Here is a 119034-nt window from a genome sequence, read left to right as displayed (position 1 = left end):
ATTTTTTTTGGTTTTTACTAATATGTGTCTTAGAATTAAAAAATTTAATTTAATTTTTGAAATTTTTTTCCAAAAAAATTTACTATTTTTATTTTTTTCCAAAAATTTTTTTTTTTTTTGAAAGATTTTTTCAAAAATGTTATTTTTTGAGAATAGCCGTAGATTTTAAAATTTTTTCTCCAAAAAATTTAACTTTTTGAGAATAGCCATAGGTTTTTGAAATTTTTTTCTGAAAAATATAATTTTTTGTGAATAGTTGTGGATTTTGAAAAAAAATTTACATATCAAATTGTAAATATAAAATTTTATTATCCAAAAAATTGTAGAAACCAAGCCCCTCCCCTCCTTAAATATCATCTTGTGGACGCCACTAATAGAAAAGTAGTATTTTTAGCTATTATTTAAAACTACAACACCCGGCCCAGAGTCCATATTGTCCTGCAAGTAAATTTTTACGGGCTCGCTATCTTATCATGCACAATCTTCTAAATATAGGCATACTACTCCAGCATGACTCTACAGCGATAGCTGTTTGGCCCTCTTCCATGACACTACATAGCTGTTTGGCTCCTACTCTCCAAAAGGGTGCCGATCTCTGATTTAAACATTAAAGAATCTTCATCAGCAACACTAATTTTTACTGGAATCGCCGCAGAATCGGCATTAGGAGATTTTTTTAATCGTCCTATCACTAATTCTTATCATTGCTACTTACCGTTTGTCCTTAATTATTAATCCTATAAAGAATTTTTGGATTTTTTGAAAATATAATCCTAGTGCATTTTTACGAACAAAAATGATTTGTTTGTTTGTTTTTTTAAAGCCTGTTCAATTAGAAGATTTTGATTTATATTTTTAAATTGATATCTTTTAGTTTTTGGTAAGACATGGGACAAAAATATTGGAGCATAGCTCAATCAAAAATACTCTAGGTTGAAATGGTTCTCTTGAACTCAATATGTGTAGATTTGACACTCGGTCCCTCCTAGAAAAGTTATGTGTATGGACTTTAAAGACAATTCCAAGGACATTTGGATTAATTGTAATACTATGAAGTTTACTTATTCTGAATCAGTGTAACTCTATCTTAACAATTAAAGGAACACTAATAATATCTTTTACAATTTGGACAGCATATTTATTTTTTTAAAGTCAAATTTGACAAATAACCATTTTTTTATGGGGAAAAAATATGCATATTACAGTTAATTTAAAAATTGTGACAACAACAAGAAAATATTAACCAAAAAACTTTTTATTTTCGACAAATTTGGTAGTAATATTTTATTTAGGGGCGTGTAGTACCCCGGTGTGCATTCATTTGAGTTAGGTAATTTTCAGGGGGTGTCATCTTAACGACTTTCATTTGAGTTAAATTTATTTGAAGGAGCTGTTTTTTAGCGTTGTTAATTTAACCAATATCTTCATATAATATAGATAACAAGATAAATGACGTCATTATAAGACAAAAAAGAACAAAATGGCCCATTAATCAAAGGTTTACTTTCATAACATCTGACAAAATCTCACAAGAGTCCCAATTGATCTTGCTAGACTTCTCCCATTTGATTTTAAACACAATTTTGGTTAGGAGCGACGTCATTCATCTTCTAATGTTTATTATATGAAAAAGTTTCTGAAATGTATGTCAATGAAAGGAAGCTTAATTTAGTTTTTAATATATATTAAGAAAATTCACGCCACTAGGTTGCGTGAATATATATGTAACATTAATATTCCGGAGGAAAAAATATCTAATATATATCAACTATTTTGAATATGAAGCATCTATAAACTTTTTTAATCCCTAACATCTAATTTTTTTTATATTGGTATGTAAAAAAAAACAAAAAAAACTCATAAAGTGTTCAACTTTTTTTACGGAATACTATTATGAAAATGCTTAATAAATATTAAAACTAAATTGACCAAAAATCAATCAAAATCGACCTTTTTTAAATGCATTTTTTTAAAAATTGAAATGTAAGGTCTATTCTATAACTTCAGCTAGGATATAAAGCACTTAAAGAAAAAATAAAAATTCGCTTCTAAGTAAGGTCCTTAATTTTACTCGATTTTTTAGGGGTTATATACATTTTTATTAATTGTAATCAAGATACAGTAATAAATATTTCATTTTTCAAAGGCTGAATGTTTGTATTACTTTTGTTATTTACTTTGATTTTCATCTATATAGTTGGTTCATGTCGAAATATGGCACTGAATTGTAGCTATACTTTAATCATTTGATTTTTTTAAAGGTTTTAGAGGCCAAACCTGTAGAAGTTGAAAGTTTTATTGTTCATTTTCCCGTTCTATGGATTTAATAACAGTAATAAATGTGGGGTTCAGCCATCGCGTAAAAAACTGTTGCATGGTGTAATAATTGTTATATTAAAACATCAATTCCGATTTAAGCCAAGTATGCTACATTCTGTTCGATAACTTGTTGTTGCCAACGATAATCCAGCTGCAGTTGGTTGGATGCATAATAACTTCTCATCCGAGCTTCCGGCACGTCATGAAAGATATGAGTTGATGAAACATGATTCCTCTCCTATTGGAGTTTCTTTTGGTATCCATCCTTCTGCAAAAGGTTCAAAACGGTTTATGATCGATGTTCAGCTCCTGGGCGATGCTACAACTGCTAATATGACGGTCTATCTCGATATTTTCTATGATTTTATTGACATTTTCAACGAGAGGCTTGCCAGTGCGTGGCGCATCACTCACCTCCACTACAATATAAATAAATTGTCCGAACCTCTATTATGCAAAACGAACTGAGTGAGTATTTGCACCGTATACATTGCAAATTTTCAATGTCGCTTTCGACGAGTTTCTCCCTTTCAGGTAGTAAAAATGAAAAATATGGCAAATTTCTTCCTTTGAGACCTCCATACTCGACACAATAATTCACTACTGAAATGACCAAGCGTAAATATGTCCAAAAAGCGTTTGTAGTATACACTCACACCTTTACAACACTTTATAATTTGATCCGATGTGACCAATAATGAACAAGATATAATTACATATATATATATATTCACTTATTTCATACATTAAACAAATCTAATTGTAATATTTTATATCTTTTAATAAAAAAAAACAATTCTCGGTTATTAATTTAAAGAAGTCAAAATATTTTATGGGAGAGAGAAAAATGAAAAAGAAAAAGGAGAAACAGGAGGGGGAGAAGGCGAACAAGCATAATCTTGATATCAAATATTTCATCTATTCCATCTCTCACTCGCTCCTGCCGGTTATTCAAGAGCGCTCTAAAAGTACTCGATGGTTACTCGGCATTCCTTATCCAACACAACGTAGCACTAACATACATACTAATAGTATGTATTAATGTAAAATAAGGAAAGAAGGCAAAAAAATAAAAATAAACATATCCGGTCGTAAACAAGACTTTTGATAAACTTCTAATTTTTAGTGCAAAGGTCCTGGCGAAACCTGCTTTTTCGAGGGCAACCCCGAATCCTCAAAGTTTTTTAATATGTGTATTTGCTGGGACACGTAAGCCTTCTAGATTTGATGGAATTCTTCTTTCAGCAACCTTCCCTGTGTATATAATTCCTTGGACTTTTGCAATTATAAACTCAATTTTAAAAGTCTTATGGTGTTTGGGGGATATTGCAATAAGCCAGTCAGAAGGGCTCAGGACCACATTATAAGCTCCAAGAGTCATGCACTCCACCATACCGGTAAGGGTGAGTATTTTTGGGCATTAAATGAGAAGATGGAAAGACGACTCCAGCTCCGATTTACAACAATGATACCAGCCCTCTTTGGCACTAACCTTTGATTTGTTGGTATATAAAGAGGATATGGCAATCGCAACCATTTTTGGTGTGAGTCCGTGAACGGGTTCCTCATAATTACTAACGGGTCCAGCTGTGTCTGATTCATATTGAGTCCAAGTCTCACTAATCTTCTCTCCACGATTCGGGTTGGGGCCTTGTGCTCCTGGCCCTTCCTCAAGCCTTTATGGGTATCCTTCTTTTGTAGACTCTCTAGAGCTATGTACATAGGGACAGGGGGTCCCTGTTTAGTCAAATCACATTTTGTTGCAAGGAATGTCTTACTGGCTTCTCAAACACAATATATAGTTTTTAATTTTGACTTCCCCCTGCACCCGAAACTGGCCAACTGAGGTAATATCATATTCATTGAGGAACTCGTTCCTACTACTGATCATGGCATTAAAGTTGGCGGGTTCATTATTGCCCAGTAAAGGAAGGACCACATTCAATATCGAGTTTCAAAATGATACCATTTCCTTCCAAAAATGTTCACATTTTGTATCGTTTTTGATAGTTCCAACGGACCCATGGTCAGAAAAACAACGTCCCGTAACTTTCAAAAACCCGTTTTTAATGTTCATCCCCCAAAAAATATTAATTTGGAAATATCCTTTTAATCTAGGAGACGTTCAAAGACTTCCACACAGTTTTAACACAAGGGGACCCACGGCCCCAATCCGGAACTGAAGCTTCTCTGGTTTGTGAAATATATATGTATATATTTTTTAATGTTCCTTTAATTGGTTAGATGGAGTTGCACTGATTAAGTATAAGTAAACATTATAGTATTACAATTACTCCATCTAACCTAGGAATCTGTGAAATATATGGTTTTGAGTTACCCATACTTGACCATCTCTTATCTTGATTATTTCTTGGTTTATTTGACTGGAAAAGGGTGTATATCTTAACAAATGGAAGATTCTAGGAAGTATATGTATATTCCATGCTTTCAGCCTTTCGTATCGAGTTAAAGGGAACACTCCTTTGTAGTGATTCAATAATTTTTACCTCATTTATTTTCGTAGCATCCAAAGCATCTGCTGAGACACCAACGCCAAGTAGAACAGCTGATCGAGTGAACAATATGTACTTGGTTTTTAAAAAATACCCGAGAAATACGACATTAATTTTTCCTCAACCATTGATTTCACAGGGCTAGTTTAGCTGTGTTGGCTAGTGGCTAATTTTAATGGGCTGCCGAGCTTTTTGTATATATCATGAAATTCTAGACATATGGAATATCCATGCATGCAGCTTAACTTATTTTTCATATCATATTTGGTATTTAGAATCCTCAATTTGAGCAGTTTGACAATTTTTGATTTCAAAAACTTCATAATAGTAATTGCAAATAGAGAATCCTTTAACAGAAAAAAGTACGAATTTCTTACTAATGACCATTTAGAGACACACTAATCCATCTTATACCGTAAATTACATCCATACAAAATCGGAAATTCCTTAAAAAAATCTCAGGACACTTTTGAATCATTATTATTTATTAATTATGCAATTAGCATGGCGTATGTTTGACTACATTTTTGTTTATTGTAATATACAGGGTTGGGAGGGAAAATATGGACTCTTAATGTTAGTTTTCTCATTAATATAGGAAGGTTTAGTGATTATTTTTTGAAGTTCTGCTTAAGTCATTCTTTATGGCACAACAAACTCAAGTAAATATTTCTTCATCTTGCCATCATGAGTGAGCAAAAAGCCAAAGGTAGTGAGTGCATCTTAGATCTCTTAAATACTGAGAGTTAATTATTTATATCTAATTAAAATGTGATCCAGTATATTGTGCACTAGATAGATAGATAGGTGTGTCTAGTTTGGGAACAATAGTTATTTATAAAAAACAGCATAATATTGACTGTAAAGGAGTATTTGGATACTGCAGTAAAGAGAAAATACAGGAAACATACATATTAATTTGTTCAATACATTTTTTACATAAACAAATTTATATGACTTATTTTACTCCAACGTACCAACAAACACTAGACAAATTACATAGATTTTAAAATTAATCATTTATACATGATCAATGAGTTCTACTAATATCTGGAGTGAACCAAGGGTCAATCACTTAACCTCATGTGGGGGATGTGCATTTTGTGCATCCCCCCACTCTAACGGGCATTTTGAAAATTTCCCGAACAATCTAAAGATTACCAACAGAGACCAATAATGGTCATTTTATACTCATTTAAATTGTCAGTTGAAAATAACCCATTCAAATATATTATAATACACGCCGGCCCAAGGGCTACGCTAGTCAGGGATTACTTTAGTACTGAAGTGTGCCTTATATTTTAACGCCTTAATATTCAAGAAGTTGTGTTAAACTTTTTTAGTATGTGTAATGACTTTTTTATTTGTGTGAAATAATTCTTAATTTATTGTGAGTTAATAAAATTTTGCCAAAAAAATTATATTAAATAGAATATGACTTTCAACGAGAATCATTTTGACTCATAACTGGTAATAAAAACTCCATTCTTAACATTCTATGGTTGAATATAATAGTTCGTACTCACTATGACTATTAATATAAATAGAAAAATAAGTATTTGATCTCTTGTCGATTTTGTATGCTTTCCCACTTATTAAGATTTTCAATGAGATTGAGGTCTGGAGACTGGGCAGGATCTCCATGAGCTTAATGTGCTTCTTTTTTAGACACTCCTTTGATGCCATGTTCGTAAATTTTGGGTTACTGCCGTGCTAGAAGATCCATTTTCACTTCCCTACACTGAGGTAAGGGTTGTCACCCAAGTAGGATGGTCCATCCTCCCTTCACAGAGTCCCAAAGTTGTCATTCCCTAAAACATAATGTTTCCACCCCATGCTAGACGATGGGGATTAATCTTCCTTCAAACACTTTTGTTTTGTTCATATAATCAAATGTCCCTCACTGTTAAAATAAACCTACCATTAAAATTATAAACCGTTCTTTTCTTCGGCAGTGGGCAAACTTACAAAATCAGCCAGCCATCAAATACTTATTTGCTCCTCCGTAGGTCGTTTTTCAATTATTATCATAATTTATAATTGCTTATTAAATAGAATACTTAATTGAGACGGATTAACGTCAATGCCATAGTGTTCAACTTTCAAAGGTCATTGGATCATGTTTGAGCTGCGTCCAGATTATGATTATATATCATGACAATGTCAATGAATGTGGTATTGTATTTATTTTTAGTATTACACTAAATTAATCTTATATAAACTGTTTCAATTTTAGGACCAAAGAGATAAATTAAATATGGGTGTGATTCAATCATCAACTTCTGAATATTTCTATAATCAACAAAGCAGCTCACCATTTTTTGAAGTAAATCAGAGAACTCTTAATCGATATTATGTTATGTTATGTGAACATCTATAATAGTTATATTATTAATGAAATTGTATGATTTATATGAAACTTGTAGAAAAAATTAAAGGGAAAAAATAGATTTTTTACAACTTTACTTGGTATATTTATTTATTGATAAATAGGAACTCAATCGAAATTTATGAATTTAATGATCAAATCTTATTCATTCATTTAGCGGACTTACTTTTATCTCATAAATTATGCTTCTTTTTTTTCTAATCTTGGCATGTTTATGTCATAAGGAAAAAAAATTACAAACAAATTGTACATATTGTTCAAGATATTTTATCTAAAAAGTTATTAAATTTGGGATTATTTCAATTTTTGCTGTAACTATCCAAGAAAATGTTTCTTCTTTTTTAATTTAAGTATATCCAGCAAATAAATATTTTGGATTCTTAAATGTAAATAATGTGTTTCTCATAGTATCTACATGAATAAATTTCTGTAATATTTTATGAAGATGAATTGTAGACAGATACATGACATCTGTTGATCTTTTGAGCCTACCTCTATCCATGGCATCCTAAAATAAGTTTAAGATATAATGTGTCCTAGTTTCATCGACATAAATAAGATCATTTTCTGATGGACAAACCAATTCAACACAACATTTTTGTTGTAAACATTTCATTATGCTAAAGGCTATAAATCCGCTGACGTATAAATTACATTTTATATTCTGGTAATTTCATCTATGTCTGTGATATCTATATAAGAAATCATTCACCAAAATATTTATGAATCATCTTCAAATGATTGTAAAGAAGATTTGAATGGGATTTTTTCAAATTAACTAAAGGACCAAATGTTTATTTTCAATAGGACCTAATTCAATATTTTTTTTTACTCTAAAAAATTTCTACAAAAAATTAATTCAGTTGATGTCCAAATTTGGGATTATAATTTACAGTAATATAAACCATTGAACTTTGTGTAGGCAGTCATTTTTTTGGATAAGGGAAAGTTCAATAACTATTCTCCTTTTAAATAATATATTTTATAATGCCTAGACCAAATACCTTCATTTGTGATTTTGATAATTACTTGATTAGTTAATTTATGATAGCAATTATGGATTCTGAGCTTTCATGATCTTCTAGAACCGATAGTATTTCTCTAGTTTGATCCTCCGCTTTCCCACGAAAAGGTTTCTGAAACATTTATGAATTACATGGGGGTTTATGTCAATGTATTCATGTTTGGGTTCTTAAATTGGGGAAAGACCAACATTAATTTGTTTGTATCATTTTAAATTTCAAAAAAGAATAAGAAAGCTTATTTTTGTTAATTATAATTTTTAGTTCCAAACCATGAAAGTTACAATTCCCCACCCCTTTATATACTACAAGAATAAAAATTAAAACAATGTCATGTTAGAGTACCTTTAATAATAACTATATGCTCTTCTTTTTTCTGTGCAAAATATATTTTTTGAGAGGAAGGTGTCATTGCTTCTCCCTTGATACTTAACACTTTTAACCATTTTGGTAAGGTCGATCTTGCCATCAAAACCAATGGATTTGATTTTCATTGATTTTTCTACTGAAGATTTTGCATGAATTTTCCTGTACTTCTGCCTTTCCTTTTAACTTTTATCTAGTATATTTGAAGGCGCAATTAATTCTATATCTTCTGAAAGAGAATTACATATTGCAGCTACTGCTGTATCTGACAACCGAAATCTGTCCACCATTAGTGCAAGATTAGGGTAACTCCCCTTATTATGGCCAGATGTTTTGAATTACATCACAGATTCTTCTTCAAAGTCCAAGTTCTCATCAGCATTTTCAGGCATAGGGAAATCTTTCACATCTGAAAAATTTGTTAAGGACTGATTATAAGAATGTTGGTCCATTAGACGTTTCTCTTCGCAATTTTCACGCTCAAATTTGACATTCATTCCTGCTGGCAGTATCCAAATTATTTCTGGTAGTAACACAATTAATAGGTCCTAACATCCCCACCCCATTTTTTATCAATATATGCCTCCCACTCTTGAAGGGGGATCTTTCCTTCACATGTGCATTTATCTCTTGGAATTTTACTATCATAGCATTGACATGAAGCGACCTCAAACATTTCCTCACATACATTAACGAACTTTTTGACCTAAGGATTATCAGTTTTCAACCCATTTTTAGAAATTCGGTCAACTTATTCGTCTATTTTTTTTAATTTTACCAGTAATAAAGTTGATTGCAGGAATGCTGAATTGCTCATGTATTGACATTTATCAGGACAAGTTTGATTTAAATCTTGTTTTACAATTAAAATGGATTTATAGACATCCTTTATGGATGGGAGAATTGCTGGATTTAGATCACTGGCTGACCAAAAAGTAAATGCAGAGTTAAATTTCTTGAAGCCATTGGTGTTTCTGTTTGAATACTACTTGCATCGCATTCAGAATTAAGTACTCTTGAACAATGGTTCGATTTGAAGTTGTTGTATAAAAAAAGTGTAAATAAGTCTATTTTTCAAAATACAAAGAGATGATAATAAAGAATGTTAAATTTTGATTTCTTTGTTCCAAATGTTAGATAGTAAATTTACTTTACAAACATTTAGCATTAATGCTATCCACATTATTATATATTAACTTATATAGAATATAAAAAAAAGATATTTGCAGAATTTTCTCCTTTTCAATAGTAATTTTTATCTTTTTCGTCTATTTTCGCACTAAATCCGGGAGCGCGCAACGTTTATCTCGCTGTAAAAGTAAGGGATTAAACTTTAGCAAAAAATTACATATTGTGCAATATCATTTTTTCAGCACATAAAGTTTTTTTATAAATAAGAAAAAAAAAAGTTTATTTCATATTTATTTTTTTACTTCCTACAGAAACCTTTTCGAACAAAAAGAGGGAGGGTAAATTTTTTTCTACAGGATTTTTGTTTTTAGTAAAAGGGATCTCTATTTACAATTCGCAACTTTTGAGGGGCCAGAATGCGTAATAGCTCAATTTGGGGCTCTCGTGATACCCTCCAATGCAAATGCTTATTTCTTTTTCAAAGATAGGTTTAATGCCGTCTAATTGTGCAGTAAAAGTAATTTTTTTTATTTTCAAAAGATGGGAACACGAAATTTCGAAGGCATAAAAAATTATTATATATTTTTTTTCAAATATGCACTGGGTCAAATGTGAATATTTTTTCCCCTTCATTTTAAAAGTCATTTTTAAAATAAGGTGCCTTAATTGATATTTTATCGAAGTATAATTATATGTATATTACTATTATCTCCGTCTATTCAATATTTTTTGGATGAACACTAGTAAAATATTAAAAAGAGTGCAAACCCCTTCTCTAGAGTGCCCCTGCGCTAGTGAAAAAAAAAAAATTATGAAATAGCCATTATGTATCAAGTCAGACGAAGGAATCGACAGCTCAGAACAAAATAGATAGCGTATTTTTGTGTTAGAGAGGTAACACAGTAGGCAACAATGGGATATGAGCGTTGTTTACTTATATTTGTTTGTAAACAAAGGACTGAGAGTGACACCATCTTGCGGGACAATAATAAAAATTCCTGAATGATAATATTATTTTATACATATACAGGTGTGCGCGTCTAAAACTGAAACACTCCTTTAAATTTTACGCCATGCACATATTCGGATTTTATTGAGTTGAAACCGATTTATACTTCGAGGCAAGGGTCTTGACTAGTTATAAACAAAACTTCAGCAAAATCTAAATAGCAACAGTGAAACAATAGCCAATAATATGTAGAGACGTCGAGTCGCAATTTAGGAACTTTCCGCGCGGGAAAAAACTCCCACTGAAATTGCCAAGGTGCTGAACTGCAGCCGTACCTTCGTTTATAGTGGGGTAGCCAAAGGGACTCCTGAGGCGACCACAAGATCTAAGTCAAGGCCTCAAAGGTCGGACGAAATGGTTGCTGCCGTGAAAAAGTATGTCGAAGACAAGAGAGGCAAGGTCACCGTCAGCAGCCTCTCCAGGGAGTTCAACGTCAGCAGAAGGACCATGGACCGGCTAGTTAAGAAAATCTTGGCCTTAAGGTCTACAAGAGAACCCCACGTCAAGGCCTCAAGCCCGTAGATGAGAAAAAACGCCTTGCAAGGTCGAAGATTCTTCTCAACAAGCTTAAGAAAAAGCCAGCCGATGCCGTCGTTTTGTTCAGTGATGAGACGCCCTTCAGCCTAGGCGAGATGGTGGCCAACGACACCGCATTTTATCTGGCGGATTCTCTCGGTGCCAGGGATGATGACGTGGTGCATGTGGGTAAGGAATGGCACTTCCCCAACCTCCAGGTCCTGCCTGTTGTTGCGTCTGACAGTCAGAAATGTGATCTCATCTTCTTGGAGGACCACGAGAGGCTGAACTCCGAGACGTACTGCCAATGCTTGAAGGACAAATTGTTCCCTTGGGTCATGGCTACTTACAGGGACAGGTGGTGGTGGCAGCAGGACGATGCCAGCTACCACACTAGCAACTTTACCCAAGAGTTCCTTCAGATCGAGATTCCAGCCTTCTTCGATCGGGATTCTTGGCCGCCTCACTCGCCTGATTGTTTACCGCTTGACTTCGCAGTGTTTGGGTGTTTAAAGGGGATGCCGTTGGGAGTCCAATACAAGTCCAAGGACCAGCTGAAGTCTGACCTCAAGAATGTCTGAGCCAACCTCGACCAGAGCTTCATCGCCAAGCCATGGAGCAAGTTCCAGTCCAGGCTGGAGTTGGTAGTGGAGAACATGGGCGGCCATATTGAATAGACATGTGTCTAAGACTCTCATCTTTTATGTTAAATAAATTAATTCGTCGACCACTTTAAAAATTACATAATTATTTAACTATCTTAAAAAAATTCAGAGTGTTCAGTTTTAGAAGCGCACACATGTATGTAAGTTTCTCAAATAGAGGGCGTGTCAAAATTTATTTGAGCATGCACCATTTTTTGAATAAGAAGCTACGAACTGGCAAACCATCTTGCAGATAATCAAGATTGTTTTAGTTTGCTTATCTCTTATTATAGGGTCACCAGACGTCCTCTTTTCCCCGGACATATCCTCTTTTCTATACCTAAAAAAGAGTCAAGTCGGAGTTCCAAAAACGTTCAGTATTTTGGCTTGTCGCATATTTGTGTTTCTGGGTCTTTCACATAGCTTACTAGTTACATAGAGTACCTTCTACTCTGTTTTCTGTTTACAACAGCACATTACATCTGCAGCCGTGCCTAAACGTATATGTAGGTTCACGGACGGACTAAAAAAAATACCCATATTTACGTCTCGGGCCGTGACGCTTCGGAAGCTGAGTGCATGAAATACAGAGCAGGTACTTACATGTCAGTGGCAAATAAAGATGGCATTGATTTGGAAGCCCACATACACTCTGCAAAACACATAACTGCAGTAAGAGGAAAGAGCTCGTCGACTAAATTGACATACTTTTTTGTGAATAAATCTGACACTTATTTACGGCTGCAGAGGGCACCTTTTCTTTTCACACAATTAAGTATCACAACAGCTACATATTAATGGACTGTACATCTGGTTTTCTAAGAAGATTTTCTCGGATTCGGTGATAGCTCAAGAATTATCAATTGATCCCACCAAGACAGTAGCAATTGTTGATGCCGTTATAGCCTTACTCTCTGTTGAAGTTACACTGAAAGCACTCGAAGAAAATCTTGTACTGTGGTGTGTCTACTGATGGCAGCAATCATGTAGCTGAGAAAATAATCTCCCTGCTCGTTCAATGATTTGATTGGTCTGCAAAGTAAATTACATAATTGAAATACATCCTAGAAATATTGGAGAAGAAAAGGATATTTTCGAAATGCATTTACATGAGACAATTGGAATACCAACTTTAGGGGAATTTGGCGTCCTGAGGAAGGGAGGAATGTTTTTGTCAACTTAAAAAAGTTCTTCCAGAGCAAATCTTTAATTGGCAGGTGCTGTCCAGCACACATTCTCAACAATTCACTATGGAGGAGACACACTAGATGTTGACATTGAGAATTTCATATTTAAAATGTATCAAGATTTTAAAATCTATACTGTGCGCACAGAGAACCTGAAGGAGGTACTCTGAGTTTGCTGATGTGTAGTACAGAACTCTCCTCTCTCACAACAAGACATGGTGGCTTTCATTATTCCTAGGTATGCATCCAGCCTTGAATGCCTTCCTTTCGGATCAGGAAAAACCACCCATGCTGCTCAAAAACTTTTTGAAGATGAGTTCAGCAAGATTTACATATGGCAAATACATTCTCTCATGTGTCTCATGGCGGCCATGGAGGGGATCTCCACTTTAATGTGGATGGATCTAAGAGAGATACCCGACTGGAATAATGTTAAGGGCTGTATCAGGCAGCTAGCTGAAAAGGGGATTATCCAAAGTGCTTCGATAAGTTCAACAATCTTAAGAGATTCATAGAGGGAAGTAACATTAATGAAGAATTAGGTGAAATTCAGGCACACCAGAAGTAGATCAAATTCTTGAAAAAATTCAAAAGGGTAGAGTTTTATTCAGACATACTCAAGATGGCACCGTTTTTTTTTTTTTTTTCAATATTTTTTTGGAAAATAAATTTGAAAAATTAAATTAAATTTTTTAATAAAAAGCAAAAAAATTATACAGCCCACCCCCTGTAGACGCCTCTGGATATATTTATGTGAACAACAGTTTTCAATTCGGCAGATTCTATCCCGGAGGAATTTGTGCAATCTTGTTATTTTTATTTCTTTCACATTCATCCATCTGGTAAGCATGTGTTGAATTCAATCTTGCAAATAACAACATTAGAATTACTCTACATCTATTTCTTTTTTTTCTTTTTTCTTTTTTTCACTACAAAAAAACCTACAAAGTTTTATGATTTTCTGTCTTTGGTTTGAGCTCCATTGTCAGAGATTTGCTAGAATACAAATGTATTATAAAATTAAGTGTAGTGTACTGCGAACACTACCAACAGACGAAAGTAACGGACCAGAGTAAAATCAATAAGAAGATCTTTGGATTGACAGGGTACAATCATACACTGAATTGTATATATATTCTGTAAGGGATTACTAAAAGGATGTACATAGACATAACTACTAAAATGTATAAACACGTAAACTTTACTTAATAACTACTATCTATTTAAAACAAATCCCTACGTCATGAGATAAAAGTAAATAAAAGACAATTCATAACATTAAGTATTTAAGTGTAGAAACTCTTTACATAGTGCATTTCAATATCCACAATCTAATTATAATACAACATCTTAGAAAATCTAAAAATAACTTTCTAAAGAGGTTAAAAAATATTCAGTTTTGAGATATTGAACTCCATTTCGGCGTCCCATGATATATTATTGTTTATCTCTAAACATACAAATTGATAAAACGAACTGAGAAATGGATGATGTATTTGAAAAACTTTCAAACTTCTTTAAATTCCTATTCTCTATCAATATATTCATCAAGCATATTGTTGTAACGGGAGGGAAGAATGGTAGTGGGATCTAATTTTGTCGTCGGAAATGACCCTTTTATGGATATTCTTAAGCCTCCTTCATCGAAAGACGCTCTCGCTCTCATCATGGAGTCCCCTCATGGATTATTCTATAGGCAAGATTTCTTTACTCCTCCAAGAGAAGACGTTTCGGATCTTTTGCACTCGGATCCATTTTACCTAAGGGATTTATATGATGCTCCTATCGGACAGATTGTGTACACGACTCAGGCCAAATTTGAATGTGACGTCATCCTATCTTTAGTGGTTTGTTTTATCGTCTTGGTTTGCTTCGTGTATTTTATTGAGTTTTCTCTGGCTAATTGCCCCATTGCTGTGTCCGTTTTGTGTATCTTCATTATTTTTGTACTCCTCATAGCAGTTATTATGAGGTTATATTATACAAAAGCGAAGCTTTCATATCGAACCCCATAGAAGTTCTTCTTTTGTTATGCTCGTATTGTATATATTTTTAATATATAAATTTTTTTTTTCTCTTTATGCAATTAAAAAGAAAAAAAGATTGTTCTATAGATCATTCAAATTGTGTCTTAACCAATAATAGTCAGAAATAAACGATAAGTTCATGTATGTTTCCCTAATTTCTAACAAGGTAACTATATAGTTTTCTTTGTCATAATTTGCATATTATATAACTCTCTCGAGAAAGGTTGGGTGATTATTTGTCGCAAAACTTCCGCAAATTATTTTTCACTCTAATATAATGTTGACGGAAAGAATCAACGAAATTGTATTTTTTTAATAAATATTTTATGTTCTATATAAAAATTATAGTGTACTTGGTCAAGGACTACTAGAAGAAATTCTTCTAGTAGTCCTTAACTTGATTCACCTAATACGAATTTAAAAAAATATTATTAATCTTTCGATATATTTGAGCTCACTTATGAATATGAAAAATTTAGTAATCCACATAAATATAAATTCATTCTTTTCAAAGTTATCTGATAATCTGAAGTTATTTATTGGATTCGGGATCATCCAATTTTGAGAAAATTCAATATAAAGGCTAGAAGTTTTGTTTGGAAAGGAATCATGCCCCAGTTTTTCAATTGTTTTTTCGCCAAAGAATTTCATTTGTTTACTATGTTTACAATTGGATTAATTTATTTCCTGTTTAATATTTATATAGTTTATTATGACAGAATTTTAAAAATTTCAATTCAAAAAAAAAAAAAAAAAATCAAATCAATATTAATTCTAAACTAGACATAACAAAATCAAATACCATTTCGAAAATTGTAAATATAAATTTACGCAACAAAAAAGCTCTCTTTGCTTAACAACAAATGAAAAAATGAGGTGTTATCAGAGGATTATATATACACATATTTATTGTTTTTGATTTTTGGAAAAAAAAAATCCATAGCTTTTCATCATAAATTAAATTTTTGGAAAAAAAAAAATTTATATATTAATTTTCTGCTCTGGTACATAATTTCACAAATGACCTTTTTTTTAAGAAAATACATTTTTACCCTATTTTTGCTTAAAAAAATTTCATCCGGATCTTAAAAAAATTATAGTAACAAGCAAAAAATCCTCAGTTTGGGGGGCTTAGCCTCTCCAGCCCACCCCCTGCTCACGCCCCTGGTTATTCCTTTAAAAACAACCCACTTAAAAGAATAAACCAAACCTATAAAAAGGCTATACAAACACAAAAAAGCTCAAATTAAAAATGATTGAAAACCAGATTTGATATGCAAAAACTAATTACAAATTCAACATTAGCGCGTTAAGTATTATTAGCAGTGATGAAAATCTGTTGTATTTTTTAGCGGGCCCGTTATTTAGGAATTGGTAATCTGAAGAATGAATTTTCTTATACTTAGTAGTTGTCATTATTATTTAATTCCTGAGTAATGAACATCATTACTACTCAGTAATGAATCTATCTTCCTAAATAGATTCAATTATATTCAAAACTTGATTGAACATTCGTGTGTGCTCATAAAAGACGGAACGTAACCCTGGGGATTTGTTGCGGAGTTATAATTGTAAGTCCTTGTTGGACTCTAAGTAGAATTGGTGATCAACATCGGAGCAATTCTAGAAAATGTCCTTGTCGATATCCTTTTCTCCTTCCTCTCTTGTCAGAGCGGATTGTAGCTGACATGAGCATTATTCTTTATCTCCTCCAAAACATTCTTTAAATTGTCAGGGTTACCATGTAGTTTTTTAGTTTCTGTTTTTCGCATGGGGATTCTACATAGGATTTTCATCACTGTCTATTAGCATGAATATGTAACTTGATACATGATTAGGCTTATGTATTGGGATGTAAATCGTGTGGGTTTTATTTAGCTGACCTTTTTTCTCTCTCTCTCTCTCTCTTTTAAATTGGTAATATAAATATAGAGAATAATTGAAAATCAAATTATAGAGGTAAATAAATGGTTATTCATTAAGAGCGCTTCAACTTATCTTATAAATAATTATGCACAAATGATTAAAGATTTTGCCAAATTTATTTTTTCAGCACAAATTATATTCACATACATTTATGTATGAAAATCGATTTCATACAGGGTGACTGCTACGATCACGTTTCCAGAAGTCCAAATGCTGAACCCTATTTTTCACTACTTTTTCCCATAAATTGAGCGATATTACAGTAATTTTGCGTTCGATATTTGTTCTCGGTTTTCTAACGTCGCCAGCTTATTTGTGTAGACCAATGAATTCAAGTGGCTCCAAAGAAAATAACCTAAGTTGTTAAATCACACAATCGAGGCGACCAATCACATGTTTGCCAAGTGCATACCTTGTCATTGGGGATAAAAAAAATCAGATATCATGGTACGATAGTGATTTCCTTATAATGAAGTTTCTTAATGTCAAGGAAGAAAATAAATATGTCGTGGTTTTTTCCCTAAAGGAAAAAAATTTAAGCGGCCCTGATGAAACCCCTTTAAATAAGTAATCAATGGGGAAAACATTTAAATTAATACATTTTTGACTTTTTATACATTATACCTTAACAAATGATCCCAATGACGTCACCGGAAAGAGAAAGATTTACAACACTGGGATGACGGCAAAGTCGTTTCCTACTTTTCATCATATATTTCTTTACAATATGCCTATGTAAATAATTTTAAATTGGTCTTGAATTTGTAGTAGCTTATATTTCAGCTTTATCAACAAGTTTCTAAAGTTGTTGTTTTATTTGCCCAACTAAAAATTATCAAACACCTAAGATGATGGAAAAGTCGTTTTCGACTTTTTTTACTAAATTAGTATTAAAACTTTGAAAAAAAGTTGTTTGTTATTATTCATAGGCCTAAATTGTGTATGAAAGTTCGAATTCTGAAATTAAAACGATAGTTTATGGTCTCTGAGTACTATCTAGTTGTTACTTTAGGTTGGTCAATTTATTTACAAGCCTTATTTACTAGCATTGAAAGTCTTAAAAAAATATTTTAGGAACGATCAGAAAAAATCGGAAGGAACTAAATATTGATATGTCAAATTAAACAAGAATGGACTAAATGAAAATAAATTTTTTGAAGACACTGATTCCAAAGCAATCTTTGTTTTTGCACAATGATCCACAATTAGGTGAACATTCTGCTAAGAAGAAACCAGAAATCATTCTTGACTAGAATAAAAACAATGTTGAGGTGGATAACTTGTTTAATTGCTCGAAACCTACCTGTCTACCTGTGGACGTTGTCTTAAAGAAAATTCTAATAAGACTTTATGTAAATGACCTGAGATCATAAAAGACGGGGGGAGGGGTAACCTCAAAGATTTGTGGGGAAGTTATAGCTTTAAGCCCTTGTTAAACTCAGAGTAGAATTGAGGATAGACATCCGAGTAATTCTTGGCCATGTTCTTGTTATAACTTTTTCACAGTTTAAATTAGGTAAAAGAAGAACTAGAGTTTAAATTATTGAATGCAAACTCTGAGTTGTGCGTTTTGAAGTCCGCCATCCATATAGTAATGACATCCTTGATATATAGTCTCCTTGCTCTAGTTACTCATTATGAACAAAAAAATGAATTTTGGATGCATATGAGTCATATGCATCCAAAATTTATTTTTTTAAAGGTAAGATAAAATACAAAGGTTTTACGATAAAATTACAAAATATCAATTTCAATTATGATTAATATTGTTATTTTTTGTGATTAGTTGTAAATAAATCATGTAAGTGTAATGGTGAATTATTGTTCGTAAACATGGAGTAATCCAAAAGGGACACAATTTTCAAACCTTAACGCGCCCGACACTCTTCCCTCACCATTTCAATGCTCTTGACTGATATAACAGGAAGACAGAATTAAGAATAGTGATAGTAATACTGAATACAACGTTTTTAGGCCTATAGCGAGTCACAAATGTCACAAAAAAATGTCTATGTTAGAACCCAGAGATTACTTTCTGGCGGGAAACCCTCAATGAATACCAATACTAATGATCATTCAAGAACAAAGTGAAGCCTTTGATGAACAATATAGCTATATAACGTCATATGGGTTCCAACAGGATTCAACTCTGGCTCATAAAGCTAAAAAAACCTGTCATGGATGGAGGTAAATACTAACTCACCCGACATTAACCCTTTAAATCTCTATACTAAGGTCAAATTGGAAATCTAAGTTTTTGAATGTTCTAGCAACTCAATCGCAACATTAAATGCCGACATTAAGAAGTTTAGTCCCATGATACCTACTCAGGAACTTGAAGACGCCTGCAAGTCCTTCCGACATCGACATTAAATTAAAAAGTTAATATATTCCTTAGCATTTTTGTTGTTATTATTTGAGTAAATTTATCGCAAAAATCTTGTAAGCCAAATAAATTGTTAATATATACATATATATTCATGACATTTTTTATTGTAGTTTTAATAAATTTATATTAATTTTATTTTAAATTATTTAGACTTTTAATAGGGTTTTCCACACTTACTGATTCACATTAAAAATACTAAGTTAAGACTGATTTTGAGGAGAAACAAGACTCCTTCAAGTCCTGACAGTTTAATAGATGAACTTAAAACATATATATTTGTACTATGTTAATTTAATTTTTATATTACTTTCAAAATTCATAGGGGAATTTTTACAGCAAAAAAGATCAAAGATAAAATATTTTTATATCAGTACTTACAATTTCATAAACATATTTTTTATTAATTCGGACGCTATATTAAATTCATTTATATATAGCAATAAATATATTCAGGGCTTGAAACTATGACCGGATCCATTCACTATGAGATTCAGAGTAAATGTAAAATATTAAATAAGATATGTCATGGATTTCTTAACATCTGGATAATCACTTTTAAAATCACGCAACTTCTTTATTAGAAGTATTTCTGTTTAGATTAAATAAGTTATTTAAATATACCTACTCTTTTATTGTCAATTAGTTATAAGTAAATATTATTTTGCATTATTCCTAGACGTGAAATATGCCTTCAAAATGTGTGGTTCCTTGTTGTCACATTAGTGAAACATCTGGTCGAACGAAAGGTCAATTATAATAAAATAAGAACTTCTTTGCATAAATTTCCAACATCAAACATGGAAATTATTAATAAATGGAAATCAGCTAAACTAATAAATTAGATCCCTAGTAAAAAGTACAATATATTTATTTTAGCGATATCTCATGAGTGGTCATATAAAATTATTATTGTTTATATAGATGGTAAATCCGTTGATAGCTCTAAAAGAATTGTTTGCTCTCTTCATCTTAAACATAAAGATTTGTAAACAGAAACTAAATAGACAAAAGGAGAACTAAAAAGACGTATCTTAAGAAAAAGTGCTATACCTTTTTAGGATTAAAAACAGAAGTGAGAATTAAGCAAAGGATTAGTATAATGTCCCTGGCTGAGGTGAGGCGTAAACGGAGGAAAAGTGATGAAATAGATTTAAGAGAGCAAAAGTTTTTAGAGGAGATGATATTTCAAATTTGTCAGAGGTAAAAAAAAATGGATATCAATTGTGTACCTACAAAAATGGGAGTAGATTGGATGGAAGATGAAGTTTAATTTCTGTACATAAGAAAATCATACAACATTAGTGAAATGATAGCTAATTATTTTGATTTAATAACTATATTTTTTATTTCAAATGTAGAATACTACCAATGAGATTTTAATCAATGAAATAATTGATTTGGTGGGTGTAGAGCGAATAAAAGCATGTAGCGAAGTTTTAAATTTACTTGCTTTTTTAAAGACTAAGTATGATGATGTTACATAACAAGATGCAATTATTAGAATAAACAGCGTCAGTCAAACATTTCTGATCTGCCTCAACTAATTTCAGATCAAAAAATATCATTTATTTCCGAGCAATACATGATAGGATTTTGATATAAAAATAATAATTATGGAACTGAACAAGAATTTATAAGTTTATTGGTGAATTACTCTACATCGATTGCTCTATGTAATCATGAGTTATTCCAATTAAAGATTTAATCTAAATATAATTTAATAAATAAATATCAGGAAGTAAAAGTTGAACTTGCTGTCACAATAAATTATCGAACTAAATTTGAAATGAAAGAAATATCAACCCAACTTCAAGGACTTAAGACCAAAAAAAAGGTTCATAAAATCGATGACTCGATCATCCATCTCAAGAGATGTTCGGATTCCCATATCCACAAGGGATCCGACAAAAACTACGAAGCTTCATAAGGGAGTAGAGTGGACTCCTTCTTGGAACGGAGATTCCATCCCTCGAAAAATTCAGGTGTTTTATATTTCTCAATATATTATGCTAATGCTTATTCGTCTATCCATAAGTAACGGGAGAATGAAGTGATTAGCTTTTCTTCCATTGGAACCGCTGTCGTGTTTATTTTTATTTTATCTTAGTACATAATATTATATTGATGAAGGTATTTTAGCAGTTTAAAAAAATTTTGCCATTTTTTCCTGACAACGAATGGAATACAACATATGTGTAACAATAAATTTAGTCTTAATTCAGTTATGAATATAAATATTTAACTATTATGAAATAAATGTATTTCTTTTAATATAATTAAATTTTTACTAAATTGAAAACACAATGGAGACACTTTGAACTTGGGACAAACCGCACCATTATTGAAGTGAAAAATTGAAATATAGAGGCATTTTAATTAATAAAAAGATGTAAATTAAATATTTTCCTGCTTAGTCATAAATATTAATATATTTTAATATCTTGGAAAAGTTGCAATTGTATATGTCTACTTATGATGAATCTTAAGATGCATCTTCAAGTTTCATAATCGTGCAAAATAAATAAAGCAGGGACCACAATGGAATTTTTTTATCTTCTCATGAACACCTTCAATATGCTTTTTCAAGTGTCCAGAGCGTGTAAAAGAACTAGAACAGTAAGTACATTTAAATTTTTTATCTTCTCATGAACACATTCAATATGCTTATTCAAGTCTCCAGAGCGTGTAAAAGAACTAAAGCAGTAAGTACATTATATGGATTTCAAAAAAAATAGATTTGAATGAGATAATTATCTTTATTTGATGTAGCTTTTTCTCCTGATTTCAGTGATGCCAGTATTTTGAATATTTATTCGAAAGAAACGGAGTAATTTGATTGTCTTCGATTGATAATTCTGACCTACCTTCTTATCGTTTTTATTCAATGTTATTGTGTGTATATTTGGCTATGACGCATGTAATATGTTGATTTTATATTTTTATGCAAAGCTACAGAAGAAAAAAAGAAGAATCAAAGTCTATAAAGGGAAATCTAGCTACATGTAGTTAGCTCAAAGAGTGCTCTAGAGAAGGAATATGCACTCTTTTTGATATTTTACAAGTTGTAATATTTACAAAGAATATTATTCCAGTTCATTCAATGTATTTCAATTATATTGGATTGAATAAAAGTAGATAAGATTATATATATATATATTCGTATAATCATACTTCGATAAATTATGAATTAAGCCACCATATATTAAAAATCCTGTTAAAAAGTATTTAGGGAAAAATATTCACATTTAACCCAGATTAATTCTCTCAAAAATGTATATAATAATTTCTTATGAAAATTCGTCTTTAATTAGACGAAATAAGCATGGGCATCAAATACGCGCATAAATTAATTTATTTAGTAATTCATCCACATTTTATATTAAAAAAAAGTTAACTTATCACTAAAAATTTTATGAATCAACGATACAAGCTTCAAATCATTATGGTAAAAATAACTGAAAATTATAAAGTTAGATCGAAAATTAAGGTATGGCAGTAGAAACCCAATAAATAACGATCAAATAGCACAAATATATTATCTATTTTCATTCGGAGAATTGTTATTGAAATAGAAAATAATATCGAAACAGTTTATCCAATGAAACATTTCAAACTGCAATTCACACAGTTAAAGGATCGGCCTAGGACTTATCTCCTAAATTTAAAAAAAGTTAAGTCTATATTACTCAGAAAAATAAGTTATAATCCCATTGAAAGGAGATTTGGATGGTATCGTCAACATGGTGGTTGTTTTTACTTTTTGAGTTGGATACATTTTTTGTAGACAGTGAAAAGAAATGCAATTAGGTCCTTTGATAAATTATCCCATTCAACTCTTTTTTACAAAAAGTTGAAGATGGTTCAAAAATATTTTTGTGAATTATTTCTCATGAAGATATCACAGACATAGATCAAATTACCAGAATATAAAATGTAATTTATTACGTCAACGGATTTCTAACCTTTAGCATAATGAAATGTTTGCAACAAAAATGTTGTGTTGAATTGGTTTCTTCATCAGAAAATGAGCTTATTTATGTCGATGAAACTGGGACACATTTTATAAATTAATAAAGTATATTTTATTTTAATTAAAATGATAATTATAAATTGCCAATAAAAATATGGAAATTTTAAGACTTAAGCTATCAACAAGTGATATGACATTTAATGTTTAAATACCTATATCAAATTACATACATATACAGTCATTATTTTTCAGCATGGTATTAAAAAATTTACTTTGTATACGAACAAACAAACTACATTGGACATCCATGGTATTAATAACAGTCATAATACCCATAAGTTAATATCAAGGCCTTCAATAATCATCTTACCTCAAGGATTTACGGGGGAAAACCCCAAAATAGCGTTTTCTCTACAACAGAAAACTATGATATAGATGTACGAAATTATATTACAAGATCATAGCCACTTACTATTATAAAGTTACTTACTGAAAAAAATCCAGTTATAGAAAAATTATTGATTGATAGAAAATTAATAACTTTAAAATCTATGGAAGATTTTAAAGAAAGCAATGGTTTTGGTTGAGTAATTCCATATTCGACAGAATTAATATAACAATAATTAGCATCATGATTAGAGTAAGGATGGTTTGTCTCATGTGTCTACCAGCTGCATTCAAATGTTTGATAGGATATCAACAACATAAGTTTAAAGAATATACCAAAAATGGGTGTTTAAGGATTGTGCATTCTAGCTCATCAATAAATTCTTAAAGTTTAAGAAAATAAATTTATAAAGTAAAAAGGAATGTGTTGTATTATATTTAATATTTATTATAAGATTTTCTTTATTAAATAATAACAATCATAATTATTATACACGTATTATTAAAACTTCCCAGATATATTATCTAAAGTATCTAAATAAATAAATCTGGAAGTACTATTTTAAACTACAGAATATATATTTACACAAAATTACAACTTAGCAAATATAAATGATTATACATCACTAGAATGATTCACAATTCATTTTATTTATTCTTGGAAATCAAATAATACCTTGAAAATAATAATAATTAATTAACTTAACTTGAAGCACATATATATTTAACTAAATAATATGTTTACAAAAAAAAAACTATCTTCCAAAAATTATAATTAATTGGAATAATAAAAATTACAACTGCTATGATTATAAAAATAATTACCCATATTCTTAAATTTCTCGAATATAGTAAGTGAAATTTTTCTCCATGAAATTTTGCTCGCTAGGATAAAGTGGAAAAATAAATTATCTTTATAACGTTACTGGTATGATGGAAACACTCGATCACTTCATAATTTTTTTTATGTACATCAAAAAGACAACACGTCTGTACGTTGACAATACATAAAAATTTTCAAAAATTTACAGTTGTTTTGACAGTGGAGAAGAGTCCATATGTGTAAGAGGTAGGAGCACTGGACAATACTTCTGTGAGGATTTAAGAACTGAAGCTGAAGACATAAAAGTAACTGACGTGCAAAATAATTCACAAGAGCGGAATATTAGCGAAGACGAGATAAAGATCGCTATATGCAAAATTGAACTAAAGTCTTAGGCCATCTGGTTTTACTTTTGAGTTTTATAAACAATATGCTGACCTTTTAAAACCTTTTTTACTTCGTTTTTACGAAAAAGTTCTCTTCATCGGCCACTTTTGCATCGAATGGACGTTTTGTTCTGATAATGAAGCAAAATAAGGATCCTGGGTTCTTAAAAAAATTAAGGCCCTTGACCATGTAGAACTGTAAATATAAAATATTTTCATATGTTTTAGCCAATCGCCTTTGTGGAGTATTAAAATCAATTATTCACCAAACTCAGTATGGTGTCATAAAAGATAAACGGATGGATAATGTTCCCTTAACGTTACGAACCTTTTTAGAATCGTCTGAAGATTTTTTTTTTATGGAAGTTGATTTTACCAAACGTATGACACACTATCCCATAAATGTATTGTCCAAACATTATATCGAAAAGGCCTTGGCGACTACATTATTCGAATGGTTAGAGTTCTACTTGCAAAGTCTCAGACAATAATCCAATATGCAAGTAAAAGTGCAAAGTTTCCCAACAAAAGAGCTGTTGGCCAAGGAGATCCATCGTCAGCCTTTCTTTTCACTATGTATGTTGACTCCTAAATTCGGAAATACACGCGAAAGATAATATTGTTGGTTTCTCCTCTCTTCCATCTCATCCCAAATGTATTTGTTACGCTGGCGACTTGACCATGATTTTACAGGCAGTCCACTGCGAACAGTAAAACCCCTGAAGAAGATTCAGCAGTTATTAAATGATTTTTCGAAGCAGTTTGGCCTCAAGATGAACCAAGAAAAGACTGAGATCCTCAGCCAATATGATAGCCTTATTAATCAATCGTGGCCATCTTTTCACACAGCGAAAAACTTAAGGTTATTAGGGTCTTGGATAGAAAATGACTGTTGTCAAAAAAAACTTTAAGGGTTTACCTTCCACGATTAAACGAGCCAATATTACGGCAAAGAGACTTCACAACCCTCTGAAATAAGGTGGATTATCTGTTATATTTTTCAGCGACCTATGGAAGTCTTTGAATTCATACTGGGTTAGACATCTTTGGTAGGAAAATCATTACTGGAACCACCACCTTTCCGGATTCATAGGGAGGAAATACTCGGATGAACCATAGCCGGCCTCAAAGTAGTACTCCATAAGTTTTTCAAATATTCAGATAGGATGCAAACACTCTCAGGGAGTGTTACTTGTATCACATGAAAAGTCTCTTCAGTGGAAATTCCCAATCAGAGTTTCCATTTACGACATTGAAGTTGCGACCATTAGTGTCGATTTTGCTGCCGAAATTTATGGCTCAAGTAGCCTAATTAACAAAATGGTTTTTAAACGTTTTGGAGTAATTTTCGGGAAGTTTGTACAGGTGCCGACACCTGCAGTGACTTATCGATTTCAATTAACCTCTACGACTGCTTCTGTCACTGTCCATAGTCACTGCTGATGGTATCAGAATTGAATCAATAAGAATATATATCTTTCAGAGTAATTTGTTGTTCTTTTTTTTTTCTAATAAAATTCATATTATTAGAAAAACGAAGCAATTAGGTAAAATGGAGTGTGAGTGTTGTAAACTTAGATAAGTTTGCAAACAAAGCAAAAGAGAGTAGCTCATTCTTGCGACAAAATATTTCAACTCCCCCATAGATGGAGCTGAATTTATGTATTAATCTTAAAACTCAAAAAATACGCTCATGAGTAAAGACGATTTTTTTTTTTGTAAATTACTCGAATTCGTCAAAATGTCTTTCAAAAAACTTGACCTAGTTTGAACTCGAACCACGGAAACTCGAAATATTTATATGAATTTCGAGAAATCAATTTTCTAGTTATGTACATTTCGCAGGAATATCTCATTATTTCTACGAAATACAAATTTATAAATAACTATTCAAAATAAAAGATACTCTGTCGCAAAATTTACAAATATTTTTTATCTAATTATGCATAGTATAGGAATGACGTCATAAGCTACAAAATATTATAATTTATAACAATGATAAAAGTTATAACTCGTTTTAGGTCCGCCACACTCTTACAATTTATAACTGACAGTTTTAACTGCACCTGTATCGATCGATCAAATGATCCGCAAAAGTTGTGAAACACTGAAGGAAAATGAGAATTTTCTAACCTATTTCAGTTAACCATTAGGTATTTATTCAGTTCCAAGTGAATTTGCTCTTCTCATCTACGGGGAAAATCGTTTCTAAGAAGATATTAATTATGATTCAGGAGATATGCTCATTGTTTTTTATAAAAATGGTGCATACTCAAAATTATTTTCAGAGTGTTCTCCAAGTGAGTAACATACATATTTTGTTTTTATAAAATAATAATATTATTCAGGGTGTGCTAATATTTGCCCACGAGACGGCACCACTCTCTGTCACATAAAAATATTAGTAAATAACACTCATACCCCATCGAAAATTAAGAAGACATGGTTTTTTTAATTTATTTATGTTGCATGCCCATTGGGCCAATCTACAGACTGTCACTACACATTGCAAATCATTTATTTTTTAAGTTTGTTCACGCCAATTGTCAGGGGCGTCCGCAGAGAGACGGCTGCAGGAGCTGTATTAAAAAAAAAAAAAGGAATTTTTACTTTTCATTAGAAGTTTATTTTTTCTAAAAATGTAATATTTGATGTTTTATTTAATTTTTTCAAAAAAAATTTCCAAAAAAATTATTTTGTGTGAATAGCTATGGATTTTTTACACTTTTTCATGAAAAATTTAATATTTATATTTAATATTTCAAAAAATTTTTTACAAAAAATTTATTTTTTTGTGAACAGCTATGGATTTTTGAATTTTTTTTTCAAAAAATGTAACACACACACCAATTAAAAATGAATATACATATCTAATCCTGCGAACACCCCTGATTGTAAACAAAATAAATTTCTAGTTTCTGTCTGGTACTCAGTAGATAGAAAAAAAGAAACAGAAAAAACACCCAAAATCCGTTCGAAGTTTGCCAACTATCTTTCCAACTATGAAATTATATGTTATTTTATAATTCTCAATAGTTCATATCTGAACAGAAACTAATTTGAATTCAACCAATAAAAGTTACAAATACTGATTAGGGGGAAAGAAGCATAAATATCGACAGCTGATAACAAAGTATAAAGTTATTTTTTATGCTTGTGAGGTAACACCGTGTTAATAGATTTTTTTGTTTACATGTAATGCATGAACGTATAAATCAATTACCTGGTTAAACTATAATCAATTAATTTCCTATTTAAAAACATAGTTACCTGTATTTAATTACTTTTTTATTTACTTCGAAAAAATGTATAAAATAAAATGAGAGGAAAAAATGCAACGTCATCATGACGCATAAATTAACTTTCCTCTAATTTTTAGAGCTCAGCTATCCTCAATTCTCAAGACGAGGTTATAATGATTAGGGCTCCAAATCCTTAGAATTTTTAGCGTGCTAGTTTTGCTGTTGTTGGGAACCTAAATAGTGTTGTTGCTTTTCATTTTCTAAAGCTGTTATCATTATTTCTTAATTTTGTAAGATAGAAAAACAACTATAGAGTGTTCCTAGTGCGTGTACTCATGACTGACAGAGAATAATATACCCTAATACCTAAAAAATCAAAATGCTAAAATTTATGAAATTTATAATAAATTTCATTTTTTGACCCTTCTAAAATAAAGTAATCTGTCGAATTACCCATTTATTCAGAAAAACAAAAATTCTGAAAAAAAACCCAACACCCGAATCTCATTATATTCATTTTATTAATAAGGCAATGCCTCCCTCCACCTTAAAAAATAATAAAGACGGCCCTGATGACGTCACTATTATATAAATCCCCCTGGTGCAAATAAGTACATTCGAATGGCATGTAGCGAATCTAATATAACACCATGGCAGTACCAAATTTTCAGGGTCACCATCTTAATTTTATAAATATATTTCTAATAAATATTCATCAAAAGGGCGTCCGTAGGATTTTATATTTTTTTTTAATTTAAAATCCATAGCTATTCACAAAAATTTCATTAATTAAATATTTTTTGAAATAATATTTCCAATATTAGATTTGTTGGAAAAAAAATTCCAAACTCCATAGTTATTCATAAAAAATTGAACTTATTGAAGGAAAAATTTAAAAATCCCAAGCTATTCACAAAAATATAAATTTTTGTAGAAAAATTTTTAATATTGAATTTTTTAGAAAATATTTTTAAATATTGAAATATTTGAAATTTGAAAAGATCCTTTGGCTATTCATAAAAAAATTTCACAAATTAAATTTTATGAAAAAAATGGAAATAAAATTCAAGTATTAAATTTTTCGAAAAAAAATTATAGTATCTAATTTATTAAAAAGAAATCAATTATTAAAAATCGACAGCTATTCCCAAAAATTAATTTTTTGGAGAAAAAATTTCAAATATTCAATCTTTGAGATTTTTTTTTTTTTTTTCAAAATTTGGTATATTTTTAAAAAACAAAAATTATATCATAAAAGTACAATGCCTGTATCTCATTATATTAATTATAATGATACGGCCCTGCCCCCTCATAAAAGATGCCCTTGATGACGTCCCTATTATATAAATCCCACCCCAATGCAAATAAGTACATTCCAATGGCATGCAGCTAATCTAATAAAACTCCATGATAGCTCTAAATTTTCAGAGTAAGCATGTTATATATTATTTACATCCCCAGAATATTTACGATTTACAACCCCTAATAATTATTCATTAACATTATCATGCAAACAATAAAAATCATGTGTTCACATGCCTCATGAATGAAGAATTATATAATATAACTTATAAATGTTGCATATTCCTCCTAGTTGTCATTTTGTAAAGTGCAAATAAAACTTAGCAAAATAACTGTGTACATAGACTGATTCTTAAATTTAATTTTTTTAGAAACATCGAGGCAGACATGATAAAAATATTGCTATTGATAACAAATGAAGAAATTCAAAAGTGTGCCATAATAATCAATTTTTAAAGGTTGAAGTTTCTAAATTTCTTAATTTTTGAAAAAAATATAATTCCAAAATTAATCAATATAATTCAAAATAAAGCAATTTATAATAAAGATTTATTTTAGATGAGTAAACAATCTTTCAAAGGTATCAAAATAATTTCTCCTTAAAATGATTATTTCTTTAAAAAATGGTAAACTGCGTTTGGAACGCTTTTTTTTGTCATGTAGGTATAGCTAGTGGTAGCACTTGGCATTGCCTGGAGTAATTAGGCGTTGATTAAAAGACAAATTTTGCATAAATAATATAGAAGATAACTCCCGAAGAAATCATTTGTGTTACACTCTGTTTTTCATAAGCACACTCACAGGTAACTACTCAATCCTTAGATGTTCTCTCCTCAAGAATCAATGAATAATAATAATACCCTCATAAAAAATATATATAACTAATGAGATAAGGAGTACTTTACTCTCTAAAGTTCTAGCTGGATTATCCTTAGCTAAACGCGCTCGATGCTAGATGCAAAACTCCAACAAGATTTCCCTAATATGACTATATTGTTATTTTTTAAATCAAAAAAATGTATATGAAATACATCAGGGTTGCCCAACATTATCAGAATCAACAGAACCTAATTTTGGTACTGCAACTAGGTAAGTAAAATACAAATAAGAAATTTTAGCAAATTTGGTTAACGTTTACCTCTAGTACAATTACAATTTCTAAACGTACATATATGAACCAAAACTTTTCCATTATGGTTTCATGAAAAACATGCTGTAAAGTATCATATTTCTATAATCAAGTAAGGATTATCATGTTTTTTTCGTTGTTGCTTTTTTGTCACTTCACTTTCCTTGATTGTATCAAGCAATAAGTGATCGCGTCTAGTCCGTTTATTAAATAAAAAAGACATTATTAATCTTCAGTTGAGAAAAGAAGAAAAAAATAATAATAGTTTTTCCGTTTTAGTTATTTCCATTTTTACTAATTATCATCTTAAATAATAATATAAATTTATAGTTATGATTAAATTAGTAATTACTTTACTCATATAACCATATAAATAATTCGTCAATTTTTAAATATAAAACTACTTTATTTTTTTGTTTTATGTATCTTTGATTTGGATGGAAATATTTTGAGCCATGCCTCTTGCTGCAGAGTCTTTGTTTTGAAGTCAGTGATTTTGAAACCATGTATGTTTTGAGGATATTTCGAACTTGATCTAAAAAGAATATTAATCTTACAAATTCTTCAGTTAGGTACTACAAATGTGCCGAGAATGCCTTGATTTTTGCATCAGGACAAGATTTATAAATAGATCTTCTTATAACTGATCAAGTTATTGACTTGTATGAGATCATTCATAGGTGCTTTTGAAGGAAGTGGAGCTGTAATCCACCAAAACAGGTAACCAAAAATTTAAAAAAACGTCACAGCGATTTAGTTTCTGTTGCTATCCGAAGTTACAAATTAGGTATTTCTTAAACTATATTTTTGCTGAGCAGATCGATCTTTATTGCATAAAGAAGCTTAGACATCACCCTTGCTTTGTGTAAGGCACCAGGTCAGATGAACTGTCGAAACTTATATCCTTTCCCTCACTTACGTGGAGAATTATAAGTATAACCAGTTCCTTACAATCCCCTCTAACATAAGTATCTGATCACAACGTTTTGCAAAGCTGAAGGATATATTCTTCTAGGCTATCGTACAGAGATAGATAATTGAAGGCCTTGATATCAAAACAAAATAATGACTTAGACTAAAGACTAGTTTAACCCAACACTCAAATATTGACCAATACTACTAATGAACAACATAGCGTGCCCTGTGAATGCAAATATCCATCAGTAATACCTACTTGAAACAAAATAATGAATACTTACGTACTACGCGGTAAAATTTGACGGATATACTTGTAATTGTGTCTGTATATGTGGTCAACGGACGTTATTGCAGTGCTATAGAAAGGCACGTTTGATTCTCACTATGATTTTTTTTTCTTTTTTCCTTGTTGGAATATAAATACAATAATTACATTCTAAATTTCAAATTATATTATATTAAAACCACAGTTATTCAAAAAAAAAATCAAAAATTCACGGCTGTTTACAAAAAATTTCAAATATAAAATTTTTGCAAAAAAATTTTTTTTTTTTTTTTTTTTTTTTTTTTTTTTTTTTGAGAAAAATTTCAAAAATCCTTAGTTATTCATAGAAAATTAAATTTTTGAAAAAAAAGTTGAAAAATTAAATTAAATGTAATTACATTTTTGCATAATAATTTCAAATATTACATTTTCTAGTAAAAAGTAAAAAATCATTAATTTTAGGGGAATACAGGCTTTCCAACCCACTTTTGTAAGAACATTTATTTATTTAAAATAACTATTTGATATAAAATGCTCTCTTTTGCTTTATAACTCCAATTTTTGGTTAAGAATGTTATTTTTTCTCAAACTTTTTGAAACTCAGGAACTTTTAGAGCTTTTGCACAAACTCTAAGCATATACAGCCCAAACAGAATATTTCTTTATTTTTAACAAACAATCATTATTTGACTATGTTCCCTCAACATTTCGAAAAACAACAAAACCAATTTCGGGTCCTCTCTAATGTGCACATTTCATAGCATGACGATGTACGTACATTAATGTTTTTCTATGTACACATTTACTTATAAAATAACAGTAATTGAATATAAACTTTTAAAGACATTTTAACTTGTCAAAGAGTCATTCGGGTATAAAAAGAAATAAACTCTGACAAGAAAATTGTTAATATTTATGGGGAAAATGCATTTTAGTTCCTCTTTTTGCATTCTTTCCCTATTTTTTCATTTTAAAATAATGGATATTAGATAATTACGTTAACCATTGATGGTATTTGTTGCAAATTATACTTAATTGAAGTCTTATATTATTAAGCAGGAGTAGAGTGAACTTCTTGTCAACTGAACCGACTCTTAATCCATTTGTACCTGTTTTTATTGGTTATCTAATATACATGTGAGGTACGAGAAAATAACTTCCTTTATTATAATGAGTGGAAATCAGGATGTAGAAGTAGTAGGGGGTTGGGCGGTGTTTCATTCTAGAGACATGATTTCAAAGCTTAAAGTGGAAATACAGTCAGAGGCTATTATACGTTGAAGTAGTGAGGAACGTGCGTAATTAGTCGAATATACTTATTGAAAAAAAGGTTGAGACTGTCTCAATATTCACTTTAAATACGGTAGCCTTTAGTACAGGTCAATACCGATATCGACTTTATAATATGTTTAAGCAGCACGTTATTGTGATGATGTTATAAAATAAATATAAGGCCGCCAGCAACAGGCTTGCTACCACATTTTGTATTGAAGTGTGTACCAAAATCATCTTCAAATTATAATAGAAGTGTTGGAGTAGAAAGTGAACGGTTTATACGGGAGATTTTAGATATAGTCAGATCAAAAAAAATTAATTAACTGTTAGTCTAATTTGCAACATCTGACAACCCATTTTTTTAATTTGACTAAAGTAAAAAAATTAAGTACAGTTATTTTTCTCTCTTTTTGTTAAGTTTTGTTTAGATAGCTTACATAATTAGTTCACAAGAAGAAAATCGAAAATCATGGCAATATATTATCAAGTCAAAATTTGCAAAATTCTGGACTTGAGAAAGGCCTAATTCTTCTTCATCTCCCAACCTCAATCCTCTGGACTATTATTGGTTGAGCATCGGGGAGAGCAAGTCCATCAGCACCTTCAAGAGGAGTATTAATTCCTCCAGTTAGTCATCAGGTCCTGTCCTTAAAGGAGATTGTCTCATATTTCTCCTAATTTCGACTACGTTTCGAGGTAGCCATTGAAACTGGGCCAAATTTCTACTTTTAACTCTAAATTTCCCAACTTTGAATTCAATACTCCAATAAATAATAAAATCATGGCTGTAAAATAATTCCTTGATTTTTTTAAGTTTATTTCAGACCACCTTGTACTTTGCATAGGCCTTAATAGCAAATTATAATATATGTAATTTCTTTAAAATATTTCAATGAGCATATTCTGATACTCATATAGCACTCAAAAACAGTTTGTACTCAGCAAACTATTAATAGAATTATAATTCAATAGTTGTTCATAGATTTCTATCAAGAGATGATTCTAATTAAATCAATTATTGTTCAGAACCTTGATAGGCAAGGGGAAAATAAAGGAAAAAAAATCAAGAATTGAGACCAAAACACAGTGTTATTTTTATGTAACTTGTGACAAGGACGTCCGCAGAATTAATATCTATTAATTTATTTTTTTGTGGGGGCGTGAGGTGGCTTGGTTTTGGGAATTTTTTTGGAAAAAAATCCAAAAATTTCACAAATCCATAGTTATTCATAGAATAATAATTTAATTTCATATTTTTTGAAAAGAAAATTTCCGAATTTAAATTTCTTATTTTTAAAAAAAAAAATTAAAAAATGTAATTTAATTAAATTTAAGATTTTTGGAAAAATATTTAAAAAACTAAGTTTCTTATATACAATTTTTTGAAAAGAAATACAAAAATTTCAAATCCTATAGACAAAAAATTATTTCAAAAATCCATAGCTATTCACAGAAAAATTAATTTTTTTTTTTAATTTTAAAATTCCACAGATATTCAAAAAAAAAATTTTTTTGTTTTAATTTTACATACTTATTTTTTTAGAAAAAAAAAACCCAAAATTATTTTTTTTTTTCAAAAATTTTACCATAGCTTTACAGAATAAATTAAATATTTTGGGAAAAAAATTCAAATAATAAATTTATTTTGCTCTACTGGATAATTTGAACGAATGACGAAAGAAAAAATCTAGTAAAAAGCAAAAAATCCTTAATGTACGGAGGGGGAGGTCTACAGCCCCTTTAGCCCATCCATGCTGACGCCCTCAATTGAGTATAGTATATATTAGGATATTGTCAGACTAAGGCTTTATGAAACAAACGTTTACCATACATAGATGTGAGATCTTTGAATAAATCCAACTAATTGGTAATTGATATTGAAAGGGCGTAGCTACATAACTTCCTTTTTTCAAAAGATAATAAAACAAATTTTATATGTTTGAAAAGTTTTATTTTTGTTAAATTGTGAGTGTACACATTTGAAGTTTGGTTATACACAGTTATATCAGATAGGTGAAGCCCCCAATTGTCAATTCAATGAATAAACCAAACTTTGGTATTTTAAAAACCATTTTCTCTTTTTTTTAAATATTTTTTTACATTGAGTTGGTAATTATTCTCATTAATATAATTATTATTCAATAATTGTTGATAATTTTTATAACAAAAATTTCAAAAATCCAAATATAATTTAATTTTTGGAAAAAAAAAAAAATCCATAGATATTCAATGAAAATAATTTTTTTGGAAAAAAAATTAAAAATTAAATTTTGTAGAAAAAAATTAAATTTTTTTTTAAAAAATTTAAAATTAATTTTAAAATATTACATTTTTTGAAAAAACACTCAAATATTACAGTTTTTGGAAAAAAATATCAAAAATTAACATAAATTAAAAAAAAATATTCAAAAAATATTTTTAATTGTGAGGTGTAAGAGGTTGCATAATTAATTAGTAATATATTTATTTTAGTTATGCAATATGGATTATCATTTTAGTCGAAAATAATCCCGTTCCAGTCTCCCAATTTAGACCAACTGCAACAATTTAGGATCTAATGGCACCAACTATCTGTGGAATTATTCGCGTTCAAAAAATCTTATAATTTTCAAATTATGGAAATGAATTGAAAAAAAAAAAAATTTTTTTGCATATTAGAAATTGAAGCAATTATCTGTTTTTCATAAATCTCACCATTAAAAATCAGGAACTAAATTCCAATTATTCTAACATTGTAAAATACTTTATGAAACCATTTTTGCAATATTTATTTTTGACAGCAAACGCACGTTCCTCATTACTCCAAATAATTCTAGCAATTGAATACATTTCCTAGTAAACTTTAAAATCTTGTCTCCAGCATGAAACCACGCCCATTTCTCTACTACTTCTACATCCTGATTGCCACGCCTTATAAAAAAGGAAGTTATTTTTAAAGAAGAGATATGTGTAAAGAAAAAACGAAGTTTATACATCAGAAAAGGAAAAAAAGGTTAATGTGTGTGCTCTGTCTTATCTGTTATTCATTATTTAATAAGTCATGGGGATCTTCTGAAGTAAGCATTCTCATCTATCTTTGGTGTCAACTGTCTTAAAAATACAATAATATATATATATATATGATATCAAATATAATTTAATATTTTCCCTGTACGTACGCTATTTTAATTGTAGAAGGTTCTCCTCTTTATAGCAGTAATTCCTTTTCATATATATTCATATAATAGGCAGCTGATATTAACAATTTGGTCCTAATTCAGTAGTACTATATTTCTTGCTCCTCTTTTTCCTCGCGCTCTTACACAAAACCCATCTCTAGTTATGTTGCGCACCCTGTATATGTTACCCTCTGCTTGTAAAACCTATTATCTGCATGAGAACAATCACCGTTTTTTGTGCTATTTAGATTAACTGAGTAGCTAACTATAGACAATTAAGTTATTTTACTTTGTCTGCATAACAATAGAGTTCATGACCAATTTATCAAAACAAGCAAATCTGAAGAAAATAATCATTTATTATGTGGAGGCAAGTCAAAAAACTGAAAAACATGTGGATAATAGGTTAAACAAAAGGAGGCCAGTATAGAGCTGTAAATAAACCACGGAATTAATAATATGTTTAAATCTAATTTTATCAGAAGGATGTTATTATTCATTATCATTGAACTCATTGGTAGCTGCGTATTTAACATTCAACTTGTATAAAATATCAACTCTTACCGTTTGAATAATAGAAAAATGTCTCTATATGGTCTAAATATGTAGATCTATTATTTTGACGATTGATCTCTGATTTTGTAGATTTTTTAATATATATAGAAAACGGTCAAACGTCATGCTGATGATACATTAATGAAAAGAATTGATTTAATAGTTTGAATTCATATCATAAAGACAATAAAAATGCGATTGAAAGAAATCGTTAGTTTCATTTTGTTTTTTTGTACATTTTTTGTTCAGGATATTTTTTATGGATTTACTCATTCTAACAAAAGGATTAGAGAGACCGAATAAAGAATTTCCCATGGTATTAGATATATATATATATACATGTGTGGTGAGTTAACATAAAATTAATCTAGAAACACTTTCGACAAAAGGAGAAACATCTTTTTGTACACCATATACCTACCCAATACACATATTTTGGTTAATTATAGGATTTGTATTCAATTTTCTGGTATATTTTGAGATACCCAAGAGTATTGACTATAGCTTAAAACCTTCATTTCTTTTATGGGGCAGGATTTAATCCCAATGTTGGCCCTTTCAAATGGTTGACTGCAAAATGATTGTGGTACAAAGGTTACGGACAAAATTGTTATGCTAATTTCGTTGCGTGGTAAAATTGTCCTGTAAATTTTTTATTGTGAGAAAAATTGAGCCGTGTAATATCATCGTAAAGCAATTTCATTGCAAGATAATATTATTGTTTGCCATTTCATTGCAATTATGATAGATGTCCGGCCAATCAAACTATTGAATGATAAAAAAATAAACTGCAAGCGCTTCCGTGAGCATTTTTTACCCCTTCTAATATCCTCAAATATACCCCAGCCCTCTGATTGTGTAGGTGAAACGTTAGGCCCAATGTTAAACTCTGTCACCGCCGTATTTCAAAGCATCAAGGAACCTTTCTAATAAACTATAATTAAAGTATTAAAATGAAGTAACGAAACACGACCATTAGCTTGAGGAGATACATTGGTGACGATTTTTAACATTTTTTCGCTAGATGTTAGTCTGTTATTTTTCATAAACTGGGATTCAAATAATAAAGAGGGATGAATGATAATTGATAAATAGCGCCTCACATTATAAAATTGCTGTCGGGAATAAAGCTTTAAACCAAGTTCGAAACTAGGACAAAAACAATAAACAGGTGAAAAACTATTAACTAAAGTTTAGTTATTTTAGTGATAAATTATGTTAAATGATAAGATGAATAAGAATATTGACAGCTCCTCAACTTGTTCTTCAAGAAAGCGGATGAGCTTTTTGACCATATCAAGAGTATTTTGAGTGAGGAATTCTGCTAGTCAACTGATCCCTACAAGTGCTGTATGACTATGCTGCCCACTTGAGGATGATACTTACTGTAACATTCCCGTCTCCATGTTTGGAGGATTCCATTCTAAAATTCACCAGGAGATCGTTGAGGAGGATGAATTCAGTTGTTTTCTCTGACAAGGCTTAAAATTCAAGGCTCTATCTTTAAATCCTTCATTTGTTGGGGTATCTCCGGAGGCGGAGGAAATCCATGAGGTTAAATCGGAAGTTGGAACAGCTAAATACTGGTCTGCAAAAGGAATACTCGTTTTTTTAGACGGAAAAGAGGGCAAATGGATCCCGGGCTACAGGTGACAGACTTTGATGGAACCTTCAAGAGGAGGCAACAGAAAAGGGCGTTATTCAATTCGCAATTTATTAAGTTTTTAGAGTTTATCTCAGATGAAGGATCTATATTCCATAAAAAATTAAAAGAAATAAAGTATATAAATTATGCTTGAATTTAGCATGGGGGAGGATCTTCTCATGAAGAATCGACATACTAGATGTAAAACTAATAAGTGTCCAATGATAATATAAAATAATTAAAAAAATATATCGACAATTGGAAATCGTAATTTATTTTTTAAATGGTTTTCTATTAATGGTGTGTTCCTCAAGTTTTTATTAACTTAAATATCTCGTTCATGACTTTTTAATGTATCTATTAGTAATTTGAATTCATATTAAAACATTATACGGTCACATGCATCGCAAGCTTCTGGTATAAAATCACATTTAAGGTCAATTTTCACAACCACTTATAAAATTCCATGGGAAAACTTGATACTGAAAGCGAAGATATATATGGCAGACAATGGGAGCGAGTGGGTCACTTGAAGGAAACACGGAAGTCAAAATTCACTTATCTAAGGAGATACAAAGGAATTGGGGCCTTAATAATATGAATGATATTTTGAACAAAAAACTACTTACCCTGCAATAGCCATGCTGAAACAATGCCTTCAGTTTTCGTTCTTTCATCACAGTAGGTATACAATTGTCATCTTCAAAGATGGTACTGGCAAATTTGCGAATAATTTGAGCAAAAGTTATGCCTTTATGCATATTGATTTGTAATTTTATCTCCTCTATGACAATCTGATTGATGGTTTATAAGGGGCATTATTTTTGTTCTCTTCAAAATGAGTCTTTGCATCATCAAAAAGATCGTTTGCTGCATTGAAGGACAAGTTGCAGAGCTTACAAGCTAAAACATTATCCGAAGAATCCGATATATTATTCTTATCATCTGAAATAATTAATTTATAACTAAGAAGTAAAATAATTAACTCAATATAACTTTATAAAGACTAGAACATCAATATGAATATGAATAAACTTAAAGCACGTGTAATCGCGACGTCTTCCGAAAAAATATAAAAATACTGACCATACTCGAAACTTGACTACTCCATAGTTTAATTATTTTATGAATATATCATTTAACATGAATTATATATGAAAAAATAAAGAAGAAAAATATGAAAAAAAACGAAGAATAAACATAATCATCTTTGAAATTTTAGTGGGTTAATCAAACCCAAGATTATAATCATCTTCTTTAGATAAGCTAATTCCGTCTTCCAAACCTAAAATCAGCATTTTTTAAAAGTAAAATATATTAGATAACATTGTAATTCTAATTAATCTCCAAATAATACCTAAACAGTAGCTCCAACGGACAAAAAAAAATTATATGCGGCAATAAATTTTTGCACTGTTGATGACATGGGTCCTCATTTCGCAACTTGGTTTAAAGTTTCAGCTATAATAGATTAATAATTAAAAGCTGCTTCCCTAAATACCATGGAACCTTCTAATATCCACAATAATTTTACCAGACCCCCTTTCAAATACATCGAATCTCCCCGTTTCTAATTATATCATTCTGACGATGAACTTTTGCATGTTTAAGTGCAATTTGAGGCGCTTCCAAAGGATTAATCAGAATTATATTTGGATAGAAAAGATCGATAATTATTTCTCAAAGAGTACAAAAGTATATAATTCTTACTCCAATTTTGAGAAAAATCCTTTCAGTATGCTTTTGTGTTGACGGGCTAGATATTTTCATATATTTATAAAAAATCTTTAAGTAGGAGGGCAATCGATAATAACAATTATATTTTTATATGCTCATATATTCTAGGGATATTGATATCCTGTAGTGAGAGCCCCAATTGAGATCATAACCGCATCTGAGGTGCTGGGTTTCTCAAAATAAATCTTTGACTTCCCCCGAAGAAAGGTATTTATTAATCAAAATCATTCTATTAAAAGTCGTGCAGGATATAGAACAAAAGGGAGTTTTAAACATGATGTCTCATGGGTGTCGTTTCTTAATTGTTACTAAAAGACTCCCAAGAGGGAGTTTCTTGAGCTAATTCATGAGGATCATTACTACTTTATTTAATGTACATATAGAACCGGCCATTTTGATATTAAGAATCAATCGTGAGTCATATTGATGGGGGCTTACCCTTGGTTCTCATTAGAACCAGAAACTCAGGAATACCTTACCTGAAGCAAGAATGATGACTCATCTACCTTACGTATTTATTACAAACGGCTTTCAACGATTTTTTTAGAAAAAAAAAAAACCTCTTCTCTTTGGGGAACTGGGAGGAGGCTAGAGTAGAGACTTCTTGTGCGGTGTTAATTTCATGTATTGAACGATTACTCCATATATTTGACCCCTTTTGAAGATTATAACTTTCTTTCTGATGTATACTATCTTTCCACATACGAACAAAGAGATCTTTGTGGTATGCGAAATGGAAAAAGAGTCCTCAATAACGGTTCTCAATTACATATTATTACTATGTTTACAGAAGAACTCTGAAAATCGACCACCTGATCAGTACTCAACATGTTTGGAGTTCGACACAAAATGGATAGAAAACGACTTTGTCTCTAGCTGAGCTCGAATACAAGTTTGTAATCCTTACACGACTTTTATAAACAAAATATAGTTCGTTCTTCGGTCACATGCCACTAGTTAGCATTGTTTTTGAACAGGTTTCATGGGCTTCCGCAGGATTATATTTTTGAAGGGGCTTGGTTTTTGGAAATAAATTTAAAAATGAAATTTCAATATTTAATTTTGTGGGAAAAAAAATTCAAAAATCCTGAGTTGTTCACAAAAAAATATTTTTTTGACAAAAAGTTTGCACAAAGTTACAGTTATTCACAAAAAATATTACAGAAATAAATTATTTTCAAAAGTGCATAGCTATTCACAAAAAAATTAATTTAAAAAAAAAAAATTTTTAAATTAAATTTCAAATATAAATTATTCGGAAAAAAATTATAAAAATCCATATTGATTAAAAAAATTAAGAAAATCCATAGTTATTAAAAAAATTTTAAATATAAATTTCTTGGAAAAAAGTTTAAAAATTCATAACTATTCAAAGAAAATTAAAATTTTTGGAAAAAAAATTCAAAGTTTAAATTTTTTGCTCTGCTGCATAATTTGCCCAAAAGACCTTCTTTTAAAAATATAAATCTTCAAAAAAAAAATTCCCACATTTTTGCTGAAAATTTTTTTCGTCCTGAACAAATTAAAATTCTAGTAAATAGTAAAAATTCCTTTTTTTTAGGGGGGGGAGGGCTACAGTTTCTTCAGACCACACCCTGCGGATGCCCTTTGGTTTTAACCTAATGTTAGTGGTGTATAATATATCTCCCGCCAGTGCGTTGAAATAAAATAAACAGAAAATTGACGAGGTCGCCCGGAGAATTTGACGAATATTTGTGAGAAGAGCAGCTTAGCTGTCATAACGTTTTAGTAGATCAGCTGCAAGCAGCCGTGAGAGGAAGTAAATAAACTCAAATCCCACTCTGTATATATCAAAGACACATAGGCTGGAATTACTCTCATGTCGATCTTGAATTTTTCTCCGATTCTAACAAGGACTTACACTTATAACTCCCGATGCGCAAACCCTGATTTTTACTCTTCTTCTTTCATAAACACACGCACAAGTCATTACTTCATACTTAGATGTTCTGTCCTCAAGAATATTGCAACAGCTTTGGAAAATAAAAATCTTGTTTAGACAATAAACTAAAAATAGCAAATCCCGCTTACTAGGATATGTTTTATACAATTTTAACTATTAAAAGGCTGTGCTCAAACTTTTGCTGAATATTGTTTTGTAGATTCCCCAATGACACTCTTGATCCCTTCCTCCTTTCCACATCCATCACGTCGTTACATTTTTGTATATGACAATCTTCCCTTTAAAAAAACAGGGGAAAGGCTCAAAATCAGTAGGTAGTTACTATTTAGCCAATTCATAACAAGAGTTCAATCTAATTCAGCCAATAAACGATCAGAACAACATTGATGAAGGGCAAAATTAAGAGCTGATATTATAATACAGTGTACTTATTGTTTTAGTGATATTCTTCTCAGAAAGTTAATGTTAGGATAAAAAACTTGATGGTTGAGAATGGAAGAGTCCATTTTCTACTATTTTTAATAAGAAAAATGGATTGGGATCCTGACTGCGTCCTCGCTTTTCCACGTTCTTTCTGCAACATGTAGACGAAGAGCATCCTACTGTATCATTCATAGATCAATATACAATCTATTGTTGTATTGGCCCTTAATGCGGGAGAAACTCCCAAATTTTAAAGTCCCGTCTACAAGGCATAATGTTCAATAATATTATAAAAAAAGGATCACAGTTTATAATTTGGATTATTTTAGTAAAATTAAATTTAAATATCTTTAAAACACGTGAATGTTTAGTCATTATTCTTGATGTGTAAATAATTGAAGTCTAAATTAAGCTTATTAAAATTATAAATGATAGATTTAGGATGACATCACTGGTAGTCATCTATGACGACGTTATTTATCAAAGATTGTTTTATGGGACGGCTTTTTCGTCCGATTCAGACGCGTCATTAAAATTTAAGACAAGGCTGGACGAGACGTCATTATTAGCAAAAAATATATCATGTCAAAATTTACTTTTTTGTCCGCCCAGAGGTATTACATATTATTTCAAGCATTTTGGAGAATCATTTCCTACTCTTTCGTGAATGAGTCAAGTACTGTACTGTTTCTATTTTGATTACTTCATTGTTCATATACTTTTCGCTTGAGCAATTATAGAAAGGGAGTTATGATTCAAAATGATTTTCACATACAGAATGGTCAGCCGGTTTCCAATTAGGAAGATATTTAAGATTTGATATCCATTTTTTTCTTCTTGCGACTTCTTTTGGATTTTTTTGTAATGGGAAATTTAAAAAAGGGAACGTTTCCTTGAAGCTTTTGGAAATTTGACTCAGATCTATTTATACATCCTCGGACACTGCAATCACCCATTATTTTAGAGCAATTTGTTTCAAATTTGCTTTATAATAATATTTAAATGTAAAATATTTAAGACAAGAATAAATTACATAGGTATTATTACTTATTCTAAATTATTAATACTACGCAGTACGTAGAATAAGTAAATGACAGCCGTCATGAAAAGCGACATCTTGCAAAATATTTGCAAATATTGACCATACTATTTCCTCAGGCTAACGGTGCTCGATGCGCTACTTGGTTTAACACTTTATCCGTCCCTTTTCTTCTACCTTCATTCTTTGTTTCTATTCCCTTCTATTCAGCCATGCAACGCGGGCACCCTCTGCTGGTATATGTCTTAAAAATAAACCCACTTATATTAGTAACAACATAATGGTGTATATAATTTTTGGGCTAAGCCCCACCAAGTGATGAAAAAACCTACACCCCTGGCAACTGGTACAATTTGTAACTTGTATACAGTATATAAACGCTATACGTTGTTTGATCTAAATATTTTGAAATATTATACAACATTAAAAGATGTTATGGACATAAATATTAAATACTATGTCATGAGAAGAAGTGTTTCTTTCCCCCCTCGTTTTTATAAACTTATAGCTGTTGAGGATTTGATCCCTATGAAGGCTAACATTACTTTGGAATCTAATAATCCCTATGTATATATACAAAATATGATATGAAGATATCATCTGGAGACACCCTAACGACTGTTTAACAATAACTAGACGTATTTTAATCTCCCAAAGATTTAAAGGAATGTAAGTTTCTCTCTAGGATATAAATACAAATTTATTTTATTATAATCTAACCACTGATTAGTTATTTGTATTAATAATTAAAATGGATTCTATGGATGATAATATTTAAACTACTGTTTCCATGAAAGGAAATACGTATTCATAAATTGATATGTTTGGATCAAAAAAACGTTTGAAAAGTTAATTATATACATTTGACAAAAAAAATATTTCACAAGTAGATGACATTTATTCTTTAACATTAAAATATACATATATATTTATATATATATTAACAGAGTAATGTTAGATATATCTTGTGTACAAGTTGCGATTTTGTAAAAGTTGTAACTTGTATTAGAGTTAATTGTACAAGTTCTAGTCAAAAAATGGGATGAATTATTTATTATGATGAAGAAATAAGAGCCATTCTAGTTAGAATATGCCTGGAATCGTTGATAATATTAATCATATCATGCTGGACTTTTTCAATAAAAATGACTATTTGACATTAGTGGTCCATCAATACAAAAGCAAGCTAGAATGATTTTTCTCAAAACTGAGTCTGGACTACCTATTTTGTATTCCTTGACGTATTAGGGTTAATTTATAATAAAAAACTTATTCTGAAGACGCTGCAAATAGCACTTAAAACAGCATAAATGATTCATCACAATGGTATATGTAATATAAAAAGACGTAATTTATTTGAAAGGCCATATCGGGGTCAAATAATGTTTCATGAATCAATTGAAGATTTTAAACTATAGTTGGATGTATGTATATGTAATGTTATAAAAATTATACATTTCTCCCCTTTTTTTATTTTAGTTCAGGGCATGAGCAAACTAAAATATAAATATTATCTGCTAAGTGGTATGAAAGTATGTAGCTTGCTGTTTAAACCAGTTCTTTAATCAAATTGGGCATTCTGAGAAGAATTTTTACTGAAGCCCTTATGTGAGTAACATACACATACATTATTTATTAAATAATATTATCATTCAAGGAGATGTATTATTTTGCCGCTAGATAGCGCTCTCTCTGTCGCTTTGGCTACAAACGAATGTAATTAAACAATTCTCAAGCTCCATTCACTCCATGTATTATGTCATCTATTATAAATTTGTAATGCTTACAGTTATATTACTCTAAATACATAATGAACAAGTCATTTTGATAGATCAAAATGGAATCATAACATTATATAGTAATTTGTAATTAAAATGACTGATGTTTTAATTAAATAAGGCGTTATGGGACGTACAAGTTTCAACTTGTACACAACAATATAAACACTTAAACATCTCGTAGATACATTCGAGGAGGAAATTACACTCCTTTCTGTTATAGATTGCTTCCGTTTTGAATATATATATACAAATATATGTAGGTATACTCGTAGATGCATATTAAAGATATCAATGATTGTCAAACGGAAATTATAATTTTCCGTGTTGTTTAATTTTTAACTTCAACACCTGACGTTTTCTTCATACATTTTTCCGTTGATGTCCTACCAATGAAAAGCTAGCTTTTTCAAATTCTTTGTTCTCTCATACTAACACAACAATATACCTTGTATCAATGTATTAGGACAATGTTAGTCAGCAACGATTTTCCGTTCTTCCTGAAAATTTACTAACATAAAGAATGACGTGATTGGGACCGAAAATGCAGGAATATAACAATAGATAATCATTGAACCCCCCCAAATATAGATTAAAAATATAGCGTTAATGAATAAAAAATCAATCCACAACAAAAACAAATTTAAATTACTACATTTTGGATTTTTTATGTATGTATTACATTTGACTACACAAATGAGCCCAATGACGTAAATATAAAGAGAAAGAGAGAGTGTTCGTTAATAAATTTTCTGTGTTTGCCCTAACCTTGTTCTAATTATATTTCTATGTCAGCTATTGATACTTCTACTTCTTTTCTCCTAATTAGGTTTCTGAACGTTGATTGGTTAAATAAGAAGGAGCTCCCTTTAAGCTTGAACAATATTGAATAATCATTCTATAGCTGAGAAGAATTTGCTAACTACGAGCAAATAATTTTTGCCCTTTTTTCTGTTACTTTTTGGAGGAAAGGTTGCGTGATACCAGAAGGTAACGACGTGGCCTCTTTTTCTTTTATTCTCCATGATCATCTCTTACAAATGTTCGTTAGGGATTAAATGAATAAAGAATAATACTTACCTTGCAGCTCTGCTATGCACTCCTTTTGTTAGTTTAAATAATATCTTCCTTACCTGTTCAAAGATGCATTGCCTTTTAATAATAATAACATATACATAGCTAAGTAATCTTAAATAAAAAGAACGTCGTGGGAACGGAGCCAGGTCGTACATATATAATAACAAAATATACAAAATGAAATCTTTTAGAAAATACGTTTCTCTCTTGTTGTCTACGTATTTATTATACAGATCTTGAGCAATAAATTAATAAATAAATACATTGTTACATCTTTATTGCTATTATGATAATTGAGTGACCCTACTAGCTCCAAGTGACCCACTTTTCCTCCTGCAATTTTTTTATTCAATAGTATTGACAAAGAGGGTGAGGACTAGAACCCGACTTGTCTGAAGTCCATATTTTGAAGACTTTCAACTTGACTGGATCTTACAATCAAAGACTCGCGATATATTGACTTAGACTCAATATCTAAGACCATGGTGGAGTTTGCCGAAGGTCCAGGCACTCCTGACCATCAAGATTTATTACATGCATATGTAAATATCCTATACTTAGTATGTAAATAAATACAACCCCTCCCCCCTCGTACAAGCTTTATAATCCACCTTTGTGAATTTCTACTGAACACAAGAAAATTCTTGGTATTATGGACCCGATCAGCGATCGAGTAGTAAAATCAATCTCCCCCGATCAATGTTTGAAAATATAGTTTATTAAAGGGGAATTTTAAAGCAATATGTGATTATATATAGACTATAAATGAATATATATCAATGAACATGATGTTTATTACACCAGCACTGAATATTATAATTGTGGAATAAAAATGAGCTCGAAAGAAATCTGAAGACTCAAACTGACCTCCATAAAAATATTCCAGGCCTCGTACTAACTAGAATCAATGAAAATATTCAAAGAATTGGACTAGTGAGCAAATACTTGAGACTCAACTTGGACTTGTCGAAGTATAAGGACTATTTAACACCTCTGATTATTGTAATGTTGTTATTTTTTTTGCATACTACAACATGAGATTTAATAACAGTCATAATTGCATACTTCGAAATATCGTTAAATGATATTATTGTCTTTGATGCAAAAAGCATCATGGATCTTTAAAGATGCGCCATATATTTTCTCTTTCTTAATATAATACAAATATTTTGTTTTTAAAAAAACGTTATTTCCCTCTTTTTAGGGTCAGAAAGCCGGCCGGAACCCTCCCTCCCATATCGCTTGCCGAAGTGAATGGCGGCGCTGTACAGACCCCTCGTTTTTTCTTTTCTTCTCATAAAAATAATTTTATCCGTTAAGGTTGTTAATAAGGAATTGCATTAGTAGGAAACAGTCACCCAGTGATTTAAGTCAATAATGTCCTCTGTACGAAGTGTGAGTGAATGTCCATCTTGTGGAGGCGTCGAGTTTGAGACAGACGATTCTTTAAATGTCTGTACGAATTGTGGAACACTTGTGGACACGTATACTACTCTAGTTGCAGACAAAAGTGGATATCTCACGTTTGCACCGGATAGTAGTAATACTCGGTTAACCAAGTCAAAGAGGGAAATCCTACGATTCGCTGAAGCCAATGTGTCTGGAGATTCCAAAAAGCAAATCATTCAATCTGTAAAACGGATTGTTTGCAAGAGTGGAGTTCTGTTTCGGAAGGAAGCGGTAGCAGCTGCCGCAGCATATCATGTCCTAAGATCCTCATCTTCGGAATTCCTGAGCCTCAAAGAATTTTCCCTGCGATTTGGCGCGAATCTTCGAGATATTCATCGTGTTCTCAAGTCTCTCCCACCTCTAGAACCTCCCAAAGAAGATAACTACGTTCACTATATTCGTGATGTACTCCAATATGGAGAGTTCTGGGATGCAACTGGCTCTGGCATTGATAACGAATCCATGATTAAGCGTGTTGTCCATCTTGCACGTCTCATGGGTCGTCCCTTTCTCTCTCAGGAATTTGTTCTTGCTTCAAGTATCGTACTTTATAGATCTGAGGCGTGGAATGCGAATCGAGTTGTTTTTAAAAGACGTCTAAGAGGCTCTGTGGATGATCTTCTTGGAGAAGTGGGACTCCGGCACTCTTCTCTCAATGCATCCAAAGTCTCACTTGAAACACGAAATATCCTCAAAAAATGTAAGGAACTCATTCGAAAACTGCCCTATGTCATTGGTGATGAAGGCAAAACCAGGAATCTCAAATCCTCCGAAGTCTATTACTATATTGATGATTTATTTAAATATTCAGACTTACTCCTTTATTCTTCTTCGTCATCGCTATCATCATTGTCGACATCTTCGCTATCGACTATATCATCCATGAGCTCAATTTCCACGACAACTTCCTCAAACTCAACTGTTACTTCTACTCCTCATGAATCTCGACATAAACGAAGATGTGATGAAATAGACGATAAAGAAATCTCAAGTTATATCCGATCTCCCAAAGAAGTTGAACAGTATAAAAAGATTCGGACGGCTCTCATGACGAGAATATAATACTAATAATAACTCAGGAGTCAGGAAGAATCTCAAAATTACCTCTCAAAGCATATAAATATATTCCAATAATAGATGTCCCTATATTTATACAATAAACAGTTTTATATATTTTATAAATTATTTTTATATATATAAACATAGATATAACACTTAAGAGTAGTCGCTGTTATACATCAAATGTGAGCCCTATGTCTGAATAAGTCAATAACACCGATTATACTGTTACTTCATAATGAATGTCTTAATTATTAATATTATTTCTATTTTATCCATTAATGAATGAATTAATTGCTGAGTTAAAAAATACTTTTTTGCCTTCATATGTAATTGTATTGAGGAATGTTTCGATTCGATTCTTAAGAATGCGATTATTATATAATATATTTCACATATTGTTCTAAGTTGTTTGTTGAAAAAGAAAAAAGCACTCATAATATAAAAGTTGTTAATTTGTTTAATAAAAGTTCTTGATAAGTGAAATGACAGCACTTAGTAATATTAGATACACATTTCTAGTGGGAAAATTACTCTCTGAGAAGTAATTTTCGCAAATCCCTGTCACGCAATTAGGGGAATAACTTTCGATCACCTCTAGGGTTTTTTCATTCGTTCCTAGTTTATTTTGAGCTCTGCATGTATATTTTCCTATTTGAGAATAGTCCAGATGCCTTACTCTAACTGTAGTTTCAGTGAAGTCATCCGTTGTTGCGAAACCAGCATCAATGGCGTAGTTTTGATTAGAGGAGATCACAATATTTTCCTTGAGCCATGTAATGGAAGGTGCAGGATAGGCCTCTACGTGACAAACGAGTTCCACTCCATAGCCTATCGCTTGAGCAATTGATTTTGTGGTACTATTTAGAAAAAAATATACATTCAATAAATTAATTATAATCAATATTTATCTGAAATACCTGATAACAACAGGAGGAAATTCAACTTCCACGACAACATGACGTCGAGCTATTTTACCCACTCCATTATCGGCAACACAGTAGTATGTACCCCTATCTTCTTTCTGAATACTGTGTATTTTTAAGACGTTGCCTCTGTAAAGAACTCCACCCGTAGGAAGGATTGCATTGTTCTCTCTTCGCCATGATATTAAGGGTGGAGGAGCACCGGTAGCATAGCAATTAAGTTGAGCTGATGAGTCCTCAACGACAACTACGGATCGAGTAGTGTTGTCCAAAATAGCTGGAGGTTCACTCACTGTCAGAGCTACGTGACGAGTAACCTTATTTGTATTACCCACAATAACTTCACATTGATAGACAGCCTCATCTGTACTTTGAACATCCTTGATTTGCAGAGTATACGTTGAACTTGCCGTATCGTACCTCAAACTACATTATAATAATTAATAAATTTCAGGGGCACATTTAAATTATTAGGGAGCACAGAATTAATAATAGGGGATTTTTTATGAAGAGACAATTTTATAAAAATAGCATGATATTAAACTGATTGTAGTTGAAATCCACTTAAAGAGCCCATATATATTGATTAATTGATCTTTCATCCAAGTTTTACCTGAAACGATTATCCCGAACTACTAAAGCAGCTCCGTGACTCAGAGGAATAGGAGTACAAGTATCAGACTCTTGACTTCTAATATCTTTTGAACGTGCAATATCGCATCCCTCACCCCTTGGAAGTTTCAACCAAAGTGTTGGGAATTCTGTTGCGTATAAAACTGAGCAATGCATATTGATTGTACTTCCAATGGCTTTTGTAATGTTTGATGAGATAAAGGATATAGTTGGTGTTCTTTGAGACTCCACAATCATCAAGAAGGAAAGAAGAGCTACAAGGAAATGTGGTGCTGATGAAAACATTTTAACTTTCACTTGAAAGATAATAGTGCAAAGATCTACTTAAAATTATATGGTTTCGCTTCGGTTCACTATGTATTTCAGAGATCCATTTTATAGTTTAGTAGTAAAATTTGTTCCAATAGCCCACAGTTGTCTATTCTATTTTATTGAAAGCAACAATATTTTCCTCTTATACCTGTTAACAGGTATAAATACTAAAACTTTTAACAATATCCCATAGGCCATAATAGGTACTAACCAACAATGTACATATCATGTCCTGCAATATACGTTGAAGAGTAGTTTAGACTAATGATCACTTTATTAATTACCTGTGTACATAATATATACATTTATCAATTATTATCATTAAAAAATTAGAGCAACAATTATAATCAAAAGTAAATATGAAGCAGTTAAATTTATTGAACAAGACACAAAAAACGGATAAAAAAAGTCATGAGGAAACTTTGCCTCAATAACAGGGAATTCTGCAAATTGGATTTCAGCAGGTTCACTGATATCAATAAAGGATGTGTAAATTGAAAACATACTTCGTCCATTCCTTTGTAAATTTTCAGAGAGGCCATAACTAAATAAACACCCAACTATTTTTCTTTGTGGATCAGAGAAAGAGCCAACATTGGAGTACAATATCTTAATGTGAAGAGACTGAGGAAGAGAGCAACTCATATCCTCATTGTCTTGTATCTGAAGTAAAGCAAAATTATTTTTGCTCAATATATTTATCCAGTCTTCATTTTTCTCTATATCCGCATTTCCAAATGAGCCAATGTATAGACTATCCAAGTTGAAAGAATATATTTCACTAATTTCCTTGTATATTTCCGAACAACTCAAGTCACCAACTTCTAATACACATCCCGTGCGAATATTTTCGCCAAAAAGGATAGATATTTTTCTGAAATGTATTTATGTCTAAAAATAGAAAAATCAGTGAAACAAAGCTCAATAATTACCTCCGATGAGGGTCATTGCAATGCCCATTTGGGAAAAATCCGTAGTATGCAAACTCATCTTTGAACTCATAGCTTGTCATATTTTGATCTATTTCAGTTATTAAAACGGGTTTTCCCATAATGTACCCGGGATTTCCAGATCTATGTTTTATAATTGGTAAAGAATCAGTTTCATTCGTTTCATTTCTCCAAAATCTATGCCGATATCCTATCATGAGTAAATTATTCTCGACTACTGGTACTTTATTTTTCCTTTGTTTCAACATGATCGTCACCTCTTTGATCCCATAGATTCCATTATGAAGAATTTCGAGAAATAGACATTCATAATTTGCAGAATCAACTAATTCTGGGGGCTCTTTATCGATACAGTCCATATGATTCTCGTGATAAGTACATAGAGTCCATTCAATGTCAATGATATGGTCTGGATCCGCTGGATTTGCTATAATTCCACTTGGAAGGTATGACACGTTATAAACATTGTCTTTAAAGATCAACTCTTCATTATTCATGTAAAGAACAGGCATGTTAGGAAAGATATAAAGTCCTCCAATAGTATTATTATTAAATTGGGCATAAACTAAATCATTATATTTGTAAGGACGGACACTGCGATGAGTTGATTTGGACATCCACTGAAACCGAGGATGGCGGGACAGGATTTCATCAAAAGTCTTGATATCAGTTATTGACTTTTTATTTTTATACAGTTCATACTCCGGGGGTTCGGTATCCTTTGGAATTAGGCAAAAGAGGCTTTTACTGGACCCACAGTATATAGAATTGTCAAAAGGTTCTGATTGATTTATGCAAATGCGGAATGAATCCATATCCTATACATATATATAGTAAAAAGTGGGTGTTCAATTAATTAATTATTTACTAATTGTAATGTGTAGATATATTACGTGCTTGTATCATTTTTATTACTGTCTCAGGTAAAGGAGGTAATATATTAATTTTGTTCTAACTGAAATTGGGAGTTTTTTCATGTATGTTTTAGTATGTAATATTTTCGCCAAAATAGTACACATATGAGCATTGAACATATGTGATCTATACATAATGCATATGTTCAGACGAAAAAGATACAAACATTTATAAAAATCTATTATAATTAATTAATAAATGAGACTACATATACCTCTTTGCTACAGTCAATATCACAGCAACAATCAATATTGCATTCATTGGATGTTAAGTCACATAGGCAAAAGGGTTTAATTGGAAATAAAATAGGATCAGAGGAGTTTTCGTTCGAATTCGCTTTTCCAAGGAAGTGTATGAACAAAAGACAAAGACGCAACATGTTTTCTATTTAACATTCAACACCAAATTTTGAAAAGTGCCTCAGTATCAATGACAGATCTATAGTAACTAAACCAGATGCAGTCGTCGTTAGTCTGAAACGATCGTTTCCACTTGAAAGAAGTAGATCCGGATTTTTAAGACGATGTCCTCCGCCTAGATAAAATGTAGCAAGAGTTTCTGAAGAAGCCCCAGGCGTTCCAAGTGGCTTCCAAGTCCTTATTTCAAGATTGTGAGACCCAGGGCTAGAAGGTATCCAGGAAAACCCATAGCCTAGCAAAGTAAGACGACCAAATGTTGCTTCTTGTCCATAAACTGTTAAATGGATTTGTGGCCAACCTTGAAGACCTTTAGTGGCAAAATGCACATCGATTGGATGACTCCAACAACAATCTTCTGAATTACAAGTCTGAGTTTGACCCTCTCGTAGTCCTTCAAGATTTCTCCAAGCTCCTCCGTAGTGCAGGCTCCATTTACAAAACAGTCCACCTGAAAATTCAAACTCTGACGCCGTTTTGATTCTTCCTATGACGTGGAGCTCAGCCATTTATGTATATGGAGGATATGATGATTTTAAGTACTTTTCATGACTCCTTTTCGAAAACTCCTTTCCTCTCTCTTTGACTAAAGACCAACTTTCTTTCTTGTACACGTTTAAGTACATATTTAATCCATTAAATACCTGTGATAGTGACTAAATGTAACTAGAATTTCAGGTAGAGGAAGTGAAAGAAAGCAATTGATTACTAATAATAATAATTACCTATCGTTTTCTTTCTTTAACAATACATCTACAGGTTAGAAAAATCAATTCCGCAATAATATATAAATTATACCATATATTTACATTAAGTTAAATAGCTGAAATGAGATATTGAGATTATACATGTAAAATGATCATAATTAGTGCTGAAATGGATAAAGTCACTATATTATGGTAATATAAAGGCGCCTTCTAGGCAATTAAAAAAAATAGTACACACTTATGTACTATTGCCGATGGTTATTGTTAATCTCAATTTGATGATTATCCCCTAAATTTATATAACGGACTGCTAATGTTAATAAGACTATTATTTATTAAGTACATAGCATATTCCGCCTCACTCTGACCTCCTTACGCCTATCAAAATATTAATCAGTAATTACTAACCTCGGCCATCACCCATCAGTAAGTCATTCACTTTTCGTGTTTATTCTTCTTTTATCTTATTAATGATATATCAGTTTTTGCTTAAATTATCAAGAATATTTAAATAAAAGAGACCGAAAATGAATGTGGGGATCGGTGATCCTGGTATTTTGAAAAATGTTTGGGAGGAGAGCAGCTTGACTGCTATGACGTTTTATCATATCAGCTACAAGCAGCCGCAGGAGGAAGGAAATAAACGAAAACCTCACTCTGGATATTGCAAGGACATATAGGCTGGAATTAATCAAATGTCGATCATCAATTATATTCTGTGTCCAACAAGGACTTATACATATAACTTCCAAACAAACCTCATTGTTACTCACCATCCTTCGTGAGCACACATACTAGCTATTAATTTATACTTAGATGTTTTGTCTTCAATAAAAAATACCAATGTCGTGCCCGGTTCAGGTTCAGCGATTATATCGGTCCCGATTCTCTCATTTCAACTGTTTCGGTCTCGGTTCAGCTTTATCGGTCTCGTTTCCGGTCTCAGTTCTTTTTAATACAGGCTCAGTTTAGTTACAAGCACTTAAAGCAAGGAGTGTCAATAGAAAATTTAGCCCCAGTACCTTATACGCAGAGTACGTAGTGTCCCAAGTTCCAGCAGGGGCCCTGAAAACTAAGGTTGCTTAAGACAATGGTTTTCAAAGTGGGGCGGGAGGGGAGGCCAGGGAGGGGGTGCACAGGAAGGATGGAGGATCACTTTCAGTCTAAACATACATAGTACACATGTTTCGTATTAAAGGGGCCTCAGCTAAAAATGTATCAGTGTAGGGAGGCCTTGGCATAGTAATGTTTGGGAAACCCTGGCTTAAGAAATATTACACTTAAATTATATTATAGGCAATCTTAGTAGCGAACCCGGATCCATAATGTACCGCATCCCTTCCCTCTTTTATTTACACCAACTGGTCTCTAAAAACACTATTCCAGGTCCATGAGAAGCCCCTTATCTATTTGGAACTCAGATAAAACTGTATTACCATAGTGACGTAAAAAATATCATTTGAAAACTTGCAATTGTATAAAAAAACTCAGAAAATTGATTCATTGATTAAACCGTCAAGTTGTAATTCTTGCCTAGTCATTGATGGATAAGGGATCGGTTTTTTGTTTATTTCTCTTATCTTATAGCTACTCGTAGCTAATTTAATCAATTGTCGTGACAGCTAAGCTACTTTTTTACCATTTTTATAATATATATTGTATTTTCTTTATATATTTTATAAAGGTTCGTCTTTGACGGTTCTGGTTCTACGGTTCAAGAACCGCTTGAACTTAACTAGTTTTATTAATAATATATCTGACCCTAAAATGTATTAAAAATATATTATTACATCGTTATATAATCTTACTTCCATACGATATATAAAAATTAACAATTACAATAGAAAGGATAATATATTTTTCTCTAATAATCTTATTTTTCTAGTCCTAAATCTAAACACTAATTTATTGAACAAATCTACCATTTTTAGGTTATTTTCAGTACGTATTACTGTAACTTAATTCAAATATTGATGTTTGTCATTGAAATCAAGTAGTATTTAATGCAGGTGTTGTCTTTTTTTAGTTCTTAAAGTCATTTGATAAAGTTTCCTCAAGATTTTTTTGGAATTTGTTCATTTTATTTAGTAAAAATATTAACTTAGAACCCCAAGATGGTGTCTCCTTCAATTATGAATTACGATGCAATTTATGTGATCAGTGAGCAGAGGCGTCCGCATGATTGGGGGGGACTTGATTTTTTTTGGAAAAAAATTTAATTTGGTAATTAAATTATTTGAAAAATTAAATGTCATATATTAAATTTTTTAGCGAAGAATTAAAAAAATCAACAGCTATTCACAAAAAATTAAATTTCAAATATTAAATTTTTTGTAAAAAAAATTACAGCTATCCACATGAAATTAAATTTTCTAGAAAAAATTTCTAAAATTAAATTTTCTTGTAAAAAGAAGAAAAATATTTAATTTGGGGAGAGCTACAGCCCTTCAGCACACCACTTCTGGAAGCCCTTGATGAGAACACTCTATCATGGACATCTCTAGCTAGACGTTCATAGACTATATATGAACCAATGATGTCTCTATACATGGACAGCGGACTAAAAAACCCGCCCTCCCTAAGTATGACCGATAAGAGCATATTGATATAAATAAATTCAATTTCTTCTTTCTAGTCATTATCAATGTGAAATAATTTATAGTAAATATTATTTTTCATCGAAAAAGATAATTTTATTGGTACCTATAAAGTGATGAAGTTCAGGAAACCCATGCCTACAAATTCATAAAGAAATTGATTTAAGTTGTCTTGATTGCAGCTGGGAAACCTTGCTTTCAGTTGACGTTCTCTTACGGTTCTCTTCTCTAAAGTTATCATTGAGTTGAACGACCAAGTTATTGTCCATCACATTAAAAATCACTTTTGAAATTTTGCTGTCCTATTTGTGATTCTGTTCACAGCCCTGTGCCAAACATTACTTCAATTGCAGTTTCTCAGCTCTCCTGCGTATTGTCACTCTTGGGCTTGGTGTGTTGAAGAGGCAGTACTTTTATTCCTGTTTTCTGGTGATGAAGCAAAACAGAGATTGAGCGTAGAGCCAGGTGAGGAACATCATTACCCATTAGTGATGTAAATCCTGTGATTTTTTTTTCTGCCCCATTTTTTGGAATTGGTAATCTGAAGAATGAATTTCCTTTTACTGAGGAGTTATTATTATTATTTAATTCCTTCACTTCCTTTCCTAAATAAATTCAATTCTTTGATCCTGCAGTTAAATTTCACAAGATAAATTATTATCCTGATTTTTTCTGCCTTCTGAATTTATCTGAGACTGATATAGTAGTTTCCTCCACTGAGTTGGCGGTAGCAACTGAAACTTTCTCCAATGTTCTCAGAATGGAACATACCAAGCAAGTTGTAGATGAAGTCAGAAGTCCTCATCCACTCTGTCTATTAAGTACTCGGCAAGATCAGTTGCACCCAGGCATGAGTGTTTAGTTGCTAGAAAATTTGATATCAGGGTTCTAGGGATTACCGTTATAGCCTTGTCGGAATTTGGACGCACAGCACTTCCATCCCAAAGTTACAAAAATCACCACCAAGAATCAAGACTTCATAGTTTAAAATTAGTCAAAAATTTTAAATACTTTTATACAACTGAACATAAGAAGAGTAATACTAATAGTAATATAATAAAGTATAGCCACACTTTAGGGACGGCGTGTGTTTCTTTTCCTTTCATGTTAGTTCGTAGATTAGAGACATCCTTGATTTGTAGAATCGACAATCTTATTTGTGAAAAAACATCTATTCAGTGGAAAGAATATAGCCAGGAGGGAGGGTTTATTTTTCCTTTCACAACGTGTTTTCGCGGGTTTTTACTTGTCAATTCTGTCTAATCAAAAGGAGATAATATTGCACAATGAGCTGAAAGGGAACAAAATAATTTAATGAGGAAATATTTCTACAAAATTAGTGTTAATATTTACAAGATTTGAAACTGTGATTGTTTACCCGAGGCTTTGTATATAATTTTCTTTATTACTTACAATCAAGTATAACATAATCATGAAGAGACGATTTGAGGATGAAAACGAGAAGTCTGGATTGTCAGAATATGAAAAAATTCGACAAAAGAATATACGAGAGAGGGAGGAAAAGCTCTTATCCTTAGGAATCATACCCCACGTTAACCAACCAAAAAAGAATGCAACTTTGGTCAAATCCACGATAAAAATAAATTCCGTACCTGTTCGATCTTCACCCAGATTAAAAGGACTGCAAGCTAACGAGGCCAGTGAAGGTTAATAAATTATTTATTGTGTGAAAATTTATCATAATCAATGAATTCATTTGGGTTTAGTCATTGAAGAAATTCAGGAAGAAGAGAAGGAAAAAAAGTATATTCCGAAGAGGGATTTGACTCTTAAAGAATTGCTATCCTACGAATGCGATCCGGAAGAGCTCTCTGAAAAAGAGTCTTCCATACGGAATACTTTTGAGTCATATGCATCTTTAAAGTGCAAACGTACCTCAAGATCCTTTTTAAACTTGTCTAAATTGAAAATTAAGGAGGATGGTGCTTCTAAAGTGTGCCGTGCTCGTATTACTTCCATGGCGTTTCATCCTTCTACTGATCAAATACTACTGTTTGTTGGGGATGTCCATGGATATACATCTATATTCAATCTACGCGATCCAGAAAATGTTCATTCCTTCAAGGTAAAGTCTGATCGATCTACTCTAATAGTATTCTATTCAATTTGATATTTTTTATTATAGTCCAATGATTGGACAATCAATTGTATGTCAATTGATAATCACAATGCATCAAAATTAGTTACGACAAGTTATGATGGATCAATGAAATTATTGGACTTGAGGACACAGCAAATTGAATTATTGTACGGAGAGGATTTTTCATTTGCATCCTATCACTCTCAAATTGATGCTTTTCAGTATTTACTTTCTTTTGGAAGGAAAGGAACCATTGGAGTCATTGACTTAAGAAGGGGCAAAGGGAAAGATTTCGCCTCTAAGATTAATGTATTTCCCTCTGGTCACGTTGCCAAGACAGTTTCTTACAAAGATAATCTATTTGTAGTTGGAAACTCAAAGTCTGATTGTTTAGTCTATGATATCAGAAAGTCCACCTCACCATATGCTGAACTGAAAGGTGTACATAAATATCTACTTCAATACCTTATAACCCATATATTATTAATCTTTCTATAGGTCATTCTGGAGCTGTCAGTTCTGCATTCTTCAATCCCAATCCAAATAGTCGAGAGATCCTAATGACTGTCAAAAAGGATAAAATACTTCTCTACAATTTATCTAATAAAAATTCAATTGTTAATCCAAGCTGGTCTGTACGCCATAATAATCAAACCGGACGTTGGTTATCCTCGTTTAAAGCAGTATGGCATCCTATAGAACCCTATATATTTGTTGGATCAATGGAAAAGCCTAGGAGATTGGATATCTTTGATTCTTATGGTGATATAGTTAAAAATTTGGCGGGTCAATGGTTGACAAGCACGGCGTCAGTCGTTATTCCTCATCCAGTCTTAAACTTGGTTGCTGGAGGCAACTCATCTGGAAGAGTGTTTGTTTTTAAGGAATAGTTATTTATTCGCCCAAAAATTCATTATATTCAGTATTTATCTATAATTAATTATACAGTTAAAAAATCACTTTTCCTACCTTTATCTTAACAAGTTATATGTTATTGTGTATTATATTATGTAAGCAAGAGAATCTAGTTCCATTTATTACTTTTTTTTTAAATTATTGGCTAATACATATTTAAGGCATACTTTTATTATTGAATTTCATTCACGAGGATTAAGACAAATTAAAACATGCCTACTTTTAATACTGCCTAGTGTTAAAAGTAGGGATGTGAAAATCCCAATATGAAAAAATGCGAAAGATGTGAGATGTGCCTTCCATAAACAGGCTTTTTTATTTTCCGAAGATGTTATCATTATTAATTATTGAATATCATTATTAATTATTGAAGAAATATCATATAATTATAAAGTAAAAAATAGGGATGTGAAAATTGTCCAAATCCTTATGAGCATACACTTAAAAAAGTTAATAGTAATCTACAAGTGTTCTTATTAATTACTTTTCCCAATTTTGAAAATTCAAATTTATTAGCGAGTAAGGAGCACTATACTTTATTTAGGGATCTTTTTCAGTAAATATGTCGTCTATCAAAGTTTTCAACATATACTTTACTTTTTGATTTACACTCATAAGGATTTAGACAATTTTTCCATCTTTGCCCCTCACTATTGACGATTAAATAAATGTATAAGGACTTTTTAATTACTTTTGTGTAATAGTCTGGCATTTTTGATTTAAATTTATACTAGGGTAAAGGGGCGGGTGTCTGATACTTTTACTAGGAGGGCCAAATTGTATTTATTTATTTACTAAAATATTTATGTTCATATAATAAATATTAGGCCCTGACCCTCCAGGAATCTACTGCTATGTCCATTAGAAAATCCCCCTCCAAGATTTTATCTAGTGACACGGGGCTCATTTACTTTAAAAATACTGATATCTTACTTATTGAATTTAAACATTTAGTTATTATGATTCCTAAAATCATTTTGCGAAATTTTTTGCGTTCGAAATTTACATATTATTATTGTACGATATTACTTACGGCCCATAATGCTGCTTTGGAAGTATTGCAAAAAAAAAAAAAAACGATTTAGCTGCCTAACTATATCCCCCTAAATGACTACTTTTTTCATGATTATTTTCAGCACTAACTATAATCTGCCTATATAGTTATATTATCAAAGGCAATACTTAAAATAATTTCCTTAATTTAGATAAATGATTGATTGGACTTCCGTAGGTGTAGGTGTACATAATTAATTGAATTTATGATAATACAACTTATGTGAAAAACAGATGTTTTAGTCCTACATCTTCTGAAGTAATCTATGAATAGGTATGGATTTGTGTTTAGTATTTACACGCATAGAAAAGTAAAAAACTGCTATGATGCTGGTAAAATCTATATTATTACTTTGCCTGCCAATAGAAAACAGTTCACATTTACAACGGATGAAGTAATTAATTTATTTACCAAAGCTTCCGATATACATGGATTTGTTCTAAATAAATAACTTAAAAATGTACAACAATATACTCGATTTAGTCTGTATTTTATGATTCCGGTTTGTTTTTATTCAATAAAATAACAAATTTGCATGTAAAATTTTAGTTTGTAGCACTCAGAGTACGTCGTTACAAAGACAAAAATTTACACACAGTTTTGTTGAAAGCTCTCCATTTTTCTATACTCGTCCCCTAATCACTATACATTATTTCTTTCTTCACGTTTTTTGAGTTATGCTACGATTGAGAGTCATATTTAGACGTGAAATATAAAATTATATAGTTAGATGAACATTAAAGGTGATAAATTTTTTTTAAAAATTCGATAATTTGAAAAATAAATTATTTGTTAAGTTATCTTGAATACAGTTCCTATAAAATGTATCTAATTATATAAAGATCATATAAAATGTAATCATATTTAGAAGATAATTTTTTGCGCATTTTTTTAAAAATTACTCTATATTGTAGCTAACGAATAAACCTTATATTATAACTTCAAAAAATAAGTTGTCAAGTTTTTAGATTGATCTATTCAATTTAACTTAAAATTATCTTATAAAATATTTAATAAATAAGCACTAAAAAATATGGCTTGATAAGGTCAGAAAAACAATATAAATTTGTCGATTAGATGATTTAATATGTAATAAATATATTTAAGTTGGAGTTGATATCCTTCCCTGTAAAAAATTAATTACTTATTACAATTAGTCAAATAATCGACCTAACTGTATTTAATTTCGGAACCTTTTTAATGCAATCCTACATTGCATATTTATTAAATATTCTATAAGAAAATTAAAAGTTAAATTGAAAAAATCAATGAAAATCAGATGGCTACGTGATTTTTGGCTTCTTTTTTTTTCTAAATTTTTTTCGTATGAAAGGTTGCGTTGTACAATAAAGGTAACGGATTGAAAGGGAAAATTGTAATTTTTTAACCCTTGTTTTAACCCTTGCCATACTGATCAAAATGATCTGTTTTTAACTTGAACCTACGAAAAATACCTCTCATTGACATTGTTCAGTGTTGAAATTTCTTGACTTCTCCTATATAAATCTTTACATTAGAAAAAGTAAAAAAAAAAAAGAAAAATCATATTTTATCATTTCTTTTTTGTTGAAAATGACTTGTGTACAAAGATTGTTTTACGGGTCATTTTGATCCGGTTATTGTGAATTATATTTTCTATTATAAATAATTTCAGAAATTGTATTTGTATTAACCTTGGTAAGTACTTCGTAGTATTAATAAGCTAATTTAATGCTTTAGCCTCGGCGAATATAAGTATAGATTGCTTGAGGGCACTGGTGTCTCCTGTATGTGGCAATTCTTATTCAGAGGGTTGTATTATTTTTTCCAAATATACAAGGGCATCAGCAGGATTATATTTTGGGGAGGGGGCTTCATTTTTGATTTGTTTTTCAGAGATCAAAAACTGTTCACAAAAAAATAGAAATTTCTAAAATCTTCAGTTGTTCACAAAAAAGTAAATTCAAAAATCTCCAGCTAATAACAAACTAATTAAAATTTTTGAAAGAAAATTTCCAAAATTAAATTTCTAATATCAAGTTTAAAAAAAAAAAAATTCAAGCATCAAATTTTTAGCAGAGAATTTAAAAAAATCTATAGCTATTCAGTGAAAATTAAATTCACTGGGAAAAAAGTTTGAAAAATTAATTTTTTGAAAAAAGTTTGAAAAATTAAATTTTTGAAAAAAGGTTTGAAAAATTAAATTGGATTTCAGATATTAAATTTTTTGAAGAAAAAAAATATTAAAACATATGCATGTGCTCAAAAAAGACAAATACTCACCCTGAGGATTTATTGCAGAGTTATAATTGTAACTCCTTGTTGGTCTCAGAGTAGAATTGAGGATCGACATTGGAGTAATTCTTGCCTAAATGTCCTTGTTTATTACCATGTGCTCCCCCCTCATCCCAGCTGCTTGTAGCTAATCTAATGAAACGTCATGGCAGCTTAGAAGCCCTCCTCTAAAACATCTTTTAATTTGTGAGGGTTACCAAATTGATTTTCGTTTTTTTTAACATCCATAAAATGCTCTCGATTAGCATCACTGCATAAAAGTATCAAAGTGTATGTGCTCATGTATGACTGAGTGTAACGCTGAGGATTTTTAGGGAGTTAGAAGTATAAGTCCCTTATGGAATCAGAGTAGAATTGGAGATCGATAATTGAGTAATTCCTCCTTATTTTGTTAATTGATACGGAGTGGGACTTGTGTTTATTTCCTTTATCTGATTGCCAATTTAATGAAACGTCATGACACCTAGGCTGCTCGCCTCTCAAACATTGTTCAAATCGCCAGGATTACCATTTTAATTTTCGAGGTTTTTTAACACAAGGATAATGCTTTAAGATTTAGAATAGAGATAGACCGAAGGAGGATCAAAGGAAGTCGGTTCGAATGACAAAGTTCAGACTTAACTTCGTCAGAAGGTGAATCATATCTAAGAATTCAATTTTATGCTTTGTTTGGAAATGATCCCTTAATGGGGAAGTGGAGAAATTGTATTTTTCCCCCACGTGAGACTTTATTCCGGCAGATCTTACATTTTTCTAAACATTCGTCTAGATAGTTGATATCAAAGTGATCCCAAACTAGGCTCCGAACCATAATTGGACTAGCAACTCCCTTTTCTTTCACAGAAATAAAGATATACGAGAGAACGAAAGAGTCATCATTAAAGCAGCGCAATATCCCCCCCCCCAACTTTGATTAGCTTACGATCATCAAATCAGATCAAATGAGTAACTAGATTGTTCTAGTTTTGACTTAGACATGAATAGTAACTGGACACGCAACTTATATAGAAAAAAGGGAAATAAGAACTTCTATATTTTTAATCTTTTTTATTGATATAAAGAGAAACTAAATAACATTTTTTTGATATGATATACAAATTTCATAATCGATTTCGGCGCACCGAAGGAGGCGTTAAAAAAAACTTCGGATTCCGAAGAAACTCGTTTTTGTTTGGCGATTCCGAAGCTGCAGCTTCGTATATCTCTAATTTAGAACCCTAGAGATAAATAATATAGGTGTGAGTGTAATTTGTTTTTTATTGGATGGAAGAAATTTACTTTAATACTATTATTTAGATTGAAAACTTGTAGCTTTAAAAATAAAAGCCTAGTAATTTAGTAACATTTAAAGTAATTAAAAATAATGGGAAGATAGACATTAATATTCATTGTAATCAATATGTATGTATACTAGCAAAGGTTTACCCGGCGTTGCTTGGCCTAAGTAGGGAGAGGGAAATCACATTGAAAAGGGTCAAATTAATTGAGAAAATATTCCGAAAATACTTTTCTATACTAATAATTATATAATACGAATGTTTCGCTGTTAGCGAAACAGATCCTGATAATTATATGTAATTCTATTGGATTCTTCACACTATATCAATCTGCTTAAGTAAGGTAATCCTCAAAGTCTCATCATAACACCCAAAAAAAAACCTCTTATTATTGGCTCTTGTAACCTTAGTAGTGTTATTTTGAATTTTAAAAAAATCGGTGAGAAGTCCTTTTTTTATTTACTTTTAAAAATTTCTAAATCGAATTTCGCTATTTTTTTTGCAAAAAACTGGTTCATTTTTGCAAATTTTGCAAAAATTATACATTAAAATGCTCCGGAAATTGGAAATACTCTATTGGTTTTACATAGTCTAAAATTTTAAGTCAAAAGTGTTTAGTCTTTTTAGATTGTTTATTATTGGCTCTTATTTTTTGCATATTTTCAGCTTGAGGAATATAATTTTTTTTCCTATATGTAGCCACCATACAGAGCTCTGGGTTTCTTCCTATATTACATATCTTTGAAGGAGGAGCCTATGGAAATGGTTGGATTTCCTAGAATGATATTTCTGGTGAATTATCTGGATATCTGTCCTTTCTTTTATTATTTTTTTCAGGATTGTTAATACATGGTGATGATGCTGGAGGCCTGTCATTTACATTTGATCTTATGAAGTCAATTCCTTGAAACACGTCATAGTTCAATAGATATATTCTTGTTGTTTTAAATCCATTCTTGATACTAGAACAAGAGCATGCCACAGTCCAAGATGTACATGCCAACTTAGGAAGATCATAAAATGGCATCGTCTTTCCAGGATTTTTAACTATCCAACATTGTACTTGTTTACCAAAATAAGACAAAATAAGATAAATAACACCTTATTGCTATTAGATGCATGGGAATATATGATGAAGTGTTTAATAAGTAATAAAAAGTTTGAGATGTCATCCAACCGGATTTTTGTACGAGTCCCAAAGAATTACTAGTCACCCCGGGACATAATTTTTGTCTTATGAAATTTTATTTTTGGAAAAACAAATACAGGAGCTAGACAAGTCCCACTTGCACTAACAATACCAACCATAGTAACAAGTTGGCCCATTTCTCGAGACACAACTTGTCCTAATTGATAACATCCTTTTGTGGTAATGAGTTTTGCCATTTTTGTAGTTGATGGGATTCTAGTTTAATCAAGATTATAGATTCTTTGACTTTCGAAAGAATCATTTTGAAGAACACTTATGTTCTTATCAAAAAAATTGGTTACTGTGCTATTATAAAATACTGAAATACGAGGCAAGGATGGGGATTCGGGTTTCTTCACACTAAAGTCTTGTTTCGACCCAAAAATTATCTAATTCAATCCTTTCCAGCTACTTTTTTTCGTCACAAGATTTTGGATGAACAATTTGATTTTTAGAAACATATTCATAAGCTAGCCTACGGGTTTGAATTGGAGTCAATCCATGAAATATTAAAGATGTAGTCTTTAAATATTGGGTTTCAATTTTATATTTAAAGACAGTTTATTGAGTTCTAAGAGGAACAAATTTGTTTTTGTAGTAAATAATTTACGATCATTTAATTGCTACCAATAAAGTTGTTGGTGAAACATTACGCAATTTTGAAGCTTTACGAATACTCATTCCTCTGACATGATCCTCAAATACCTTTTGAAGGTCCTCTAAGGAATATTTTTAAGCGTTTTCTTGTATAAACCCTTGGTATTTTAATACTCTTGCAGCTTAACGTAAAATAAAAAAAGTACATACATATTATCATCTTCATTTGAAGAGGGTGAACCCGTACAGGTGAGTTTCAATCCGAACACGTGTGTTCGAAATCACCACACAACACTGATTTTTAAATTATAAATTAAAGCACAAAAATATGCTAAAAATACTTACTACTTTTTTTCGCTATAAATAACTGTTATTAGAGTAGGAATAATTTTATAAAAAATATCTCAAGAATAAAATTAAAACTTAATTAGATATATCTCCTGACATCTGATTAAAAGTTATAACAAAAGTACCATCAAACTTTCATGTCCTCTAAATCATTGCACGGTACGCGCATCTATTACTTCTATTAGTAAATCCAGGGTATAACAAAGGAAATACTGTCCCATGGACAAGATTGAACTTGATCAAACTAATTTAAAAATTATACTTTCACAAAAAATTCAGTGTACGTTTACGCCCGCCGTTCAAATTTACCCGGTTCTTCCCTACAGAATATAAATTATAGTTTATGTATGTCTTTGTGTACCTTATAGATGCCCACACCGTTGGACTTAAGAGGCTGAAATTTTGCTTATGTACCTATTTTTAATCAGGACAGGCTAAGACGGAGGTGCCAATTTTTTTTTTTTTTTGGGGGGGGGGTCATATAAGTGATTAGTATATTATGTAGTTTATAGTCCATAGACTACACAATATACTTTTATTATAGTCAATTTCCCTTTCCATCGTTATTATCATAGAAAGATAAATTAGAATTATCAGGATCTTTCTCGACATCAACGAAATATTAATATTATAATTATTAGTATATGTAGCATATTTTAGTCAATTTCTAGCTCCATCTTTATTATCATAGTAAGAGAATTAAAATTAGATTTTTCTGGATCTTTCTTGACACTAACGAAACATTTATGGTAGTATAATTATTGGTATAACCATAGTATTTTCTGAGTAATTTCTTGATTATTTTGACCATTGTCAATCTGATTTCCCTCTCCCTCCTTGGACCAAGCAACGTAACCCTTTGCTAGTTATTATTGACAATGCATATTATTATAACTTATCAGTATATCAATTCATCAAGGGATATCATGATACAATTACTCTCCTTAGACATAAAGATTCATTGTTGAAAGAGAAGGAATAAAGAAATTAAAAAACAAAATTGAGTCATATATTATTACGATCAAGTCCAATTGGATTAAACTTGAAATACAGGAGGGATATTTCCTTCGTTCTTTATGAAAATTAACAAATGTATAGCCCTATCCACATTATTTGATTGATCAGATCCATATGTGTGACATTTGTATCAATGTGATCCTTAGTATTAGTCCATGATCATTTTATAAAATGAATACTACAACTTATTGAGAAGTTATCAATAACTATTATGTATGCATATACAATATTCAAGGAGAGTGTCGAACCGTTCAAAAAAAGTGAACTTTGACATTACGTACATACATTAAGCTTATAAATAAATGAAACTGCTGCTTTAAGAAACAAAAAATATCATCTTTCTATGTATATCCAATTTACGAGTCATTTGAAGACGTCTCAGTTTATTACAAATAATAGGCGGGGAGTAAACGTGATCCTTAAATGTATTCTAATATTTAATGAATAATAACATATGTTTGAGATGAATTAAAAAACAATAAACTCTCAAAACAAACTTAGTTCAAGAGGATTCTATGGCTTCGTAGAAATAATGGAAATTCAATGGATCAACACGAATGAATGGAAAGTAAAGTATAATTGCTTTATTCAAAACAAACAAGTGAGAATCCATTATAATCTTGTTTATTGTATTATCGATAATGGATTAATATAATTATTAACTCATTTCACCAATTTTGCTTTTATACATTTTTATAAGTTATAGATAATAGGACTGACTTTGAATATTGAATGTAATATGTATTTGAGAAAATTAGGTATTTAATTATGTTTGACGATCTTGTTGCTAGAACACAACAGCTATTCAAGGTCAAGTGTTGTTAATTAATTTCTATTTTATTATTGAATAGTAAATACAGTCGATCATGTGTGTTTGAATGTTAGAATAAAATCAAACTCCCAACAACTTGAGCACATTTTGATAAATTATAAATTGAATAAGTAATGACCGAAAAGATAATGAATCCCTGTATTATATAACGAGACATTCTTAATACTGTTATTGTCTGTCTCATTAGACGAAATTAGTTAACACAACCTTTCATTGAAATGATATGTAAATATACACAAAATAGTACATACAAACGTGGGGCCCCTCTCTTTGTATACATACATGGATTTACTTTTTTCCCCACATGAACTTTGTTTATTAAAAAAAAGAGATTTCATCATGGTCATAAGTATTTTTAAGGCCTGCTTTTTAGTTAGAGAGTAGTTGTGAGTGCTGTGTGGTAGAGAGAGAGCTGATTACGAGTTGACTGTAATACATAGACAGTACAAGTACTTTAGCGGATAGTGTTGACCACACAGCAGGGGTAAAAGGCGTGTGTTTGTAAAATAGGAAGAGAATGGCAGTTTAGGCTAGAGGTTCTTAGTCAGCCTTGAAACAGGACGCCATATTGAAAGAGAGAGAAAAGAGAAGAAAATAAACATATTGAGACATCGTTTCCTCTTTCTTACACACTACACTTCATTGTTCTTTTATTCCCAATAATCGTTAGATTATATATAGAATAGTGTTTTGAGAACTCAAGAAGCATAAAAAATTACTCACTCTAGTCTTTGGACAACAAGCCGATATCCATAGTTGGTTTTCTAAGTAAGTAGAGTCTCTTAAAGTATGCTTGCTTCTTCTTTTAAGCTATGATTTTATATTATAATTGGGGAATGTAAAGAAACAAAATGATGGGAGTCAGAGAGAGGGATGAAGATGGAGAGAGAGAGAGAGACTAGAAGAGATTGACTCATTACGTAAGAATTGGAATCTCATTGGATTACTAACAACTATTAGCATGGATGAGAAAGGAAGAAGAAGGACTGAGTGGATCCAGATGAATACATAAAGAAGAAGGGCATGGAGCTCCTCTCTCAATCCCTCACTCTCTTCCCCTTCTCAGCCTCTCATCTTCCTGATTATGATGAAATAATCTACATTATGTCATAATAGAATATCAATAATTAATTCGTCAATTGACGTGTTCTAGAATATCTCTGTAATACATTTTGGAATGCCAATGAAATGATAAGAGAGTTGTTGTAGGAGGGACGCTACATCCCTTAATATATCGTTCCTTTTCCCCTGTTCCATAATGAATAAGAGTGTTTATTACATCAAATACTTTGAATTTCTATGTAATAAATTCATAAAAGGGGGAGGGAATTGAGAGAGTATTAGTTATTCACCTAATAATGAAGATCAAACCAAAAAAATCTGCAAATGTTTATACAGTTTTTGCACATATCACGTGGGACATGTTTTGGGGAGCGCTTCAATAAAATGAAAAAAGTCGCGCGCTTTTAATCGTGGCATTTATGTAATAACGACGACGCCGACGACTTCTACTACAACATTTACATAGACCATCTGAATAGTAGATACTTGCTTGACTATTATGCTATGTTATGTTACTAGTTAAAAAATATATATTAAAGAAGAAAGAAAGAAAAAGTCCTGCTTCAAAGATTCAAAAACTCAGTACGCATTTTCCATGTTACGAGATTGAAAGCAATCATAATATTTATTTTGCTTTGTGTGTTCCCTCTTGTACTGATATTCTTACATATGTGTCATTCAGAGTTTGAGTTATTCACGTGAAACTCGATCATTTTGTTATCCTATTCATCATAGTAATCATACTATCTCAATATTAATGGGTTTAGTGCTTGATAAATTGGTTTGTGGATGAGAAACTTGTTTTAATGCGTGACATATAGTGCTCAAAAAAGTTGTGTTTGTTTTTTAGTACGTAGAACTTCCAAGTATCTTATCAAAACACCATTTGATAACGCATTTTGTGACCTTTCTTTATTTATGTGAGTTCTTTCTTTCTGTCATAGTACTACTCGCATTATCGTGATAGCTTTCTCCCCCCCCTCTCATATCCATTTTGACTAAGATATTAATTACTTAGTTTTTTTATCTGATCATTAACTGTTTGTAAACTATTTTTGGCAAATCTTCAGAAGGGAATTGTCAAATTTTTTAGAAATATACACACACGCTCTATAACACACTAACGTAGACAGGTAAAAAACAAGAAGAAAAAAAGATTAAGGAAGTAAAGATTTCGTTTTTTTTAATACATTTTTTTCGCGATCCACGTATATAAATTTATTTCATTGTATCATTATTTAACTTTTTTTGTACCTCTACTAATGGTTATTTAATATTATTTTTCTCTTTAAGAAACCTGATGATTAATTCATCACCATGTCAATTGAACAAAATGGAACTTCCGATGTCATAAATAGTTTTGAAAGTATTTCTCCTTTACATTCAATTCTTGAGCAACCCCTTGATCCTGCAAATCTAATATTTGACTTGAATGATCTACTTCGAAGGGATCCTACTCTCTCAACTCTTTCAAATAGTACACTGAAACAAAAGGAATTATTCCTAAATCCAAATAACTTGGAAGCTCAAGCATCATCTCTAGCATTGCCTCCAGAAACTGGAGTACCCATACCTAAAAGGATGAATGATGAATTGAATAACCTTGATGAAATCTTCAATGGGAGCTCTGAAAATGATAGAGTCCCAAATCTCTTGAATAGTTCAAACTTGGATAGCAGTGGCACACAAACCTTTGGCTCATCTTATAGCTCAGGATTTGAGGCTAGTCCACTTGGACCAACTTCCCCCTGGGATAAAAGTATTGTTAAAATGGAAATGGAGATGAATTTGGATATGGGGAATCAGGGGATGTTATATGATGAAAGTAACCAGCAGCCCACATTAGCTCAACTAAATAGTCCTCCATTAGAAACGGATTTTAATTCAGAATTGAATTGGGATTCTTTCTTTACGAATGACGAAGCACGAAATGTGACATTGTCTCAGACAATCAAGCCTTCCATTAAAACCACATTTTCACGACCTATTAAGTCTGAAAGCACCTCTGAAAATCTACTGTCGTCCTCTGTACCGACTCAACCACATGGAAACAGTCCTTTAAGTGATATTATACTACCGGATTTCAATCCAACCAGTCCTGGAAACATTATTGCAGTTTCTCCCAGTGTAATTAGTAGTGGACCTCCTCCTCGTTCCGCCTCTTTTTCAGGCCAAAGGCCTGTAATAGTGGGACCTGGTAAAGCACCATCTCATGCTGGACCCGAACGTGTTTCAACCCTTCATAAATTGTTACAAGCTCAAAATAGACCTTCTCCAGTGAGATCACCAGAAAGTAGAAGTAACAAAACTCTAATCCAAATGAAAAGCTCATTACTTTCCGCATCCAATCCTCTTCTGAGTCAACAACTGTCCAAATCAGCTCCGAATCAGCATTCATACTTAGAACGTTTAATGTGGACACGTCGAGAGCCTAGACCTCATATTAATTCAGTTTGCTCTGTCGGTGGAGAGTCTTCCATCACAGACGAAGTGAATGATGTTTTGAATGGCCTTAGTCCAACAGATTTACCAGATATTGCTAGTGATGACGAAGATCCCGATGAAGATAAGAACATGGAAAATGAAGAGGATTCCTCAAATGATGGTAATTACATATCAAATAGTATTATTATTTTTAATATTACTCACAAAATAATATTGTGAAATATATCTATCTAGATATCAGCGATGATGATGAGGACTCTCCAGATAAATATCAATCCACTTCAAAACATGATGCTAAAAAAGAGAGACACTTTTGGCAATACAATGTACAGGCTAAGGGTCCTAAAGGCCAAAAAATAGCTCTCGAGACTCGGATAGACGATCCTCATGAATTAAATGATATAGTGGATCCTGTATTTGCAGGAGATGTTAAATTACAAGGAATTAAGCACAGGTAATTGTTAAATAATTTTGTGTTAGATTCAAATATTACTCGAACTCGCCCGATTTTTGACTCTCTCCTTTCTTATTAAAACAACAGTTGATTTATTAAAAAAAGTAAAAATTGCATTACATATTTTGAGGACATTCTCAAAAACTTAAACTCTGCCTAACTTTAAATCTAGCACTATTATGATCCGATTTTCACCATATATGTTTTTCTTTTTCTCGTATGTATGAATAGTGGTAAGGCACGAAGGGGTGATGGCAATGACTTGACTTCTAACCCAAAGAAATTGGCATCCATCGGAAGAGAATTAGAACAACTAAGCAAAGTGATCAATGATTTGACTCCAGTTAGTGAAATGCCCTTTGCAGCTAGGTGTAAGAGTCGTAAAGAAAAGAATAAATTGGCATCAAGGGCTTGCAGACTTAAGAAAAAGGCTCAGCATGAAGCTAACAAATTAAAATGCTGTGGTCTTCGAGACGAACACCGTGAGTTAAATTATTAAAAAAGTCATTCATACGTATAATTAATATTTTATTTTATATCTTTCTTCAGAAGTACTTATTGGATTTATTAATCGGTCCAAGGAAATCCTTAAAGCAAAAGTGGATCCAAATAATCTCATTCCCCAAAGCGATTTAACGGCTGAAATGGATCAAATGGTTAAGAAGGCTAATAGTAAGAGCAATAACACACACTTGAGTCTAAATTTTAATAATGTAACTTTACATCTCTTATAGAACAAAAAGTAGCTGGATCATCGACTGATTTTGTGAACAAACAGATTGAGAAATATTTGTCTTGAACCATAGGTGTAATTTGATTTCATTTGATGAGGAATTGAAATGAAAAAAATGAAAGAAAGAATGGCTGTGAATTCCTGAATTTTTTTTTCTCTTCTCCTTTTTGCTTGTAAAAGAAAGTGCGGGTCTAATAATTGGATTTTTAAACATTGTTTTTTATTATGTATTTATTTTTAATCATTTTGCAAATCATAGATGAGTAGCAAATTACTCACCGACACAAGTTCTGTCCTTAAATAGAATTCATAAAAAGTAAAAAAATGTATAATACAAAAATACCCTTCATTTTATTCATGTTAGGTTTTATTTGAATACACATAATCTCTGAAGAGTGTTTATCGTTCAAGTATAATAAATTGTATCAAATGTCCTGTGATATAACACATATAAAATCTTTTTTTTTTTTAAATTTTGAAAGTCATACTTTTTTTTTTCCTAGAGGTGTTAATATAAATATTAATGGAAAGTATGTCAATTTTGTAATATTTTAGACCCATCCACCTTTCCCTAAAAAAAGTTGTACTATTATATAATTTTAACATATGTTTGTATTTGCACTTGCAAATTTTATGAAGGAAGAAGACTTCCTTTCATCCCTATTACTTTTATTAAAAAAAATCTATATCCGTTTTTTTATTAAATATAAATTATTGTATTTTTTTTTCGTCGAGAGCATTGCTTCGTTTTCTATTTTAAAAAAAATTCCATATTTGATAACTAATTATACACGAGACCTACAATAATATTGTATCATAGTTACTTTATCTCATGAGGACTAGATTTATGAATGCAATTTTTTTTTCTTCATGTTCTATAATAAACGAAAGCTTAATTACTTTAGATATTATATTCAAATAATATATATTATATAAAAGTTTAGTAAGACGTTTTAATAATATTACTACTACAAATTATGACTGTTATTATCAATTTAGCTATTTTTGTATCGATTAAAAAACAACAAATTATCTGGCCATTTTGTGTTACAATAATGAGTAATTACATATATATATAAATGATTATACACTTAAACGTGTACGAGTAAGATAGATGTGGTAATCCCCCTTAACCTTTTATCTAAGAATATTTTTGGGAGGAATTCTCATAATTTGAAAATACAGACGATATTTATAAATGTATAATAATATGATCTCCTCTCCAGATGCTTTTATTTTAGAGATAACGATGGTCAATGCACTAAAGGAAGTTAGTTTTGTTACTCTTAAGCTTACATAATATATTATGTTGCTATGAGAATATCATTTGATCAAAAGAAGGAGGAGAACCTTTGATTATCTCAAGGACATGGCCTTGAATGGTGTGGTAAAGTTTTAAGTATAATAATATTTACTTAAAGCTCAAGATAATAATATATTGATTATGGTTCATTAAATGTTATGATATTGACAGAAGATTGATCAATGAATTGGAAGAGAGATCTACCGCCAGATAAATAGATTATTACGAGAATAGCCTCACTAGAGGTGTAAAAATTTCCTCGTCTAAATCATGTTTGATAGACAACATATCTGCTGACAGAGATCACTATAAAAATTATAGTGCTCCTTGCTCGATAACATAGCTTTGAATTTTCAAAATAAGAATAAATAATTAATAGAAGCATTAGTATCTTGCTGGTTACTAACTTTTACTTGCTTAAAAAATGTATGCTCACGAGGATTTCGAAATTTTCACATCCCTAAGTCTGACGTTCTCTCTGTTTCTTCCTTTTTTACTGTACTACTATTAATATTGCGCTTTCCTTTCGCGAGTGATGACGAATGAGAAGAAATAACAGAAACTCTAGTTTTTTATTTCGATTACATACAACTTCATAGTCGTCAAATTGTCCACTCTCGTCTTGCTATAAAATTGGGGGAAATGAGTAGGATCAACGTGATTTTACTTTCAGCTGGGTCTTTTAATCCCCCAACTCATATGCATTTGAGAATGTTTGAGATTGCCAAGGATTTTCTGCATCAAAATGAGAAGTTTCATGTACTTGGAGGCATTATGTCTCCTGTGCATAATGATTACAAAAAGGAGGTGAATAGACGCGTTAATTTACTTAGTTTTAATCAATAAATATATTTCAAAAAAACTAACTGAAATGTATATTAATATTTGAACAATTCTGCTTCCAGAGTTTATCGGAGGCCAACAGTACTCATCGTAACGCTATGGTGAATCTTTGTATTAAAAAAAACCCCTTTCTTAAATTGTCAACATATGAAACATCCCAAGATAGTTGGACGCGTTTAAAAATAGTTCTGGAGGAACACAAACGACTCCTCTTGTCTTCTTCTCAAAAACAGGCACCTTCATGGATGCCGGAACGATTTTGTTTGAAAGAACCTTTTCAGATTTTGTTTTTATGTGGTGCAGATTTATTAGAATCATTTAGTGTTCCTGGATTATGGCTTGATGATGATGTAATCGCAATCCATTAACTTAAGTCGATTTATATTCATTATTAATATCCTCTATTTCAGGTTGAAGTTATTGTAAAAGATTTTGGTTTAGTCGTTATTTCTCGGGAAGGCTCCAACCCAGAAAAGTTTATTTACAATTCGGATATCTTGACTAAATACAAAGTAATGATTATATCAAAAGAAATTAATCGATACTAAATACTCTTTCTATTATATTATAGAATAACATCCATCTAGTCACCGAGTGGATAACTAATGATATAAGCTCAACCAAAGTTCGGAGAGCGATGAGGCGTAACGAATCAGTCAAATATTTAATTCCAGATGAAGTCATAGAATATATTTCGGAGCACGGTCTTTATGGTGCAGGCAAAAAGTAAGACGGAAATTTAATACTCGATATTGATTTAAAAAAATATGTTAAACTTCTTTTGATATAAATTAATGACTAAATTTTTCATACTCAATAAACCAACCTTCTATTTTTTTTCTTTGCAAAATTTTATTTGGGAAAATTATAAATTTTATCAATCAGTGAGTACTGTAATTTTATAGAATCAATTTCTGAAGTATGTAGTCCTTCCTGCTTGCCTGAGATTCCCCACCCCTTTAACTCTAGTTCTAATATTCCTCAAAAAATTACTTCTGAGTCCATTATATCGGAATGTTTAAAAAATATGACAAAAATTGATTCATTTGACTCTGATGATGACATTAAAGACAACAGTACTTCATCTTGTACAAGCTCTGTTCAATCACGACTGAGTCTAATAAAAAGTATCACATCTCCAGTTGTAGAAGAAATAAATGGTGAAATTGTTAGTACTCCTAGTGATGATGAGATGAGTCCTCTTGAAAGAGATTTCACAAGCCGTGAGGCCCGACTCTCTCCCATGCAAGGAAATTCACTTCCTCTTATAGATGAAATTGATGAAACGTCTATCGAAGAAGAAGTCTATGATTTAGAAGCTCTCAAAGAAGCCCTCATCCTCGATGAAAAGAATGCACAAGTGGAAGAGACAGAAGGGTTTATAGAGGAGACAGTGGAAGAGAACATTGAATTCCATTCAGTAATAGAAAAACAACAGGAAGAAGTGCGAGAAATAATTATTGAAGAATTTCTCCATCCAGATGGCGAAGTAGTTGAGAATAGTGTTCCTCTTATTGAGGAATGCCCTAAAGCCTCAGTGTCTCCCGATGTAACAGACTCTCTATCAACTGAAGAATTCGATAGAACAATTATTGAGATTGGCCCAGAGAAATCCCTGACTCATAAAGACTCGATTGACTTTGCAGACATGCCACCACCCCCTCCTCTTCCTTATTCAGAGTCTCCTGTGTTACACAATACTGACACTACGGAAAAGAGTCTTAGAGAGGATGAAGATATGAATCAATACGTCGTAAATATAAATATTGTAGTAAATAAAGATAAACCCGAAGAGTTTAAGTCATTGGAAAAAGAAGTTGTTATCGAAGAAGTAAAAAAAGAAGAAGTATTTCCATCTCCTCCTCCTCCGTCTCTTCCAACTCCGAAATTATATGGAAAGAAATCTTCAAAAAAGTCTGAAGATAAAGTACAAATTGAAATAACAAAAAAAAGGCATCATTGTGATTAGTGACAAAGAGTCTTTTCTATAGAGAGCTACAATCTCTGTGCACTACCTACGTACTTAATATTATAGGCTTTATAGGAACAATATTAATTTTATATAGATATAATTTACATGTTGTAGGTCCTTTGCATGATCTGCTTCAATTCTATCATGAAGCTTTCTTCTGGAGTCCCTTAAAATACTCGAGCATGATAGTTCCTTTAATGAATTCTTAAGTTAGTTTATTTATTGTGAATGTGCATTTGTCTCATTTAAATTAATTTCTGTGTTCTAAGGTGAATCATTAAAATAATAATAATAGATTATTTATTAATTAGACATAAACGAGCATGATGCCTCATTATTCATTATATATACTTATACATAAAATTGCGCGGTTGATGTTGCATTAAAATCCTTCTTCCAACTTATCGATCAAACTTATCCGACTTAATAATTCCTTATTTTTTCTTTCTCTCTCAAATTCTATATTTTTATGCGTCCACCACAACCTAATTTCAATATATTAAGAGCTAAACGTCCGTCCCCATGTCTGAACGACATTCAAGAGCAAGTTCACTGAGCCTTGTTAGTGGACTTGGCACATCATCTGTATCTGGAACATCTGAGTCTGGTCATGTTAACATTGATGAGCTTGATGATGATCAGCTCAGAAATGCCGTTACTGGCTTGAAAGACAATTTAAAAATCAATAAAATGGAAACAGAAATATTTGAAAGTTACTACGAGCGTCTAATGTCTGGGAATTTGTCCATCGTGAATACATCTTCTACACAATCTAGAAAAACCTCTGCTACTCAATCCTCAAGTATGACTCCCGAGAGTGATTCCATCATACAAACTCCCTCTTTATTGGATGGTCAGCGGGGAGGGCGATTGAATCGGTGAGTTATTTCAGTTTTATGTTTATACCTAGGGTTGTGAAAATTGTCCAAATCCTTGTAAAGATACACTTCAAAACAAAAATAAATATAAAATATGTATATATATTTTGGTAATCTGCAAGATATAACTATAAGTGCTCTTGTTAATTATTTCTAACTATTTTGAAAATTAAAACGCATTAGCGAGTTAGGAGTACTTTACTTTACTTAGTGATCTTTTTCTCTAGATATGTTGTCTATCAAACTTGTGAACATATACTTTTCCTTTTTATTAGTACTCGGGAGGATCCAAACAATTTTCCCATCTCCGTTCATATCTACTGATAATGTAATACGTATCAATTTATTTTAATAGTAAGAAATCCTCAAGTCGTACAAGTTTGGCGAGTAGACACAAATCCATGAAACTAAGTGTAGAACAGCGGTGTGGCATTGCTCGAAAAGAAATGGCTGGTATTGAGTTCGAACTCAAAGTGGATAGAACATCTTCCTATAAAAAAATAAGAAATGGTAATTACATTCTTAAGGAAAGGTCTTTGCGTATCCAAGAGCTACATAATGGTATTGAGCGTCAAGAGTCCATTTTTAAAAATGGAGCCCATGATTTCATTAAGCTAGACGAAAGTGAGTTTACCAATCCAAAAGATTGCTTTTATAAACTTTTAAGTAGTATTTTGAGCCATGAGTCTCGATTATTGGAAAAAATGAAGACAAAAAACAGTGTTATTCAATCCAAGATTCTTCAAACAAGTAGTCAAATCAAGAAAAGACTTGCCATTGTAGATGAGATAGGAACCGTTGATCATGCCCAACTCTCCATTGAGAATAATAAATATGTAAAAGATCTAGAATTTATGGAAACAGAGTTAACTCAAGATAGAGGGGATCTCCGTAAATTCCGACAACAGATGGACAAATATTTACAAAAACGTTCCTTCAATATAAAAATGCAAGGAACAATTCTACAGAAGATAGAGTATTTAAAAAATACTCAAGCTTCTCTTAGTTCTCAATTGAAACGCTCAAAAATTGAAAATGATAATATACTAAATGAAATTAAACGGCTTCAGAAAGAAAATGATACCTTTGGAAGAGAGCCCTCGACCATTGATGAACTTTTGTCTCATTATCTTTTAAATGAACAGAATGAGAAGGATATTAAACTGTTTCAAAGGAAGAAAAATTTACAAAAACTCGAGGCCATGCCAAAGGGAAGGGCAAGGAGTGATCCTCCTGGTATTCAAGAAATGGAATCAACTCCTTATCTATTTAAGGGATTAACATATGATTTATATTTCTGTAAACCTGATGATTAACATATCAACATTGTTATGTTCTAATTTTTACTCGGACATCGATCCTTTTCACATTGTATTTGTAATATATTTTTTAAATCATTTGTAAAAATTTTTTTATTATAAAAAAATTATGAAGTTAGTCTAGATCAGTGGTTCTTAACTTGGGTTCGATCTAATCCTAGGGATTGGACAAAGGTCCAAACACACATGATTCGTTATGACACGCTCCCCTTGAGGAATTAAGAAGGGTTCGGTGAATATTCATATGAAACTAGTGGGGTTTAGTACTTCCAACAAATTTAAGATCCAGTGGTCTAGATTACGTTATCCATAATTAATTATGTGAGTTCTTTGATAGTTTTAATAATAGCAATAAAAGTTTAAAACCGGCTGAAAGCTTTATCATTTGTCACATTAACGGAACGAATAAATGTCATGTTTTCACGCAACCTTTTGTAACATTTCCAAACTAATTCAGCTTGTGAATTAAATTATTTTGGTAAATATTCCATATACAAGAGCGCTCCCTGACTAAGTGAATGTAACCTTTAGATATTATTGACTAGGTGTTTTACAAAAAAAAATAATTAAAAAAATCATATTTTTCCTTCTATACCTATTTTATATGGTAAAAAAACCATTTTGATACGAAAATCATGTCTCTAGCTTCAATAGTAAGGAAACTATGCCCTATTTAGTAGCGAAATAACATGCCTTTTTTTCGTACAGTTTACGTAATAACCTACACCAAAAACTGTGATCTAATAAAACATGATATTTCAATAAAACAACACAACTTTCTTAAACAGAAAGAGAATTGAATGAAATTTTCAGGAATTACAGAAAACAGTACTGTGCAAAAGATGATTTTTTTAAATACCTGCAATTGAGTGTTATAATATGAAATTCGATTATAGGATATCTTCCCACGCTTTCAAGACAATAAATTATAATTATTGGTAAAGGACAAGAAAAAGGAAAGGTTAAAAATTACTACTATGTACTTTCAACTGTGCAGTCGTAAAGATTGAAGGTTCTAATTTCGGGTTAAAATTTATGTAATTTGCATATACAGATTGGTTAGAAACTTTATAAAATACAAGATAAATAAATGTATTTACGTCGATTATACCTTTTATTCGATCCATGACACCTTATCTGGGATTTTGAAGACCATCTTGAGATGACCTATTTTCCAGCAAATGGTGGGATTAAACAAAACAGCAGATTGAAAACAAAACGAAAAAAATAACTAAATAATAATAATAGACTGCGTGAAAGATTAAGAATTTATATACATTAAATATCAATGTCGTCAAATTGGTTTCCCCCATTTAAATATTGAAAATGTAGTAATTCTATAGGGATTTCCAAAACTCATAAAATCGACATTTTGTAACATACCTACAAATACAGTAGATCTCCGGAACTTTATCATAATTCTTTGTGGAAAAAGCGTCGAAAAGCTAGTTTCGATTCATCTTTTCCAGAATTTCAAAAATCCATAGCTATTCTATGAAAGTTAAACTTTTTTGAAAAAAAATGAAAAATTAAACTTCTTTATAATAATTAAAAAAATAATAGGTGGGTGGCTACTGCCCCTCCAGCCAACCACCTGCTGACGCCCTTGGGCTGTCAACAAAGTTGAATGGAGTTTATGTTTTTCGCTTTGTTTGTTTGTTAGTTAGTCACCAGGATTACGGGAAAAGTTAGTAATCGATTTTGATCAAACTTGTTACAAAGATTATCTAAGGTCACATTAAGAGGCCATTAAATTTTGATAGGTCAAGGAACAAAATTAGAAGGGCAAATAATTGTTAACTGGAGTTATACACATTAGCACGCGTGATATTTTTTCTAGTGTGCAATCTGAAGAGTGTTTTTTATATTTCAAAGCTGTTATGGTTATTAATTCATTCTTGAAAAGATAAGATCTATGCATAAATTGTAATCCCGAGTATTTTTGCTCATGAAGGACGGAGAGTAACGCTGAGGATTTGCTGAGGAGTTATAAGTTGAAGTATTTGATGTATTCAGAGTAGAATTGAGATCGACATCGGAGCTATTCCAGTCTATGTTGTTGCTACCAGATACAGGGTGGTATTTTTGTTTATTTCCAGAGATTCAAATAATACTATAATGGAATAGGCCCGGCCTTTTATAGTTGCTAGTTTAATATATATTTCTTTATTTTCTTAAGCTGTTTACATTCTTGAGGAGAGAACATATAAGTATTATAAACGTTTAAGTATAACTATGAATTTACTTGCTGATCAATGACGGAGAGTAACGCTAAAGATATATAAGTGTTAGTTCTCATTAGATAGTTATTATTATTGTATCATATCTGCCATATTCTAAAAAAAAGCTATTTATCAATCAGATTCACTAGTTAGAACCATGTTGTCTGCTTTGGAGTGTTTGAACAAGAACAATATTATTTCAAACTATTCGATATTATATGTAACCCAGGCCCAATGTACTTTATTTAGGAGGGGGTATATAATATATTCCAAGGGGCATCCACAGGGAGGAGGTTGGAGGGGCTGTAGCCCCCCCCCCCATATAAAAAAAAAGGAATTTTTACTAAAAATTTTGCAATTTGTTTTTCACAAAAATTTAACTTTCCAATTTTTTTTACAAAAAATTTAATTTTCTGTGAATAGCTATGGATATTTGAGTCTTTTCTCAAAAAAAAATATTAAATTGACTATTTTTTTTTTTTTTTCAAAAAGTTTTATATTTGAAATACAATTTTTGATTTTTTTTTGCAAAAAATGTAATTTTTTTTAAATAACTGTGGATTTTTGAATTTTTTTCCCCAAAAATAATACTTTAATTGTACTTCTACCCGGAAGAAATGCAGCTCTCCATAGGAATTCACCCATCCACTTTTCTACGCCAGCAAATTTACCTATATTGATTTTTCACGAAGGCTCCTACAATAAGAATCTAATCAATATATATACTAAAAAACACCTGGTTTTTTCATAAGGCTCATATAAAAATCTGTCTTTTACTACCACCTATAGCTTCAAATTATGACCAATTTAGTTATAACTTACTCTCAATACCTACCTATGATTACTGTAATCAATAAAAGTGTCTTGATATGAATAGCCGTATTCAATGACTACTATATATAGTTTCCTGAGAAGTAACTCTATAGTTGGAAGGATTGAAATAAATGGAACAAACTCAATACTGTTGACTTGGCTTTCAATTAGATAATGGAATTGCTTGAGTCTAAGTCGTACAGGTTTGGCGAATAGACACAAATCCATGAAACTAAGTGTAGAACAGTGGTGTGGCATTGCTCGAAAAGAAAGGGTTGGGTTTGAGTTCGAACTCAAAGTGGATAGAACATCCTCCTATAAAAAATTACGAAATGGTAATTAAATTCTTAAGGAAAGTCCTTGCATATCCAAGAGATACATAGTAGTATTGAGCGTCAATAAATTTGGTTTAAAGCGTTTAAAAATGGTTATATTTGTCTGTGTGTCAACAGAATATCGGCAAAAGTTACGGTTGAATTTGATACGAAGATTATATATGGTCAGAGTATGTGGCCATACCTTTTGTAGAGCCCTGGAGTCCACTGATGAGACATGTTCATCTTCCTGGTCATGTCAGAGATTGAGAAATTCAGCATTTTCTTAAAGGCCGATTTCAGACACGAAAAGAGAGGTCAAGGTTAAAAATACTTAATTGACAATAACTTCAGAACATATTGAGGTACAGAGCTCACATTGGGGTTCTTATTAGTGTTGTGTTTGGATCTGGAAATCCTAGACCGGCCTGAGAAAGTTATATTTTTTGTTGGACCGAATTAATTCGGCCCAACATAAAAGCTCGGTCTGGACCGGTCTCATATAAAAATTTAGTTGTGATTGGTTAAAAGGAAAAGTTCGGTTTAGATCGGTCCAAAGGAAAAATTCGGTTTAGTTTGGTCACCAAAAATCGATCAAGATCGATTTTACCTATAAATTATTCATAATATGTATTTTAAAGTACAATGACGTCATACGAAGTTTAAACATAGATAGCTTTGATGATTTTTAATCCCATCGTCTCTAATATGTACACAGTATGTTCTAGAACATACTGTGTACTTTTGAGATGTTTTGAAAAAATACATGACGGTTGGTCTAAAAAAATAAAGAAATTTGGTCTCTCAGAATATATTGAACCGAAAAAAATCGTGGCATAAATTGAGACTATAAAAATTCGTTCCATAAAGTGAGAACGAAAAAAAAAAAAAAAAAAAAAAAAAAAAAAATCCCAGGTCAAACTAACACAAAAAGTCAAGAAACGTATAATTGACTTTAGAACAAATTAAGATACAGAGCTGAAATCGTCCCTTTTTGGCCCACAATAGATAAATAGAACGAACAATCTGTTGAGCACGAAACCTTCGCCTAAAATCAAATTGAGTAATGAATCTCAATTTTTTTCCAAAGTTATGGTCGATTATGCATTTTTTACGTTTTGATTTACCTTAACCTTTAATCTCTCAAAATTTAATGACCTCTTACAGTGACAATAAAAATCTTCGTAAAAAGTTTAATCAAAATTCATGTGTAAATTTTGCTGTAATCCTGGTGATTCACAAATAAACAAACAGGTGCAAAAACTTAATCAACCTTCGTTCAACATCGTTGACGGAGGTAATAAAACTTATTAAATTTAACATGTCCGTATATTTTGACATTAACATATAGAACAAATGATACTTAATTTTTAGGCAAATGACTATTCTAGTTAATTATTGTATTTCAGCTCATTAAAGGCCACAATACTCAAACAACTTTGGATTTCCTTAGAAAGAATTGAACAAATTTTGACATGATAAACCTTTTTGAATAGAAAGGATCATAATTAATGATTCTTTAGATATGTTTCCCCCTTTGGAAGGAAGATGAATTAAAGAATCGTATAGATATAGTTCTCCCATCTTGTATTAGATTAATGAATTATATAATTAATTAATGAATCTCTCTAGAGCCTACTAAGTCTCCCTTCTCACTTACCTACCTTCAACATTTCTTTGTAGAACATATACATGGGAAAGAGGAAAGCAGTGAGTCATGTAAGGTAGAAGGGAAAAGCCTCTTCCCAGGTAAAATTCTAAATTTAATCATCATTTTCTTCTACCCTATTGATACAAATAAGAACTACTTCCCTCTCTCCCAGCTTGCCATAATATAAATAAATAAATTTGCTACGAATCCCTTACAACGGCCATAAAAACAAACTCTCTATTTTATTTGGGATTCCCCCTTGTTCATGAGATTTTGAAAGGAGTTGTTTACCTATTGCGACTTGCAGAGGGACTTTTAGTGTTGTTGTTTCTCGTGTAATGTTTACTTGCCTTTTTTTGAACAGAAAGGAGGGGCTTTTTCTCTAATCAAGGGGAAGAAGAAAAATTATAAATACAAACAAGAAAAAAAAAATTCCCCCAGCAAAGTCTGACAAATAAAAAACCTAGACGCTTCCAGCCTCTCATTTCCCCTTCTTAATAAGTAAAAATAAAACTTTGAGTCGTCGCAGTTAAATGTTTAGAATTCTAATTAGGTGTAATTACATGGATTGTAAATCTTTTATTTTTCAAAGTGAATGGGTTTTCCCTTTTTTATTATGCCCCTAATTTTTAAAAGGAAATCAATCATGACCAAATATTTATGAAGAGAGAATATATATTATTGGTTTATCTTTTGATAATTATGCTCAGTTTATCACTCTTTTTATTCCTAACATTTCCATCACTGCAGGGCCTTGTATCATTTTTTAATAAATTGCGGGTAGTATTGACATTTTGACATTATTGTGCCTTACTTAATTTTTTAGATTAGGGTTATTTTATAAGACCCTTACTTATTTGTCAAAAACAAGAACACACATTAATTTCACTTACTTATTTTGTAAATATATGTACTTACAATTTAGAATATAATTTTCTTAAATCTTTTGTTCAATATAAAACTTTTTGAAAACATAATTACAATTATTGACAAATTTGACAAACAATCAGTCAAATATTTAAACTTTGATGAAAACATTTATCCCAGAGGGAAAGGAGTGTGTTCCGCCCTACATTCCCCCGTAGTCAAGAACTTGTGCCTATACAGGGTTGATCTTATCTAGTAGTACACATTTTATTATTTTCAATCCGCAATGACATTGGTACAGAATCACGGAAGAGGAGAACAAAACATCTTACCTCTCAACAGAGCAAGCTGGGATGATTCGAAAACACAAAAAAGATTCTAAATTTTCTCAAGGCCAACAAAAATTTGGGCAAAGTTTTGATCTTTTCTGATGAAATTGATGCCTCTCTGAATAAGCAGAACAGCCGAATATCCAGACAATGTCTCGGCTTTAGTGATATATGTCTTCTGAACAAAAATTCCAGTGGCCCGCACAGGTGAAGTCTGCCCTCCCATTCTTATGGAAAGAAGGAGCGGGTCAATGAACTCTTCTTAGTTTGAACAATTTACTTGTACAAGTTATTTTCCCCGTAAATGGCGTTGTGAGATTCATTTTTTGACTCTAGAAGACGTTTAAAAAAATATCTTTTTAGGTTAAACTAGGAGGCTCTTTCTTTTAAATTTATGTTTATACTTTTAGCTATCCAATGATATACTTTTAAACTTTTTGAAGCTGTTTGTCCTGAAGCTATGAGTCTCTGAATAAAAAACACTTATTTTCCACTTTAAACAAAGATAACTCGAGTTATAAGTATGATACCGACATTTTAAAAATGGTTTTAGAATTTTTTAACATTTGGTTTTAAAATATATTAACATAATTTATCCTTATCTTCAACACCGAGGGCTTAAAACAGCTTTGAACCTTAGAAATAGGCAAAAATAATAATAATAAATATATGGTCTTTTTCTGAAAGGCACGAGGTTCTGAGAAAAAACTAAAGCCATATTTGGAATCAAGGGATCAAACTGTACTAAGTTCAGCACATGCTGTTCTTGTGCATAAAAAAAAGTGTGATTTTCTTGGTTAGTGTTATTAAAAGTGCCAAATTCCTATAATCCTAGATATTTCAGAATTCAGACGACTGAGAGAAGAACTCAGATCAACAAAATCCCCCCCCTAATTGGTCCCATGTGTAATCATTATATATATTATATTATTTTTTTCGGCAAAGTGTTTATTCAGAAATGTGCCTGTCTATTCGGTAAATGGCATTTGGCAAAGTGTCCTATAGCCCTTTAGTGTAAACGAGTCTATACTTAAAAGTGTAAATTTCCATCCTTTGTTCGGGGTTAGAAATCAACTCTTTACATTTATATATTTGAAAATAATATTGGATTATAATGTTACCATATTCATATCCTTTAATTCATTGTGTGTTTTTTTTTAATTAGGGAAAAACAATTAATTTCCATTTCAGAGTGAATTAAATTAGAAAAGGAATTGAGTAGGAATTATTTCCCTCTTGACCTGGTACGACATGTTGTCAACATGGATGTAACATGATATCAAAAATTAGTTTTTTATTGCGTTATTTACCTACTTATATGATATGTATAGAGTGTTCCAGATAATTTGGGGCATATGTGTATAATATTTCCGTTTTTGATTTTTAAGTTACTGAGAATGTTAATTCTTCACTGTGATTCAATAGGGAATGAACAAATTAAAAAAAAACAATAATTAATCCAAGATGGAGGCAGTATCCTTGGGTAAGTAAAGAAACTACTAGTACTAATAGGAAATAAAAAAATATGTCTAGAGTTATAAAAATTATGACCTGTCGGTAAGCCATCAAATAAAATAGAATATATAAAGGGAAACACGTGTCAAACGTGACCAAGAAAATTTGTAATGTATACGAGGCTGATACTCTTTCGGTTGGTGTTCAACAACAGTGGTTAGTTCGATCCCCCACTGAATTATCCCCCTCCTGTAAACAACTTGATAGTTTGAAGCTGGCGATCGAATGGAACAACATTGGTGATTAGGAGAAAACAAGACATCATCAAGACAACATCAGGCGGCACCAGAAGTTCTGGGAGCTCAGATGGGAAGCTCTTATGAATCCACTCTACAGTCAGGACCTGGCACCCAGTGGCTACCACCTATTCCTATCTATGGCCAACACACTTGGGGTGCAAATTTGGTCTCAATAGAAGCCTGTAAAAATTGATTATACGATTTTTTTGCCAATAGGGACAAGGGCTTCTACGAGAAGGAAATTATGAAGTTGGATACTCGTTGGCAAAATGCTATCAAACAGAACAGGGCATACTTGAGTTTAATTGGATGATTGTAACACTTCTTATAAAGCATAGAAATGAAGCAAAAATACGAAATTACTTTTTCCCCAACTTATTTTAACTAAATTAAACATTGTAACTCTTGAAGAATGTTTGAGAGAAGAGCAGGTTTGCTGTTGTGACGTTTTATTAGATAAGATACAAACAGCTTTGAGAGGAAGTAAATAAACACAAATTCCTCTACGTATCTAGCAAGGACTTAGGCTGGAATTACTCCAATGTCGATCCTCAATTATGTTCTAAGTCCAACAAGTACGTGCACTTATATACCGGACCATAGATTGAGAAGTAAAGTCTTGCTCTCGTCGGAGGTATTATTTTCTACAACTCCACTCATGCTTAAGTGATTATAGAATCACTTAACCCAGTGATGGGAAGATTCCAAAAAAATTCCGATGCGATTCTACTGAAAGTTTTCGATGCCGATTCCGATTCTTTAATATTTTAAATAATAGTTAAGAAATACCATTATGGTATCAGGGCGTCCACAGGCTTGGTTTTTGGGATTTTTTTTGGAAAAAAATAAAGATATTTTTTACTCCAGGACATGAAAATAAATTTAGCGTAAACCGCACGTAGTTTTATTCGATAAAACCACGTGCCGTTTACAAAATAAATATATGCACTTGAATGTTTATTTTATGTGCTGAAGTAGGAGATATCTTTGACATCAACAAGAGCGTTTGTGAGAAGTTTATTTCTCTCTACAACTACTGGAGGCCAAATAAAGTGTGCTCACAACAATATTTTTCACTTTAGTAGGGCATGGAGTGATGATCCGAAGACAAAAAAGTCACAGATAGAAGTAAATAGCAATAGTAAAACCTCTTTGGACAGAGTATTCTATGCCCGTGACTACAAGTTGGGGAATACATCTCGCTATGACGAAAATTTTCTTGTCAAAAAATATATCGTGAAAAAAATGGTCATATATTAAATATGTCTTAATATAAATTTATATGTGTTATATAAAAATAAAATCATTCAAAAATACGTCTTTCGTAATATCTTTTATTAAAAATTGTCAAAATATGTATAAGTTTGATAAAAAGTGTGTTGAATTTGCTTGACAACTATGCAGCGTTTCCAGAATGCTGACAAAAACAAAGGAGGCTATATTGTTGAGTAAGTCCTTTCACCCTGAAAGCCTTAATTGTATATTACATTATGTTGAATAATAAGTTCTTTAAAGAAATACAATTTCCCCACTGCAATTAGCAATTTTTTTGCTCCGAATTACCTGAGCCACCTTGTACATACATCGGATGATGAACTCATTTTCATAATTCGAGATTGCGTGATGAGGTCAAAAGTTAATTAGATTAGATTATTATTATTTTCCATTTTTGTGACGGGGGAAAGAGGTGAATTGGATATAAGGAGAATGATTGAATTACTTTTAGTAATATTACAAATTCCGAGTATATACTCATATACTACTAGGAAAATCATTTCAATATTGTTTTATACTTAGTTTTGATGTAGTCATAAATAAATAAAAGGGGAATGAAAACTTTATGACGGAGCAGACATGGACATACACGGCTTTGGTCGTACTGTTGTATCAACTTAACTTGAGCCGATGGGCATTTAACTCGACTCAATGAGTGTGTCCATTATTAAATTCGAGAAATCCCGAGGTGATTTCATGGATTTTTGAGTTGAGACTCGGTGGAAAATCAAATTTATTTCCATCCGGACTTTAGAGTTATTTGGATCAATATTTTGATCCAGACTGGAATCTAAGACCGTTCACTCAAATTTAATCGTCTTCAATTAGTGGACAAATTTTTTCGGTCTCAATGTACGGCGTGGGGACACAAAACTTTCCGTAGCATTAATTACGATTTTATTCTCGTTATTTTTAATTACAAAGTTTCATTATGCAACCAAACGATAGCTGAAATAAAAATTATTATGTTTTGTTTTTATATCATGTCTCTAAGTGGAAAAATGTCGGTGTAACAACAAAAAAGTAACCCGTGTGCGATCTCTTCTTCACCGTCGGCATCTTCATCCGGAATCCCTACAGTATCAATAAGCCAATTAAGGATGGGAATGGAGTTGAAAGCCCCATGCAACCAAGAAGAACCAAAACTTATGCAGCAGCAATATGGCTGACTTCTGGCCTTCCTCCATGCGGACCTCCTCGATCCCTGACCCAAATCCCATGGACTTTGCAGTTTAGAGTGTATTGGAGAAGAATGTCTGCTGCACCAATATTTTCAAATTTGGATTTGCTCCGAGCTGCCATTATGACCGTTTGGTTCGCCATGAGCACAAACTCCATCGTTTAGAACTGCCAAACTGTTCGCCGGGGTGTCGAGGCTATTATTACTTGTGAAGGAGAAGGGCATATTGAATAAAAAATATAGCGAAATATAGTATTAAAACATATTAAATATTGGTTTTGTGATATAAAAATATAGTGTTTTTCTTAATTTATTTATGCTAGCGCAAGTTTTAGGTATTTATTTTGCTAGACCAGCAGAAGTATTTACTTCAGTGACATGGCTTTAAATTAGTCTGCAGGATTCTATTACTACGGGGGGAAGGGGGGGGAAGGTGTTTTAAATTTTTCCAAATATTTAATTTTTTTTGGAAAACAATCCCCATTTTTTTCTTTTTTGTATCACTAAGCCTCAGAAATTGATGCTTTTAGTTTTGGTGGGCTGTTCCTGAGATATTTTCTTATAAATCTTAATTCACTATATTTATTGGCCCTGTAGTAAATGCACTCTGGAGAAATTATTCTCTTGAACTCAATGTGCTGGTATTTGATTCAGAATCGCTCAAAGAGAAAGAAATATACATTATGTAGAGGGACTTCAAAGAAAATTAGTATTGCATCATCCTAAAAAAACTAAAAAGACAGCAGTCATATTGGTCTGACCATAAGACCGGTCCTTATCAGTATTTTATGGAAGCTAAAAGCAGAAGTTTCATCATAATTCATAACCTCTTTCAAAGAGATGAGATACCTGAAGTTTAAAGTATTTAGTAGGTGTGTGACTAAAACGTACTATTATACGTTTTAGTTATCATTCATTATTTCCTTTGTTCTTATATTCTTCAATTCTAATTAAGCGTAAAGAAAATAAAAAGGATAACTAGGATAAAAATACATCAAATGCGTTCTATAAGTAGAGTTGGGTAGTTTGTATTGAAAAAACTACCTTTAAATATTAGAAAAGGAAAAAAGGTTGTAGCGCTTTCTTCTTTTTTGTTTATTATTTAATCGGTCATCGTTATGTTAACTTCTCCGTCTGAAGGATGCATTAGGATGCAAATTACTTTAAAATTCATAATTAAATAAATATTTATGATTTTAAACTTAATGATAATATTTTCCCTGCACTAATGCAATTTTAAATCTAGAAGATTCTCTTCTTTATAGCAATAATTCCTTTTATCTCCCAAAAACATATAAAAGCAGCTGACATTAACAAGGATCTTAACTCAGGTGTACCATATGTCTCACTCTCCCATTCTCCTCTTGTTCTTTTTTTTCATTACGAACTACTTCACTCTAGTATTAAGTAATAACTAGTGGTGTAAATCTTATTAATTTATTAGCTGGCCCGTTTGAAGAATCAACTTTTTCCCCTTAGCAGTTGACATTATTATTTAATTCCTGAGTATTGAACATCCTTTCCTAAATAGGTTCAACTATATTCAAAGCGTGATTGAACAGCTGAGTGTGCTCATAAAAGACGGAGAGTAACCTTGAGGATTTGTTGCGGAGTCATAATTGTTAGTCGTCGTTGGACTTCGAGTAGAATTGGGGATTTTCCTCGGAGTAATTCTAGCAAATGGAGTTGTATATTCCCTTCTCTGCCTCTTCCCTTGTCACAACAGATCTTCTCCAAAACATTCCTCAAATTGTCAGGGATACCATGTAGATTTTCGGTTTCTTTTTTTAACATTCACACGATTTTCATCACTAGTAATACCTAATGCGTGTGTAATAATGGGGGTTTGCTCGGGATATATAAGTTCAAGTCCTTGTTGGACTAAGAGTAGAATTGAGAATCCAACCTATATGTCCTTGCTATATATATACAGAATAGGATTTGCGTTTATTTCTTGCAACTGATTTAATAAAACGTCATGACAACTAAGCTACTTTCCTCCAAAACATTTTCAAATTGTCTTCATTTTCTGTTTCTTTTATTTTACATACTGAGAGGATATACTCGTATATTATGCATCACTGTGTATACTTAATTGGTGCAACTCCATCTGACGAATGAAAGGAACACTAAAATCATATTTAATTTATAGACCCAAATCAAGGTTAAACGAAAAAAAAAGGTTAGACCATCATGTAGTCGGGCTTGCTAGAATTTTCAATTTGATGTATCGTACCGACTGCTGGACAAGACAGACAGATTTTACCCAAAATATGCAATGTCACTATTGCTATAACTTTTAATTGAATATATCGTACCGACTGCTGGGCGTGAAAAACAGATTTTGAGAAAACCATGCAACCACTCATACACTATGACGTCAATATTAAAAAGCGTAGTGGAAGTCAAACATCAGTCATACACGCTTTATGGTTTAACTTTGTATTTCTATTTACCTGGGACTCAAATGATATTTTATAGAAATTATCAAAGAGTTATTATACATTTTATCGCAATTTTAAGTATTTCAAGAAATTATCAAAGAGTTATTATACATTTTATCGCAATTTTAATTATTTCAATTAATACATAAAACTGGTAGCTATTATGAAATCCATTTTTCCTTCTTTAAGGATCGACAACTGGGACTGCGGTTCTAAATAATAACGACACAACATTACCGCTGCCGATCTTTTTGCTTCGTACCTCTGAATCAGGACTCTGAACGTTGGTTGGTTGAATTATTATAAGCTAGTTTTTAACTGTGAACAATACTCAACAACCATTGAACAGTAGTTCCATAGTTGGGAAGATTTGGCGAACTAGAAACTGATTTTTGAGATTTCTTCTGTTTTATTTTGGAGTGAAAGATTGGGTCGTACAATAATAGGAAGGAAGTGTGAGGTAATCATTAATCAAGATAAATAGAGTGTACGGTCTATATAGATAAATTCTATTTTTGATATATCTTGGATTAGGTATTAAACAATACTATAAGCTTGATAAGATCCGGATAAATCCCTTGAACCTTTTTTATGATCTGTAAAAGTTCGGGGAACTGAAGACAGTTCAGGTCTTGGATTTTTTCACATAATACAAGTTTGCTTATACTGTACGTGGATACTTCGGATCCTAAAGTCGTTCTATCTCTACTCAAAACGACACAAGCCTACTTTGAAGTGAGCAAATTAGATATTATGAATAAGCTCAATGATCAATGGCGAACAAGTCATAAAAATGAAATTTCTAAAAATGAACTATCATAATTTATCAAGAAAGTTTTTCTTCCCCCCATCTTCTGTTTGGCTCTCCAAATTAAAGGAGGAAAAAATAAAGGGTGGGGAAGTTTTTGAAAACTTTTGGTGGCTTCATCATTCTCCTAATGTTTGCTCCTACCTCACCCCAACTTTTTTTTTTAAAAGAAACAAAACTATTTGAAATAGACTTCTTTTGTTTTGACTTGGGATTGCTCTAAAAAATTCCATTCTCTTCTGCTCTAACCCCCCTATTCATAATAAATAAAAGCAGGGGAAAAAATGATGTTCCTACATTTTTATGTCTGTCTGTGAGTGTTTATTAAAAATATATATAGTTCTAAATAGACTCCCCTGAGAGCCATTTGTATCTTGGATAGAAGAAATAACACAAATTTTAGCTCTTCCCTGACCCCTATGATCTCACATACTATTTACACATGACACTTATTTATAATAGTAGATATGTGTACGTACACTCTTATCGGATTGAATAATTAAAATACCTTTCAGCCTCACGTCATTAACCTGAGTATATCTTGCAACCTTTCCTCCAAATAGATGTAGAAAAATAATCCCAGAAACTATGGAATTAACATTGAATAATTGGTAAAAAATGTTCACAGTGATTTTAGGAAAACATGGCCTGGGAAAAATATCAAGAAAAAAACATGGAAAATTGACAAACTGGAAAAAATGGAAAGATTCTTTTAAACTGATATGATACCTATCACGAATATAATATACGAGGCTCCGTATATGAAAAGTCCGTGCATAGACAGATAGAAGGTACTACTGGGACGTATCGATGTTATATTTAGTCAGCCGCATCTCCTAGAAGAACACACACCAACTTTCAGCTAGATCGGTCTATTTCTTTCTATTTGGTATTCGTTTGAATGGAGGAAGTGGAGTGATTTTCAAAAAATGGACGAATAAGAATTTCGTGTGTTGATTAAAAATTACTTTATTGAAGGCAAAACGCCGCAGGAGGCTAAAAAAAGCTTGATAAACATTATGAGGACTCTGCACCTTCGATTAGAACAGTTTATAAGTGGTTTTAAAATTTTCAGAGTGGCCATATGGGCACAATTGACGCCCTGTTGAGGTCCCTTCTCCAGAAATTATTTATATAAAATTGCTAGTGCTGTGTGTATCTCGAGTTGCAACCCTATTTCTATTAATTTTGCGACTACAACTGCTAGGGTGTGAGCTGGTGCATTGTCGTGATGGAAAACTGACTTTTTTGTGGACCAATCGTGGGCGTTTTTCTTGCAGCTTTGTTTTCAATCGGTAATAGTTTTACCCTTTTCCAGATAGTCGATGAGGATTATTCCTTGCAAATCCAAAAGACAGTCACAATAATCTTTCCGGCCCATTACGAATGCCAAACAGAAAGAAATATACCGATCTGGCTAAAAGTTGCTGTGTGTTCTTCCAAGAGATACTACTAACTAAACATAACCTTGGTACGCGACAATAGTGCCATCTGTCGGACCTTGGACGGAATTTTCGAAAGATCCTCGTATATTAAGCTATAAAGAAAAATAAACAAACACGACAGCGGTTACTATAATGTCATTAGACATGATGGATTATTCATATTCGACAAGACTCATGGATTGACGAGTAGATTTGAGATCTTGTCAGGTATTGATGTATTAGAGGGCTCCCTAGCGACTAGTCTTGTACATCAAAAAGTCCTAAAATACTAAGTCTTTTATAATTATTTTGCATACTTTTCTATAGAAAGTATTTATGTCTTAACAACAGATTTGGGGCCATTTTTTTGTTCCTTTTGATGTAAAGATTGCGATACACAATGAAGGTAAAAACGTGTAGACAAGTTGATAGTGCTGCTATCTATATGTATATGTAGGATATGATGCTACTTAAGTCCTTAATTACGTACTATTTTCCTTTGTGTATATGCGTTTAGTATTGTGAGTTTAAAAGTCATTGTTGTGTCATGGAGGTTAATTTATAGTCTATACTTAATTTTTAAAGTTCCAACACCTTTAATTAGGCTTTCAAGAAATACTTTCTTCTTAAATGAGTTTAAAAAAAGAAGCATCTACTGCTGAGTTGTAAATCATATGACCTGCTGTTATTTTCAAAAAAATATTTAAAAAAATGACATTCTAACCCTGACAATTTAAAGAATGTTTCGGAGGAGAGCTGTCATGACGTTTCATTAGATTAGTTTCTAGTAGTTCTAAGTGAAATAAAATAATCAGTAATCCCACTCAATTATATTTATCTGGAGATAGGCAGGAATTAATCCGACATCGATCCTCAAGTTTTCAAGTTTAACAAGGATTTACACATATACCTACCTACCCATCAAATCAACATAAGAAAATGTATTTTATTACATGTGGGTTGATATATCGGATTGAAATCGTTATATCGGGCAAAATATCCAATATCTTCATCATATCGGTATTCTATTATTTTTTTAGAAATTTTTCATATTTTATACTAGCGTTAAATAATAATCCCAATGGCGAAATTTTTAGTAAATTCATTTTTCAATTTTACCAATTCTAAAAACACGGATGAGCTACAAAATACGGTTCGAGGACAATTGGGCGTGTTTTTTTTTTGCCGTAGGACAATTTGCCGAGAACATTTTGCCGAATGCACATTTGGCCGAAATATAATATTATATTAATACTATATTGATATATGGGATAGCATATTTTAATTCAATTAAAAAAGATTATATGATGAATTTCCCGATATATTACTGATTTTACTTATTAGCACTTTGTCCATTCGATTGAATCACTGTCGTGTTTATTTATTATTTAATTGATTTAAAGTACTAGAACGGTAAAAGCTTCGAAATATATGCTACTGTGTTATGTTCATATATATAATGAATATACCTAATTAATGAAAATAATATTTTCTGGAAAAGAACACTGATTAATTTACTTGTATGCCATATATAGTATATATGTAGGTATGTTACGGATTCCAAAATTTTTAGATCTGAAGGCGATGATTAACTTTATTTGATGCAACTTTTCCTCTTAATTAGAGAATTTATTAATTGGAAACGGAGTAATTTGATTTTTTCGACAGATATTTCGTTTACATCGTCTCAGAACCAATTTCTGTTAAATTCCACAAATATGACTCATCCCAGCTTCATGTAATTTCTTCAGATGATAGATGAAATCTTTAAGAATAATAAAAACATTCAAAATAAAATATCTTATAGAAAGGGAGTGTTGAATACCTATTAGTAATTTCAATCATGAAATTATTTAAAAAAAAACTCCTCTCCTACTGAAACTAAATAAGAGGGATTGTAGTCCTTTTAACATACGTAACAGCATATGAACAATAACAATCTGGCAATATATCATGCAAACTTTGTCAAATGAATTAAAATATGCTATCCCATATATGAATATAGTATTTATTAAATATTATGTTTCGGCCAAATGTCCCAAATAATCCTTCGGCGAAATGTCCGTTTGGCAAATTGCTCGTTCGGCAAAAATAAATTCGACCAATTGTCGGCTCACGACAAAAAGCACAAAATTTTCATTAGGAAGTCAGTCCAAGGAACGGATCCAACACTCATAAGATGACAACTTCTAAGTAAATTAAAAACTATTCGTTGTAGTTCATATTTTTAATGACGTCATATAACAGTAGTTTTTTGCCTCCTCCTTTTTTCAAAAGGAGAAGAAAAAAGGGGGTAAAAAAAGAAAGAAAGAGGGAATAGCTAGGATAGGTGATTGAGGATATAATATTCCTGAGGATTCAAAAATAGCTAGAGATATTTGTTACAGTCATAATAATAATAGTTACATGTGTGTATTACACGAGAAAAAAAATATCAAATAAACATATCTTCTTCTTATTCAATTACAAAAAACATAAAATTCCATCAACTAACAAAATAACAGGGAGAAAAAAAAAGACGGAAACAAAGTCCATTAATACATTTATTATTATTCCCTCAGGGTGCGATATTCACCCCATTTCTGAGCATGTACCACCACTCGTATGCGTCTTTTTATTATTGCTATTGAAGATACATATGAATTTATGTATATGTTGGCACAAAGGAAGTCAATTTAACAACTTTATATTTGAATTCATTGCTTGAATATATATATGTACTTTGATCTTTAGCTCTATATATTTTTTCAATGATAATAAAGTTGTTGTATCTGCAGGTACATGGAACAGATATTATTCGCAGAAAAACTATACAATAAATCTTTTGTGACTCTCTAATTTGATTTTTTTTAATGTTCCTACATATTAGTGCTGAGACTACTCGGTCCGAGACTGGCTATTTTTTGGTTCCGTTTTTTCAGGAAAGATATTTCGGTACAAACTGTACTCTGAAACCGTGGATCGGTTTTATAAAAATTTAAATTCGTATAAAAATGTAATTTTTTTGTCACTTTTTTTTTGTGAGGCGGAACAAGACACATTTTTAATTGAATTTAACTACGAAACCGTCCTAACATAGAAGGATATTTGACTGAATTATAGAGTAGGTACCCAAATTTGAAGTAGCATTTAATTACAATTTTATCTCTGTTATGTTTAATTTAAAATTTTATCTCTGTCAACCTTTAATTACAAGGGTTCATTACGCAACCAAACTACAGTTGAAACAAAAGCAAACAGTGTCAGTGCCGAGAAGGCTGCAGAAACTGTTGGCATCTACATCCGGACTACTTGCATCATCAAACAGTTCATTAGGTATGTTGAAAAAGGCTATGGGAGCGGTAGTCACAAATTGAATATGGCTGACGTCTGGCTTGCCTCCACGATGCCCTCTTCCCGCCTTGACCTCAACCCCTTATACTTTAGAATGTCTTGGAGAAGAATGCCTGCTGCAACTCTCATCTAAATTTGGATTCGCTCCGAGATGCCATCATGACACCCTGGTACGCCATGGACATGGTATTCATGTTCAAGAGCTGCTAATCTGCCTCGTCGGCGTCTCCAGGCGGTTATTGCTTGTGAAGGAGGGCATATTAAATAAAAAATATAACTTAATATAATATAAAATAAAGATATCAAAATTTGGTTTTGAGTTGTCTTATCTTGATTCCATAAAAGTCACGTTTTTCATAATTTAGTCATACCACTGCAAGTTTTGGTTACCACTCTGTATTTTTTACGTATCTACATATTAGGATTCAAACTGTGTCTCAAACCGATTTTTTTCCGAGAAAAGGTTGCAATATACAATGGGGCCACTTTTCTCCTCTACCTAAGTTTGTAAGTTATGTACATGCGCACATGAATCCATTTGAACTTCATAGGTAAGATATCATTCTACTGATGTTCACAACTTGGAAAACACTTGACATCCTCAAAACCAAATTTTTCTTTGAGACCGGTACAGACTAAACTTCCTTTAAGTACCAAATTACATAGTTTGGTCCGACAAAAATTATAACGGTCTCAGACTGAAACCCAACATTAGAATGAATATTCTTTCTTTTGGATAATTTTTTATTTATTTAAATAGATTATTTAGTTTTTTCCTAGTGTTCCTGTTTTTTTGGAGAGGGTTTATTTTGAATAGGTAATTTTTTTTAACAAGAAGGTGTCTATTAAATGAAAAAGTAGTCCAAGGCAAGAACCACTTATCTGATCAATAATTATCATGGTTTTCCATCTCATGTTTTGAAACACTGCATAATTAGAGGATCGTAAAAAGAAACACAATAATACAAATATTGAGTCAATAATTATAGAGTTACTTCTCTAGTCGGAAGGAATGATACATGTATTAAAATAGATCATACACTTTTAGAACAAAGTCAGTGCCTTCTGTTAACAAATTATTATTGGTTTTAAAGAAGGAATTTTTTAGTATAGGTAGTACTTCAATGACTTGTACCCAAACATCAATTATTATTCCATTGAATACACTTAAACCTACATAGTTAGCATGGTCAAAAGAAACTCTAAGGAAGTTTTATCACCATACCAACATGGGTATCAATATTTTGGTACTTTTGATAATTAAGATAAATAAGGAGGAAAGAGTTTGGAAGAGAATACTCCTATTTGGCTGTTACGCTACCATCAAATAAACTATCCGTTATCTATGTTGTGTTTGCACAAACATCTTTACTCTGGTTAGAGCCTGTGATATATCTAGTGATGAAAATCCTATGTATAATGGGCATGTTGCAATAAAAGAAAGAAACAAAAATCAAAATGATAACCCGGACAATTTGAAGAATGTTTTGGAGGAGAGAAAGAATAATGCTGATGACGTTTCATTAGATCAACTACAATCAACTCTGACAAGGGAGGAAGGAGAAAAGGATATACATAAGGGAATCTGCTAAAATTACTCCGATGTGAATCCCCAATTCTACTCTGAGTCCAAAAAGGACTTACAACTATAACTCTGCTGCAAATCTTCAGGGTTACGCTCCGTCTTTTAAGAGCATACACGAATGGTCAATCAGGTTTTGAATTAATTGAATGTAGTAGGAAAGAAAGTTCACTACTCAGGAGTTGAATAAAACTCGACAACAGCTAAGGAAAAGAAAGTTCATTCTTCAAATTACCAATTCCAAATAAACGGACCAGCTGAAAACATACATCACTGAATATGTCATTTGAAAGCAGAGACCTGAGACATTCAGTCATTTTCATAAATAAGGTTTAATATAAATTAAAAAAAAATATATATATATACTTCTATGTAGAACAAAATTATGATACTAACATGATATTACGAGGATATTTCAATCTGAGGGATTGATAAACACTGCAGGGTAGTAACGGAGGACTAAGGGAGAAAAAAAAATATCCATTGGGTAAAATAATAAAAACTTGAATTCTGATCAATTTAATTGTTACATTTATTTTTTGGTTTGCACGTCATTCTTATAGAATTTTTTTTTAATTATATTCTCCTTACACTCTACAAAAGTCCCGTCCGAATTCATTGTTACTTTATTTCTTGATCAAGGTTGCATGAATGAGTGAACTTAATTAAGGTATATGTTTTTTTGTTTCATTGATATTTAAACTATCTTGTTGCATCTTTCCTTAAAGCCTTTATGGCGGGATTATTCAGAATTTATTTGTGCAGAGAATAAACGATCTTTACTCATTTAAAAGAATCAATTGCAAAGAGCTCTTTAATCCCATGCTGGTGTGGTCAAGTGTTTTTAAAATGGAAGGGATATGGGTAACTCTTAAGAAAAAATGGGCACTTTATATACGTATCTACGTATTATCCCATAAACAGAACTAGGTTCAAGAAGGGACACCTACATTCTAAAGGGAGACCAGGGCCATGATTAAATTCTGTCTTTGAGGTGTTGAAAAATTTCAAGTTCTATTTTATTCGAAGTCATTGACATTTTTTATATAAAAAAGAAATAATCCAAAAAATAATATTTCAAAATAGATTTAGTAGCATTGTTTTTCCCCAAATAACTCTATATTAAGTAAAGCAAAGTTTTTCTGTCTGAATGTATGAATATATCTAACCAAATCACCAGGTACACTGTATATAGTGCTCCATGATGTATATCATGAAAAAGTAATTTAGTATTTTTCGCTTTATTTCAATGCTTTATAAGAAGTGTTAGAATCATCCAATTTAAACCTAGTATGCACTGTTCTGTTCGAAAACTTGTTGCCAACTATAATTCAACTTCATAATGCCCTTCTCATGTAAGCCCGTGTCGCTATTGGTAAAAAACTTGAACCACCAATTTTCACCCGCCCGTATTGAAGCCAAATTTGTACCCCTAAGCGCGTTGGCCACACACAGAAACAGGTGTTACTCACTGGTGCAGGGTTTGGACTGTTGGGTGGATGCGCTGAAAGTTCCCACCCTACCTTACAGACCCTCTGGCGCGTCATCAAAAATGTGTCTGGCCTGCCCTTGTCTCTGTGAAACACGATTCCTCTCCTATTCCAGTTTCTTTTTGTACCCACCCTTCTGCAAATGGTTCAAAGCAGTTTTATGATCAATGCTCATCATCTAGCGATGCTAGGACTGCAGACACACGGGTTCTTTCGATATTTTCCATGATTTTATCAACACTTTCACGACAAGCATGCCAGTGTATGCACCTCCACTACACCAGAACAAAATTGCTCGAACCACTGTTGTGTAGCAGTAACCGAAAGAGTATCGGACCTGTATACATTGCAAATTTTCTTAGTCGATTTCGTAAAATTTTTCTCCTTCAGGTAGTAAAAATGTGAAAACGGCGGATTTCTTACTTTGAGACCTCAAAACTCGACGCACGATAATTCACAACTGAACCGGTCAAGCACAATACTGTCCCAAAAGCGTGTGTAGTATACATTCATACATCTTTTTAACGCCTTATCGTACCTATGATCCGATGTGACCAATAAAGAACAAAATATACTTATTTTGAAAAAAGGATAGGAAATGCGAAATTACTTTTTCCCCAACCTAATATAGAATTATCATAAATCATGAACATTTTCAGTATATGTTATGATTTGAATTAAATACATAAACTGGTATCTTAAAATCAATTTTGTTTGTTTTTATGAGTGAGCGCTCTTAAAACTAAAGTACTGAACAGTCATCCCAACATTTTTCCCCCTCAAAATCATATTAATCTTTCATTCCTGAGGACAACCCCATATAAAGTGAATTAAGTATTGAGTAGTTATGTGTGGGTATGCTCATGAAAAATGGAGAATAAAAAGTGAGGATTTCTTGGGGAGTATTCTACTCTATTATTGAAGAAAAATTTGTCTTTTAACCGACGCATAATTACTCCAGGCAATGCCGGGTACTACCGGTAGTAATTGATGAATATAAAGAAATAAAACTTACGCTATAATTACATAAATAGGATAGTTTAAAATTATTCTTCCCCTAAAAACTTGTAACATGATAAATTCAGATAGTATTAAAAAAAAATCAAAAAACCTCATGAGCTGTGCAGAGTGAAAAGTTCAATATTATACATCCTAAGTAAAATTCTTTCATGTACATAATATTTTTAATTGATTTTCTAATGGACGTTTCTTTACAAGATCTAAATTCTCCCACGTAGAAAAATACAACCGTGGGTTAAAGAACTCTTGAAATATGGTATTCAGCTAATATACGGAGGTAATTGAGGTGAAAATGCTCGACTTACTTCAAAATATAGTTGCAAGTCAGATAATATCAGATACATTTTGTATTTTTACCGGATAAAGGACAATATTCGACTTCTACTTCGAATTGGAACACCCCTAACAACAGTAAATATTATAAACAAGGTTGTGTCCATATCGGTCTAACGGTTGTAGCAGTTCCGGTTCTTGAACCTCTAGAACTGGAACCGACAAAGTCGAACGAGACCGCAATATATTACTTATTGGTCTCGGTTCTTATGGTTTTGTTTCTATATAGAATATATAGCGAAAATACAATATATATTATTAAAAATAAGTTAACTTTAATGGATAAGTCAATTTTCTGACTTCATTCTGCGTAATTTCAGTGTTTCCAATGATTTTTTTACTTTGCCAGGTTGTTACAGTTGCATCTGAATTCGAAAAAGCTAAGGGCTTCCTATGGATCTGGAAAAGTGGTTTTAGTCACCAGACGATGTAATTTATAGAGGGAAGGAGTGGAGTAGATTATGGATCCAGTACCGTTACTAAGCTTGCCGGGCCCCTATAATATGATAACTATAATATTTCTTAATTCAGGGTTTCCCAAGCTTTACTACGGCAAAATATATGTATGTATGTTTATGTAGACTGAAAGCAATCCTCAATTCTCTATCTTCCTGTACCCCCCTAGCCTCCCCTCACGGCTCCCATATTGAAAATAATTGTTTTAAGGAAGCTTAGTTTTCGGGGGCCCTCCTGGAACTTGGGGCACTACACACTCTGCGCATAATTGTGCTGCAGCTCTGTTTGTATTTAATTTCATTTCCTGCGCCCGAATTTTCTAGCGACACCCAAGAACCGAGACCGAATACCGGAACCGAGACCAATAAAGTTGAACCGAGACTGAAACCATTGAAATGAAAAAAAAAAAAAAACGAGACCGGGACCGACAGAATCGCTGAACCTGAACCGGACACAACCTTGGTTATAAATATTAAGTTAAAGATTAAAGTATAATATGCAATTTTAATTTCTAACATTGAAATCAATCTGCACTTATATATTCTTCCTCTCATTTTACTAACCGTTACAATTATTGGATCTCACAACCTTTCTTTATAAAGGAAACAGTCAAAAAAGCCTAAAAGTAGTTCTTAGTAGTTTGATGTACAAAAATAGCTACTTAGACGCCCTCTATTCAAGCAAAACCTGACAAGATTTTAAATTTTAAACAAGAAAAAGAAGTCACAATTCAGTTCATAAAATTCAAATTACTATTTGGCAACTTTCAGAGCACTAATTGAAGGGGGGAGGAGAAACATCGACAGCTGACAACAAAATACAGTGTACATTCTTGTGTTATCAATGTAACACCATGGATGATGGAAAATAGTCAAGCGTTGGGAATCAATAGGGCGTGAATAAACTAGCAAATTTTGACCACAACATGGCGTAGGAAGAACAAGTCTAGTAAACTAACAATCGAAAAAACTTCTGTCATGCCTAGTGTGAACCCATTTAGATTTCCAAAAAGAGGATATGTGGCTCTATTTTGATTCTTGTTTTCTATCTTGATTTCCTTAATAGTTTTTTAGGGATCCTTCTGTATTTTAAGTTAATTTTAGAATCAACTTAACCCATCAAAAACGGATATTTTAGGTGTGGGGAAAGAGTTTGCCATCTCATAGCCATTTCGTAATAAAGAATTAAAGATCCCTTTGCCAGCATATTCGTTTGAAAGGGGGATGGAGGGAAAACATCAACAAAAGGCAGTGTTGTCTTGCTTACATTAAAAGTAAACGTTGCGCTTACATCTAAATGTTATACGCATAATGCCACCCTTTGAACCAAGAGGCAGGTGTGAGGGTTGAAGGGGCTCTAATACATTTTTCTTCTTTTTTTGCAACAAATCCTTGCTAAAAGCTCGTAAAAAAAGAGAGTAATCGTGAGCCCTTTTGTGCCACCCTTATTTTTTATGGGTTCTTTCAACACCAAAACTTGGAGAGAATGAACCATAACCTAAATAGTAAATATGTATGTAAAGAAAAAGTATAAATATCAATGTTAGACTATTAAAAAAAAGGGTTGAGGATCCAGATCTATATTATGTATGTATGTACATAGGCAATATACCCTATGATTATATTATGGAGTGAGGCAGATGTGTTTGTAGCCTCAATGACCAATCTCTCTCTCTCTCTCTGTATTCATCTTCCAATAAGAGGGACAACAAGAAAAAAAAAGGCCATTACAATAAGCATAAAAGTTTATACATATTTTCTTGTTCATATTCAATATTACAACTACATACAATAATATGTAGTAAATATTTAATATGATTCTATGAATAATAGGATCTTGGGAAAGGAACGGATGGTGGAAGAACAAAGAGGAGGGAGGGATGATGAAACGGATGTCTGTTCTTCTGTATTCACTCATATCTATTTATGTAGATGAAATCAATGTGGCAAACTTGAGAACATTTCTCTGGCTAGGTGTATTTTTTTCCCCTCCGCAAGATGTCACTTTTGGGATATCACAACAAATGACGATTCTTTATTATTTTTGCTTCGCCATCTAAGCAACTGTGTCTTCCCTTTGCAGAATTATCATACTCGATACTATGAGGACTCAGAAGGAGGAGGCGCAGGCTTTACTTGAACTCGTCACTCCTTGGGATTTGTCCCAAATGAATGTTACGTTAGGGATGATTTTATTTAAAATGTCGAACTCTCGGGTTTTAATATATGCAATAATGATTGAGTCTTTTCGTTTAATAGTATTAATTATATCTTCAAACTTTGTTTATCTAAAGCTTTTAGGGTTTACTACTAGTTAAGTAGTTTTCAACTCGAATGGAACTCTTTCTCATTTTATGTGATTTTAACTCTGCCTAAATAATATATTACAAAGAACAGTGAAACATATTAAAACTGGCAGCCTCCTATAACCTAAATAACAAAACTTGAACAGGGGAATGTTCATCAACGATACAAAGATAGGCTTAAAAGGCATAAAGACATTGATTTTATACACTTATCAGCAGATATTATCAAAGGTAAAGAAGAATAAGATATATAACTGATTTAAGGTGAGTTTCAAATTGTAAACTATTATTATTTTCCAGGGATTTCAGTGTTCGTTCTTGGGATTTTTAAGGAGGAATCTAGGGATGTTATAAAATTCTGAGTGGGATCCCTGCGCGGACTTCATTGGACTAGATACCATAAGGACTCTGAACTAGGAGGGCTCGGAAAAGTAAGATTGAAATACAGAGGAGGCTCAATTCCATCCTTTATTCATCTCTAAATCTCCATCACGACATCTTTCATAAAACGAAACAATCGAGAGGGTCTTTGAAAAAGCTTATCCATTGACTCGTGGATATATGAAATTGATTGCAAAGTAGAAAACGATCCTTCTGTCGAGATATTCCTTTAAATTTATAACCTTTTGGATTAAGTAAACAAATATCGTGCGTTTAGTTTTAAAATAACAGCATGACGTGTCATTTTTGGTTTTTTGGCACCTTTTTTAAATTTGATTCGTCAAAATTGTCATTTATAGAAGAACATTATATTAAAATTGTCAAAGATTTTCTAAAAGCCAAAATTGACGGGGGGAAACTTTGATGATCGTTTTGTCACTTGCTTTATAGCTGTGCACAAAGCTATTGCAATACAACTTTTTTGCTGAAAAAAGGTCAATCCATTCCATGAGGTGTGAAACTTCTATTGATTATGAGTTTTAAAATAGGTTTTTTTAGTAGGTAATAATAAATATTATTTTACTTGACTATTAACCATAAAACAATTCTGAAAATATTATATATCAAGGTTGGTACTATAAATCTGTGTAGTTATAGGGCAAGCTTAATTTTTATCACAATAATTTCTTCCTGATACTGCTGATTCATTCTCCATCAACATCTATCATATGTCAAACTTGAGATCTTTATGACTTTTGATAATTCTTTTGGTAGATTTTCTATATAGAATAATGGTCCTTGATAGTAAGCATATTGTAAGATCTGCATATATATAAGATAGTAAGGCTCGTAAGCAGTAATATATTACAGGAATATTATAACTTTATCCAGTTATGAATCACATGATTAGAGTTGTAAATCCCAAGCATTTTTGCTATAAAAAACATAGAAACCGAAAATTAACAATTTGAAGAGGGCTTTAGAGGAAAACAGCTTAGCTGTCATGACGTTTCATTATACAGGGTGCTGTTTTTTTATAATGTGTAGTAATCATGTTGTAGAAGTAGTAGCAGGGCGGGCGTCGTTTCATTCTAGGGGAGATATTCTAAAGTTTTATTGAAAAAAACAGTCAGACAATTTTCTGCGTTGGAGTAGTGAGGAACGTGTGTTTACTGTCGAATATAAATATTGCCAAAAAATGGTTTGACAGAATATTTTAAAATACTAAATAATTTCCATATATCTCCTTTGTTATTATTTGTGGGATTTAATCAAATCAGTTTAATTTCTTATGTACAAAAACGATTTTATCAATTAATTTTCAAAATTTGAAAGTTTGTAAAATTCTTTGAACAAGAATAATGATTCTAGCGAGCTAAAATGTATGTCATGAAATACGGTGTCATGCAAAAATTTTAAATTGGTGCAGTTTGTTCAACTTGGATTTATTCCGGAAAAATTATCATTTTTAAGATCTTTGCAAAATTGCCAATTACTAATTATTTCATCATTCAGAATCATGAATTTTGTCAGTGAAATTCTCCATTTTTTGTATAAAATATTTATTCTACTAAAATCTATTAATGAGAGTTATTTAAAGAGAATTATAATGATGAAAAAAATCACCGGTTATTAAAATACAAAAGTTCAGTTTATGGACAATGATGATATTGATTACGATTTTAACTTTAATTGTGTTTTATTATTATGAAACAAAAAATAAAACTTTTCTGACTTATAAAACTTGTTTTATTGTCCTTTGGAAAAAGTTATGTTAGGTTGCTGCAACTTGTATTATCTGCAATTGGCCCTGAGTTGAAGGAAATAAACACAAGTCCCACTCAGTATCAGGCAACGAAATAGCCAAAAATGACTCTTTCTTCGATCCTCAATTCTACTTTGAGTCCAACAGGGGCTCACACTCCCCAACTAATCCTCGTGAGTACATGCATTTTATACCAAGGTCTAGATTATAAGGTCTGGGCAATTCGAAAAAAAAGAGTGAATTTTAACAGTGAATAGCATAAAAGGAAACAAGTGACGTCAGTGGGCGAAGAAAACATTGAAATTCACTACATAAATATCATAATCTTCAATTATTATATCATTATTAATTAAATGTAGATCTTTTGTGAGAAAATAAATTTATAAATCAAGAATAGACATCATAGAATCAATATTCGTATTTGTAAATTAACTTCTAAGTGTAGATTTTGCGCTTAAACGCCCCTCTGCATTGTTTTTACTCCAAATTTATTACAGTCATCAAATTTAAGAAGAACTTGTACAATTACATGCTGCTTTAGTCCTAAGGGAGTTTCATATCATTGCTTTCCAAAAGATCCATATATTGGTAAAATTTGGATTTGCAGACATAAAGGGGGAAAATTCATTTCGGATACGCAAACGTTATTTTACCCCAGATTATTATGAAGGAGACCTGAAAAATGAGTTACTTGGACTTCCTCAAGTTGAAAGACTGAACACAAAATCATGTCCCAAACTTTACCTCCACAATGACTCATCCAACGATGACCTTCTAAAAATATCTTCCCGAAGTGAAAGATTTAGAGTCTGCAAAAATAGAAAAAAAACGAACTAGATAATATTTTATAACTGCTCACTTTAATCAAGATGTGTTGAAGAATTTTTTTTCAAGACTACGAGCTCTCGGAGGAGATAATTCTCATCCTAATCATAATTTCCTCATAAAAAAAACCTGCTATTCAAATGGATGACGAGTTAGATCAAACAAATGATACATTTATAACTCAAGAAGTTGTTCAGGTAATGGAACCTTACACTGACAATCATTCTCAAGGTAGGGATATTGACATTCAGATCTTGCCGTTAAATGATTAGGAAAATTCAAATGATTTTGATATCACAGAAATAACTTCATTTTCCAGTTCACAATCATGCAAGGACTAATTTCTCCCTTATGAAGTATGTTGCTTTTTTTCCAGAGAAACAATTAGTATTTTTCTACACTTTAACGTCTATAAACCTACATTTTTATGAACATTTGGATCTTTTGATAAGCAATGGTGGTAAATTGTCGTTGGATTGAAGAAGATTAGAGTAGGAAATATATAATTGACATATTATTGGAAGATTAAATAATGAATTTCAATGTCTTCTTCGCCCACTGACGTCACTTGTTTCCTTTTATGTTATTCTATGCTGTGGTTCATTATTTTTTTTTGTATTGCCCAGACCTTATTATATAGACCAGGAGTAAGCAACGTTTGAGCCTTAGAGTGTCAACAATAAGTGTGCTAATATCAACAATTATGGTAAAACACACTCACAAACTACGGGCCATATGTGGGGGGCTGTTAATTCATGAATATGAGCAAATTAAATTTTACCCCGACTTTTTGGATATAAAATGATTTTTAAGCCCTTTATCTAGAAAAAAAAAAAAAAAAAAAAGTTGCGGCCAAAAATCCCTCCCTCCTACCCCCAAAATTACTTTTTCCCACATGTATACGATTTTTTAAATCAATTGTCAAAGTAATAAGCAGCAATTTTCCAATGTCGTGATCAGTAAAGGCTTTATATGCTTAAAGGAATAGACATATAATATTTTAAGTTTATAAAGTACATTTTTAAGTTCGTATAAAAGGTCGAAGGTCAACTTCTTCCGGAGTTTTATTTTTGCATGTGTATAAGGGTGTCCAATTTTTAGGGTGATCTGTTAATTCAATCTTCTGGTATATTTTAATGAAAAAATTATATTTGTAAAGTTTCAGTTTTCAATGACATTTATAACTTTTTGAAAATTACTTTTTTTAACAAAATTCTGTATATCCAAAGGGAGTCAGAAGTTTCCATTTTATAGAAATGTTTCTGAAATTTGGAAGTTTGAATTTTTAAGTTATGTTGTTTGATTTCAAAAGCTTCATTGAAGTTCCTTTTCTCAAGGGATACATAAGAATATAATCTTTACTTTTAATTTTGAGGAAAAACTATTATAAATACTTCAAAAACTCAAACGATCAGAACCTATTAGCTTGAATAGATTCCTTGTCTTTCTGATATATTTTTTACTCCTGTAAGATGTTTTATTATATTTTTTCACACGAGAAATCATTTTTTTTACTTAAAGCTTCAAACCAAGTAGCGAAACGAGGACCCACGTGATCAATAGCTAAAAATGGTTTCGATGAATTTGAGTCAAAAGACGTGATAACAATGAACTGCGTAATATAATAAAATAGCGCATAGACAAATTTTAGAAGAATCAGAATTAGAGATAAGAAAAAATATTATTGATTTATATACATGACGCCTCTTTTCCTTATAGTCTCTGTAGTTTTAGCTATTCTCTGTCATTCATGAGCTCATGGACTTTATGCTTAGATGTTCTCTCTTCAAGAATGAAAAAATAATGACAATAACTATGTATATAAATATATAACATTCTTCAGGTTACCAACAACAAATAAACTCGCACGTTAAAAATGCTTAAGATTTACAAACCATTATAACCCAAAACTTGTCGTGGATAATAAATCCATTGATATGAGCGTTATATAGAGCAATACGAGAGTGGTCCCAGAAGTACCCGGCCTGACTAAGAGATGGTGGTATTTGTTTTCAAAAAATCATAATAATAAACTTTGTCAGTGAATTTGTGAACATGGAGAAAATTAGTCATCGTGGTGCAATACAATACTTTTATTTGAAAAGCCTCAACCCAACCAATATAAACCTGAACTGGATTCTACTCTGGGTGCATCTGTTCCTTTGCTTACAAAAGTGACGAATCTAATGAAGTGGTATTCTCTCTATGCCCTCCACTTCGGGCCTATCCTGGTCTATATTTCCATAAGGCTTCAAGTCCAACCTATATCGGATGGTCATACATTGTTTTGTATGAAATTAGCCCAATACTAGAGTAAAAGCAGTGGTTCTTGGTATACTGAACATACCACTGTCCATCAGCAAACTTACTTGTTTTGTTGTCAAGTTGCCACATCATAAGAATGTCTTGAATGTGTCCATTTGTAATCTCATAGGATTCCTGAGATTGTGAGTGATGTGGATTTCCACGCACAACCCATTGGCCGAGGTCTATTATAGACTATTAGAAGGGATCCTTAATGCTCAATGAAGCAGTAACGGTGGCTAATGCCCCACCTTTTCGACCAGCAGTTCTCTTGTACATCCTATGGTCTGGGCTGTATTATAGGACATTGAAAGGAGCTTTGAGTAATGATCCACTTCTTGAACTTACGGTTCTTTTCACAACCTGTGGGTGGGGTGTTTTATTAGATATTAAAAGGGGTCCTTAATGCTCAGGGAAGTGGTGGGTAATGAGCCACGTGTTTAACCTGCGGTTATTTTGCACAACCTGTGGGTGGGGTGCATTATGGGATATTAAAAGGGGTATTTGATACTCAGGATAGTGGTGGCGATAGATTTTGATCCACCTTAGGGGCCAGCTGACCACTTACACAACCTATTTGACGAGTTATATTTTCCCAAATAAAATGTAGTCTCTTGTGACAATTTCTTATCATACTATAATTTGATTGTCTGAATACAATATAAATGCCAATTAAAATGTACTAAATCTAACCTTTAAATATAATGGGCCGCATTGCCACTTGAAATATTTTAAGGGGCCACAGAACCAATTAAGTTAAATTTCTTGAAGAATGGCTATATAAAACAAAACTATTAAATACAAATTTTAGACCAAATATAAATAAAGGCCAAATCTAATGATTCGAGACCAAAATGCTTAAAAAAGCTAATCTGGCAACCCCGTTAGAGTCTCAAAAAATACAAGATACCTTCAAATATTATTTAATGTTTGTACGTATTATGAGTATTCTACGCGTTTTGATGATATTGCTACAATATTGCAAAAAAAAAATAGTACTTGAAGTGAAAATGAGTAGTGGGTGAAACCAAAACATTAATCGGGCCGCAATGCAGCCTGCGATCTACAGGTTGGACATCCCTGCACTAAACTATCAAATTGCTTGCAATGAAATTGTACCATAATCAAATCCTTTATGATCAAATTAGTTGAATGAAATTGTATCTTAATAAAATCCTTAATGACCAAATTGCTTGCAATTAATTGTTGAGTAATCAAATTATCCTCAATCATTTCTCCAGATAATATAAATAAAGTTAAAATGACCATTGCCTACTCTACTGGAAATTTTATAGATTGCACTGGCATTTTGTACATTATCCGCTCTAACGGGCATATTCCACATTGCTCGGGCATTTTGCAAAATGCCCGATTTTCCACATTACCCATAACATATACATAAAACTCAGCATATATATGATAAAATAATATAAAAGATGCGACCTCTACTCAAAGGTGACCGGAATATTTCACCATAGGAATTTTCGGCCTCACATATATATTCTACCAAAAATGTATCTTCGTGCTTAAAATGGGCCTTCCTTCACTTGAAGTCCTTAGTAATTCATTTTTACTGAAATGGAACAACTTGAAATGAGTGCATTTTAATTCAATTTGGATTTTTAATTCAAATAGCATTTACTTTAACTGGTGGTACATTATTATGATCAATTCGAACCGTTTTTTCATCGATGAATTTTAGCTGAGAGAAAAGAGCGAAAAAGAACAGAAAAAAATAAATCTAAGGGGGCTCCACAAATTTCCGACCATTGCCCAAAATATAATCCTGGCTGGAATCTGTTCATAAATTAGGTGTTAATCCCCTAAACAATGTTCTATGCATTCATATGCAATTCCAATTATATATAGTTATGCTATAAATAATTATCATCAATTAATAAGTAATTCATAATTTCATAGTTTGGAAGAATTGGCTAATTATTAATTTTTTGCTTTTTTCTGTTACTTTTTGGAGGAAAAACTGCTGAATTATATTTTTTAGGTCTGTTGTAAAGTAATTTTCACAATAACTTCCCATTTTCCTAATTGACATATCCATGGGGAGGGGCGTCACTTACCCCTTTCGTGTACAAACTTTCTCAATTTAGGAGCATATATAACGCCATCAACAATTCCAGGGGTGTTCGCATGGGGTGGGCTGGAGGGGCTGTGGAGGGGATTTGACGTTTAATTTTTAAATTTTTTTTCTGAAAAATTAAATTTTGTATGAATAGTATGGATTTTAAATTTTTCTCCCAATAATGTAATATTTAAGACAAAAATTATATTTGAAATTGATTTATTTTGATTTTTTTTTTCCCAAAAAACTAATTTTTTTCTGAATAAATATGGATTTTTGAAATTTTTTTCCAAGAAATTTAATATTTGAAATTTTTTTCCAAAAACTTAATATTTGAAATTGTTTTCTAAAAAATTAATTTTTTTGTGAAGAGCTGTTATTTTTCCTGAGAAATGTAATTTTTGAAAGTTTGTCGGAAAAATTTTAATTTTTGGATTTGTTATCAAAAATATTCCACAAACCAAGGGAAAAAATACATACATATATAATCCTGGGGACGCACCTGAATTTATACATCATTTTTGTAGAAGCAATTCATACCAAACCCATTTAAAAGACGGAATTAGTACCAAACATAAAGCCAAAACTAGTAACGACGTACATATAATAACGGATTTGATAAAATGATAGGAATATACTTTTATTTATCTGTGTATTTTGTATATACCTACATAGTTCGGGTGAAAAAATATAGGCAAATCCAACGAGTGAATCTCTATACAGGAAGACCACCCATACATTATTAGAGGAAATCATTTAAATTCAATACATATATGTATAGATACCTCACAAAATGGGAGATCAATAAAATCGTAGATCCGTTCCATTACTATTTTTTAATATATCAGCTGCTCCTTTATTTCATTTTAATTATTGTAAAATATACACGGAGTTACGTCACTAAAACAAAAATATAACCTGTTTTTGTTGTCAGCTGTCAATGTTTCTGCTTCTTTCCCCTATCAGAGCCTTACCTCAATAACAAAAAAAATATACAATGTATTCAGGGGCGTCCACAGAATTATATTTGTTGGGGGGAAGGGGGTTAATAATTTTTTTTTTAGATCCAGAGATATACATAAAAAATTTAATTTCTTAGAAAAAAATTCTCAATAATTCACAACTGTTCACAAAAATTATATTTCAAATACATAATTTTTTGGAAAAAAATTTCAAAAATTCCTAAATAATAACAGAAAATTAATTATTTTTGGAAAATTAAGTTTTTCAGAAACAAAATTTGGAAAATTAAGTTTTTCAGAAACAAAATTTGGAAAATTAAGTTTTTCAGAAACAAAATTTGGAAAATTTTTTCAGAAACAAAATTTAAAAAACTAAATTAAATTTGAAATATTGAATTTTTTGATAAAAAAAATTGAATATTAAATTTTCTATAAAAAGCAAAAATAGGTACGCCCCTGTTATTTTGTTGTCATCTGTCGATGTTTTGCTTCTTTTTGTCTTATCGGTGTTCTTAACGCTGATTGTTTAAATTAAAATCAGCTATTATTAATTTGTAAAAACTTTTCAACAATTATGAGAATAATATTTTCATAGTTGGGAAGGATTGGCACAGAATTGGCTAACTACCAACTGATTTTCCTAAACCCCACCTGTATGAAAGTTTGCGTGATACAATAGAGGTATCAAAGTACTAAATCAGTGTTCTGAAAGTTGAAGGATATAATTTAAATAAGCTTTAATGGGCAAGGAACAAATTCACTAATTATTGAATAATAATTCCATACGAAGTTGAACTGGATTTAGGTTTTTACCTTCTGTTTCGTTGTTAGTTTGTGTGTTAGTCACTAGGATTATGGAAAAAGTTACAAATCTATTTTGATTTATATGTATATGGTCACAGTAAAAGGCCATTAAATTTTGACGGATCAAGGTCAAAGTAACACAAATCTTTAATTAAAAATGCATAATCGATTAGAACTATAAATCTTAGAGCTCAAAATAGAGTAATTATTTAGGTTTAATAAAATGCTTCATTTAGAAAGAAATCCAATTTATGAAAAATGACTCTACTGAGTGACCATTGTAGTTAAATTCTTTGTTTCTTATTTGGAGGAAAGGTTGCGAGATGCAATAAAGTGATAGCTATAGTGTAACAAATGGAAGAAGATCAAGCTGCAAATAGACTAATACTAATAGAAAGATCTCTTGTAATGATGGAATCTGTTTTTCTGTTCAAATGAAAAGTTAAAAAAATCAATTTATCACTACTTTTGTTCCCTTGAACCGTCGGACGTTTTTCATTCCAAGAATTTAGAATTAAATTACTTACTAACATACCTAATACCTACCTTTTCCAAGCATAGAAATAAAAAAAATCTCTTTTATAAATTTGTTAAAGAACAACAATAGTGACAGATATTATTACAAATACTACGAGTACATATTATCATGTACAAGGGGTGTATATATGTATAAATCCATTGAGTTGTACCAAGTTTGAGACCATTTATTTCTTGTTTGATCTAATAAAATATATAAAGATGTTAGAGAATGGATATACATACATTCATACGTGAAAGATTATGGAGATGAGCTTCTGTTATTGTTGTTATGTAAGGATTAGGTACTCTGGGATTTAACTCACTATATACATAGTAGGGGAGACCAGGGCTGTTGCTAGGATTTTCTTTTGAAGAAGGGTTAGTTGTTGGACTTTTTGACAAAAATTTGACAATGTTGACCTAATACTTTTTTTTAAACCCTCCAGAGTGGGGATCAAATACTTTACCTAATTACGTAAAACATCGGTTTTATGGAATCAAGAAACGACCACTCAAAACTAGGGATGTACCGATACCAAAATTTAAGCTGATTCCGATACCATCTATATGGACAATTCCGATTATTACATTAACAAATAAAAAAATGATTAACTTTTTTTTAATGTTTAACTCTCCACTGATTAGAGCTAGGCAAGAAAATACATAAATATATATATCATAATAATGATTGAAATTAGTTGTAAATAATTTTAAATTGAAATTTAAAAAATCAATTCCTCTCTGTGCTCAGGAGTATTTTTATATATTACTAGCATTACGGAATTGTCTTTCAACTTTCTATAAATAAAAGTGTGCATGATAAGATTTCTGTCCGAATATGACTTTGAATCAAACTTTCAAAAGGCTCCTTAAAGCCAAAACTGGATCTGTTGAAGGTTTTAAAGATCATTTTTGGGTTTTACGACTTGCAATAAGAATAATTAACGTTATTTTATTCCAAGAACATGTCCTGACCTGAATTTTGGTAAAGAAAGGCGTATTATTAATGCACTCCTTATATGTTAAAATAAAAATTAAAGAAAAAATATACAGGCCCCTAGGCTGAAACTATATTTCTCAAAAAAAAAAAAAAAAAAAAAATCTCAATAATAAGTATTATTTATTAATTTCGTATAATGACGATAAATATATATTTTTTTGACAACATATTATCAGTTTTTGCCAAACAAGGTTTTAGTCAGGAGGGGGATGTCCCATCATTCGCCCCCCCTATGTAGTTACGGGTCTGGGTAGAGAATAGAAACAGTTGTAATAGGCCCTTTTGTCTAAAATTAAATTACAAAATTGACATTAAAATGGCGGATTAAATTGGAAAAAACTTCACAATTTTTTGTTCACTTTTCTTTCAGACATTTGATTTTGAGGGCTCAAAGTCAATTGCAATTATTTTAATTTTATAAAATATTATATAAAGCCATTTTTTAAATATATATATTTTCTACAACAAACACACGTTCCTCACTACTCCGAGTAGATATTGATAGCAACTGAAGTTATTTCCAAGAAAGCTTTAAAATCTTACCTCCAGAATGAAACTGCCCCCCTCCCTTGGCTACTACTTCTGCAGTGTTAAATTTTGACATGTTCTGAGTAATTGAACTCTAAAAACAAAGTGTTACAATTGTCTCATGTCTCCCCTAAATATATAAAAATAATGGTAGAAAATTAATTCGAATGACGTTCTTTTCCATTCAAATTTATAAATTTTGTTTTGATCAATAAATATATATATGTATTATATATACTTATTCGTCTTGACAAAAATAAATAAATTCCCTTTCTAAATAATACTCTGCATCGGTTTCTTTACATGCAATTCCTTCACATCTAATCTAATAATCTGATCGATCCAATTCATTTTTTTTATTAATTAAGACAACATTCCTTTGACATTATATTAAAAAAATATATTGACATTTTTTATTTTTAGTTAATACATCTATCCCGGCGTTACCTCCCTAACATAAAAATATACTTTGATATCACTGTCAGCTGTATTTGTTTCTTTTTTTCTAATCAGTGTTGAGAACGTTGATTGGTTGAATTAGCTATTTTTAATCTGTGAACGATTCATATTGGATGGTAATTCCATAAGGACTGTTTTATGTAAAAGAATAGACACTAGGCCGCCTTCTATTTAATCAAATTGCAAAAACTCTGAGGACCTCAAATTGTAAACACTTAGAGAAAGTCGGAATTCCTGTTGGAAAATGTCAGTGTGTGATCTACTATCTTCAACAAAAAGGATTCATTGCTCCAAAAAATCTTGTCAATGTTCAAAAAGTTTTCTATGAAATTTTTGTGCTTTACATCGAAAATAATCATATTAAAATGAAACATCTTTATTACGAAGAAATTCAATTAACTATGCTAGTTTATGGTGCAAAAAACTGTACCTTTTCATGTCTACTGTGCAAGGGCTCAAAAATAAATTATTGTTCAATTTAATGAGTAGTATATTTAGACTGTATTGAATAAATTGAAAATCATTTCATTCATTTAAATCCTTCCTGCAAGTTTTTAATCTTGCATTAATCATAAATTTGTTGATAAAGATTAAATTTAGGTCTACTGACTGAAATGGTGGTCTAGACCGAAATATCGGCCAAGAAATAATCACTTAACGACTTTTAATGTGATTAGCTACCACTGCCAATTTATTAATCTATATTCGAAAAATTAACGGGTCCTAGATAACTAGATTTACTTAAGTGTCTTAGAAGTCGAGAAAATGCCATCTGAACGTGACCAACAAATTTTGGTCCGTGCACTTTTGGACAAGAACAAGAAACCAACGAAGACAGTTGGACATGAACGTGGTGTTTCAGCAGAATGGTACGGGTGCACATGCGTCCAAAAAAGTCCAGATGTGGTTGAAGGGCAACTTGCTTTTCTGTTCAAAGAAAATGAGGCCCCTACTCACCAGATGCCAACCCATAGGACTTCCCTTTCTGGGTGCATATTGAGTCCAAGGGCTGCACCGTCCGTCATCCAAATATCAACAACCTCAAGGGCACAGTCAACCAGCAATAGAATGCCATGTTTGAGGACTACACCTGCAATGGGGCAAAGTCTTCCGTGGCCGCCTGGAAGCTATCATTGCTGCCAAGGGGGGTTACATCGATCCTTAAGGTAGACATCATATTAGTTATTTTTATTTTATTGACATACTTTAAAACTGGTTGCTAAAATACATCTTGATAAAGTTCTAGATTCAAAGTGTAAAGAATTCTTGTCCGCATTCGGTATTCTAAGTATGTAGGTACTTTGTGTATTCCTTTCCTCTGATATGATCTTAGAAAAAAAGCCCCAAAATCAGGTGGTAATTAACCAATTCTTCCCAAATATATAATTATTTGGCAATATTTGTAAGCAATTGCTCATACCTTAACCATAGTTACCTCTAATTCAACCAATCAGCGTTCAACTGACAACAAAATACCCAATAAAATTTTGTGTTAGAAGTACCTCATTAGAAATTGTGGTTGATTAGAAAATCCCTTAGAGAGGACACTTCATTTGATGAAGGTTTAGTGATCTCGATGATCAACTCAATAAATTGTGAAGTCGACTTAGGTTTTTTCGAATTTACAATTAGACTGGCCATTTGAATCGAGTTAAAACATCATTGGCTCAAGTGGAGTCGAATTGAGTCGACACAACACTAAAAAAAAGAGTACTTTTGTGACAGTTGTATTGATGGATTTTGGGAATGTTTGTTTGTACGTGTACAACTTTTATATATACTGATATATAAAATGTAATTTACTTTTATCTTCGACCTCAATACTTCTTTGTGGAGTGGGGGGGGCAGGTTGATGAGATCATCAACATTAAAAAAAGGAAGGAAATTTCATCATATTTCTCCCATAAAAAATGATATTTATATCCATTAAAAAAAGGAGGCCATATTTGCTATGTTATTACATGAATTATTATGATTACTTGACCTTTTATAACTAGTTTGATGCTCAACGCCCTCTACGTACATTATAAGGAAATAAATAATTTTATAATAGCCAAATAAATTGTTTATATGTCGTTTTTCCCTATTGTTTCTGATTACATCATACACCGAAGCAACTTACATTTAAGAGTTTATATATAACTTCAAAAATCTTCTAGAAAGTTCCTCAAATGTCTTTGAAAACTGAAAAAAAAGAATCCTTCCTAATATAAAATAAGACTTGATACCAATGATAAAAAGGAATATTTGAATTAAATCAAATATCTACTGTATGCGAAGTAAAATCAGTGACTTTTTTTATAACGAACAAACTTTTGCAAGAATGAAAAAGAGTACAAAATTGAGGCTTTATCACGGACTTTTTTATAGATATACCTATATATTTTTCAAAAAGATTCCCTTGCTACCATGGTCCCCAACCTTGGTCTAAAGGCGCCGCAGGACTTCTTGATGAAGGCCTCAGGCATGTCAGCCCATTGCTTCTCGACGGACCGAGTTTGTCTAAATTTCGGTGAGGGATAGCACAGGCTCTCTTCTCGACTACACCCCAAATGGCATAGTCGAATGGTTTAAAGTCTGGGGAGAGGGGAACCAAACCGACGATAGATGCTTTAACCTAGTCAACCATGCATGCCCCGATTGGACTTGATTGTTGTTGAAATCTGTTGCCGATGTAGTAGATGAGAGGCCATCCCAAAATCCTTCACATACCTCCTCATAGTTCAATCACTCACATTGAGAGACTTGGTATGCTACCT

General features: G+C 31.6%; 6 protein-coding genes and 2 long non-coding RNA genes across 13 annotated transcripts; 3 read left to right on the top strand and 5 right to left on the bottom strand.

The window, feature by feature from the left end:
* Positions 1-38751: 38751 nt before the first annotated feature.
* Positions 38752-46598, bottom strand: LOC121129909 (uncharacterized). The gene is made up of 3 exons (XR_005868566.2): positions 46528-46598; positions 39123-39438; positions 38752-39055 (listed from the first exon to the last, which is right to left on the bottom strand). It is a non-coding gene; the product is annotated as an uncharacterized lncRNA (long non-coding RNA).
* Positions 46599-49068: 2470 nt separating this feature from the next.
* On the bottom strand, positions 49069-51113 carry LOC121129946 (lachesin). The gene is made up of 3 exons (XM_040725657.2): positions 50519-51113; positions 49900-50331; positions 49069-49839 (listed from the first exon to the last, which is right to left on the bottom strand). The coding sequence occupies exons 1-3, from the start codon at positions 50821-50823 to the stop codon at positions 49440-49442; spliced, it is 1137 nt and encodes a 378-aa protein (XP_040581591.1). The 5' UTR covers positions 50824-51113; the 3' UTR covers positions 49069-49439.
* LOC121129944 (tectonic-3-like) lies at positions 51106-55387 on the bottom strand. The gene is made up of 4 exons (XM_040725656.2): positions 53857-55387; positions 52930-53797; positions 51783-52618; positions 51106-51724 (listed from the first exon to the last, which is right to left on the bottom strand). Exons 2-4 carry the CDS (start codon positions 53092-53094, stop codon positions 51172-51174), a joined length of 1554 nt encoding a protein of 517 aa, XP_040581590.1. The 5' UTR covers positions 53095-53797; positions 53857-55387; the 3' UTR covers positions 51106-51171.
* On the bottom strand, positions 53104-53640 carry LOC121129947 (B9 domain-containing protein 2). Its single transcript, XM_071893249.1, has one exon. It carries the CDS (start codon positions 53638-53640, stop codon positions 53104-53106), a length of 537 nt encoding a protein of 178 aa, XP_071749350.1.
* A 2225-nt stretch (positions 55388-57612) lies between the features above and the next one.
* On the top strand, positions 57613-59617 carry LOC121129942 (WD repeat-containing protein 76). Its single transcript, XM_040725655.2, has 4 exons — positions 57613-58102; positions 58163-58521; positions 58582-58975; positions 59035-59617. Exons 1-4 carry the CDS (start codon positions 57868-57870, stop codon positions 59424-59426), a joined length of 1380 nt encoding a protein of 459 aa, XP_040581589.1. The 5' UTR covers positions 57613-57867; the 3' UTR covers positions 59427-59617.
* Positions 59618-67554: 7937 nt separating this feature from the next.
* REPTOR (repressed by TOR) lies at positions 67555-73632 on the top strand. 6 transcript variants are annotated; one of them, XM_040725524.2, is made up of 6 exons: positions 67555-67808; positions 70395-71706; positions 71781-72000; positions 72232-72482; positions 72550-72672; positions 72735-73632. In XM_040725524.2, the coding sequence occupies exons 2-6, from the start codon at positions 70419-70421 to the stop codon at positions 72797-72799; spliced, it is 1947 nt and encodes a 648-aa protein (XP_040581458.1). In that variant the 5' UTR covers positions 67555-67808; positions 70395-70418; the 3' UTR covers positions 72800-73632. The 6 variants fall into 6 exon arrangements, with proteins under 6 accessions (XP_040581458.1, XP_040581457.1, XP_040581459.1 ...); XM_040725523.2 differs by lacking the exon at positions 67555-67808 and adding an exon at positions 68415-68807; XM_040725525.2 differs by lacking the exon at positions 67555-67808 and adding an exon at positions 68946-70021.
* A 778-nt stretch (positions 73633-74410) lies between these two features.
* Positions 74411-77284, top strand: Nmnat (nicotinamide mononucleotide adenylyltransferase). Its single transcript, XM_040724443.2, has 5 exons — positions 74411-74843; positions 74942-75229; positions 75290-75391; positions 75451-75605; positions 75765-77284. Exons 1-5 carry the CDS (start codon positions 74679-74681, stop codon positions 76846-76848), a joined length of 1794 nt encoding a protein of 597 aa, XP_040580377.1. The 5' UTR covers positions 74411-74678; the 3' UTR covers positions 76849-77284.
* A 3613-nt stretch (positions 77285-80897) lies between these two features.
* Positions 80898-82398, bottom strand: LOC139907245 (uncharacterized). The gene is made up of 2 exons (XR_011783690.1): positions 81294-82398; positions 80898-81238 (listed from the first exon to the last, which is right to left on the bottom strand). It is a non-coding gene; the product is annotated as an uncharacterized lncRNA (long non-coding RNA).
* Positions 82399-119034: the final 36636 nt, after the last annotated feature.

The sequence above is a fragment of the Lepeophtheirus salmonis genome, chromosome 14, assembly GCF_016086655.4.
Source record: "Lepeophtheirus salmonis chromosome 14, UVic_Lsal_1.4, whole genome shotgun sequence".
Taxonomy (NCBI): Eukaryota; Metazoa; Arthropoda; class Copepoda; order Siphonostomatoida; family Caligidae; genus Lepeophtheirus; species Lepeophtheirus salmonis.
This window is presented reverse-complemented; position numbering and strand designations above follow the sequence as displayed.

Excerpts from the sequence above, each read along its gene's own strand:
- LOC121129946 (XM_040725657.2), bottom strand. The coding sequence starts at position 50,823 with ATGTTTTCATCAGCACCACATTTCCTTGTAGCTCTTCTTTCCTTCTTG. Across the intron at positions 50,332-50,518 it reads GTTCGGGATAATCGTTTCAG|TTTGAGGTACGATACGGCAA; the intron begins GTAAAACTTGGA and ends ATTATAATGTAG. Across the intron at positions 49,840-49,899 it reads TTTCCTCCTGTTGTTATCAG|TACCACAAAATCAATTGCTC; the intron begins GTATTTCAGATA and ends TTTTCTAAATAG.
- LOC121129944 (XM_040725656.2), bottom strand. The coding sequence starts at position 53,094 with ATGTTGCGTCTTTGTCTTTTGTTCATACACTTCCTTGGAAAAGCGAAT. Across the intron at positions 52,619-52,929 it reads ATATTGACTGTAGCAAAGAG|GATATGGATTCATTCCGCAT; the intron begins GTATATGTAGTC and ends ATATATGTATAG. Across the intron at positions 51,725-51,782 it reads TGCAATGACCCTCATCGGAG|AAAAATATCTATCCTTTTTG; the intron begins GTAATTATTGAG and ends AATACATTTCAG.
- LOC121129947 (XM_071893249.1), bottom strand. The coding sequence starts at position 53,640 with ATGGCTGAGCTCCACGTCATAGGAAGAATCAAAACGGCGTCAGAGTTT.
- LOC121129942 (XM_040725655.2), top strand. The coding sequence starts at position 57,868 with ATGAAGAGACGATTTGAGGATGAAAACGAGAAGTCTGGATTGTCAGAA. Across the intron at positions 58,522-58,581 it reads AAAATGTTCATTCCTTCAAG|TCCAATGATTGGACAATCAA; the intron begins GTAAAGTCTGAT and ends TTTTTATTATAG. Across the intron at positions 58,976-59,034 it reads ACCATATGCTGAACTGAAAG|GTCATTCTGGAGCTGTCAGT; the intron begins GTGTACATAAAT and ends ATCTTTCTATAG.
- REPTOR (XM_040725524.2), top strand. The coding sequence starts at position 70,419 with ATGTCAATTGAACAAAATGGAACTTCCGATGTCATAAATAGTTTTGAA. Across the intron at positions 72,483-72,549 it reads TGGTCTTCGAGACGAACACC|AAGTACTTATTGGATTTATT; the intron begins GTGAGTTAAATT and ends ATCTTTCTTCAG. Across the intron at positions 72,673-72,734 it reads AATGGTTAAGAAGGCTAATA|AACAAAAAGTAGCTGGATCA; the intron begins GTAAGAGCAATA and ends CATCTCTTATAG.
- Nmnat (XM_040724443.2), top strand. The coding sequence starts at position 74,679 with ATGAGTAGGATCAACGTGATTTTACTTTCAGCTGGGTCTTTTAATCCC. Across the intron at positions 74,844-74,941 it reads ATAATGATTACAAAAAGGAG|AGTTTATCGGAGGCCAACAG; the intron begins GTGAATAGACGC and ends TTCTGCTTCCAG. Across the intron at positions 75,392-75,450 it reads ATATCTTGACTAAATACAAA|AATAACATCCATCTAGTCAC; the intron begins GTAATGATTATA and ends ATTATATTATAG.